The following is a 144,179-nucleotide window of genomic DNA, read 5'->3' on the forward strand; positions in this document are numbered from 1 at the left end:
AGTGTACATATATTCATAGCATGGGGAGGCGCCGTGGCAGTCCGGCCCCTGGCCCCTTGGGTTTCTGACAATGTGGCCCCCTGAACAATTTAGTTGAATAGCCCTGGCTTAGAGGCTATGAGTCCAACTTTCAACAAATAAATTACCGCATATTGTTTGAGTATAATGTTAAAGTACTTTCTCATTGCAAGTCCATAGACTGATTTAACTATTTACAGCCTGAACTAAGCTGACAGGAGAACCCATTCATTCAGTCGACCAGTTAAGCAATAAATCATGCAGAATGTCATCACCAGTAAGAACTCTGTAAGAGGCTTACATCTGTGGATTAGCTTGCCTTAAAGTACATTCCTTGCACTGTCTATACTGACACTGACATGCTACCTTGACCAATAGACAGGCTCTAAAAAGCCTTGTGTCCCAGTTTCCCACATCCCCTACATCCCCTGCATCAATTAACCCTCTTCATATAGCCTACACACTAAGGCTACGTTTAGACGAGCGTTTTGTGAACAGAAACCGCAAAAGTCGTCTTGCGGTTTCACTTTTAATTTTGCGTTTAGACGAGCGTTTTGGGGTGGAATTCTCTGTGCAGACGAGGCTGTAACGACGGAGCACCGCTGTCACACGATTGGCGCATATGTCACATGACGTGCTGTGAAGACCCGCCCTACTCTGCCTCTGATTCGCAGACTGTGGATGGGGAATGTGATTGGACCAAAGCAGAGTCACTCACAGACGCCTGTACGTTAATGCCAAGCAAGCAGTGCAAAAATGCTTCCGCATTCGTCACCGCACGCTAGTGCGGTAAAGCGCCCTTCTTTTCAGACAAATGCTACCGTGCGTGCACCGGCGGCGGCGTGCTCGCTCAGGTGCGTGCGTGCGCCGGCGTGCTCGCGCGAGGTGCCCGCGCATGCGACACGAGCGGAGCTCAATATATATAAGTCACCGCCCCTTATTCAGTATCCAACAAATAGCTCAATTGGCTAGGACACATGGCTGTGGATCCTATGGCTTGTTTGCTGGCGAGTTCGAATCCCATCGAAAATATTTTTTAACGTGATTTTTTTTTAACGTGTATTCTTTCGCCGATTAAGGTTAGGCATTGTTTCGGAGTTGGTTAAGGTTAGAACGGTTAAGTTTAGGCGCTGTTAAGGAGCTGGTTAAGGTTAGAGTTTGTCAAAGAGAATGGCAATATAATTTCTATGGTTAAGGTTAAGGTTAGGCATTGTTTCGGAGTTGGTTAAGGTTAGAACGGTTAAGTTTAGGCGCTGTTAAGGAGCTGGTTAAGGTTAGAGTTTGTCAAAGAGAATGGCAATAGACAGCCTATTTCCGCGAAAATGAAAGGCGCATTACTGCATGCCACTACGGTAAATTTTTGCACTGCTTGCTTGGCATAAAGCTACACGCCTCACAGACAGTGGGTCCACTCACGCCGCGGGACAGATTCTTGTGTATTTAACCCTTTCACTGCCACACGACAGCCGGTTGTGTGATAGTAAAGGGTTAACCTTCTGTCGTGTGGCAGTGAAAGGGTTAAAAGTACTGCTATAACGCTACGTTCAGAACACAGAACGGCGCGGGCCAGTCGAGGCACCTGCTGGCCCTGTAATTGGAATGAGTACACTTTAAATCCTTTAACGAGGATCCATTGGAGGGCAAGTCTGGTGCCAGCAGCCGCGGTAATTCCAGCTCCAATAGCGTATCTTAAAACTGGACTGATTCTTGTGTCTTTAAAAGTACTGCCAATGTAGCCTTCAAGTGATCTCCGTTGATATAGTCAGACATACTTGCTTTGTTTACGTCTCGGCTACTGGCGCTTACCTGCTACCTGTGACGTAAGCAGTACGCGCGACCAGAGCCGTGACAACCCTTTCGTCATCGTTTTAACAGATTTATACGGTTTGATAGTTTAGACGAGAGCACAAAGGTTTCACCCCGTAAAAACGCCGTTTCCGTATAAACGAAAGGCACATCCGTAAAAATATTTTTGCGGATTCACCTGCTAGCGTTTCCGTCTAAACGGGGCCTAATAGACTTGTAACTAGTAGCTAATCTTCTAGCACCTAGGTAATAGACTTGTAATTAGTAGCTAATGTTCTAGCACATAGCTAATAGACTTGTAACTAGTAGTTAATGTTCTAGCATGTTCTTGATGACCCTCCCGGAGCTCTCACTTCAGGCCAGATTAAAATGGTCCTGTCTGCGGTGTTTCACAATGTTTGCAGTGTGTTCTGTATTATAGCTGTGGAGACAATGGTGTGGCTCATTTGACAGACACTACTTGACAGACAGTCCAACATGGAAAAAATAGTTTGTTTCTACACACCAGTGGAGGCTGCTGACAAAACATTTTGGTGAAGCACAAATTATTATATTATATTATATATTAAATTATATTTTTAAAACATCCCCCACTGTGTGTCAGTGGTCAGTGGACACAGATGAAAACATATTAACATTAGGTGACAGCGGACCTGACCAGATGAAAACATATTAGGTGACAGCGCATCTGACCAGATGAAATCATATTAGGTGACAGCGCACCTGACCAGATGAAATCATATTAGGTGAACTGCAATCCTTGTATGAAAGGTGCTATATAAATAAAGTTTATTATTATTATTATTAATTCATCAAAGAGCCAATGAGGAAACTATTCCTCACATTGTGAAAAATGTCTGGTGAGAGGAAATGCCACACTTAAAATGTGAAAATATCCTTCCCATTGAAACCGGGAAACACATTTGTGTATATATGCAGGCTATATAATGCATTATTAGCAGGCGTTTTAGGTCTAAATGGGTTAAAGGTCAACTCTGCTCAATTTCAAAATGCATACATTTTATTCCTATGGTCTAAGACAGTCCAAAAATATAAGTGACCATGAACAACTCCATGGTACACCCAAAAACTAGAGATGTATGATCAGGTAAAGTCTGAAGCTGCTCCATAGACAATGCATTGGGAAAGATGGTATAGATGACACAGCACCCAGGGGAATGTTCTGAGTACTATACAGGTAATTATTTTTGTTTCAGGACTGAGAACACTACAGTACAGAAAAAAAGCTCATTTGAGTATAAAATAACATTGTTTGTCCACAAAATGTGTTCTCCATTCATTGTCAACAGAGCCGCTCCAGAATTTACACCTGATGACATCACAAGTTTGAATCTTATTTGTCCATTTATGGCCAATCTTTTTGGTGGAATTCCCCTTCAATGTCAAAATAGAAAATAACAATTATGTCCTAAACCGTAGAAGCGTATTCTTTTTGAACATTCAGGAACTTGACAAGCTCCAAAGGTCTGTGAGTTGTCATTCAGGTATTGTGTTAAACCCTGCTGAAGGGTGAAAGGGACTACCAACAGTCCAAGGCCTGTTCCGATACCTAATCTGCCTTAAATAGCCTGTCCAGACTGTAGCCTGCCCAGGCTGTAAACCATATATTAGACCCTTAGAACTGACATGGAACTAGATAGCGAGGGAGAGGTCACAAGGGAGAGGTCACGGCCATGAGCAACAGGGGTTATCTATCAGGGACCACCCCAAGGACCCTCCACCCCCATCCTTCATGTGGTTATGCCATGTGGCACGTACACACATACACACACACCACACACACACACACACACACACACACACACACACATTATTATCCAGTCAGCTCTAACCTGCTTAGTCAAGCAGTCACAATTCTTCCTGATTCACACCCCAATAGTCTAACTAGTATTGCCCTCCTCATCAAAAGACATTGGGACTGTACCTACCATGCATGACTGAGACTGTTACTGCCAAGACTAGTGAACCATGCATGACTGAGACTGTTACTGCCAAGACTAGTGTACCATGCATGACTGAGACTGTTACTGCCAATACTAGTGTACCATGCATGACTGAGACTGTTACTGCCAAGACTAGTGTACCATGCATGGCCGAGACTGTTACTGCCAAGACTAGTGTACCATGCATGACTGAGACTGTTACTGCCAAGACTAGTGTACCATGCATGACTGAGACTGTTACTGCCAAGACTAGTGTACCATGCATGACCGAGACTGTTACTGCCAAGACTAGTGTACCATGCATGACCGAGACTGTTACTGCCAAGACTAGTGTACCATGCATGACTGAGACTGTTACTGCCAAGACCGTCTATGCAAAGTGTGCAAACATGTCAAAGTTACGGTACATGTTCCATTATCAAACGAGGACTCCAGCTTCCACTTTCCTTTCATTGCCTTGCATGCTGAGACCGTCCAGTCCCAATCAGATGCTCAGATGCCAATTATAGTTTTAGTGGGTTATGCATGTAATGTATACAGATTGCCTCTAATCTAGTGTTGTGTGTATGCAGATTGCCTCTAACCTAGCGTTATGTGTGTATGCAGATTGCCTCTAACCTAGCGTTATGTGTATGCAGATTGCCTCTAATCTAGTGTGTTGTGTGTAAAAGAATTGTCTCTAACCTAGTGTGTTAATGTGTGTATGGATTGTCTCTAATACAGTGTTACGTGTGTATAGATTGTTTTTAGAATCTAGTGTTGTGTGTATAGATTGTTTTTAACCTAGTGTCATCTGTGTATAGATTGTCTCTAACCTAGTGTTATGTGTGTAATATAGGTTTTCTCTAACCTCATGTGTTATGTGTATTAGTGTGTTATGTGGTTGTCTTTAATGTAATGTGTTACGTGTGTATAGATTGTCTCTTAGTATTACATGTATAGATAGTTTCTAACTTCGTGTGTTGTATTATGTGTGTAGGCCTACATGTATACAGATTGTGTTACGTGTGTAGGCCTACATGTATACAGATTGTGTTATGTGTGTAGGCCTACATGTATACAGATTGTATTACGTGTGTAGGCCTACATGTATACAGATTGTGTTACGTGTGTAGGCCTACATGTATACAGATTGTGTTACGTGTGTAGGCCTACATGTATACAGATTGTATTACGTGTGTAGGCCTACATGTATACAGATTGTATTACGTGTGTAGGCCTACATGTATACAGATTGTGTTGTGTGTTACATGTGTAGGCCTACATGTATACAGATTGTGTTACGTGTGTAGGCCTACATGTATACAGATTGTGTTACGTGTGTAGGCCTACATGTATACAGATTGTGTTACGTGTGTAGGCCTACATGTATACAGATTGTATTACGTGTGTAGGCCTACATGTATACAGATTGTGTTACGTGTGTAGGCCTACATGTATACAGATTGTGTTACGTGTGTAGGCCTACATGTATACAGATTGTGTTACGTGTGTAGGCCTACATGTATACAGATTGTGTTACGTGTGTAGGCCTACATGTATACAGATCGCACACTTACTTTTTCTTCTTCCACAGGCTTCACTCTTGTTCTTAACCTGCACACTAGTAAGAAAACAACAACTTTTAGTGTAATAAATAGTGTTGAGCACTTCATCTGGACATAATCATTGATTCTAACTTAGAATTTAAGAAAAATACTGTATAAAAAAAGGTCAAGCTGGTCCCAGAAATGAGTGACTATGCTAAAACCATTATAATAATTTTTTTTTTTACATACAATCTTTACAATCTGTGAAAATCCTTGTTAAAAAAACAAGGATTTACCATCATTGTAATATTATAATTTTGCATTCAAAATATAATATATAGACCTTTGACAGTTTTCTTTGCAAATATGGGACCGATGTACAAATTATTTTATGATCTTATAATTATTCATTTATAAATATAATTTATGGAAGTTGTCATTTATGATACTCATTCTGCATTATTTATATACTATATAACATCACGTATATTATGTAAAATCTTTCCTGTGGTCAATTAAGTACTTTATTTACGTTTTCTAATGAGCCCATGTTGCTGCTCAGCATTTTGGAACTGTTTTCGGACAATCAGCATTTTCAGTCAGAGCAGCAGTAAATGGATCTGTCCCCACCCACACCAGATAATGCAGTAGAATAGGGAGGAAGTAGAGGAGGTGACAGAAACTCACCTTGAGGCGAGAAGACGGTAGTAAACACTTGAAAGTCGTCATCACGCTGCATGTAGATCGGTTGCATCCTGAAGCCTCACTGTATCTCAGACACACTGTCCGCAACAGGTACACGCTCTCCTTAAATAACCAGGAGCCACTAATCCCATGCTGCACTGCGACGGTCACTCTCGCTCTCTCTCTAACACACACACACACTTAAAGGGCAATTCTTCTTCGAACTGCCAGACACTGTAGCGATCTACTCTGGGTAGTATCAGTTTAATGTAATACTACTTGGCGCCAGTTGTCAGTACTTATTTTACAAGTAAAGTGTTGCTCACATGCTTTCGAGCAACACTGTACCTATTGTACTTATTTTATGCCTATTCTTATGTCTGCACTTTCTACATTGCACTGCTTTTATTGTCTTTTATACCTATTCGTCTGCACTGCACTATGCATTGCTTTTATTCCATCAACTGTATGCAAATTCTATGCCTATGTTAATTTTATGCCATTTGCTGTGAAGCACTTTGAGCTGCAATCCATGTATGAAAGGTGCTATATAAATAAAGGTATCATTATTATTATTATTATTATTAGTAGTACTTGCCAGATACTACTTCTTCGTCTCTTTACTCACAAAGAGGTCCACTACAGCTTCCCTGATCCGGTTTCAGATCTGTTTGACAATGTCTGGATGTAAATGTGGAGAGCCCTGAGACTGAGCAGATGGACTGAGGCCCATCTGCCACAGATCCACTGCCGCTCGCTGGAGAAGAAGAGGAAAGCGAACTCCACCCTGTTTGTTTATGTAGGCCACTGAAGTTTGGCTGTCTGGAACATGTTGACCTCTCACTAGGCTGTGGATGTGCTTCAGCACCAGCAGCTGAGCTCTAACACATAGAGGGCATAGAGGGGTCTGACCACCTGCCCCCTACTGCCTGGGAGCAACACGGCCCTGCCCATCCTGCCAGGGAGGCATCCATGAAGACTGTGATGTTATGCTGCCCATGGGGACACCCCTTGAGAGGGTCTCAGTCCTCCAGTAGTCCAGGTTGACAGGGGGAAATCTCAAGAGTTTCCCTTATCAGAGCTGAGACTGTACTGTGAGGATGGAACTCTGAGCTGAGACTGTCCTGTGAGGATATAACTCTCTCTCTCAGAGCTGAGACTGTCCTGTGAGGATAGAACTCTCTCTCAGAGCTGAGACTGTCCTGTGAGGATAGAACTCTCTCTCAGAGCTGAGACTGTCCTGTGAGGATGGAACTCTCTCAGAGCTGAGACTGTCCTGTGAGGATAGAACTCTCTCAGAGCTGAGACTGTCCTGTGAGGATAGAACTCTCTCAGAGCTGAGACTGTCCTGTGAGGATATAACTCTCTCTCAGAGCTGAGACTGTCCTGTGAGGATATAACTCTCTCTCAGAGCTGAGACTGTCCTGTGAGGATATAACTCTCTCTCAGAGCTGAGACTGTCCTGTGAGGATAGAACTCTCTCCCAGAGCTGAGACTGTCCTGTGAGGATAGAACTCTCTCCCAGAGCTGAGACTGTCCTGCGAGGATAGAACTCTCTCTCAGAGCTGAGACTGTCCTGTGAGGATAGAACTCTCTCAGAGCTGAGACTGTCCTGTGAGGATAGAACTCTCTCAGAGCCGAGACTGTCCTGTGAGGATATAACTCTCTCTGAGCTGAGACTGTCCTGTGAGGATAGAACTCTCTCTCCGAGCTGAGACTGTCCTGTGAGGATGGAACTCTCTCAGAGCTGAGACTGTCCTGTGAGGATAGAACTCTCTCAGAGCTGAGACTGTCCTGTGAGGATATAACTCTCTCTCAGAGCTGAGACTGTCCTGTGAGGATATAACTCTCTCTCAGAGCTGAGACTGTCCTGTGAGGATATAACTCTCTCAGAGCTGAGACTGTCTTGTGAGGATAGAACTCTCTCTCAGAGCTGAGACTGTCCTGTGAGGATATAACTCTCTCAGAGCTGAGACTGTCCTGTGAGGATGGAACTCTCTCTCAGAGCTGAGACTGTCCTGTGAGGATATAACTCTCTCAGAGACGATGTCTTCCTGATGCTGAGTGGAGAGAGAAGCTGTCATTGAGGCCGAGTACAGCACAATGTCTTGCTATACGCCATGTCTTGGCTGGGAGAAGGAGTGTTCTTTTTCCAGTTGATGGCGAACCCCATCAGTGACAGATATTCCACCAGCAGTCTGGTGTGAATCATAGCCGTCTCCTCCAATAGAATAAAATAAATACAGGATAGTAGGATTCACCCCTGAGAATGGAGGGTGGGACAGAGAAGCCTCCTCATCCTGATTCCCCGGGGGACGGCTGACGCTAGAACACCCACAGTGATGAGTGCTGGCTCTCACAGCGATCCCATGGGCCTGTTTACTTCAGATATACAGTACCCCTGTCTCGTCTTCTTGCTTCTTTGAGGCACAAATTCTGTTCAAATACTGGCTTACAAAAGGATTCCATTTAATACTGTAAATGTAAGAATCCACACAGATACTATACTATTCTTCAACAGTCTTGGTCTTGTACAGTCCAATCAGGAACAGCAACCCTCTGACCAGAGAATGAGGCTTCTGATCTATAAAGTCTGGGTCCTGAATAGTCAACGATCCAGAATGGACCCATTGACAAACGACAATTAATAGAATGTTCAAATGAATGGAATGTGCACATTGAGACTAGAGGTGCTTTGATTATGAAATACTTTATTATTATTATTTGTATTACTTTTATGGAACTGTGCATGTACCATGAACAGAACAACTAGACATGAAATGAATGAAATAGGAAGTTGACTTTATGGACTTGCACAATATTGTTTAAATAATAGTAATACATATTCATAGTGACCAAACTGAGCTAGGTCATACAAATAAGGACATAAAGAATAACATTTGAATGCTGAAATTGAGTAATAATAATTGGTTGTAAGAAAGAGGCAACTAAAACTGTATAAGTACATATTTCATAACCGTAGTCATATTGCACATGATGTATTCAGCAAAGGAAAGGCTACAGCTTACAATTTATATCTGAACCTAGAAATAAGACATATAAGCAGGATGGGAAACATATATTATTTATTTCTCCAAAATATCAAGCCAAAATGCAATACAATAGATATCCCATGCAGGATACATCCCAGACTACAAGAATACCTACCAAAAGGTTGGTAGAATTTTTTATTTATTTGTTTGGTAACTAGCATTTGGCTAGTGTTTGTTGTTAATTCCCCACCCTGCATACAGTGTTAGACTGACTATGACTACATGAAATAGCACTGATCCTAGAACTGCCCTACTGCCTACTGCATGTCTCCCTCTCTCAGAGATAAAAGTCATGTTGGCACTGATGACCAACCCAACCTCACATAATAACCCTTAAGTGTCCCAGGACCAGCTACCCTGGGCCTGTGGTTAAGCCACTTAAAAGGAGCATACTTAGTCCCACTGCCCTCTATACATAACCCCCTATCCAGAGTAATCTGGAAACTAGATTAAACTAGATTAAGTAACTACAGTAGGCCTATGCTTCTGAGAAAGAACTGGGCCTGTCACTCCAGTTTAGGCTATTCTTAACAGCCAAAGAAAAACAATCGCACTGTTGCGATAATCAAATCAAAGACGAGGGCCTGTTGAAATATAAAGACGTAAATGTGAAATGATTTTCAATGGATTGTGCACAATTACTGTATCCAATAAAACATTTAATACACATTTTAAATCAATGTGTTAATTCCATTACAGTAAGGGAAGCAGATAAGTGAAACATCTTATGATTTGATCAATTCAGCATCCAATGCTAAATACATTTTGGGGAAAATAGGACAGCAAACTACCGAAAGTAGCTACACACTATTTTACCTCGTAGTCTCACCAAGTATGGAGTGTTGCGACTACTCTGTGTTTGTGCATGTGTTCGTGTACAGTATCTTTGTGAGGACACACAATCCCTACAAGAATAGACCAAGGATCCGTGTCACTAGCCCACGTGTCATTAGCATTCATGCTGCTCATTGACTGACTCAGTGGAATTCCCTGTTGTTGATGCTGTGTGTGTGTGCATTAGTGTGTGTGTGTGTGTGTGTGTGTGTGTGCCTGTGTGTGTACGTGTGTCCCAGCTTATCCTTATCCAGAAGTGAGTGTATATGTGTGTGTCTAACTACTAGCACACATGCATGCTTACTGTAAGAGTGTGTGTGTGTGTGTGTGCGCTAATAGTTAGAAGACACAAGACACACACATACATACTGACTTCTGGATAAGGATAAAATGGGACACACACACACACACACACACACACACACACACACACACACACACACACACACACACACACACACACACACACACACACACACACACACACACACACACACACACACACACACACACACACACACACACACCATCAATAGCAGGGAATTCCACTGCGTCAGCCAACGAGCAGCATACATGCTAATTGACACGGGTCACAGGCTGGACCACAGATCCCAGCGTGACTGAGTGTGGATGTATTTCTGTATCTTAGTAGAGCTTGAGCGAGGCCTCGAACAGGTGAGTCAGGTCCTCCTCGGTGTGTGCTCTGGGAGACAGCTTGGTCACCCTCTCCTGCAACAAACCCAGTGGCTCACGGTTAGTGGAGGGGCAGCAAATGTGGAGATGTTGTAAGATAAAGGTCAAATATGGAAGGTTGGCACCCTGTGTGACCATTGTTAAAATACGGCATAATGAGTGAAAACAGCAGCAAGAGAGACATTTCTTCAAAGCGAGGTAACTTACTGCACCACTTTACATTTGTATCATTCACATTTTGTGCTCTAGAAATGAGACCGTAGCCTTTTATGGATGTCATGGCACTGGTGGTGACTGACCAGCAGAGCTTGTATGGGGAATTTCACTGTTTCGTACATCACTGCTGGGAGGGTTTCTCCAGCATAACTCGGCCCAATTCCGTGACGTACATTGTTAAAGAAGCAATATTCCATAGTGTAGGTGCCTCGGAGGCAACAGTTGTGATTGGAGGATCAAGAAAAGAGGGCAGGGCTTGATATAAGACAATGACTTTGTTTTTCAAAAGAGATGCCGTGAGTTCACCTGAGGTATGGTTCCTCTGACCAGCGCGGGGATGTCCTCCTTGGTGTAGCCCACAGCGCTCAGACCGTCATCCACTTCCAGGTCGTAGAGGAACTGGCGAAGGGTGTCGGCCAGCAGCGGCCCAGCATCCTCTCTCTTGGCGTTCCTCACGTCCGCTCCTGCGCACGCAAGACGGGTCACTTTACAGTCACACCCGGGGCACTTCAATCAAAATGAAAATTCTGAGATTTGCAAAACAGGGGTTCTGATTTAGAACGGGTTTTGACTCGACAGGAGAGAGATTTGTGTGACAGCTTGTCAGCAGAGTTAGTTCAGCACAAAACACTTGAACCGTGTGAATACTGCACATGCTTTAGCTTATAGATAGCTTTGTCTCTAGAATGAGCATCATTTGAGTTCCCTTGTTGCTCAAAACCCACCTTTTTACCCTTGCTTTCAACCCATGAACTCTTTCCTCTCTCACCTTTTTATATTATTTTTCTATTTATTTTCTCTCTACTAAAATGTTATTGTATTGTTTGTTTTGTAAAGTGTCTTTGAGCATTCGGAAAAGCGCTATATAAATCTGATGTATTATTATTATAATTATTATAAATCTTTGTGAGCATTTTGAGGAGCAGAATGGATGTCACTCAATTCTAATATTCTGTGATAGCAAATCTGTATAATGAAGGAACCACCCTAGATCTCTAGATGCTTTCTATAAATCCCTTGCATTGGCTGTATTATGGTCTATCCCCCTCCTTGGTACGTTTTTGGTAAAGGGACTGAATTATATAGCACTTTTATCCAATGTACTTTACAACGTATGCCTCACATTCATTCACACATTCACACACTGATGGCGGAGGCAACCATGCAAGGTGCCAACCTGCTTATTGGGAGCCATTAGGGGTTAAGTGTCTTGCTACGACACGCTATCGGGGGAAGCCGGAATCAAACCAGGAACCTTCAGATTACCAGACAATTGCTTTACCTCCTGAGCCACACAGTTCAGATATTTGCTACTTACCAGTGCTGTTGTCGTAGAATCCTTTCACAATCCATGCTGTTCCTCATATTAACTTAATTAGCCACAAACAAATGCAAATTCAATGGGGTTCAAAGGTCAAGCTCCCTGGTCATTGAAATGTACTTCACAATGCACACAAAGTAGATTTTGTACAGCTTGTACAGACAGAGATTGACTCCATTGGGTTAGAGTTAGGGATTGACCTTGCATTAGTTTGTGGCTAACTAGCCAGAGCTAGTATGAGGAACAGCATGGATTGTGCTGAGAAAGGATCAACAGCATCATTTTTAAGAAATAGTGCAAGGGTTCCAAAAATCACAACTATCCCTTTACCCCCCCCCCCCCCCCCCCCGACCCCATTAGGAAACGTTACAATTCAAATGTAAATCTCGTGTGTGAGCGGGAGGTTGTCCTGCTTGGTACCATGCTGGCACTCTGCCTGGCAGGGCTATAATAAATTGTCAATATAAATCACCTACCACCTTTCTTTTTAGAGCCAGCAGCACTATTCTAATCCACAAGAGGTTTAAGGGTTGAGACAGGGTCATAAAGCCTCTAAGAATATAAGATCTTCGCTCATCAGCTTTTGGGTTTCATTGAAGCCATACTCGCATGTATTATTATTATTATTTATATTATTATGGCTATATATTTTCAAATTCAAATGCTGCCTGTTTAGATTATTGGATTATTAGATTATATATATTGTAACTATATTTATTGTAGGGCAAATATAACTGAGAGGGCATACATACCCTCATCTTGCACCTTGTTGCCCACATGCGCATGTCCAGAGTTAATTATATTGTTTACACAGCCTTTTTTAAATTCTATTTACATTTTTACTTCTCCACTGTACCAATCTTCTACTACCTGTACCTCCCCTCCCCCATCCCCCATGCTGCTATGATGCCTGAATTTCCCCAAGGGGATCAATAAAGGAATATCTTATCTTGTCTTATCTTAGCTTAGCCATAACGGCGCCCAGCTTTCCACATTCCTTCACATCCATGTTGGCTCTTAGCCTTTGATAGGAGTTAACGGTGGGGCTTATGGCACTGAGTACTAAGCTCTGAAATCTAGCATTGATTGATTGATTGAACATTTTATTAACAGATTGCAGAATGGGTACAATACAGTATGGCTCAATACACACAATTGTTAAAGGAAAACTCCAACATTTTGGGAAATTTGCTTTTCATCTTGTTTACATCAGGGTCCCCCAAATATGAATTAATACTTTCATTCAGACCAATGTAGGAACCCTGCACTGAAGTTAATACTTTCATTCAGACCTACAGTATGTAGGAACCCTGCACTGAAGGTAATACTCTAATTCAAAGAAACATTATGGTCAGAAAGAACATGATGAGAAATGTAGCCTCGCTCTCCTCGCAAACAGCCTGAAGACATGCAAGCATGTCTGATCTCAATAGCAGAATAGTAACAAAAACACATTAACAAACAATTAATTAGGCGGCTAAGTGGCGCAGTGGGCAAGGCGCTCGCCACTAACACAGGATACAATTGGCAGTATTAGGGGGTGGGAAAGCCGGTGGGTGGGGATCGGACGTTGTGGACAGCGACTCCTACAGGTCGGTTGGTGCGCCTGTACAGCAGAATCAGGAAGCAACGGGGGCAGCGTGAGCCTCCCACGCGTTACTCCTTGCCGTTGAGAGATCGCGCTGTGCAAGTGAAAAGATGCGACAGCTGCCTCCTCGTGTACCGGAGGGGACACGTGATGCAAGGCTTGTTCCACATTGCAGCCGACCAGTGGGAGGCATGGTCTAACAACGTTCGAGACAGGGGAGGGTAGAATTGGATAATACGAAATTGGGATGGGAGAAAAATTGAAAATGGGGAGAAAAAGTAGATACAAAAAAAAAAAAAAAAATTAATTTAGTATTTACAGGCTACAGATAATTCACAACCGTCTATTTCATATTCATTGTGAAGAATATGCATTTGTGTCACCTCAACATTCTTCACTGCATTCTGTCTGAACATATAGTTAGAAATACACCCACTGGTCACAGACATTACCAAGTATCTCTGCTGCCTCCAGGTGGCGCTCTGGACACATGCTGGCAGTGAAGTTGAAGACAGCCGGTGAGGTGAGGACCACAGAGAGACCATGAGGCTGAATGAACACAACACACAAACACACCAAAGCATTTTGTAACCCAGAACTTTAGTTTAGAATCACAGAACTAGGTGAGTTCATGTCAATGGAATATCTTGCCATTGAACTCAAAACCAATTCAACTATATTAGTCACAAGATATCGCCTGCCTAGACACTCAACAATATTTATACAAGAGTTCTCTGAACTGATCTCACTATGTGTTACCAGATACGATAAGGTGATCCTAAACGGAGACCTGAATATAAATTTTAATAAAAAAGCAGACTCCAAAACTATAGAGCTTACAAATCTACTGGATAGCTTTTATCTAACACACCATATAACAATGCAACGGACCGGCATGGAAATACATTAGACTTAGTGATAACAACTGGGCTAAACATCAATAATGTTTCAATAACTGAATTACCTCTCCCGACCATCATTGTATACTCTTTGATGCTCAAACCTTTACTAAAACTAAAAAAAGAAGTCATACTGTAGTTCAAAAGAGGCTCCTAAATGACAAAGCTGAATCAAAGTTCACTGATCTTATCAGACTATATGAACCACACAATCATGACAGCTCTATAAATTAAATGGTAGAACATTTGAATGATTCTATAATAATCTGCATTAAATTCTGTCGCCCCACTAAAAACTAAAAAGAAATCGACAACCAGAGCCAGCTTTAACTGCCTATAACAAAACGATCCGCTTAGCAAGGAAAGACTACTTCTCTAAAATTATTGCAGAAAATGCTGGAAATTCCAGAATCCTTTTTCCCACTATTGATCTACTACACCAGTGATGCCACAGATTACTTGTAAAAATAATCTGATTACTGATTACTCCTTTAAAAAGTAATCTAGTTACTTTACTGATTGCTTGATAAGTTACTTTGAAAGTAACTAGGTTACGAAGTCGTCGTCGTCGTCCCTGCTGCTGCCACAACATAAGAATGACAGTTTTTTTCTCTCTCTCTCTACCAAATCCATTCTGAGACAACGGACTCAGTGCGTACTCCGCAAGTCGCGCGTAACATGAATCTCTCTCTCTCACTCTCACTCTCTCACTCTCTCTCAATTAGCCAAATTACACTATAAAACGAACTGGATAGTTGATTTAACTTCATGCTGAAGCCATTCTAAAATCAGCTATAAACGTAAACATGTGTGTGTGGCTGTGTCCGTGCGTGCGCAAGCGCACGTCCCATCTCCGGTCTTGCTGACTGTACCCCTGGCTCTCTTATCATCAGCATTATGAGATAGTAACGAAAGGTTATCCTATAACCTAGTTATATGAATACTGGCAGAGCGTCTCGCTCTTGCCATTATGAGATAACTCTCATCTCCTAGCACCTACTGTGCTCATGAACAAACAATTTGCACCCATGCACGTGACCAGGCCACGCCCCAGCGTCCTCCTATAAGACGCCGGGCATGGTCACACTCTACCTTTCCAACATTGAAAACCCAACCAAGGGACCTCAGGGCACAGAGCGAGACGCTCTGCCAGTATTCATATAACTAGGTTATAGGATAACCTTTCGTTATATTATCATACTGTCATCGCGTCTCGCTCTAGCCATTATGAGATATGGGGCAGAGCAGACGCGTGACCCGACAAGTGTACCCCCTGAGGGCCCGTAAGCCCCACTACCAGGGAGGAGGGTAGTCCCGTCCACCCGCCCGTCCTAACGAAGGGGGGGAGGCAGTCAACTCCACCAAAGTGCGAAAAAAGGGGAACCAGAAACCCCTAAAAGTGCACAGTACAGGCGGGACCACGTGTGACACAGCACCCCGTGGCACACACCCCTGCTAGCCCACCGACTGGCGGGACGCATGGGAGGTCCCAGACCTCAGAACCGCCTGGGAGAGAGAACCCCCAGTCATGTCTAGGGATGCACCGAAATTTCGGCACCGAAGGGGCGGGACCACGTGTGACACAGCACCCCGTGGCACACACCCCTGCTAGCCCACCGACTGGCGGGACGCATGGGAGGTCCCAGACCTCAGAACCGCCTGGGAGAGAGAACCCCCAGTCATGTCTAGGGATGCACCGAAATTTCGGCACCGAAGGTTTTCGGCCGAAAATGGCAAAAAATGGCCTTTCGGCTTTCGGCCGAAAGAGTTTTTTCACCGAAACAGAAACAACCTAACAACGCGTCCAATAAATGCGTCTTTAACATGCTTTATATCCTTATTTACTATATGCCGCGGTTAATCACTGAGTGATCTAATATGCATATTATTCAGAGCGAGAGGGGGGGGGGATTGTGTTTCTCACATTGACGCTGTCTGTCTGTCGCGTGTCTACTGTGCCGAGTCAAGCGAGCACATTCAGCTGGGGACTAGAAAGGTGCGCTCAGTAGAGCACAGATGTCCGCTGCGCAGCCAGAGAAAAGATGGAATTAATGTACTGTATGCATTCAGAAGTGCTGAATAAATGTTTTATGGACCCATAATAGTGATTATTTATTATTCAAGTTAAGTTTTGCCATAATCATATATTTTTTCATAATCATAATGTTCCACAACATTGGTAAAAAAAATTGGTTTTCGGCCAACTGTTTTCTATTTTCGGTATCGGTTTCGGCCAAGAATTTCCCATTCGGTGCATCCCTAGTCATGTCCATGAGGTAAAACTTTTTTTTTGATCAAATTTTTTTTATTATTAATTACATGAAACAGGACAACACAATAACCACAGTAACAAAAAACATAACTTTCACAGGAGAATAACAAACAATAATAATACAGAATAATAAATTATAAAGACAAAAAGAAAAAGAAACAGCGTCCAACCTATCAAATATAGATGGCTACTTCAATAACAAAAAGGGTCTTCAAAACATGGCAACCTTTCCCCACCTTTACAAAGTGGAGTGACTTAAAAGATTGTTTATGAGAGTGTTGCCGCAGATTTACTGTAGATAGCCTAGGTCCCTTACACATGTTCAAGACTGCCAAACTTGCAGAAGGTAAAGTGTAAGAAGAAAGAAATTCTTCCTCCAAGTTGGTTGACAGGTCAATCAGTCTGTCAATATTAGTCTCTTGGGGAGATGGCATGTGAGTTGACATATAGCGCAGAATAGCTAAATACCAACCCCCCCTAAAATCCCCCCAGTCAAAGTTAAGAAGGACAAGACAAAAACCAAGACAGACAAGACATTTCCTCCTCCCCCTCCCCAGAGACCGCCGGACCCCCCCGATCAAGCGCCCCAACCCCGCTCAGCCGCACACTGCGGTCTTTACCTTCTCAGCTGCTGCGAACCACAGGTCAATTCCAGCCTGCCCTACCCCGATCACCCGGGCCGTGGATATCTCAAGATAAATCACATCCAATAGAGTTAGGGACCAGTTAATCATTGTAAGCTTCTCAGGCTCCTTCCATCTCATTGCTATTAGCTTCTTCGCTGCTGTGACGCCCGCTAGGACAACCCTTTTCAGTTGTACGGACGCGGGTAGTGTCGTTATATCGTTCAGGAGTAGCGTAACAGCTGTGAATGGGATAGTTAAGCCACACAGATCTGAAAGTTTGTCCGTTATTGACCTCCAGAAGCGGGCCACTGGTGGGCAATCCCAATACATATGCATATAAGTGCCAGTGGCCTTTTGAGAGCACAAAGTGCACCGAGAGTCGGTTATCAGTCCCATAGCAAATAGCTTCCTAGGTGTAAGATAGGTCCTATGAATATAATTAAAATTAATTTGCTGGTGATTGGGGTTGCGGGAAGATAATGCCACATTTGCCCAAACATCATCCCAGTCAAACTCGGGGTCCAACTCCGGTATATCCACACGCCAGATTGTATCCAATGATAAATTTTTATACGTGGATTGAATTAAGAGCGTATAAAAGTCGGAGACAAACCCTCTGGATGTCGTCCTGTCCACTATGAGCCTGAGGAAGGGGTGTGGGTGCAAGGCTTGAGCCCACGGTACGCCATGCGCCCTCAGTGCTGACCTTAGTTGAAGGTAAAGAAAGAAGGACTCGCCGGGTAGATCATAAAATTCTCTTAAGTCCTGAAACGCACGGAGGCCGTTCTTATCATAAATATCCTCCAGAGTATGCACTCCCCTCCTTTGCCATTGAGGAATATTAACCGGCTTGTGTCCAACAAGTAATTGCTGGTTATTAAAAATTGGAGAGTCCAGGTGCCAAGGGCATTTAACCCCACACGACCTCTGTACATTACGCCACGTTTGGATCACGTGAGTTATGATCGGTCCATACCTCAGCCGGCATTTCGCAATAGAGACAGTGGAGTACACTACATCCTGTAATCTTAGCGGAGACACCGCCGCCGCTTCTAAGGAGCGCCACGATACAGCCTCTACAGGGTCTAGCCAGCACATCAAAGGTCTCAGTGAAAAGGACCAGAAATACAGTTTAAAATCAGGGATTGCGAGGCCCCCATCTTGTTTCCTACGTTGAGTAGTAGCCCTTTTGATTCTCGGGCGTTTGTTATTCCAGACAAACTTAGATACCATCGATTGTACCTTGCGCCAGTGGTCTATTGGAGGGGGCAGGGGGAGCATTGAGCTAATAAAATTTATCCTAGGCAGGATGTTCATTTTGATTATGGAAGCCCGGGCTTGTAAGGAGTTAGGAAGGGACGACCACCTGTCTAGATCCTGGCGTATTTTATCATAAGTACCCGTGAAGTTGTACTTAGTAGTTTGGTTCAGCGTGGGGAATATCTCTATGCCCAGGTATTTGAAATGTTCTACTATGGGGATATCAGCTGGTAGTCGTACCGCCTTGGCCAGTTCATTAAGAGGTAGGCAGGCTGATTTGTTCCAGTTAATCTTAAAACCTGACAATTTACCAAAGTCGTCGATTATCCTCAATAATTTTGTGGCCGACCGGGAGGGGTCGTCCATGAAAATCAGCAGGTCATCCGCATAGAGAGCAATTTTGTGTGGAGTATTGTTGACCATTATGGGGACGATGTCCTCCGATTGCCTAATAAATTGGGCCAAAGGTTCGAGGGAAAGCGCGAACAGTCCCGGGCTCAGAGGGCAACCCTGTCTAGAAGATCTGGAGACTGGAAAGAGTGTGGAACAGTTTTTGCCTGTCAGTATCATCGCAGACGGCGAGGCATACAGGACTTTAATCATATGAATAAAACTCTTTCCAAGACCCATGACCTCAAGTACCTTCCACAGATATGACCACTCAAGTCTGTCAAACGCCTTCATGGCATCCAAAGACAGAACTGTGGATGGAGTTGTATTGTCTTTACTGTTATCGATTACATGCAACAGCCTCCTAAGATTATCTGCAGCCAGACGCCCCGGGATAAAACCAGTTTGATCGCAGTGTACCAATACAGACATAAATCTCTGCAGGCGACGGGCCAGCACCTTGGCAAACACCTTTAAATCGGCCCCGAGAAGACTCAAGGGTCTATAGCTACCACAATCATTGGGATCTTTGTCCTTTTTGAGAAGTAAAGAAATCAACGCCATATTGACATCTCTTGAGAACTCCCCTTGTTCGATAGCGTAATTGATCATATCGAGCATCAATGGACCCAGTTGGTCCCAGAAAGCTAAATACACTTCGGGTGGAATACCATCCCAGCCTGGCGCCTTACCCCTCTGCATTTCAACAATAGTCTCCCTCAATTCTGCGAGAGTAATCGGTCTCCCCAGTTCCTTGGCCTCTTCCTCAGAAATGTGGGGTATCTCAAGCCCGCCAATGAACGATTCAAATCTAGAGTCATCCAGATTACCCTCTGAGCTATATAACTGTGAGTAAAACTCTTTAAAAGTGTCATTGATCTTTTTCGAATCAGTAGTGACTGCACCCTGGCTCGTCCTAATCGAGGGGATATCTGAGAAATGATCATTTGATCGTATTTTCATTGCCAATAGATGGCTAGGTCTGGAGCCGTGAAAATAGTAATTTTGTCTTGTCCTGTGTATCAAAAACTCAGACTGTTGTTTAAGTATGGAGTTTATTTCTTTTTTGACTATCTTACGTTGTGTGTTTAGTCGTTCATTATAGTCAGTTTGCAAGGATGCGTATAGGTCCGCATATAATGATTCCAGTCCTTCTAGCTTTTTTGACCGGGATTTTCGCAAATTGGAGGCAAATAGTGTGACATGACCCCTGATGAATCCTTTCAATGCGTTCCACAGGACCCTAGGGTCTTCTACTGTGCCAACGTTGATCTGCAAAAATTCAGCTAGTTTACTCCTGAACTCAGAACAGAAGTCATCGTTCTTTAGCAAGGTCGAATTAAAACGCCATCTGGGAGCTCTTGCGGAGAGCCTGCCAAAGGTTGCCGTAAGGAAAATCCCCTTGTGGTCTGAGAGAGCCAAGGGAACCAATGAGACATCGAAACTATCAAACATATTAGGGGACGCGAATGCATAGTCAATTCGAGAGAAGCTTTTGTGTCTGGCTGACAGGTGAGAGTAATCTCTGAGGGTGGGGTTGCATAAGCGCCAGAGGTCTGAGAGCCCCGTGTCTTTGGCCCACATCCTGAGGGCCTTAGAGGCCCGTTTCTGGTCGCTCGTTTCAGAGGGCCCAGACCTATCCATCTCCGCATCCCAGCACGCATTAAAATCGCCACCCACAATGAGAGCGTATCCATTAAGTTCCAACATATTCTTCGTGATTGTATTATAGAACGCTGAATCAAATGTGTTAGGAGCATACAATGCTATTATAGCCATCTTCCTATGCAAAAATTCAACTTTTGCTATAGTAATCCTTCCCTCCATGTCCGAATCCATGAGGTAAAACTTAACGAAGGGACCCAGGGAGGACCAGGAGGCCGCAGCACAGATGCCCTCCACGAGGCCCCCCCTAACAAGGCGGCAGAGTGGAGTGCGCCCTGACACCCCCAGGGGGGACCTGTCCAGTCAACGTGTAGCAAAGGGCAATGCCCTCGCACATCCAATGTGACATGCGCTGCTTGGACAGTGCCTTACCTGCGCGAGGGCCACCATAACAAACAACAGTTGATCGGCAGCCCTGAGATCCTGCGTCCGACTGAGGTTAAACCCACAAAGCACGGACAGGACACGACAGATGAAGGCTCGCCTCTAACCCACTAGTGTGAGGAGGCGGATGAAACGCCTGAATCACAATATCCCTGGAGCGAAAAGAGCTCCGGCTATTCTTTGGCACGAAGACTGGATTAGGCCTCAGAGTCGCACTGCTATTGGCCCGAATAGACAGGCACTCAGGCCGCACCGAGAGAGCACACAGCTCACCCACGCGTTTAGCGGAGGTGATGGCCAAAAAGAACGCGGTCTTCAAGACAGCAGATCCAATGGCGCCTGCTCAAGAGGCTCAAACGGGGCCTCCGACAACCGGCCCAGGACCAGTTGGAGGTCCGACTCGGAGACAGAGAACGTTCCACAGGCTTGAGACGCAGAGCGCCAAGCAGGAACGTCCCACGAGAGGGTGGCTGAACAACGTTCCGCCCCCACACTCGACCATACGCCACTCCCCAGCGTAAGCCGCGGTAGAGGACGGAGCGTGCGCGTACCGGATAGCGTTAACCACAGAATAGTCAAGACGCATCCCCATCAGATTCACACTGTCAGCAGCCAAGCCTAGAGGCTGCCCCAGAACAGGAAGGCAGAACAGAGTTCCGCGTGCCTGAGAGAGGGCCCGCGGTGACCACGGAACAGGCCACGGCGGGGCCACCAAGAGCTGAATCAGGGCCGGGGACTACACAGCTGAGCCCCGGCACGACCAGGACCAAGTCCCGCGCTCCCGACGTACCCGCGCCCACCACAAGGTGGTCGAGCCGTTTGAGGACCAGAAGGACTGCCTTCAATCCCAACACATTGAATGTAGCGCAGACCGGGCAGCTGCCCCCTACTGCGTTGGTCCGACACGTCCCCCCCAAATCCCATGAGGGAGGCGTCGGTGAAGACCGTGACGTGTGACAGCCTGCTGCCCAAGGGGACCCCGCAGGTGAGGGCACCAGACCCTCTCCAGAAGACGAGGTCCCCCAGTACTGACATGGGAACCTTCAGCCGCTTCCATATGTCTCACACCAGCTCCATTTCCATACTGGAAAAAAGCACCTCTGCATCCTCCCCATGAAGAGGAGGCCGAGAGGGACCCCAGCAGCAGGCACATCACGGACAGCGCCGTAACCGTCCTAGGACGGAACCTCCCGCCCGCTCCGAGAGGGATGCCCATATAGACCTTGATCTTAGAAAAAGCCCAAGTACGGTCAGGTGGCGTAACGGATATTGCGTTCGTCACCAACCCCGGAGCGGCTGGATTTGCCTGTTCGAATCCAGCTCACAGCTCCGGGGTTGTCACCAGCTTGGCTGGCCGTTCACACTAATACAATTGGCAGTATTAGAGGGTGGGAGAAGCTGGCGGGGTGGGTCCGGGTCGTTGTAAACAGCGACTCCTACAGTTCGGTCGGGGCGCCTGCTAAGCGCGGATAGGATCTAAGTGGGATAGTGTGATCCTTCCACACGCTACGCCCTCTGTGAGAATCCGCGCTGCCAGGTGAAAAGAAGCGGTTGATTGGCTGGACGTGTGTCGGAGGAAGCACGTGGTAGCCTCCACTCTCCCAGACCGACTGTGGGGGCTAAGTGCGCAGCGACCAGGAAGGGGATTGGGAATTGGCATAACGACTAACATTGGGATGGGAGAAAATCGGAGGAAAAAGGAGGGGGAAAAAGATAAAAAAAAAAAAAAAAAAAAAGAAAAAGCCCAAGTACTCTACTTGTTGACTGGGAAGAGGAGAACTCTACTTCCAGTCTACAGCAAAACCCAGGCTGGTGAGACACCACCTGCCTGGTATGAGACCTGGCGATCTACCCTGACCGGCCAAGGACCAGAACGTCGTCCAGGGCAGAATACAATTCGTAACCCCCGACGACGCAGAGGCCCCAGCGCGGTCTGCACGCACTTGGTGAAGATGCGGGGAGCCAGAGAGTAGCCGAACGGCAGCCTCTGGTACTCGTACGCTAAGCCCTGCAAAGGAAGCGTAGGTAAGCCCTAGGATGGAAGATCGGGATGCGAATACGCATCCTACAGGTCTATGGAGGAGAACCAGGGCCCCACCTGACAGCGTCTAAGAGGTGGGAGACGGTCAACATTCTGAACCTTCCCCGATTTCTCGGGCACCAGAGAATACCGGGAGGAAATGCCACGCATCGCGTCCTCCTTTGGGACCACGACGATGGCTTGCTACGCCCACAGAGATTGGATCTCGTCGGCCAGAGCTGTCACTGCTGTTGACCCCGACAATAGGGTCTGTACCAAACCTGAAAATGGGTGGGGTTGTGTAAACACAAGTCCCCGCCTCAGCGTTCTCTCCATCCACCTCGACATATGGCACTGCTGTAGCCATATGTGATGATAATCCCAAGCGCACCCGCCGCCACGTGGCGCTGATCCACCAGGAACCATAGATAGGCGGCCCGGTCCCACCTGCTGTGCGTTGCCAACCCTGGACCCGCCAACCGCGCGAGCAGGGTGTCTCGCGGAGTCGGGATATCGGAGCCTGACACTACCAACGAGGCAATCGCACCCAAGGGGGGACCCTGACAGAAAGGGCCGGTTTGATACGGGGGAAGCTTACATCACACTGGGTGACAAAAGCTCCCCCACTGAACACCTCCCCGGCATGGATTGCTGAGGAACTGTTCTACAGCTGGACATGCAAGGCGTGAGGTCCCCACACTGCCCGATAGGGTGGGTTCCTACACACCGTAGCCCTGCAGTGATATTACTAACACCCAAATCACACGCGCCTGCCTAACCACTGCCGGTCTTCCGGCCGTGGGAGGCACTAACATGATACCCGGCCTGGCGAGGGCGGGCTGGGGGAACACGCGCTGCGACCCCAAGGGCCTCGAGCTCCCCCGCTGACCTTTGTTGTTGACAGACACAACACCAGGCTCACCAAACACAGACGCAGAATGTGTGGTGTGGGAGCTGCTTGACAGCACAACATTCTCACGGACAGACCCAGGCCTAGCCAGCAACTGGATGTCAGCCCCTGTTCCCATGAGAAGCTAAATGTGGGGCCGCTTGGGCTTCATTGAAGGCACGCGGCCCACAGCCAAAGGAAACAAATCAGAGCCCTTATCCCGCTGGTGTTGGGGGGGGAGGAGTGACCGGAGAGCGAGCTAGACACAGCTAGACGGCGACGGTTTTTTGGGGCGTGCTCATCTAATGTAGCCGATCCCTCGGCCGCCAAGGCTGTCGGCCTTGCGATCACCTGTTTTCTTTGTATCCAGGGTACCTCAGGCGGGGGAAACACGGCCGCTGGTTGAGGGCCTCGCCACAGCCGCTGGCGAGGCAGCGCCCTCACCTCTGGCTGTGCGGTGTGAGGCGGTGTGGGGCCTAGGTCAAATACCGTCCGCGCTCCTGCGGAAAGACCAAAGTCCCTCTGCGGAGAGGGGAGCCCTGAGGAGGGAAAAAAACGTCTCTCCTCCTCAAGGGGAGACTGATCCAACCAAGATGTCTGTAAACAACCGTTGACAGCATCCTAGCCCTCCCTGCGGTTATAGCTTGCGGCTAGGTCAAAAGCTAATGACCTCAAAACCTCGCACGATGTTTCGACGTCGGCTGGCCCTAAGGCCCCACCACCCGACACCATATTTGACAGAAAAAAACAGCAATTCGAACAATGTTGCTAGTCGCTGCTAATTCTATACCGCGGCGGTATAGGCTTTAACAGCCCACCAGCCACCTGCCGGGCCGACTCGCCTCATGGCGTCGGCCGGGCGGGACACCGTTCCACCATGTCAGAGGCAAAGGACTGATGCCACCTGCTTCACAAGCACGGAGCACCAGTGGTGGCTGCAGACAAAAGACTACTACTAGTGAAGCACTGCCTCACTAGTAGGCACGCAGCAACCTCCACTGTGGTGTGCACCCATGAAGGGGTAAATGAATAAATGAACGAAAACTCCACTAACACACTGCAGAATGGGCTAGCCCATACACAAATGTTAAGGGTATGCAGACCAGAGAAAAACACCAGTCCTGCACACAATTCATAGATTCACAAAAAGCACACCAGCCCTAGGCCTCAGCCCATCCACCCATGAAAATGGTAAACAAGCCCCCGTCAAAACTCCCAACATTAGACACCGATTGACCGTCAGCATGAATGGTTAAGAGGGAAGACCTTTTAGCCCTCGGCGGGGAACAAGAACGGAGACCCAGCATTGTAGCATTAGCATTAGCCGCGCGCACTAGGATAGCTGGGAAAACACCCAAAACAGAGTCATGACGACCATGTTTTCCCAAATATCCTGACCCTCGCGCCAATACACGACTCGGCTGTCTCACGGGACAACGAGCAGTATCACAAATGCTAGCATTAATGCCCGGCAGCGCAGGCCCTACCTGTGCGCGACCTAGTGCGACAGCTAGCCGCCGCGCGACGTCCCTCGATCCGCTGTCACGAGACGAGGAAACCCCAGGACAGGCCCGATGCGCTGTTCGGATGTGCCGAGAAGATTCCAGGGGCTGGTGAATCTCTGGCGAAAACCCAACATTGTGTAATTTCTCTCTGCATTTCATAACAACTAGTTCATGGAGTGTACTGCAGCGTCCATGTTGGAAACAAAAAAAGAGGAAGGTAGAGTGTGACCATGTTACTACTAGTTACTGGCATTACTGCTCAACACTGCCCCTACTCCTCCACAGTCAACAGGTAAATGTGAAGAACTTGCACTATTTTTTAACAACTAAATAACTTTGATCAGAGCCAGCATTACTCATGATGGAAATAAAGCTGATTATAGCAAACCGCACAATGTAACCATGAGAAGATTCACATGCATCACATTAGATGAGCTTTGCAAAACGGACTTACGACAAAAAGGGCTTTCTCTTAGGGCCATTTGAGACCTTTTCGGGACGATTTTGGGATTCACCAACCGTCCCAATAAAACATATATAATTAATATTATATTATAATATATTGTCTATATTCATGTCTTGCCCGAAAAGGTCTCAAATGGCCCTAAGAGAAAGCCCTTTTTGTCGTAAGTCCGTTGGAGAATGAGACCCAATTTGGGTCTCATTCCCGAACGGATTTACAACCAAAAATTTCCTCTTAGGCAGATTTCTGCCCATTTAAGACATATTAGGGCTGGTAGCGCGATTCCCCAAAATTTCCTGAGCTCAGATTTGAGCGTGGCTGAGAGCAGATTTAAGAGTGCTGAGGAGCACACTTATGATTGATTGACTAATTGAAAATTTTATTAACTTGACAGACTGTGTTCTCATAGTGATTCCTTCATGTCAACGCTACAGGCCTCCTTGGAATTAATTACTTAATCATAATTAAAATAAATATGACAATATTTGTACGATAAGAAATTACACATTTGATGTCGGAAAAATAAATAATATGGATTCATCTGATCACAGGGCAGCTGTATTAACCATATCTGAACCAGCTATTTTGGACAAATGTATAATTTCTTTAATTACTCAGATATTCAAACACAATTATGCAATTATTGTGAAATGATTGAAAATAATTATTATTTAATGCCTCCTGTGGAATTTGTATTTCTTATGTTACACACTGTTTTAATGATTAATTATATACATTTGAAAGAATGCAGGTCAACATGCAATATATCCCATTGATTGGTATACAATGGGATAGACCTTTGTTTGATATAGCTATAAACCTGCATTCCTTCGAATATATCATTAATCAATTAAACTTATATTATAGCCTATACACCAACACTGAAATGACAGTGGATAAATAAATAAATAAGAACTAAAGCTAATCGCATGGAAATAGACTGCATTAATATTCCATAACAAGTCTTGTGTGCGTCAGTATGCATGGCCTACGTGTCTAATGAATGAACAGTATAGGCTTATTATATTCTAGTTACTTGTTTCATTAGGATTTAGTAGATACTATATATATGCTCTGCCTCTGCCCTACGTACAGTATAAGTACAGACTGTACCTATACTGTACGTAGGGCAGAGCATATAGTATCTACTAAATCCTAATGCAACAAGTCATTAATGGAATAATACGCCTATACTACGTTCATTCATTACGTCGTAGGCATTAATGGAATAATAAGCCTATACTGCGTTCATTCATTACGCCATAGGCATTAATGGAATAAGCCTATACTGCTGTACTATATATGATGACAATAAATTAATCTAATCTCATTTTGATGGGTCGCGCAAGACTCGCAAAGCACTTCCACATCCATTTCCACACAGCTGTGTCATTACTTTGCCTTATAAGGAGCTCTGGAGGCGTTGTTTTGTATGCAAATGACGTGAACGGGGGTGCGCTTTCAAGTTTAAGACATAATGCCATTCTCCAAGCAGATATCAGATCATATCACAGGTGCGACCGTTTGAGCCACTTAAGACATATTACCAGCACGTTGGAGACTCAGAGTGAACTTGTCATTGATTCTGTCTCAGTCGGTTCCAAGATAAGTCTTCCAAGAGAACTCTTTGGAAAATTTTGGGGAATGAGACCCATTGATCCTGTACCTACAGCATTTTTTTTAATGGGTGTTTAATAGTGCTTCAAGCCCTGTAGAACTGGTATTTTACCAGATGCCTTTAAAACAGCAGTTGTAAAACCCTTATTAAAAAAAGTTACTTAGATAGTAATGCACTGGCAAACTATAGACCAATATCCAACCTCCCATTCGTTAGTAAAGTACTTGAAAAGATAGTTTCAGTTCAAATAAATGTCTTTCTTGAAGAAAACAACATCTTAGAAGAATTTCAGTTGGGGTTCAGAAAATATAGCACTGAAATTGCCCTCACCAAAATAATCAGCGACCTCAGACTAAACTCTGACGAGAATAAGGTCTCCACTCTCCATCCTTATCCTGCTAGATCTCAGTGCAGCATTCGACACAATTGATCATGATATTCGAATCACCTTGTCGGTTTCTCAGACTATGTGCTAAATTGGTTCAAAACATACATCAGAGGGAGGAAGTTCTATGTAAAACTAGGAGGCCATATGTCTGAGATATATGACAACAACTATGGGGTTGCACAAGGGAGCTGCATAGGTTATTTACTCTTTCTTTACATGTTACCACTGGGTGATATCATCAGAGAACATAATGTAGGTTTCCACAGCTGTGCAGATGATACACAATTGTACATATATGCTGAACCAAATTATTAATTAATGATCTCCATTACAGACTGCTTATTGGCAATAAACAAATGGATTAGTAAAAACGTCCTGAAACTAAATGAGAACAAAACTGAAATTCTAATTATCGTCCCCAAAACAAAAAATGTACGTTAATTAAGAACCTCAGGGAGACTTGATATCTTGACCACAAATTGTAATTTGCCTGCACTATTTTTATTCTGCCTACTTTTATGCACTTCCTGTTAAATTCATGTGTCAGTTCTATGCTAATAAAATTGTATCTTACTACCTCTTATGCACTGTAATTTAGAACTGAACACCATTTCCGCTGCGTTAAGAGTGGTGCACTGCTCTGTTGTTAAGTTAAGAGTGATACACTGCGCTGTTGTTCTATAAAGTAATTTAGAACGGAACTGTATAAAGAAACTCAAAGTGTTAAGAGCGATGCACTGCTCTGTTCTATAGTGTTAAGAGCGATGCACTGCTCTGTTCTATAAAGTAATTTAGAACTGAACTTTGTAAAGAAACTCAAAGTGTTATGAGCGATGCACTGCTCTGTTGTAAATTTACTTTGTAAAGAAACTCAGTGTTAAGAGCGATGCACTGCTCTGTTGTTCTATAAAGTGTTAAGAGCGATGCACTGCTCTGTTAGGCCGCCTAGACTCATTACATTAACACTGATTATTGTATTGTAAATGAGGGCTATTTTATTTTATTGAACTATTTTATTGCACCGCAGTACTGCATCGTTTTACAGTCTATTCTATTTTACTAACTATCTTATTGCACTTTTTTACTCTGTCTATTCTATTTTATAATTTGTATTACTGCCTATTTTAAAACGGAATCAAACCGTAAACAGAGAGGCCTATTGGGATGTTAGATCCTAATGTGAAAAAACGATGATTTGCCTTACCCTGCTGCTATCTTTTTTATGCTCGTTTTATATGTCTGTAACCAATGAATAATATGTCTGCACTTTATGCATTGCTCATTTTATGCCTGTCTTTTTTACTGCTGTGAAGCACTTTGAGCTGCAATTTTTGTATGAAAGGTGCTATACAAATACAGTTAATTATTATTATTATTATTATTATTATTATTATTATTATTATTATTATTATTATTATTATTATTATTATTATTATTATTATTATTATTATTATTATTATTATTATTAAAGTCAACTGCTACTAGCCTACTACTGATGGAGCTGAATGATTTGGGAGATGCCAATCTGGTATTGGTGCTGATCTGGTATTGGTGGTATTGGTGCTGATCTGGTATTGGTGCTGATCTGGTATTGGTGCTGATCTGGTATTGGTGCTACTGGTATTGGTGCTGATCTGGTATTGGTGCTACTGGTATTGGTGCTGATCTGGTATTGGTGGTACTGGTATTGGTGCTGATCTGGTATTGATGGTGTTGGTATTGGTGCTGATCTGGTATTGGTGGTGTTGGTATTGGTGCTGATCTGGTATTGGTGGTGTTGGTATTGGTGCTGATCTGGTATTGATGGTGTTGGTATTGGTGCTGATCTGGTATTGGTGGTGTTGGTATTGGTGCTGATCTGGTATTGGTGGTACTGGTATTGGTGCTTTTATTGTTTTATTGTGGATCCCCATTAGTCTACACCAAAGTGAGACTACTCTTCCTGGGGTCCAAACATTAAAAATACAAACACACACAAAAAAAGTAAAATTAAAATATAAAACTTCAAACATTGAAGTACTTACAAGAAAACATCACAACGAACAAAACAGTGAATAAAAGCTCACTCAATATTCATAAGTTAGATATCACAATTCTCAACCATAAAATACAAATTAGATATTCAGTCCATAAGAACAAAACAGATCAAAATCATATATATGATTTTAACTCATATTATAGCATAACTTTTCTCAAGTCACCAATCACCTTTATATTTCCATACTAATTTCCATAATAAGTCAAAATACCATTCTCAAAACATAAGTTGAAAATGTGACATAAAGGCTTGGCTAAAAACAAACCTGCTAGCTGTAATAATCTACCATCTATATTGTCAAAGCCGCATGGCTTGCCATTTTTCATGCTTGACAAGAGTGTGTCCACCTCTTTGACACTTATCTTTGTGAATTCAAAGCTACACTCCTTTTCCTTCATAATTACATTTTTTATTATTGATTCAGAGAGTTTACCATTCACAGATCCCATCTGACTTCTAATTGTGTCCACTTTATTAATAAAGAAGTTATTAAAGTAATTGGCTATTTCTACAGGTTTTGTAATAAACTTTCCCTCCACTTCTATGAAGGAAGGTGTCCTGGTGAATTTATCCCTCCCCATAGCTTCATTAAGTGCCCTCCAAAGTTTTTTACTGTCATTTTTACATTCTTCAAGCTTCAAATAATAATAATTTCTTTTCTGTCTATTCATTTGAGTGGTTCTGTTCCTAAGAGCTCGATATGCCTTCCAGTCTAAAGATAGACCAGAGGCAATTGCAGACACTTTAAGAGCATTCCTCTTCGTCATACTTGTTTTTAATTCTTTATCAAGCCACTGTGTTTTAGTTGTTCTGACTTTTAATTGGAGCATGTTTATCGCAAATCCTAGAAAACAATGACACAAAAGATGACAATGCAACCTCTGTATCCTTACCCTCAAGCACAACCTCCCAATTCACATCTTTTAAATCTTCTAAAAACATCTCCTCTGAGAAAGCCTTGTACATACGCTTATTAATTATCATCTGCCCACTTTTGGGTATTTTTGCTTTCCAAGTTAATGCAATTGTGCTGATCTGGTATTGGTGCTGATCTGGTATTGGTGCTGATCTGGTATTGGTGGTGTTGGTATTGGTGGTACTGGTATTGGTGGTGTTGGTATTGGTGGTGTTGGTATTGGTGGTGTTGGTATTGGTGGTACTGGTATTGGTGGTACTGGTATTGGTGCTGATCTGGTATTGGTGGTACTGGTATTGGTGCTGATCTGGTATTTGGTGGTACTGGTATTGGTGCTGATCTGGTATTGGTGGTACTGGTATTGGTGCTGATCTGGTATTGGTGCTGATCTGGTATTGGTTATGATCTGGCTCCTAAGCACTTGTATAGACAAATGAGTCATAATACCCATACTTCAGTGCAATATAATATAATACTTGTTGGCAGGTAAAACAATTAAGATTATGTACATTTAAGATGATACTAGAATTACACTAGGATGATTAGTTAATACTACAGAATTGCAGTGACAAGGATACAGAGAGAGTATTCACAGATGTGTAGCAAAGACACAGGAGGGCGAAGTGGATACAGGATTCAGTCCAAGACAACAGCACCACCACGTCACACCACCCCGCAACCTACTGTACTATCACATTCAAACACCCCGCAACCTACTGTACTATCACATTCAAACACCCCACAACCTACTGTACTCTCACATTCAAACACCCCGCAACCTACTGTACTATCACATTCAAACACCCCGCAACCTACTGTACTATCACATTCAAACGAGGGGCTTAGATCTGTGCATACTGTACTCCTTGGTAGAGCTGCCGCAATAACCGCGGTATCGCTGTTGCATCACGCCCACCGCAGAGTTGGGCTGAATACCGCATCATCGCTATTTTTTATAAAAATAATAAAGTAGCGCCCAGATGTTGGGCTTGCGGCTCTGCAGATATACCCTACTTGGTTCCAAGCGACCCTATTGGGTAGAAGTGGTACCAGAAAAGTCATGGGAAACATTGCAGACCACCGATTGGTCAGAAGAGAGACACGTCACACGTTGGGGTCTCTGAACAAAAACAGAAAGCCGCCATCTTTACTGCCTCGCTAAGGATGTATTTCATTCAGGATTTGTTTGCGACAGCACCAACTCCAATAAACAAAAAAGGATGGATTCACTGTGTATTCTGCCTCATTTATTGATGAAACAAAACCGACATCAACCCAATTTACCACCGAGCGGAGAGTTTAGTGTCACAACAAGATCGCTGATGTGTTAAGTTGGTTGTTGTTATTAGCCTAATACTACCGTCAGCAGATATACACGAGAGGTAACGTTAAACCCGGGTTGCTTGGTAGAATAGACACAATGAGAGGTAACGTTAGCTTTAGCAGAATAGACAACGAGAGTCTGGTTAATGTTGTTATTGATTGATTGATTGAAACTGTGTTAAACTCTGGCTTGCTGCAAGCCCTCGGACATGGCTATGCCCACGGAGCTTTCAGTGTACACAAGCGGCCCCGCCTGCATCCCCACACGGAGACAAACGGAGTAGTACCTGGCTGCAGTGGAAAAGGAACGAAGTACCAGGTACCTAAAGCGGGTCGAGTCGAGTAGGTACTATGCAGTGGAAAAGCGCCATTAGACTAGAGGCAGGCTATAAGAGTAGACTACAAAAAAAAAAAAAAAATGCATTCAAACTTTTTTTTTCTTTTTTTTTGCGCACTGTGCGGTAATAACCGCGGCGGTAGGAAATATTTCGCAAATTTGTGCGGTAAGGAAAATATCAATACCGCGGCAGCTCTACTCCTTGGTTATCATTTATGGTGAAGCAGAAATAACCATTACCACCACAGGATGGTCCACATTGTAGCCTTTAGCCATGTATGTCTTCACATTGCCAGCGATAGGATAGGACATCCCATGACTGAAAAAAGACAAACAAATGTCTTACAAATCTCATCTATGTTTGTCCATCAGTTAACCTAGAAATGATTAGCATTCCTCATTGAAATCAATTTGAGAATTAGAATTTTGGTGGTTAAGAGTCAGACACACTTGACAGTGGTCAGACATTCCTAATATTTCTCGAGTTCTCTTATGTAGGCCTACTGTGTGTACTCGTATGTAGGACTACTATACTCTTACTCTAAGTGCTGCTGTGTTTTACCATAAGTGCACTCCAGCGTTTCCAAATCCTATCCCAGCGAACACACTGGCCAGATGCATGCTGGCCCGGGCCTCTACGTCCTCTGGATCTCTCACGGCCCTGAAGAGACAGCAAACATGTGGTTGAATAATGCAGAGCCCCCTATGTGTCCAATCTGGGACAATTCAAATTTCCATTATGTGAGAGACTAAAGTCTTGTCCATAGGAGACCTGTCTATCAAAAAATCACTGAAAGAGGAACTGCTTAAATCATATCTCTAAATAGAATCATAACTTAGGTATATAAATTGTCTGTATTTATGTATCTATGTTGTATGTCAGTTAGTAGGTAGGTGTGTAAGCCTACCCACGTTGTATGTTTTGTTTTTGTTTTTGTTGTTTATTTTTTGTCTATATTTGTGACAGGCTCCCTCCAAAAGCTTCAAATATCTTCTTGGGAGACCTGGCACATGCACACAATTGAGTCGTTGTTGTTTCACATGAAGATATGTACATGTAATATATCATGTGTGTGTGTGTGTGTGTGTGTGTGTGTGTGTGTGTGTGTGTGCGTGTGTGTGTGTGTGAATAAATTCATTGATTCATTCATTATTCAGCACTGGTTTTGTTTTTCTATTGCACCTTCCCGACAGCGAATGAGAGCTAAGCTAAGCAGTGAAGCGCTGAACGCTAAAGTTGAAAATATTTAAGCGAAAGAGCACCACGCTTCCAGCGAGTTTTCAATAGTCACCTAGCAACAACTAGGTTCCCTCGAACGCTGCCAGCTGAAAAAGTGGTGTCCTATGGAACCTAAAGTCTTAACTCTAATGGGAGGAGCTTGTAGGTTTTTATGAGTAACACATAATGAGAAGGATACAACATTTTATAGGTCTAGATACTGTACGTGTTCATAGCTGATGTATTCTGTAGAGTGACTTACTTGACTTAAGCCTTTGCACTCCCTGCGGAGCATAGGCCACTGACGATTTCTTTCCATGTTGCACGGTTTTTGGCCTCCCGAACGATGTTGTGCCATCCCAGTCCAGCCTCTTTCATTTCCCCTTCCCAAGAACGGCGCCAAGTGTTTCGAGGCCTGCCGCGTTTCCTCTTTCCAGGTAGGGCTTGCCGGGTGATGTTTGTGTCTTCCTTTCTCAGGGTATGGCCTATCCACATCCACTTTCTCTTCTTTATTTCTTCTGGCGGGGGTAGTTGTTTTGTGCGCTCCCACAGGTCCAGATTTGTAATGACATTTGGCCATCTCACTCTTAGAATGCGGCGGAGGCAGGAATTTATGAAGGACTGTACTTTCTGATTCAGCCCTACGGTTGTCTTCCAGGTCTCCGAGCCATACAGGAGGACTGATTTAACATTGGAGTTAAAGATCCTCAGCTTTGTGTTGGTTTTTATTTCGCGAGACCTCCATACTCGACCAAGTAGGTTGTATGCCGTTCTTGCTTTTCCGATTCGCACTCTGATGTCTTCTTCTGTGCCACCCGCTGTATCTACTACGCTCCCAAGGTACGTAAAGGAGTTAGTTTCTTCGATGGCCTCTCCCTCTAGTTCAATGTTTTGCTGGCACTTTGTGTTGATTTTCATAATCTTGGTTTTTACCCTATTGATCTTCATTCCTAGAGTTGAGGCTGTTTCCTTTAGTTTGTATTCAGCAGCAATTACATACATTATTATATGAGTGTGACCATTTGAGGCAGAGCAGATGAGGGAGGAAGACAGAGGAATCAGGAATGTATTAAAAACAATGAAAAATACGAGTCACCAGGAGACCTAGACCATCCTGGACTGCTCTACCACCCCCTCCATAGAGAGAGTGAGGTGTTGCCTGCTGGACTCTGTTAAAGGCAGACACAATGGAGGACCAAGAGACTGAAAGGTTATTTCATTCCAGTGACCCAAGAAAGACTGCATTTAATGATGATATATTGTACATTAGGTTAATTTTCACTTTTCTTATCGGTCTTTTGACATAAATGCTGTCCATAGCGACTTCCGGTATGAGAGCAGATGGGTAACACACGTGCGATAGAGCTCCTGGTCAAATGAGTGAAAAAACGGATAAAAAAAGACCCGAAAAGTAATTAAAAAGGAAAATGCTCACGAGAAGTAAGGAAGAGACAACGATTGTGAAGGAAATAGAAATGGAGAACATACGAGAAGGAGAGAATTTGAAGAAACAGAATCCCTGAAGCGAAGCCGAGAAAAGCCAGGCGAAAGAAGGGGGAGGTACCGCTGAGGCAGACACGGGAATGCCAGGATGGGCCGTGATCATGCAGGCCGGGATACTGGAGAACATAACAGCGGCGATAAAACTGAACACGGACACGATAAGGAATGATATTGGGAAGCTACGGGAGGAATTGAAGAAGGAACAGGAGGACTTCAGAGGTGAAATGAATACAGAAATCAAAAGGGTGGAGGAGAAGATGGCGGAACAGAACAGAAACGTGACCGAGTTACAGACTAGGACATCACACGCGGAGGAATGGAACACGGAGATACACGAGGTATTAACATGTGTGATTCAGAAACAAGAACAGATGGAGACAAAGATGTCGGACATGGAGGGGAGGTCACGGAGAAATAACATCAGAATATGGGGACTGAAAGAAGGAGTCGAAGGGGAATCGGTGACCCTATATGTGGAAAAGCTTATCAAAGAACAAATGAAGGAAACGGGACTGGAAAAAATGGAGATACAGAGGGCCCACAGGGCGTTGGCTCCGAGACCACAATCGGACAGACCTCCGAGGGCGGTGATTATTAACTTTCTGAGATTCGAGGTTAAGGAATTGGTACTCAGAACCGCGTGGACCAAGAAGATTGAAATCAAAGGGAAAAGACTATCATTTGATCACGACTACTCGACAGCGGTAGCGATAACACGCAGGTCCTACGCGGGACTGAAGAAAACCCTGAAAGAAAGCGGAATGAGATTCCAGTCACCCATGACCTCGCTAAGGATTCACTGGGAGGAAGGGGCGGTGATGTACGCGACGGCACGAGAAGCGGAGCGAGAGATGAGACGGCGAGGGATGAGGATGTCGGAGGACGGAGAAGGAAGGCGGCGGGAGGAACAGACGCGGAGCCTGCACCAGAGATTGGAGGGAGCCCGCAGGTGGATCAGAGTGGGAGACCGAAACAGGAGGGAGGAGAGAGGAGGAGGCGGAGGTGAAACGTGACGGAGCGAGGACGGAGACGGATGAGGAGGCCAGACGGAGAGGAGGCGGGAGGAGACGAACGGATGAGTACACGCACAAGAGATTGAAAAAACTATTCAAATAGAGACAAAGTATAGAAACTGAAATAACATACGCATAAGCACACATTCCCAGGTAGAGGCAGGATATATAAATGAACGTAACGTATACATGGACACATAATACACAAGCTGATGGAGGAAATAAATGGAAATATAACTAGGTTTGATAGGCGAGACACAGAACATACTGAAACAGATATATAGACACATGCTGTGAGTAACACAGTTGGGAGGGATTAAGGGGATAAATGGACATCACATAGAAAATAGAGGAGAGGAAAAGAAAATAATAAGGGGTTCACGGGAGACACCGCACACGGATATGGGAGGAAGGAGGGACAATGAAACATATGAGTCACATTGAGAGGGACCAAGAAAAGAGGGTCTTTGATCAAAAGGAAGGACAGAGCGCTTTTGACCAGGAGCTCGAAAGCAAAAAAAAAAAACAGTAAGAAAGCTGGACAAATATGACGAGCGATTGGGGGCAAGGGTTTCAAACCCCCAAGCCGTCAGGAGGGGGCCCCTCGTTAGGAGGGCAATTACCCCTCACCCACCAGCAGGGGACAGGGGGGGACACAGGGACCCCCCGAACGCCTTGGGAGCACTTTATGTAAAGTTTATGTTTTTTATTTATGTTAATCACTATATGTATTCGGTGAAGAGAGCGGAGGCTCCAACCGGAGGGGGGAATGAGTGTGACATGGGGGGGACTGACAGACGAAAGAAGAAGAAAGATGACAAGGGTTAAAGGTATAAAAATGATGTCGTTAAACGTTAATGGAATGAATAATGCGATAAAAAGGGGCAAAGTGATGTTGAAATGTAAAAAAAGTGAGATGGAAGTGATTTTTCTGCAGGAGACACATTTGGTAGCACAGGGTCATGAGAAACTGAAGAGATTTGGATATGAAAATGCATACTATAGTTCCTTTGAACAAAACCCGAGGAGAGGAGTAATCACGTTAATCAAAAACACAGTCAAATTTGAATTGATCAAGGAAGTAAGAGACAAGGAGGGAAGGTTTGTTCTGGTGAAGGGGAAAATGGAGGGCCAAATGGTTACGTTAGTAAATGTTTATGCACCCCCAGAGAGTGAGAGGGATTTATATGAGACCATTTTTGACATGATAGTGTTGGAACTAGAAGGGATATTGATATGTACGGGAGATTTTAACGTAGTACTGAATCACGACCTAGACACCACGAGTACTAGAAAAGGACGGGCGCCCATCAGTAGATATGAATATTCAGATGACGGAAATGGGAATTACAGACGTTTGGAGGGAGATGCACGCCATGGACAGGGAATACACACATTACTCACACCCACACGTGACATATGCGAGAATAGACTACTTTTTGATGACGATGGGGGACAGTTACAGAGCACGGGAGAGCAGTATAGGAGTAGCGGACATATCGGATCACAGTGCCATATATCTGACAGTAGATCTAGAAGGGAGACGGAGGAACACGATTTGGAGACTAAATGTAGGAATATTAAATAACAAAGGGGTGGTGAGTCAGATCAAGGAGGAGATAGCCAGATATAAGGAAGAAAATGACAACGGGGCGGTAGACCCGAACATTCTATGGGACACACTGAAGGTAGTGATAAGGGGGAAATTGATGGAAAAAACAGCAATGCTGAAGAAGGCCAGAACGGAGACATATCACAATCTGATAGGGAAGCTGAAGAAGCTAGAGGGGAGACACCAGATATCAAAAGAACAGGAAACGCTCGGAGAAATCAAAGAAGTAAAGGCCAGGATAAATAGGGAATTATTGACGGAAATAGAAAAGAAAGCGAGGTTCATGAAACAAACGTACTATGAAGGGGGACCAAAAGCGACCAGACTGTTGGCTAGGAGAATTAGAACGCAACAGAAGTTGAACACGATACACACAATAAGGGATACAAAGACTAATGAAATATTGAGGGACCCAGCTGAAATAGAGAGGACATTTAGAGAATACTATGAGAAATTATACACACAGCCAAAAGCAGCGGGAGAAGAGGAAATAGAAACATATCTGGAGAAGCTAGAGTTGCTATCAAGAACCGACAGCGAGGGTTAAGGTGAATGGCAGCTTGACGGATAGAATCAGATTAGAGAGGGCTACCAGACAGGGATGTTGTCTCTCACCGACGCTCTTCGCCGTTTTCATAGAACCACTGGCACAACTGATCAGACAGACCGAGGACATCAAGGGAGTAAGGATAAAGGGAACGGAATATAAACTAGGCCTATTTGCAGACGACGTGATAGTATACATGAGGCAACCAGAAAAGAGCTTCCCGGCACTGATGGATCTACTGAAGGAATATGGCCACTACTCAGGATACAAACTAAACGTGACAAAGACACAGACCTTAGCATGGAACTATTCTCCAACGACGGAAATTAGAGAACAGTACGGGATAAGATAATAATAATAATAATAATAATAATAATAATAATACTTCGTTTTATATAGCGCCTTTCAGAGGACCCAAGGTCGCTTTACATAAGGGGGGGGGGGAGATAACAAGTCAACAAACATAGTGGACAGACACAACACATACATATAAAGTGAGAAAGTTAGGGACATGGACATGGGACATGGATGGGACATGGACAAGATTAAATACTTAGGGGTGAACATCACAAGAGGGGTGGAGAAACTGTTTGAGGCGAATTATACACAGATAAATCAGAACATAAAGAGAGACCTAGAGAGATGGACAGTAATGCCCTTGGACTTCAATTCAAGAATAGAGGTCATTAAAATGAACATACTATCAAGGTTACTGTACCTATTCCAGTCACTACCCATACAAATACCACAATCAATTCAGGGAGTGGGACAGACTGATATCGAGGTTCATATGGGCGGGGAGAAGACCACGGGTCAGATATAAAACACTACAACTACCAAAGGAAGAGGGAGGGATGGCAGTACCCAGCCTACAAGATTATTACTATGCAGCACAACTGAGAGCAGTGACGTGCTGGTGTAACGACAGATATGAGGCAAGATGGAAAGACATTGAAAAAGAAGGGGAGGGATACAAGGTACAAGCTCTGGTGGGGGATAGGGAACTATTTAAAGAAAAAGAGGGACTATTAGATCCAATCACCAAATGCACCTTGACCATATGGAACAGAGTAGTAAAAACACACAAATTGGAGAAGCAGTCAGGGGTCCTGAGATGGGTAGCACATGACAAGAGATTCAAACCAGGGAGGTTAGACCATGGATTCAGAAGGTGGGAGAGGGGGGGGGGCAACAGCAATATGCAAAATGATAGAGAAGGGAGAAATGCGGACACTACAAAAATTAAAGGAGAAATTTGGACTAGAAAACAGGGACCACTTCAGATATCTACAGGTTAGAGACTACTACAACAAAGAAATAAGGGGGGCCAAAGACGAGGAACAGAATGGAATAATAAAGATGATAGTATGGGCATACAAAGGGGGGCAAGGAAGAGTAATATCAGCAATATACCGGGCTATAATGACCAGCAAGGGACACACGACCGATTATATAAGGGAGAAATGGGAGAGAGAACTAGAGATAGGAATAACAGGGAAGGAATGGGGGAACATATGTGAGGTACAACATTCAACAACAGGATCGAGAATATGGAAAGAATTTGGATGGAAAAACATAATCAGATTCTTTATAACCCCAGAGCTGAAGGGAAAATATGCACCAACACAAAAAGCATGCTGGAGGATGTGTGGGAAGGAGGGGGCAAATCACACGCACATATTCTGGGGATGTCAGAAGCTGAAGGGGTATTGGGAGGAGATAGGGGAAGCAATGATCAGAATATTAGGATACGGGCTACCACAAACAGGACTGGTGCTTTACTTAGGAGACCTGACACACGAGGGAATACAAGGGGGGGACAAATATTTAATAAAGATAATGTTGATAGCGGCCAGAAAAGCAATAACGAGACTGTGGTACAAGGAAGACCCACCGACAATAGCAAAATGGGTAGGAATAGTGGAAGAAATACAGGATATGGAAAGGATAACACACATGCTGAGGTTACAGGAAGAGAAATTTGGGGAAAGATGGGGAAAGTGGGAGGATTATAAAAGGAACGAGAACGACATCACAGAGGAAGAACCAAATGCAACACAAGAGAGCGAAGGGTAAAGGAGGAAAGATGTTCAAGCAGGGTCTATGAACCCATGTCACACACCTGTACTTTAGTTAATATTTTCTATTTTGTTTTTGGGATATTACAAGTGCTGAATGCTTTTATACCTTATTATTTATGTCTGTTTAACGGTGTGATATTAAATATTCAGGGATGAGGTGGTTTGTGTATGGGTGAACCAAAAGGCAAAGTGAAAGTTAATAAACAAGAGAAAAAAAAAAAAAAAGGACGAAGGAGAAGGGAAGAAAGAAGCTCAAGGAGGGTCTCTGGACCCAGATCACACATACAAACCTTAGTCAGCATTTATCGTCTTTGAGTAGGATTTACCTGTTTATGCCTGTTTAAGGGAGATACACAATCAACCTTTATATCAAATACCTAGAAAACAACAGTAGGGGAACCAGACAACTAACCATGTGATACCCATGTAAATATTTATGTGCACTGTTTTTTCTTTTTGTTTTTATTGTGATGCTAGTTTCTTCATTTTTTATTATTTATTTTTTGTAAGTGCTGTCTGTCTAAATAACTGTTAATAAAAAATTTAAGTTTAAAAAAAAAATGCTGTCCATAGCGTGGATGGTTCTCTTTCCTAGCTTTTGTTTCGTGTCTCACTATAGACCACTGCAACACTTCCGGTATTCTGAAATCATGGGAGAGAGAGCGGGGGGAGAAAATGAATGAATGTGCTGCTGATCAACTTGGATTGGTCGCTCCGTGTTCAGGAGACTCAGGCGTATAAAAGTCTGTTGGATCATGTCTCCAGCACCCCCACAGCCGTAGCTACAACCACTTAATGTCAAGGCACTCATCCACATTCATTCATTTTCTCTCCCCGCTCTCTCCTCCATGAGCTCAATGTAACGCGGAAGTGCAGAGGTCTATGGGAACACCTCCAGCGTGACCTCATCAGAAGCTCCAATTACATTATGCCAGTCCTGATTGGCTGGCATTGATGATGCGCACATCAAGGAGGAATGGAACCCTCCTCCCAATATGAAAGACTGTCGTCAGTCGTCATTCAAAAACCTCTTCTCGCTTCTCACAGAAGCCTGACAACTGTGCCTGGGTACCGGTCCTTAACTGTCCAAAGACTCGAGCACACAACTTGGTCACCAGGCGCTTCGTTCCCTATTGTATGGTTTACCTGCTAGTTCACGAACAGTAGTAATACTGTTCTTAATTGGTTTATAAGTACCCTTTATTTATTTTGTATCCACTTTTTCTCCTTATTTTTTTCTATTTTTCTCCCATCCCAATTTCACCTCGCCAATTCTCCCCTCCCCTGTCTCGAACGTTGCTAGACTATGCCTCCCACTGGTCGGCTGCAGTGAGGACCAAGCCTTGCATCACGTGTCCCCTCCGGTACACGAGGAGGCAGCTGTCGCATCTTTTCACCTGTACAGCGCGATCTCTCAGCAGCGAGGAGTAACGCGAGGGAGGCTCACGCTGCCCCCGTTGCTTCCCGATTCTGCTGTACAGGCGCACCAACCGACCTGTAGGAGTCGCTGTCCACAACGTCAGTAAATAACCATGGCTATGCCTAAAACGTCCTCCAAGGAGGATGAACCTCAGGTGCGAGCCTGCCCTTGTGGTAATACCAGTGGATGCCCCCTGTGGAGCCACTGGTTGCCACCCACCTTCACCCGAAGACCTCACCGTCTTCCTCTGTGCTGTCACTCCCCTCCAAAACAGACCGGTTACAATCCAGCCTTACTGACAAGTGCTACAAGGCGGCTGCCCTGTTGGCTAGAGCTCTGAATGCTTCCTCTGTCCTTATGGCCTATAAGCTGAGCTGGAAGAGGACATGACTGCCAAGCCAGACACCAGGTTGTGGGAGGAAATCTGTGTTACCACAGACCACGTCATCCGTCTTCACAGGCTACAGGTAGAGCCATGGGTCTGATGGTTCTTAAGGAGAGAGCTAGTTGGCTCAACCTCACCAACCTGATGACCAAGGAGAAAGAGGAGCTCCTCGACACTGCTATAGTCCCTCAGGGCCTCTTCGGAGCTGCGGTTACATCCATGCAGAAGAGGTGTGAGGAGAAAAAGAGTCATGTGCCAATAGTTCAATGTCGGGGGAATAGATGTGCCCAGGATGACACCAGCTGGAATTAACAAAGATAACAAAGACAACAAGCCCTCCGCCTCGCCTCTTGCCGCTTTGCTTATCCAAGTCAGCGCGCACCACCGTAAAGCCCTCTTGTTCAATAGTGCTGTCCAGGATGTTATCGTTCAGCCAAGATTCTGTGAAGAACAATACGCTAGCTTCCTTGTACTCATGTTGGTTGTTCACCAGGACTGAGAGCTCGTCCGTCTTGTTGCCCAGCGATCCAGACCTTTAGATTACTTGCGTAACCCGGTTCTCTGATTAGCATGAGTGAGTGTCTCACCAGACCACCCTCTAGGCTTGGGCGGTATGACTGTATTACGGTATACCAGGGTATTTAGAAATCCCGACGGTATTGAAAATCAATACCGTCAAAATCACATAATATGCGTTTCACACTGAAACGGAGTTTTGACAGTGGTTGGTTGTAGTGCACACTAAGGCTGAGCCCGAACCCTGTTTTTAGGGTTCGAACGTTCGCCAGGGTTTATCGAACGAACGTTCGAACGTTCGTTTTTTGTAAATTTTTTAACACTTTGGGTGCCGGGAACCGTCTTTAGACGTCATTCCCGGCCATGCTCAAGTTGCCGGAGGACGCTTTACGTCGTCCTTATATCAATATTTCAAAAATCTGCGATCGGATTCATATGTCCCCTCCGCTGGCCTGAGATCCACCAGCAGGACCCACTGAGCTCTCTGGCGGTTCAGGAGCGCCATCTGGTGGCCGATCGGCGCAATCGCTTAAACAGGATGTGCCATAGAGGTTGTGCTAGACGTCCGTATTGCTTCCGGCCACTCGGTACATGTCCCGTGACTCTGGCTCGTCACGCTACATAGCGATCGATTGCCAATAACTCGATAAACAACATGATTTGGACGTATATACCATTATACAAGCTGGAGATGGACCGGGTAAATCGCCATCCCATAATGATAGAATTTCTACTCTACGATGATCGCCCAACGGCGCGCGGGGACTGGGGTGAGTTTGAGCGTGTAACGTTACCGTCTTCGATACTAACTGCTATTATCAACATTTGACCCACATTAGATGATTGGTATAACGCTGCCCACGGAATTATAAACGCCCCCTCGCCCATCCGGTCAACATCAGATGACGTGTAGTAACTTCTAGAAGTACGTCTAGTTGGAATTTTTTATATTGCGCTGATTGCCATCAAACTGTATTTCATCATCAATATAATGCATTTGGGGCTATATATCACGTTCTGGAGAAAGCTGCAGAAAGAGATGAAAACATACTTATACATTAGACCATACTTTACTTTTACTATGAATATGTGAATGAAAAAGTTTAACGTTGCTACACAATGAACAATACATATAGGACTTTGAATGGGCCCTAATAATGGCAATGTAGCAATAGAATTTAAAAAGTTTTTCTTTCTCCATAGACAAATAGCGCTGGCAATCTATGGTATATCATGAATTTAACCTTAGGAAGCCAAAGTGTTAATAAATTTATTTTTTTATATAATTTTTTTATTTTTTTTATATAATTTTTTATTTTTTGTATTATAGATCCTACGGAGGGCGGCATTGCATAATCTATTGGTGAAAAAACATGTCGTTTACAGTGGTGGCTGTTCATGTTAACATGTAATTAAACAAAGCACTCAGAAGAAAATAAACAAGCTACTGAGTACTGCATCAAAGTTCCTAAGGTAAGGGGCTAGATAAACGTAAGGGGCTAGATAAACAAAGGCATTCGCTTTGTGGCATTAACGTTATATAGTTAGTGTTACACGTTCAATAACAGGTATTCACTCTTGGTCGACGGGAAGGAGAGAGGCGCGCGCCTCGGCTCCTTCCACCGTCACCTCGGAACGGGGGACGGCAGAGAGACAGAGAGACACCGGCGCCTCCCCGCCGGGCTCCCAACACGCCTGCCGCCTCGGCCAGAGTTGTTTCCAACGCAACCACCTCCCGCCATGAAGCTCGCGCTTCGTGGCCGAAAAAGGCTGGTATTCATTAATGATCCTTCCGCAGGTTCACCTATGGAAACCTTGTTACGACTTTTACTTCCTCGGCGGGGAGCTAACGCTACGTTAATGCTTCTCTCAAGCAGATCAATGGCGGCATTGCCGGAAGTAAAAAAAGAATAAATGCTTGCCGATTGGTGGTAACAGCAGAGGCGGGTGCAAGCGGTGTGACGTAATTGGCAGAATCGCCTGTCATTCAATCAAAATTGTTCTATTGCATTGGTTGAGACTAGAGCTCTGGTTGAGTATCCAGCAACAGCCCGGCAGAGACCATACTGGTTGAGCCGAGCGACTCGGGGGACGCGCCGCTTCACATCGCCTCACCGTCGTTGCGTCTGCTTTATTTTTTTTCACCGAACGTTCAAACCCATTAATTAAAGTCCGAATGTCAGCTTAATGAACGAACGAACGTTCGAACGTTCGGGCTCAGCCTTAGTGCACACACGCGCCAGAAGAGGGCGAGACCAGTCCTCACTAGTGGAGCGAGCACACGCAGAGCTGGTTGTCTACACACAGGAGGAGGTGTTCACGTTTTACGGTAATGTTGCGACAGTGCTGTGAAAATACCATAAAGCGTTGTGGTAACGAGAGTTGACGTGTGTGTTGTTGTGCACTGGTGGAGCAAGCAAATAAACGGTAAAACGCTGATGAAAATGAAAGTCATACCGTCATATACCGTATACCGGAGTATTATGTCAGCAAGGTATGACGGTGTGAAAAAAATTATACCGCCCAAGCCTACCACCCTCCTTTCTATGGAAGGTGAGTTTGTTGTGAATGACAACTGGTACAATGTCAGCCCTTTTTATTGGGAGGAGGGTTCCATTCCTCCCTGATGTGCGCATCATTTATGCAAATTACATGTCGTCAGCTTGTGACTGCAACTTGTTCCTGTTTGTGGACGACTCAGCCCTGCTGGTCTCTGACAAGAACAAGTTACAGGTTGAAAAAACCCTCAGCTCGGAACTAGGCAAAATCTGCATATGGCTCGCTGATAACAAACTATCATTACACATGGGCAAAACAGAATCCATTCTCTTCGGTTCAAATAACAAACTCAGCAAGACCGACGGCTTCTCAGTTACAGTGGGTGACAATATTGTCACAAGGAAAGATGAAATTACCTACCTGGGTTCCATCCTAGAGGCTAATCTTTCCTGTGACAAAATGGCATCCAATGTAATAAAAAAAGTCAACCAATTCTTGTACCGGATCTCCTCTCTGGTAAACAAGAATACCCTGAAGACTCTGGCAGGAGCACTCATTCAAGGGTACTACGACTATGCTTGCACCTCATGGTACCAAAGCACCTCAAAGGCGCTAAAAACAAAATTACAAACATCTCAAAACAAACTGGTCAGACTACTGCTTGACCTTACTCCTAGAACACACCTCACCCCTGCCCACTTTGACAACCTAGTATGGCTTAGAGTAGACGACAGATTACAGCAACTTGCAATGGGCCTGGTCTACAAGATACACTACACGACCAAGGTACCCATGTACATGTCAAAATACTTCCCAAAAATCAGTGAATACCACGATCACAACACCAGAGGGAGCTCCACAAATCATGTCAAACCCAGATTCGGCTCAAACAAGGGACTAAACACGTTTTGCAATTATGCCACATCAATGTGGAACGCCCTACTAGGGCTGCAACTAATTACTATTTTGGTAGTCGACTAATCTGTCGATTATTTCTTCGATTAGTCGACTAATCGAAAAAAAATTATATTAAAAAAAAAAGTATATATTTTTTTTATAATTTTTATTTTTTTTTGCACTACCTATCTCTGTGAAAGTGGCTTCTCAGCTCTGGTCCAGCTGAAGACAGAGCAGAGGAACAGATTGGACATTGAGCATGACCTCAGAGTTGCTTTGTCTACCATCACCCCAGACTTTGAGACTCGTCAGGACCAAAACATCCCCAGTTATCCCATTAGTTCCCCCAAACGTACTGTCGGTCTGTTATGTTAAGCTAAGAAGTCTTCAGCTGGACCAGAGCTGAGAAGCCACTTTCACAAAGATAGGTAGTGCAGGGCGGTTAGGTGGCCGAGCGGAGATTGCGTTCGTCACCAGCCCCGGAGCTGAGCTGGATTTGCCTGTTCGAATCCAGCTCACAGCTCCGGGGTTGTCACCAGCTTGGCTGGCCGTCTGCACTGATACAATTGGCTGTATCAGAGGGTGGGAGAAGCTGGCGGGGTGGGTCCGGGTCGTTGTAAACAGCGACTCCTACAGTTCGGTCGGGGCGCCTGCTAAGCGCGGATTGGACGTGAGGGGGATAGTGTGGTCCTCCCACACGCTACGCCCTCTCAATGAGAATCCGCGCTGCCAGGTGAAAAGAAGCGGTGATTGGCTGGACGTGTGTCGGAGGAAGCACGTGGTAGCCTCCACTCTCCCAGATGATCCGACTGTGGGGGGTAAGTGCGCAGCGACCAGGAAGGGACTGGGAATTGGCATACGACTAACATTGGGATGGGGAGAAAATCGGAGGAAAATGGAGGGGGAAAAAGACCAAAAAAAAAAAAAAAAAAAAAAGATAGGTAGTGCAAAAAAATTAAAATAATAATAATAATAATAATATTTTTTTTAACGACTAATCGACGCAACAATTCCTCGTCGACGATTTTTTTATAATTGACGTCGTTGATTATGTCGACTAATCGTTGCAGCCCTACGCCCTACCCAAAGCTGTAAAGGAATGTGAATCACTACCCACTTTCAAAACCACTCTCAAGGAAGACCTACGGGAGACTGCAATTCGAAACTGGCCCCTGTAAATGTCCTAACCCAACCCCCTCCAATGTACAGTAATTTACCTAGTATGGTTGTCAATATTCCAATGTACAGTTTTGCTTGTTTGTACAGTGTTCCCCCCCCCCCAACCCCTCCAATGTACAGTAAATTACCTAGTATGGTTGTCAATATTCCAATGTACAGTTTTGCTTGTACAGTTGTACAGTGTTTCCCCCCCCCAACCCCTCCTACCCAACACCCCCCCCCCCCCCCCCCAACCTCCTCCAATGTACAGTTTTTACGTCAAATGTATATACTCCCTTTTCTGGACAGTACTGTATTTGCAAATCTGGTATGTCATAAATGTATAGATGTAGCAGTACTGTCTATCTGTATGTCTGTATGTCATATATGTCCTGATGAATTGAAAATGGGGGACCCTGATGTAAACAAGACGAAAGTCTTTCTCTGGTCTGCATCCCCTTAACAATTGTGTGTATTGAGCTGTACTGTATTGTACCCATTCTGCAATCTGTTAATAAAGTTTTCAATCAATCAATCAATCAGCCAATCAAGGCTGGCATAATGTCATTGGAGCTTCTGATGAGGTCACACTGGAGGCCTTCCCATAGTGAGACACTCAATCATGCTAATCAGAGAACCGGATTACGCAAGTTGCTTTTTGGAGTCATCTTCTCCCAGCAATCTCAGAACTCGTTAGCTATCATTTTTTCTTTTCTTTTTTTTAACAGACCACGATTTAGCCTCTGGGGGCAACGGTCAACGTTTTGGCTCGCTTCTGATTCCTAATATCCGGGCCAAGACTTCCTCTTCTGTACACCGGTAATAGTTTTCTATCCGATTAGCAAATAACTGATGTCATTTATTCAAAGGCAATTGTGTAATCTGACTTTTAAATCAAACACGAGTCAAACAACATCCAGACAACATTTGAACTACTGTAATGTGTTCCACCTCTTTCACTCCCCACATGCAACCAAAGCATGTTCCTGTAGAAATCCCCGCCTACATTTCTGTCAGTATGTATGATTGTATTGTATTGTCTTGTATTGCACATTGTCTTGTATTGTGTTATGTATTGTATTTTCTTGTTGCTCTGTGTTTAGGACCTCCTCGAAAAACTAGATAATCTCAAGGGGTTTATCCTATCAATAAAATCCATTTCAAATTTCAAATTTCAAATGCCATCCCCACTACTCGGACCACAAACGGAAACCAGAACAGAGCAATCAAGCAGATATCTGTTCATAGAGATTAGCGCCCCAGTAATTCAGAAATGTTCTGCTGGGCTCGGTATCCAATCCCCACTGATCATGGAAGCTACAGAGACGGAGCGGTTTGAAGGAGCAGTGAAACATCACATGTCGTCTACCTACCGCTTCATGTACTTGGCCACCACGTTCATGGCGTGTCTGGACCAGACGTCGCTGACAGGGTTGCTGCCCTGGTACGCGGGCCTGTTGATGGGGTTAGTAGGACAGGGGCTGCGCATGTTGTAGGGCAGGGCTGTGTAAGACTCCAGGGCGTGGCTACATGGGAGACAGGGGAACAGCACTTTAAAAAGGAGCGGTCCACTCAAATTAAAGTTGAACAACACTGCAAAAGAAACCCCCATCTAAATAACAAGGACTTTAATCCCTTATTGAGTTTCAAAATTAGGGATGTCTCAAGGGTCGGTAAGATCGGGGCTGATCACGGCATATTTTAATTGATCAGTAGTGAACAAGATTACAAATAATAAAAATAAAAAACAAATTGCTAAGCTGTTTTTTTTCTTTTTGCTGGGGTTCACGATTAATCACGATGAACAGTAGTTATAGACTTAGACCATTTATTTTGAGTCAATGGACAAAAATGCCTGCGAGATAATCCCTTTTTCACAATTATTACTATTACTATTATTACTATTACTATTATTATCTTTTCTGCCTCTACACCCCACTTCCCCATGCTACTATTGGCGCTTTTCCACTGCATGGTACCTACTCTACTCTACTCGCTTTAGGTACCTGGTACTTCGTTCCTTTTCCACTGCAGGTACTAAAATAAAGTACTCAGTTTGTCTCCGTGTGGGGAGGCGGGGCTGCTGGTGTACAGCTGAGAGCTCCATAGCTCTGTGAGAGCTCCACCAGCATAGCTATGTCCGTGTCATGAGCTAGTAGGCGCAAGCCAGAGTAAAACAGTTTTCAATCAATCAATCAATAACAACATTAACGAGACTCTCGTTGTGTCTATTCTGATAACGCTAACGTTACCTCTCATTGTGTCTATTCTACAAGCGTTAACGTTAGCTAGGCTGTCTATGCTAACGTTAGCATTAGGCTAACAAGCTGTAACGTTACCAGTCGCGTCTATTTGCTAACGTTAGCATTAGGTAATAACCGGTTTAAAATGGATGGTGATTACCTCACGTTGTGTCTATTCTATTAGCATTAACGTTACTCATACAAACAATCAATAGCGAGTTATATTGATCGCGCTATGTACGATAGCCATGCTAAAACAGCACAACATAAGCTTAAGCCTTAACAAGTCAGCGATCTTTTTGCGAGACTAAACTCTCCGCTCGGTGGCAAATTGTGTTGACGTCGGTTTTGTTTAATCAATAAATGAGGCAGAATACACAGTGACTGTATTGTTTGTTTATTGAACTTGTGCCTGCTGCAACCATAATGAAATCCTATGCGAGACATTCAAGATGGCGGCTCTCGGTTTTCGTTCAGACTCTCCAAACAGTGACGCGTCTCTCTTCTGACCAATCAGTGGTCTGCAGTTTTTCACGTGACATTTATGGTACCAGTTCTACCCGCTTGGCTCGCGCTTGGAACCAGAGTCGAGCAGGGACTAAAAAAGTACCCGAAAAAGTACCTGGTACCAGGTAGTACCAGGTACTTTGGTAATGGAAAACCGAAAATACCGAGTAGAGTAGAGTAGAGTAGAGTAGGTACCATGCAGTGGAAAAGCGCCAATGACACCTGCATTTTGTCGTATTCGATTTATATAGAATAATCTTCAGGACGAGGAGATTGCATTTAGATATTTATTCAAAGGTAAGTACTCGTTAAGCATGAGTGTAACTCCATCCACGGCTGGCAGCCAACTGACTGTCAGGACCCCTTGTCAGGTATACATAATAGGAAGGTGCGCCTGGCGCGCCTGTCGTAAATGATATATTCAAAGCATGAATATTACAGTAAATGATATATTCAAAGCATGAATATTACACATTTCCCCAAGGGGATTAATGAAAGGAACACTTGACTTGACTTACCACAGCACATCAAAGCCACTGTTGGCTGCCACTCTCTCTGGCATGTGCAGGGTGTGGAGAGGATCTACGATTCCAAGGGTTGGTTTGATAGCTCTGCTGGCAATGCCTGATCAGCCAAAGAGAGACATTTTCTTCACTATGCTAAGAAAATTTCTTTCATCTATTACAAAGGTGCAAATGTGTTTTTAAACATACAATACACACCAGTTTTTGCCTTTAGTGATTCAAAGTCGAAAATAGCAACACCGGTTGTCTCACTGCCAGTTCCAGCCGTCGTAGGCACTAGAGGAGAAAAGGTGTGTGTTAAAATCTAACATCAATAACATCTCAAAGACACCATTCATGATAATCAGACAGAGCATTGTTTACAGTATCAGTGGAATTCTCATGTTACAATTTCTCCATCCATCAGATATCCACACTGAACTGAGCACTGTTGACCGTGACATGAGCAGCAAACGGAACAATACGCCGGGTCAGGTTATAACCCTGGTCAGGTTATAACCCAGTTAGCCTTAATCTCAGACCTCTCCACCTCTGGGGCAGCAGCTGAAACAGACAAGGCTTTTCTAGTACCTGCAATCAGAGGCTTGAGGGCGCCAGTAATAGGCTTTCCTTTTCCTATGGGAGCGTTGACAAAGTCGAGGAAATCCGCGTCGGGATGGCAGGCGTACAGGTTGGCTGCCTTGCAGGTGTCGATGACCGAGCCGCCTCCCACGGCCACGTAGACGTCGAAGGCGCCTTTCTTGGCGAAGGCGATGGCCTCCTTGAAGCTGCCACACAAATAAATGCAGAAAGAAATAGCAGGGAATTAAGTGGCATAGAGAATAACCTCTTGACAGACTAGACATGTTGGTCACCATGACTACCGATGTTTCCCCTCAGCTTCTTACCCTCTAGACATGTTGGTCACCATGACTACCAATGTTTCCCCTCAGCTTCTTACCCTCTAGACATGTTGGTCACCATGACTACCGATGTTTCCCCTCAGCTTCTTACCCTCTAGACATGTTGGTCACCATGACTACCGATGTTTCCCCTCAGCTTCTTACCCTCTAGACATGTTGGTCACCATGACTACCGATGTTTCCCCTCAGCTTCTTACCCTCTAGACATGTTGGTCACCATGACTACCGATGTTTCCCCTCAGCTTCTTACCCTCTAGACATGTTGGTCACCATGACTACCAATGTTTCCCCTCAGCTTCTTACCCTCTAGACATGTTGGTCACCATGACTACCGATGTTTCCCCTCAGCTTCTTACCCTCTAGACATGTTGGTCACCATGACTACCGATGTTTCCCACCGATTCTAATTTACTGTAGTTATTTGTGGCCTGGGATTATTTTTGCAGATGTTGTGATATGTGATGTGGATATTGCATTCTTTCATATTGTGATATCAACTCAAATCAAATCAAATGTATTTGTAAGGCCCGACAACACACGTTAATGTCCCCATGGGCCGGACGCGTGTATGCCTTCTACAACAGAACTGCGTTTCCGCGTTCGAGTTTTGCGCTCTGATTGGCCAGGTCATGTGACATGTGCGCCAATTGTGGGACAGCAAGTTCTGCGCCTATTTCCGGGTCTAACAGCCTGCAAACTACCTGGCGTTCTATCGCCATGCTAAGACAAACTCTAACCTTAACTGTCGGAATCAGGGCAGGCGTTCTATCGCCATGCTCTAAGACAGTGTTTCTCAAAGTGGGGGGCGCGCCCCCCAGGGGGGGCGCAGAGGCATGACAGGGGGGGCCTTGAGATTTATAAAAAAAATTAAAAATTAAATAAAAATATTTTTGGATTACAGAAAATTAGCACTAAAGTGCTATCTGTTGCAGCTGCACTGTTCTCAAGACAGCTCTCCACAAGAAACGAACATGGCAGGGACTGAGGGCTATAACTGACTACAAAGTCAGCGCCCCCTCAATGGGGAGCGACGACGCCTCCCTTGCGGACCAGCTCAACACCTTCTACGCGCGGTTTGGTGCAAACAGTGGCACTGCTAGTGTTACGAAGGATCAGATTAAACCGAATATATATATTTATTGATTGATATATATTGCATAATATTTGTATATCGTTTGATATCCCTTGTGTATTCCTTGTACATATACACGGAATATCCCTTTAACCTAGTACAGACCATAATATTTCGTTCTCCTATTGGACAGCGGTCCCTTAGGCGCCATTGCCATACCCCCGGGGTCTAGTTCAAAGTCACCGCCAACGACATGCCTGGACATGAACGGCTCTGCGCAAGGATACGAGACAGGAATAGGGCTGGTACTAGTTTGTTCACCTAACGTATAAATACGGCGCAGGTGAATACAGAAGTATGTTACCCAATAAGTTGAAGCCTCACCCACGATACAACGTGCGGTGAAGTATGGCCTGTTTGGCCCCAAATAGAGCATTGAGACCGCGTGCGAATTAATAACTGAAGTATCAGAGTTTAACGCTGTACCGTCGAGTTCGACCTATTCTATTAATTCAGTAATAGTCTATTTATGTATAGTGTATCGTGCGGCTACCGTTCTACAGTGACCAGCATCACCAACGTTTCCTCGTACCAGCTAGTGTGCTTATCCAGGCTGGGCAGCTTACCCTGGCGCCTTCACCCGAGGAGCCCTAGACGAGGACCGTGTGGACATGTACACTGGATAACCTACCCGACGACTGCATAGCCCTTTTCGGCTGGATTATATTTGCTTTGGTCCTGTAATTGATGGAGCGGAGAATCGTCTACACCCACAATTGTGTGGGATTTACCCTGTGAGGAGCAACGTCGAGCCCGCCTCTCAGAAGCCTGAGGCTGGCTAGCTTTCTTCCATGCGGAGCTGCATGCCACGGAGAACAGCTGTTATTCGTCTGCGGATCAAGAGATTATTGCACCGTCTCCTGTACTTGGAGTCTCTCTATTCTTCGTTGACCCAGACTCTACTACCGACAAATCCTCTCCCCTTGCTGGCTTACAACCGGAGGGACCCTACCAGTATCTCCCGCTGCCTCACTAGTGTACCATAGATATAATTCCTAAGATACAGGTGGTATTCATTATCTCCTGCGTAATATGAGAATGGACTTACGTTATTGATTTGCTCACGCACATTCTTTCGCCTTATAAGCGCGACCCTACGTAAAGTATTGTTATATACTATAGTCCTGTGCCAACCAGCTTGCCCCGGTGTTCACCGCCATATTTAATCAATCACTGGCGGAGTCAGTGGTCCCTGCCTGCTTCAAGATGTCTACCATCATCCCTGTACCGAAGAAACCCTCCCCAACATGTCCAAATGACTACAGACCGGTGGCACTCACCTCTGTGGTCATGAAATGTTTTGAGAGGCTGATCAAGGACCACATTTGTGCCTCCCTCCCCAGTGATATGGACCCTAAGCAATTTGCATACAGGACAAACAGGTCCACTGACGACGCGGTCTCCCAGTTACTGCACAGCACCCTCTCCCACCTTGACCGTCAGAAGGGGGGCTATGTGAGACTGTTGTTCATTGACTACAGCTCAGCGTTCAACACCATAGTCCCCACCAGACTGGTGGACAAGCTGATCGAGCTGGGTCTGAGCTCCGCCCTGAGCGCCTGGGTACTGGACTTTGAGTGAAAGACCCCAGGCGGTCAGGGTGGGGGGTCAGACCTCCAACACCATCACCCTGAGCATCGGGTCCCCCCAGGGCTGTGTTCTAAGCCCCCTGCTGTACTCACTCTACACACACGACTGTGTGGCCAAGTTCAGCTCCAACTCCATAGTGAAGTTCGCAGACGACACGTGGTGGTGGGGCTGATCTCGGACAACGACGAGAAGGCCTACCGGGAGGAGGTTGAGGTACTGGAACGCTGGTGCCAGGACAACAGCCTGCTCCTGAACATTGGTAAAACCAAGGAGCTGATCGTGGATTATAGGAGAGGACAGCAGGAGACACACACACCACTGATGATTAACGGGGCTACCGTGGACAGGGTGAGCAGCTTTAAGTACCTGGGGGTCCACATCTCAGAGGATCTGACATGGTCAACACACATAGACACAGTAGTAAAGAAGGCGAAACAGCGCCTCTACCACCTGAGACAGTTAAGGAAGTTCAGAGTATCGGGGAAGATACTCCAGTCCTTCTACTCAGGAGCTGTAGAGAGCATCTTGACCGGAAACATCACTGCCTGGTATGGAAACAGCACGGCACAAGACAAGAAGGCCCTACAGAGAGTGGTGCGCTCAGCCGAGCGTACCACGTGTATTGCACTACCTCCCCTGCAGGTTCTATACAACAAGAGGTGCAAATCCAGAGCCTGCAGGATAATGAAAGACCCTCACCACCCCAATAACAGCCTGTTCCAGCTGCTGAGGTCAGGCAGACGCCTGCGAACCCCAGCTACTAGGACAGAGCGGCTTAGGCTCAGCTTCTTCCCCCAGGCCATCAGAGCCCTGAACAATGAACATTGAGTGCCACAGAACACTGAACTATCCACACACAAGCACACATGAACACACACACGACACGCACGCTGTGCACGCTCACACACTAGCAGCCACTTAACACTTTAACATGAGCGGGCACACACTCATGCCGCACACTTATGGCCAAAAGGAAAGGCCACTTTAAATTAGAATAACAGGAACAGTGTATTGCACTACCAAAGCTACCTAGCATGTCCTATATGCCCTGTAAATAACTATGTACAGATACCGAGATGTCACACCATGTTACCCGTTACCTGTTTATTGCACAATGTTGTTTTTTTATTGGATTCTATTATATGTTGTACCACTGTATTGCACATCGTTGCGGGCAAGACCACCCGCATTTCATTGTATACTTGTATGCCGTGACAATTAAAACTCTTGACTTGACTTGAACAGAGGAAAGATTCCAACAGGTATATGTCACAAATGTATTATTGTATTATTGCACAATCGATGCGGGCATGACCATAAGAGTTAGAGTTTTATTAAACGATGATTCTGACCGGCCCGCGAAAGATTACATGATAATTAGAAAAAGAAAAAAAAATTATTTTATATATATATATATATAAAAGAAAAAAATATTTGTTTCTAATTATCATGTAATCTTTCGCGGGCCGGTCAGAATCATTGTTTAATTTTTTTTTTACTTTTTTCTTTTCATGTTTCTTTTTTCTTTTCTTTTCATTCAACGTTCACACGCACAATATACGCTTACCTAGGATTTGACTTGATTCAACAACAAAGCAGTCGGGGCAAGCCGAAAACGGTCGAAAGTGTGGTTATTTGAAGTTTGGATTTTTTTTTTCACAACTGAGGTAGGTAGATTACATTTTTAGAGACTAAAGTACAGAAAAAAGGTACCGTTGGGTACCGGTATCGATTCACAGGTACCGGTACTGTATCGGTTCAAATGTGAACGGTACCCATCCCTAGGGCCGCCTCAGGGGGTGTGCGAGCAGTGCGGTCGCACAGGGCCTCACGGGAAGGGGGGCCTAAAATTTTTTTTAAAAATAAAACATTATTATTATTATTTTTTTTTGCTAGGCCCCCCTTCCCGCAAGGCCCTTTTTCATCACATACCAAAAATCTAGTTTTGCTTATATGCTTATATATTTCACATTAGACACGTTTGTAGAATGTGTCTGACTTGTTCCGGGCTCTGCGGCTCTGCAGATATACTATTGGAGCTCTGTGGCTCTGCATACACTATTGGAGCTCTGCGGCTCTGCAGCAGATATACTATTGGTTTCAACGAGGGGAGGGGTTACAGGTAAGGTAGTCGGCCGGCGTGTGTCTGTCTGACTATTTCCACGGGAGCGCGTGCAGCATTGGAGGTTATGCCAGCCATGACGAAGAGGACGGTCGTTCGGCAGATGGACTGAAGATGAAAGTTGTTGCATGTTAGAAAGTTCAGTCAGACTAGCCATGTCGGCTTAGCTAAAGGCAGGGACAGCTAGTTAGCTTTAGCTACGTTATCGAGTGCTAACGTGTGGTTCAGTCGGGATAGCCATGTCGGCTAGTAGCTTAGCTAAAGGCTAACTAGCGTTAGCTAACGCTAGCTATCGAGTGCTAACGTGTGGTTCAGTCGGGCTAGCCATGTCGGCTAGTAGCTTAGCTAAAGGCTAACTAGCGTTAGCTAACGCTAGCTAACTAGGCATGGCAACAACCAGGACCACCTGAAGCTTTTTAAGAAGGAGGTGATGAACTACAGACAGACGAGGCACGAGAACGTGGTCCTCTCTCTCTCTCTCTCTCTGAAGTATATGTCTCTGATGTCTTGGTATAGTGGGCAGGTTGTTAACAAGTGGAGCTCGGTTTCCACCTCATCTTGTGTGCAGTGGGTGCATAGTCTGTTTTCGCTTGGGAGCCAGGTCTGCCTATGGCGGCCTTTCTCGATGGCTAGGCTGTGCTCGCTGAGTCTGTACCTAGTCCTGTGTTCTGAGCTGTGTTCTGAGCTGTGTGCTGAGCTGTGTTCTGCATGTGTTCTGTGTTCTGAGCTGTGTTCTGAGCTATGTTCTGAGCTGTGTGCTGAGCTGTGTTCTGTGCTGTGTTCTGAGCTGTGTTCTGCATGTGTTCTGTGTTCTGAGGTGTCCTGTGTTCTGAGCTGTGTTCTGAGCTGTGCGCTGAGCTGTGTTCTGTGCTGTGTTCTGAGCTGTGTTCTGAGCTGTGTTCTGAGCTGTGTTCTGTGCTGTGTTCTGAGATGTGTTCTGTGTTCTGAGCTGTGTTCTGTACTGTGTTCTGAGATGTGTTCTGTGTTCTGAGCTGTGTTCTAAGCTGTGTTGTGTTCTGAGCTTATATAGTGCTTTTACTAACTATATTATCAGGGTATCTGCAGGTTTAGCCCAGTCAGATTTAAGGCTTTTTAAGACTTTTTAATGCCACTCAGAATTAAATTTAATACCAATTTCACGATAACAAAATGGCAAAAATCATGGGTACTCTCAGTACTCATTCAAGGGTACTACGACTATGCCTGCACCTCATGGTACCAAAGCACCTCAAAGGCACTAAAAACAAGATTACAAACATCACAAAACAAACTGGTCAGACTACTGCTTAACCTCACTCCTAAAACCCACTTTACCCCTGCCCACATTCAAAACCTACGGGAGACTGCAATTCGAAACTGGCCACCGTAAATGTCCAACCCCCCCCCCCCCCCCCCCCCCCTAATGTACAGTCTCATCCCCAACATATATATATAATATTTTCTGTTAGGATCTCTGGGTAACAGTACTGTATATTATTTGCATATCGTATATGTCACAAATGTAACAGTACTACAGTATAACCTGTATGTCATGTATGTCCCTATGCCATAAATGTCATGATGTCATGTATGTTTTTACTGTATTTATTTCTGTATATTTTATTTTTATTCTATTTTACTCTACTCTTATCCTAGGCAACTTGATTGATTTGTGTTATTATTCTAATTCGTGACCTGTCCTGTCTAAATGTTTAAATGTTGAGCGATTTGCAGTGTCAAATTTCCCACGGGATAATAAAAGTATTTCTATTCCATCTATTCTATGTTGTGTATGTCAATATGAATTGAAAATGGGGGACCCTGATGTAAACAAGACAAACGTCTTTCTCTGGTCTGCATCCCCTTATTATTGTGTGTATTGAGCTGTACTGTATTGTACACATTCTGCAATCTGTTAAATAAAGTTTTCATTCATCCAGTTGTTTTGTTTTTGTGGTTTGGTTGAATGAATACTTTATTTAACAGATTTCAGAATGGGTACAATACAGTACAGCTCAATACACACAATAATAAGGGGATGCAGACCAGAGAAAGACGTTTGTCTTGTTTACATCAGGGTCCCTCATTTTCAATTCATAGTGACATTTATGACATGCACAACATACATGACATCATGACATTTATGGCATAGGGACATACATGTATATATTACTGTTACATTTGTGACATATATGATATGCAAATATACAGTACTGTTACCCATAGATCCTAACATATATATATATATATATATATATATATATATATATATATATATATATATATATATACATATACATATGATGGGGAGGAGATGTACATTAGGAGGGGGTAGGTGGGTGGTAAAAAATAACATAGGGTGGGGTGAAGCTCTCACTCTCATCAACACAAACGTGTCCTTGCCCTTGTTTACATCCGTGAAGAGATTTTTTGGATGCAAGAAGCCAATCCAAACCTGGCTATGTAGGACGTTTTATCTTTTCCACACGTGAATGTTTTAGCGACTTCAGAGTCAGGGAACATCGCTTGAAACACCTCTCCTAGTCCCTCATTTCCATTGTAGGACTGATGCTTTGCGACCGTATTTAGAACCCACAGTACCTCAGCTTCAAGGGTTGGCGTGGAGCCGAACGTTACCCGGACAGGTGCAGATGTAATTGGTGGTAGACCTACCTGTCCCTCAGCAGTTGATGTGGACGGCGTCGAAAAGAAATTTGATATTGAAGTTGTCTGCAGGCGGGGGTTTTTGTAGAGGTAACATGCTTAGCGCTGTGCATGTGTGACTCGACTGCTTTTATTCCCATCGTTCCCAGTTTAAAATCCTTTTTGCAGAGTTTGCAGCGGGCCTCGTACATGTCTTTCACTGGGACCAACCACGGTGCAAACAGAGGGTTTTCGAGCCAGTTCTCATTAAATTTGCACTTTCCCATGTTAAATTAACGAGTGCAAATAAATACAAATCAATTAAACTAAACTAAACGTCAGCGTTATCGCTACGGCTTGAATAACGTGTTACCTATGCTCCGGTGTTCTGAAATAGCTCCCGACGGCGACACACATTAAGGACCACATTAAGGTTCCGCCCCACTGCGTACCGTTTGCGTGAAAGAAAAAAAAAAAGCCTGATTTATCTCCCGTTAATAGTTTCCCCCCAGATTTCACAATGAAACATAAGATGACATGGCATGTTTTTAAGACCTCCGGAAGTCGGATTTAAGACATTTTAAGACAAATTAAGGCCTTAATAGTTGAATTTAAGACTTTTTAAGACTTTTTAAGGTCCCGCGGACACCCTGATTATATTTCTCTCTCCTCTGGTCAGGGGCATTGCCGGGTCTGTGCAGCGATAACACTGTATATTGACTGTAGAACAGGAGCTCTCTCTCGCTATATGTTGACTGTATCATGCCCAGCCTCGGGCAGCGCTATTATTTAAGAATATGTTGACTGTATGAGAAGAAAAAATAAAAATAAAAAAAATGTATATAATTTTTTATTTTACCTTTAGGGGGGGGGGGGGGGGCTCGCGTTTAAATCTCGCAAAGGGCCTCGCATTTCTCCCAGGCGGCCCTGCCCATCCCTACTGAACACACAACTGCAGGGCAAGGGCATTTTTGCTCATGAAATGCATAGCCATATGAAAGCCTTCATGACAAAGTTGCAATTAATCTCAAACACATGAAAACCCTGAAAGAAGTCAAACCATCAGCTGATCACCGGCACACTCATCCATGTTGGGAGCACTGCATGATGAATTTTCAAGGCGTTTTCAAGATTTCAAAAAGGTTGAGGATGAAATGCAGCTGGTTTCCTCTCCCTTTACCTGCAGTGTTGATAGTTGTTCAGCTTGAACTCATTGACCTGCAGTCTGATTCACTACTGAAAGAAAACTTTAAGTCAGCATCACTGCTAGAGTTCTACTCTGCTCTCAAGGAGGAGAACTTTCCAAACATGAGGAGACATGCTCAGAGATGTTGGTTCTCTTTGGATCCACCTACATATGTGAACAGACATTCTCAGTCATGACGTTTACCAAGTCCAGGTACAGATCCTCTCTCACTGATGAACATCTGGCAGCTGTGCTTCGCATCTCCACCTCAGACATGCAACCTGACTTTGATGGACTTGTTAAAGCTCAACAGAGACTGGATTTCTCACACTGAATGAAAAAAAAAGAACTGAAGAACACTAAAATGTGGAATGGGACACTTGATATTTTTTTTCTTTTTTTTGCACAGTTCTGAAAACATTAAATGCTAAGAAAATCCTTGTTTCAATAGTATATGAAACTCAAAATGCCCTTTGTTATTAATGTTTCACATTTTGTTTATCATTTTGGAAATAAATTCTATTTGAATAAATGATATTTTTGAAAGCTAACCTCACCTTTTAATTGCCAAATAATAACATACACTCTTACCAGGGGTCAAAACAATGCCATTTACTAGAGCCATATGAAATCCGTTTAATTTTTTTCCAAATTCCATTTTGTTTTTTTCCAAATTCCGTTTTTTCCGTTTTAATATTTCAGAATTCTGTATTTTGCTTTGTACGCTCATTTTACCATCAGAAATAGTGTCTAATAAGTGGGAATGAATAAATGTCCACAATTTAATAAGATATAACAGTCCATTTAATAGGGCTGTCTTAAATACCTCGAAGCTTCGAAGCTTCGTTCGATGGGCATGGGATTCGAATATGAAAATAAAATTCGATTATTAAAAAATAAAATAGAAAATTATATATATTTTTGCAAAATCAACTCTGCCTCTCTTTGTTAACTACAACAAGCAATGCTGTTTGTTATTTAAGATGAGGTCGGACTCGGCACTGACAGATTTGTGTTCATTGTGCTGCTTTTATAAAGCCTCAAATGACGGCTTACAATATTTCATGAAAGCAAAGTGTTTTGTTTGTCTAAGATTTAAAAAGGTTTAAACTTTACAGCACTGACAAAGTTGAACAAAGTGCTGTACAAGTCCCACAACATAAAAAAAAAAAAAAAAAAAAAAATTATAGTTGATTCCATTTTTATTGCTCAATTCCGCGATTCCGTCCGCGATTCCGTGATCGCGGATTCCATATGGCTCTACCATTTACTGCTTTTTATATAGATATAAAATGTATATTATGCATAATTGAGTTTGGAATTTTGGCCCGGCCCTCCAACATATTTTCAGTTGCTCATTCGGCCCCCTGGGAAAAATAATTGCCCACCCCTGCTCTAGGCTGTTGTTTTATACATACAGTATGTTGTCTACTTGACCCTCAAAGTGCACCAGATTGATGCATTTAACATTCTAAATGTTCAACATTTTCACCGGACCACGCCCATTAAAACTGTTAAGAGATATGAATACATGTACTCAGAGGAATGTATATTACCAAATGTATGTATATATATGCAGTACTTGTTTATATCACTGGGGAGCGCTGTAGCGTCTTACAGAAAGGACGCACGTAATGACGTCATCATGTCATTCTATATATGACCGCGTCAGCGGAGGTGTGTTCTCTCTTCCTATTATTCTCAGTCTATCGAGGTATGTGTACACAGGTGCATACCTCCACAAGTTCTATGCCTATCCCACCAATGTGAAGTGGTGAAGTTGTGCTTATTCAATAAACAAGCTAAAGGCTAAAGATATCTCTTTGGACAACGTGTATTTTCTTCTACATGCAACGCAAGATAAACTGCAACGCTCAACAAAAACACAGTACAACTAGGTATGAAATCACCAACGCACCACTGACCACGCCCCAAATGTGCCAAAAATAAACTCTGGCAAAAACATGGTCTGCACTATTTACAGCTGCAGTCATTCACAAAGTTCACTTCAATGCCAGGCTCATTACTATGGCCCACTTAAAGTATATGCAATTAGGTATGCAATGTGCTCTATTGTTAGGATCCAAACATGAATAAACCACTGCTTTCATACACTCCCTCATAACTCAGATAATAACATTTGACAGTTTTCATTGATTTCAAGGTTCGCATGTCTCTTTAGATTCATTTTGTGACCAAAGGTTCCACAATTAAACACAATAATTCCAGGAAATTGAATTTTGGATACAGCTGGTTGTCATCCAACAGCAGTGAGATAGCAACTCAATGTTCCTTTAATAAGGAAAAACAAGAGAATTAAAAAACAGAATTACTGAGGATAAAAGTGCCATCAGGAATAATGATTAGAAGTCGTTTTATCATGTGTAAACACAAGGTTGTATGGGTCTTGAAGGAGTGAAGTCTCCACCTAGAGGAGGAGAGAGGGACACCTTGATTCTTAAAAGAGTACGTGAATTTTTTTTATTGGATACTTTGTTTGAAAAAGGGCTTAATGAGGGAAATGGATCTGGGATGTTCTGTACAGTACGAGGAGGGTGATGTTAAAGTAACATTGATATACTATTATGTAATACATTCCTATGTCGAATGTGTTTTTGCCTGTGTATCTAAATGTATTTATATGAGCTACATTCAGAAATGTAAGTTGTAAGTTGCATGTATATTATTTAATAGAGATGTATATATTTTGGATATCAACATTGTTTTTGTATGCGTATAGTAAAGGACTTTAAAGTATAGATAACTGAGATGTGAGCTTCAGGTGAGCTACATGGGAGGAACCTAAGACAGAAGGAGGCCTTGATCCCAGACTGTTGGACATAGCTACTGAGGAAGGCAGAGGCTGAAACGTTTGGCTTTACAAAGAAATGGACATAGTGTTTTTTTTTTAAACTCCGGCTGTCCCTGAGCAATGACCGGAGTGTTGAATGTCCCGTGATTAAGACGGGGAGGACGCGACGCACTTTGCGCCGCCCCTGTGCCTCAAATAGATTCGCTATCAGCTCTATCTTCAATCTTTCAAAATGTTCAGTTGCTATCGCTATCAGCTCTATCTTTAATCTTTCAAAATGTTCAGTTGCTATTGCATGCACTCATCTGTGTTTCACTACACACTTGAGTGCATGCTTACCAACTGTTAGTCTGCAACACTACTATCACCAACATCTAAGAAGGGAAATCCCCCCTTGAATGGCCCTTCTAAGGTTTCTCTCCTGCACACTGCCTGTGGAGCATTTTTCCCTATTGTTAGGTTTTAGTGAGTTTTTCCTTACCTTCGCGTGGGGTATGTCTGGGAGTGCTTGCATTCTTTCATTTATTTGCATTTATTTTAAATTTGTTGGACCTTATGGTGTTCTTGTTCTGTTCTTGACTTATTGTTATGTTTTCTTCTTGACTTGTTTAAAGAAGACATGTACGGCCCATGGGGATATTAACGTGTGTTGTCGGGCCTTATAAATAAATTTGATTTGATTTGATTTATATATATATACATATAAAAGATATTCATATTTTCCCTGAGTGCGGTTCATAGTGAATTTCATTGGGAACTTTCCTCCATGTCCAATCACAGCAAGCAGGGTCACGGTACCTTTTGTCTGTGGGTTCCACGCGGACATTGTCGTAGACCTTGTAGTTGACTCCGTGCTTCGCCAGGGACTCCAGCGCGGCCTTGACTGGGGGGAGGCGAGAAAGGTTCTTGTCCGTCATCAGACACACATTGCGAGCCCCCATGTTCTGAAGATCCTGCACACGGGGAGATGACAAGAAAAAGCAATATTACATTTAGGAATGATGATGATCATAATGATGACTTCATTTGTAGATGGGAAGTGAGTTTTGTGAGTCAACAAGAGTAATCATGGTGCAATAGGTATTTAATTCAGCTTTACTAGATACATATTACATAATACTGAGCATGGGGGAAGGGGGGCGGGTACAGGTAGTAAAAAAACAACACAGCAGTGCAATTTGGTCAATATAATTTAACTATCTAACTAAATGAAATATAAATTCACAGTATTCACAGTGTCACATAAGGTGCAGTATGCTTCAGGTAGTGTATTGTCCTCCTTGGGTTCCTATTAACACTTTGATCGCCAGGGTTAAATTCATAATTTACCATCCCTCGCCAGCCCTATTTAACATGGAGAAGTTCCCCTTCTTTGCAGGGCTATAACTTTTTAAATTGTATTGCTAAATTGACATTACTATGGCCCATTCAACGTCCTATATCTATTGTTCAGGGTGTAGCAACGTTATACTTTTTCATTCACATATTCATACTAAAATACGGTCTAAAGTATAAGTATGTTTTTATCGTTTTCTGCAGCTTTCTCCAGAACTTGATTTATAGCCCCAAATGCATTATATTGATGATGAAATACAGTTTGATAGGAATCTGTGCGAGATAAAAAATGTGTATGAGTATGATCTGATGTTGACCGGATGGGCGGGGGGTCGTTTATAATTCCGTGGCCAACGTTATATCATTCATCTAGTGTGGGTGATATGATCATTAGAGCAGTTAGTAAAGAACACGTTGAAAAATAACGCTGGATCTTACCGTATCTTCTTACCGTTGGACGATGAGCGTGGAACTGAAATATTCCTATTATGGGATGTAGAAATATCCTATCCATTTCCAGGTTGTATAATAGTATATACGTCCAAATCATGTTGTTTATCGAGTTATTTGCAACCGATCGATATCCAGTGTGTCAAGATGGAGTCCCGCTAACGATAGCGAGTGCCCGGACGAAATATGGGTGAGCACCACTTCATCCGCATCACTTCCTGTTTGGGCGATCCGGCGATCGGCCACCAGATGGCGCTCTTGAACCGTTGGAGAGTTGAGAGGGGCTCAACAGTACATATCATGTCTCCGGGGGAGAAATATGATTTCGATCACAGATTTTTGAAATATTGATATCAAAGACGCTGTCCAGCGTCTTCGGCAGAATAAGCATGGCGGAGAAAGACGCTGCCCAGCGTCTTCGGCGATTAAAGTGTTAATCCAAGGTCAATGTCTGGCAACAAGTTCTGTACGACAAGTCAGTAGGAAGGGTATGACTCTTACAACTGAGTAACAATGTTCATCAAACAGTGATGAAACTTGGGTGCTGCAGTGATGAGTGCATAGTAGTAAAGACATATTAGTATAGTAGGAAGAGTGCATGATAGTTAGGGATGGGTACCGAATTCGGTACTTTTGAGGTACCGAACCGAAACACGTCGGTACTACCGAGTATCGAATCAAGTGAGAAACCGAAAAAAAAAATAAAAAAAAATATATATATTTTTTTTTATTAAAGGGGAACTATTTTACTATTCCTAGCACTATTTGGGCAACTTTAAACAATTCCTGTCAGTCTATTGAAGACATCTGTACGTTTAAAAAAAAAAAATGCATTGGTTTATATTTCTAATCAAGTACTCAAACCCATCATTTTTCAGCCACAAGAAATCAGGCTGTTATGGCCTGGCTCCGCCCATAAGCAATTTGAGTGACAGTCAGTCGAGAGAGAGAGGGGGTGTAGACAGACAGACAGACACCCTATGTCTATACGTTGTGTTAGTTTGCTGCTGCTATGAGAGAGAGAGAGAGAGAGAGAGAGAGAGAGAGAGAGAGAGAGAGGGAGAGAGAGAGAGAGAGACAGACACCCTATGTCTATACGTTGTGTTAGTTTGCTGCTGCTATGAGAGAGAGAGAGAGAGAGAGAGAGAGAGAGAGAGAGAGAGAGAGAGAGAGAGAGAGAGAGAGAGAGAGAGAGAGAGAGAGAGAGAGAGAGAGAGAGAGAGAGAGAGAGAGAGAAAAAAAAAAGTGTAAACACTCTGCGTGTCCTCCCGGGAGAGGGAGCCGGGAGGACACGCAGAGTGTTTACAGTTCTCTCTCTCTCGGTTCGGGAGCATGAGCTGTCTGTGGCGCAGCGCGGTGGTGGACTTGAGCCGGGAGGACACGCAGAGTGTTTACAGTTCTCTCTCTCTCGGTTCGGGAGCATGAGCTGTCTGTGGCGCAGCGCGGTGGTGGACTTCCTCGAGAGGGAGAGGGAGACGCAGAGCGTTTACAGTTCTCTGCTTCTCTCGCTCGGCGGGCAGCTAGAGGGGCGGGTGTTATTATGCAAATGCACCATATGACGTCCCATATAGGCAAATTTTCAGATGACTCACTTGAGGGAGGGACATTATTGTGAGGGGAGAATTGGAAGAATGCGCCAAATCGAGAATTAGAGACATAGATTCTATTACTATAAGTCCACATAGCTCGAAAATAACCCTAAACACAGGAAAAGGTCATTTATAAGATAGTTCCCCTTTAAATCTTTTTTTTTTACTTTTTTTTTTACTTTTTTCTTTTCAACGTTCACACGCACAATATATGCTTACCTAGGATTTGACTTGATTCAACAACAAAGCAGTCGGAGCAATGACAAGCCGAAAACTGTCGAAATTGTAGTTATTTGAAGTTTGGATTTTTTTTTACGACTGAGGTAGGTAAATTAAATTTCTTGAGACTAAAGTACCAAAAAAAGGTACCGTTGGGTACCGGTATCGATTCACAGGTACCGGTACCGGTATCGGTTCAAATGTGAAAGGTACCCATCCCTAATGATGGTATAAGACAGTAAGACAATGGAAAATGCACACTGAATGGAAATTTACCATGCCAATTTCTTGGGTGACCCCCTCTCCATATCTGATGTTGGAGCTGGCCATCTGACAAGAAATACCAAGATGACATATTTTATCATTCATTTGCATTAAAAAAAGAAAAAAATATATAAGAAATTATAAGATGAATTAGGCCTACCTCGAATGCATAGTCAGTTTTCCTGACGGTGCATGTGGCAGCCCCAGCACCTATAATAGAGTCTGATTAACTCTGGTAACTGGTAAATGCTAGATCGGACGGCCCGGGAAGAACATTTTTACATTTCATTTTAAAACGCTGATGACTCGGTCTAGCATGAACCATTATCTCTACACAGCAAAGAATATACATTTATGCAATAATAGGCAAAAGGCTAGCTATGTAGGATAACTAACTTTTGTGTCACAAGGGTGGGGGTGTAGGACGCAGATTAATGTTCCAAGGTGTTTAATGATTAGCACACAGGATACAAATCTGAACTGAGACAAAGGGTTGACAGTCTGGCTGACTAACCAAAAGGGGAAAAAATAGAACATAAAACTGAAGGCAGAGAGAGAGCAGATGAGAGAGAGAGAGAGAGAAAACTGGGAGAACAGAAAGAACACAGATGCAGTCTGCAGAATGCGGTGGGGGAATCAATGTCCATGTCCATCAATGTCCAACCGAACAAGGCCACTGGCCATGACAACATCCCCTCCAAATTCCTCAGAGACTCAGCAGCCGCCATCACCCCAGTCATCACACACATAATAAACCTCTCCATAAAACAGGGACACGTCCCCAAGGACTTCAAAATTGCGAGAGTAACACCCCTGCACAAAAAGGGCAGCAAATTAGACCCAGGCAACTACCGCCCTGTTTCTATCCTTACATCCATCTCGAAAGTCATGGAAAAAATAGTATACGAACAGGTCGAAAAGTACCTCGCGGAACTTCTAATCTACGAATTCCAATCTGGTTTCAGAACATCCCACTCCACTGACACATGCCTTCTCTAGTTGAACGACCACATCAAACAAGAGATGGATGCGGCAAATACTGCGGCATGGTCATGCTGGACCTACAAAAGGCCTTCGACACTGTCAATCACACCATTCTGATTGACAAGCTAAAAGCAATTGGTTTTGATTAGGGATGCATGATATTGATTTTTTGACACCGATACCGATAACTTTATGCTCCTCAAGCCGATACCGATAACCGATATTTATTGTATTATAATATTTTTTTTAACTGTATATATATATATAAATTTTTTTTTTATCAAAAACATTTTTTTTTTAGTATTTATAAGCTCCGACGTCATCGGTACTGCTATCGGTACTTGAGAAATTATGGAGTTTTTTTTTGAGGAATTTAAACGTCGCAAACTAATGTTGTTGGCCGTTGTCTATATCTCTCCTGCCTCTGTGTGTCTGCCTGCGCGGGGAGCGGGCTGCCTGCTCTCTCCTCTCTTCCCCTCCCACACACACACACACTCACTCACTCACTCTCACACACACACACACACACACCGAGTACAGACAGCTCTGCTCTCATAATGGCGGACAGAATGAAATGTTCAAAAGTCTGGGTCTATTTTACTAAAGTCGATGCTGACAACGCTCGTTGCCACAAGTGCAACAAGACATTTGCCAGTAATGTATAAGCGCTGGTACTTGTCAATGTGGCTGGCGGGGAGATAACGTTAGCTCCGAGTAGAGTAATGGCTGACAATCCGGAGGTAAATAAACGAACGAGAGCTTCTGATTGGTGGTAAGAAGAAGAGGTGGGTGCAAGCCGTGGGACGTAATTGGCAGATCGACTGTCTGTCTCCGAATGTAACGTGACTACGTCACAGCCAAGAAAGGGAGCGCTGGATTTGTGAAAAACTCCCTGTTCCTAAACCACACGCTATCAGTTTTACCACAGTACTGGCAAAACGGGAGGAGGCTATAATAAAAACAAGCGCCCTTCATCCAAATCCACCCACACCGGATTTCTTTTAACCAAAAAAATGTATTATATGTTATCGGAGCTATCAATAACGTTATCGTGTTGTTAATAGTTTATCGGGATGATGTCATAATTGCATAATTATCGTGCATCCCTAGTTTTGATAGTCTATCAGTGAGCTGGATACAATCCTACCTGGAGGGGAGAGAACAGATGGTGGAGGTAAACGGTACCCTATCCCCCCCCCCCTCACAGTGAGCTGTGGTGTTCCATAAGGAAGCATACTAGGACCGCTACTATTCCTAATTTATGCAAATGACATGTCATCAGCTTGTGACTGCAACTTGTTCCTGTTTGCGGACGACTCAGCCCTGCTGGTCTCTGACAAGAACAAGTTACAGGTTGAAAAAGCCCTCAGCTCGGAACTAGGCAAAATCTGCATATGGCTCGCCGACAACAAACTATCATTACACATGGGCAAAACAGAGTCCATTCTCTTCGGTTCAAATAACAAACTCAGCAAGACCGACGGCTTCTCAGTTACAGTGGGTGACAATATTGTCACAAGGAAAGATGAAATTACCTACCTGGGTTCCATCCTAGAGGCTAATCTTTCCTGTGACAAAATGGCATCCAATGTAATAAAAAAAGTCAACCAATGAACTCGAGTCTTGTACCGGATCTCCTCTCTGGTAAACAAGAATACCCTGAAGACTCTGGCAGGAGCACTCATTCAAGGGTACTACGACTATGCTTGCACCTCATGGTACCAAAGCACCTCAAAGGCACTAAAAAACAAATTACAAACATCTCAAAACAAACTAGTCAGACTACTGCTTGACCTGACTCCTAGAACCCACCTCACCCCTGCCCACTTTGACAACCTAGGATGGCTTAGAGTAGACGACAGAGTACAGCAACTTGCAATGGGCCTGGTCTACAAAATACACTACACGACCAAGGTACCTATGTACATGTCAAAATACTTCCCAAAGGTCAGTGAATACCACGATCACAACACCAGAGGGAGCTCCACAAATCATGTTAAACCCAGATTCGGCTCAAACAAGGGACTAAACACGTTTCGCAATTATGCCACATCAATGTGGAACACCCTACCCAAAGCTGTAAAGGAATGTGAATCACTACCCACCTTCAAAAACACTCTCAAAAAACACTTACGGGAGACTGCAATTCGAAACTGGCCCCTACAAATGTCCTAACCCAGTTGTACAGTAAATGACCAAGTATGGCTTTGTCAGTATTCCAATGTACAGTGTACAGTGCCCCCCCCCCACCTCCAATGTACAGCCCCCCACCCCACCTACCCAACCTCCTCCAATGTACAGTTTCTACGTCAAATGTATATACACTCTTTTTCTGGACACTTTTTGTATCACAAACAGTACTGTATTTGCAAATCTGGTATGTCATAGACATAAATGTATAGATGTAGCAGTACTGTCTATCTGTATGTTGTGTATTATGTTATGATGAATTGAAAATGGGGGACCCTGATGTAAACAAGACGAAAGTCTTTCTCTGGTCTGCATCCCCTTAACAATTGTATGTATTGAGCTGTACTGTACCCATTCTGCAATCTGTTAATAAACTTTTCAATCAATCAATCAATCAATCAAGCAATGTCCATGGCAGAGGTGAATGAATGAATGAATGAAAACTTTATTTAACAGATTGCAGAATGGGTACAATACAGTACGGCTCAATACATACAATTGTTAAGGGGATGCAGACCTGAGAAAGACGTTTGTCTTGTTTCCATCAGGGTCCCCCATTTTCAATTCATATAGACATTTATGACATACACAACATACATGACATTTATGGCATAGGGACATATGATATAGGTATTTAGTACTGATACATTTGTGACATAGGCGGTATTCAAATATACAGTACTGTTACCCCTAGATCCTGACAGAGTATATACATATGATGGGGAGGGGACTGTACATTAGGAGGGGGTGGGTGGGTGGGAGGGAAATATACATACGGCGGGGAGGGAATATATACATGCGGTGGGGAGGAGACTGTCTATTAGGAGGTGGTGGGGGTTTTGGGCATTTACGGTGGCCAGTTTCGAATTGCAGCCTCCCGTAGGTGCTCTTTAAGGGCGGTTTTGAATGTGGGCAGGGATTCACATTCCTTTACAGCTTTGGGTAGGGCGTTCCACATTGTTGTGGCATAATTGCGAAACGTGTTTAGTCCCTTGTTTGAGCCGAATCTGGGTTTAACATGATTTGTTGAGCTTCCTCTGGTGTAGTGGTTGTGGTATTCACTGACCTTTGGGAAGTATTTTGACATGTACATGGGCACCCCGGTCGTATAGTGTATCTTGTAGACCAGGCCCATTGCAAGTTGCTGTACTCTGTCGTCTACTCTAAGCCATCCTAGGTTGGCAAAGTGGGCAGGGGTGAGGTGGGTTCTGGTCAAGTAGTAGTCTGACCAGTTTGTTTTGTGATGTTTGTAATTTTGTTTTAAGCGCCTTTGGTGGGGGGAGAAAAGGTACAGTAGTCCAAAGCAAGGCAGGAAGGGATTGATTGATTGAAAATTGTATGAACAGATTGCAGAATGGGTACAACACAGTACGGCTCAATACACACAATTGTTAAGGGGATGCAGACCAGAGAAAGACTTTCGTCTTGTTTACATCAGGGTCCCCCATTTTGGCAGATTGTTACACTGTGTATGCCTATGAGACACTATTCAACAACAAGTACCTTGATGGAATGTGTTGGAGTGAGCAGGGCATCTGCACCTGTTGATACACAATAATTTCAAACACTACAGGTTACGTTTTCGTTTTATAACATAATATGGATTTACTTTCTGCTTCCGTATGATACTGCGCGAGTCTGTGTGCAGCCAAGCACCACAGTCAGCAGCACAACAGACAACATGTTGCTTTACCAGTTTACCGGAATGAAAAGCCTACTCGTATTGCATTGAAATATTCAACTTACGCAGCCCTCTCCAGTTGCCGGAGCAACTGTGCAACTCTGTCGCGTCCTGCCATCGTCTTTCAAACGTCCTTTATGAAAAAGCTCTCTTCTTGTTATGGTTTTTGTTGTTGAAGTTCAGCAAGTTACGTGTAACACGCACGCCTCCTGCTGTTCAGGGTGTGGAAAAAGAAGTAGAGTAGAGGTCATTGACTCAACAGCGGAGAAACAAACCAAGTCAAGACAAGTCAAGAGTTTTATTTGTCACGGCATACAAGCAGTGGTGCAGTCGTAATATGGGCAGGGGTGCAGTGGTAATATGGGAACTGGTAACACGCGGGTACGTGCATGTGCACAGAACAGATTTTTTTTTTTTTTTTTTTTTTTTTAATAGCGAAGCTGAAAAAGGTAGCAGGATGTAGCCTTCAATATATAAAGAAATTATATTGTCAACAGATATGGTTAAAAAACAAACAATGTTTTAAATGTAATAGTAGTTACAATTTCTTTAATTGAATCAACTTAAACTAGAAAAGTAAATACAAACTAAATTAACAATGTAAGTTACATTGTTAATTTAGTTTGTATTTACTTTTAGTTTAAGTTAATTCAATTAAAGAAATTGTTTTACACACAAACACAAAAGCAAACTTAAAATAATCAGACAACTTGTGTTTACTTGAAGTTCTTTATTTTGAGAAGGGGAAAAAGTACACATCACTTAAATTTTTTCAATGTAATTTGTTTCAAAACAGTCAAGCAATGTTGTCTATGTTATGATGAATAAAAAATGGGGGACCCTGATGTAAACAAGACGAAAGTCTCTCTGGTCTGCAGAGAACATCAAAACACATTCCCAGCATATGAAAGACAATGACACTGTCACTAATGGCCTCTATGGATGGAATGGCATTCCATGGCAATCACAGACACAGCCCATCGTTCACACCAAACTTGAGGGGGCAGGGAATCAGGGATTCAATGTGGAACGCTACCCAAAGCTGTAAAGGAATGTGAATCACTACCCACTTTCAAAAACACTCAAAAAACAACTACAGGAGACTGCAATTCGAAACTGGCCCCTACAAATGTCCTAACCCAGTTGTACAGTAAATTACCAAGTATGGCTTTGTCAGTATTCCAATGTACAGTGTCCCCCCCCCCCCACCTCCAATGTACAGCCCCCCATCCATCCACCCACCCACCCAATTTCCTCCAATGTACAGTTTCTACGTCAAATGTATATACACTCTTTTTCTGGACACTTTTTGTATCACAAACAGTACTGTATTTGCAAATCTGGTATGTCATAAATGTATAGATGTAGCAGTACTGTCTATCTGTATGTTGTGTATGTCATATGATGAATTGAAAATGGGGGACCCTGATGTAAACAAGACGAAAGTCTTTCTCTGGTCTGCATCCCCTTAACAATTGTATGCATGTATTGAGCTGTACTGTACTGTACCATTCTGCAATCTGTTAATAAACGTTTCAATCAATCACTTACATTATTTGTTTCATTCAGTGATGGTGGCAGGGTACTTTTTGTACAAGTGGTGGGCACCGTTTCATGGTCCTGTTGATGAATAAACAAAACAGAGACATTAGAACATATACAATTAGTCAACTGAATGCTTTGTATCTTGTTTGCTAATTCAGGTTAAAGACAGCCGATTTAACCAGCATATTAAGAGAGCAAGACTGTCTATCTGGTGTATGTTATGATGAATTAAACATGGGGGACCCTGATGTAAACAAGACGAAAGTCTTTCTCTGGTCTGCATCCCCTTAACAATTGTATGCATGTATTGAGCTGTACTGTAGGCTACTGTACCATTCTGCAATCTGTTAATAAACGTTTCAATCAATCACTTACATTATTTGTTTCATTCAGTGATGGTGGCAGGGTACTTTTTGTACAAGTGGTGGGCACCGTTTCATGGTCCTGATGAATAAACAAAACAGAGAACATTAGAACATATACAATTAGTCAACTGAATGCTTTGTATCTTGTTGTATGTACCCATTCTGCAATCTGTTAATACATTTTTCAATCAATAGCAAGGCAAATCATTACTGAATGATTGTATTATTATTCTTCCAATGTGATTGTGTGGCAAATACATTTCTTTGTAAGAATATATCTGCATTTTGTCAGTACAAGATTAATCAGTGATCACATTGAATTAAAACATGATTATTTCCAGTGCCACGATTATTTATTTCAAGAGAAACAAAGAGGCAAATAGCCTACCTTAGTCAATCTGGACAAATACATTAGGGCCTATAGACTAGAAAAAAAGAAAAGCTGTTTTAAATGCGGTTACTTGCCTTGTTGTGGAGTGGCAGGACAGCTGTCTCTGTCGTGGGGGGCGCGGGCGTTGGAGGTTGTGCAGACGGTGCAGGTATAGCGAAACTAAGTTTGCTTTGGATAAGCTGATTCTTCTGAAGCTTTCTTCTCTTGGAGAGCGGCGGTGGCATCATTGGTTCAGGTAACAGGTTGCGTTGCAGGTAGGAACAGAACATGATACTGTTGTCAAATGATCTGTTTATATCTGTTTGTATTTGCGGGCGGGGGCGTGGTTGAAGACGCGCTTTTGTTATGGGTGGCCGGGTACTTAGCGCACAACAAATGGATAGAGCGCATTTTTGTGTGCGTGTCTGCGCGTACACGCGCGTACACATCCGTGCGCGATTGCGCGTACTTCTGCCTCAGTGATCATCTAGTAACACGGCGTGTAACCGCGTGTGACCACGACTGCACCACTGAATATGGGCCAAGGCCAAACGCCACGTGCACCCCCCCTCGGTTGCGCACAGAACCATAGGCGGCGGGTGCTAGGGGGGGCTATGCCTACCCAGAATATTATGCTCGGAATCTTGAAATGTATATAATATATGCGCAGGCTGCTGGCTATTGTGTGTGTCTTGTGCTGCAGCCGGCTGGCCGAGGTGTCAACGACGAAGGTGTCAATCGGTGGCAGCGTTTAACATTCCAGGTACAGGCAGTAACCAATCACGCATAGGCTCAGGTTAAATAATGTAGCCAATCACATCATTCACATGATCATCCTGATCCCGCAGGCAGAGTAAAGCAAACATCTGTGTTCTGAATTTCAGCCCGCCGATCGCTTTGTAGCGAACACCAGCGCACTATTTTGAGTCAAATTTCAAAAAGCAAAATGGATATATACGGTATTTTTCCAAGGCATAAACAAAGTAATTTAGAAGCTGCACCGGGCTGGCCCTGGGCATAACTACCGATCACCTGAGGCTGTATGTTGTTCTGTGTCGTAATGGCTCTCGCTCGGCGTCACTCTCTGCACTGTACCTCGCCTGTGCACGCGCACTGAATAAAAATTCGACAATGTACCTTTACATCCCAATATTCGTCTGACCACACCCCTATCAGCTTACCTTCATAAGCAGGTGTGTGGCCACCTACTCGCCTCCTTCTTCGCTTTCACCACAAGGAAGTGCCTGGTAGATCCCCACTTGACAAGGTTGCTAGTTGAAGAAAGTTGAGACGAGTTTACATTGTGCTTATTTTTTTCTTCTCTCATAAATATTCAAGAGAAAAATCTAAGTCATAATGTCTACTTCGGAGAGTCGTAGAATCACTCTTCACCAGCGGTTCTCCATTCCCGCCTCCGTCGTGCGTTCTGGTGCGGGGCTGTTGCCGCTTTCGTCGTCGGCAGCCACGCCCGGTAGGCATTCGATGGGTGCCGTCGACTCTGCGATGGCCTGGTCCTGGCTCTGGTTCCTCTGGTTCCGGGGAATCGTCCGTTGTTGAACGGCAGGTTCCGTTGGTTCCGGAGGATTTGAGACGCAAGCTTTTTGCGTTTGCTCGGTCCCGTCGCAAGATGGTGTCCTGCAGACGTGAACGGCCTGGGTTTGGGGAATTGCTGGAGACCAGCGAGGATGCGTCGGTCTCTAGTTGTCCAATGGAAACAGAGGACTACATGGTAGAGGCGGACAGGTTCTTGTTTGAAGGCCCAGTAGAGACGAATATCCCACCCGTCCAGGTAACACTGGAGGGGGGTGATATGTCTCCTTGGGGCGCCTTGTTCGAGGATGTCGGGGAAACCCCTCTGCGTCTTCAGCAGGATGCCCTACTATCAGCCACATCAGACTGTGGCTCCTTAACCAGTCGCAGCCTGCTGCATGTGAGGGATGCGGGTTCGGTGGAGGAAAGTCTGCAGGGGGAACTGCAGGCTTTGTTCCCCGAGCTTATGACGGTGGCGGCCGCTGCAAACGGCGTGCCGCTGCCGCAGCCACTGCCTGCTCCTGTCCCCGATGATTTAATAGGTCATCTCTGGCAGCGTCGCCCGGTGAGAGGGGTGGACGTTGTCTACCCATTTTTCCCCTCAATGGGGGCCTATGTTCGTCAGGGCCAGGTGGTGTCCCACATCATGGGCCTCACTCCCGCCTACGTACCAGTTACGCGGGTGGTGGGTTTGGTTGAAGGTATGAGAGAGGGTGTGCCACGGCTTGATAGGCCGATGGCCGCTCTCCTCTGTCCGGATGTGGTGTGGGAGCCGTTATGCAAGCCAGTTCTCCAAGGAAGATCGGCTAGGCGGTTGGCGTATTGGAGTGACCAGTCATTCATCGCGGGTACACAATCGCTGGCTGCTGCGTCTAACATCGCACAGCTGGCTAGATTTGTATCCGGGATAATGACGGGCGGCACGGAGCGGTCGGAGGTACAACATGATCAGCTCACCCAGGCGGCAGGAGCTGTCCTGCATCTGACCCAGGTGCAGGCCATAGCCTCTGGGAAAGTGCGCGCCCTGGCTACTCTGATCCAAATATTATTTGTTAATTAAATAAAAATTCCCCTAAAGGGGGACTGTATTTTTTGGTTATACAAACTGTGTGTTTCTTCACCAAAATATGATAAGGTTGAAAAGGGTGAATCTACATTGGTATACATTGATGGATGAGTTATGTTCGTGTTATGAGATTAAAGCAAGGTCTGCAGCTTTCACGCGGTTATAGAAGGGTTTCTATCTCGGCCTGACGCTCCACATGCAGGTAGAAGCTGGTTGTATGGTCTGTTGCTTACACACGAAGTAATGTTGAACTACAACACTGTTGTGTTAGTTGCAGTAATGCTCGTATACACACGTTCCACGGCCTAGCCGTTATACTCTCTATCAGTGTTTTTCTATGTACAACATGGAATGCGGGTGTAGGATTCACACATGCACACGACTTGGTTTTGTTGTAAACCCTGTTCACAGTTAACTGTGGGTAGCGTGCATTGTATTAGCTTGCGCTATTTCATTAGCATTCTACCAAAGGTATCATATGCTAAAGTTGTTATTGTGTGCAGGGGGAAGGGTTTTGTGAGGGGGTGCCGAATAAACCCCTCCTTCCCACTTGATTGGTCAAATGGGTTTTCTCATCTCCTGTTGGGCCAGTCAGGGCCAAGCCGTTAAACGCCTTGGCTGGGGGGGGGGGGAAAGGGTTGTCCTGACTATGCTCCTATTACAAACAGGAGTTATGTGCAGGGTTTCCCCCCGTCATAGCGTACGTTACGTTGCTATGACGATGGCTTCCGTGAGTAGATCTTTACGTAAGGTCTGTGGTGTCAAAGTGTCGGGTTAGAGCGTAGGACTTCCGGGTCCGCTACGCTCGTTTTTATGTGTAACTTGAGTCAGTTGGTCACGTGACTCGCAGTTGCCATGGCTTTTTCATTCTACGACTCACGTGGGAAGGCTTTCTGGGGAATTTCGGTCTAAATCCTCTGTGGAAGGGGTGACTGGATGTAAAAATATAAATAGTTTTTACTCCCGGCTATGCAGACTGGGATTCATGCTGTTGGTGCTTCCTTCTTTTTTATTAAAAAGAGTTGGGGTTAGGAAGCATCACACCCCTCTTGTCGTTCCCCTGGGCGCCTTGGGGATTCAATGACAGGTCTAACTAGCCTGTTTATTGATGTGGTTGTGTCCCGACGCACGCATAGTGCTAGCTCGGGGTGTTCTGTTGAACATCAGGCGACTGACTGGCGCGCCTTGGTTGCTTGGGGTTAAAACAGCGTTTTTATAAAGCAACTGGGATGGAGGTTTTTCCTCTTCCGACGACCTGTGTTGGTTGTCGACGGATTCTCGTTCATATCTGGGGGATGATGACGGAATGGATCTGAACATATGTAGAGGGGTCTCACGCCCTGGGGGTGTGCCACCGGGCGCGGTTAGCACCGAACGGCTGGGTGGCGCCTTCTTTTCATGTTTTAAGATCAACACGCATATCTGCCCCTTCTCCTGGAGTAGGCATGTCAGCGTGGTTAGGGCACGGGACTGGTTCTGGTCAGGCTGGTCCGGATCAGTTAAACCCGTTGTCCGCCGGGGATGCAGATCTGCTTTTCTGGTACCGAGGGACTTTTTGTACTCCGCACTGTCGTAATGGCTTACGGCCATGCCAACCTGTACACGCCCGATCTCGGCAGATCTCGGCCGCTACGCAGGTGGGTCCTGGTTAGTACTTGGTTGGGAGACTGCCTGGGAATACCAAGTACGGTGTGCTTGGGGCTGGTTCTCCATTTTTTTCCGCTCTTCTCTCACGCATGGCGAAGAGGGACCTGTTGGGGTGGTCTTTGACCTCCTCGGGTGACCCTGTGCTTCCCGTATCGCCGGGCCCGGTCCGAAGTAATGTTTCATCGACCCGTAGGCCTGGGATAACCCTGTTGGAAACTGAAACACTTGTCCTACGGTAGTATGCCCGCAGGTATGTTTTGGAGTTTTTTCTTGAGGGGTTATAGGACCAACCACCGCATAGGGTAACGACAGGGTGGTTGGTTCTCTGGTGTGTTGGAGCAGAGTCAACTCCCGTCAACTTGAGTGTGCCCCTGCACGTTCATGACGTCTGCCAATCGTATCAGCCTTCGCTGCCTCATACCCGCTGGGGGGGGGGGGTTTAAAGGAGGCTTTGTCATGGTGATCAACAACGCCAGCATACGCCCCTTCCGCCGGGGCGGCTGTTTTCAGCTGACTCCTTTGGCGCCTGTCTCGTCCGCAGTGCTCCAGGCTCGGGTTACAGCCTGTTGCCTGGTTTCCCCGGTACGCTGCCTGCTTCCGTTGGTTAACCTTGAGTGTTACGGCCGTGCTGACTGCCTGTTCTGCAGGGTCAGTATGCCAGGCGGTGTACTGTTGGGGGGAAAGGGCCCACTCTTGGAGGGGCCTGATCCGAATACGCTGGCGATGTGGGGGGCGGTGTCACTAAGTGACCACCTGGTGGGGTCTTGATGCCTGGCGTCATTGACCTCTCCGGGCCCCCGTTTTCCAGGGGATCCAGTCCCTTGGTGGGTCTGGGTCTTCCTTCGCGCTCCGCTGCTACGGCCTTGCCACGGGTTGGGTTTGCTCTTGACCCCGTGATTTCTGGGGGCAGTAACGAGGTTGTTCCTTCCGTTCGTTCCCGGGTGGCATGCGGGTTGTGCGTGTGTGTAGTCGTGGGGTCAGGCCACGGTCTGCTCACCCTGTGCGTTGAGTTGCTTGAGTGCCTCTTCGCACGGTCGGGTCCGTCGCCCTCCCGGGAACCTCCAATAGGGGGGGTGCCCTCCATTAGGGGGGGTCGGGGGGGCTCGGCCCTCCCCGATCTGATGGTTGTGGGGGGCCTCAGCGGGGTATATTTGTCGGCTGATGGCTCTCGCTCGGCCTCCCTTGTGCAGAGAGTGACGCAGAGCGAGAGCCATTACGACACAGAACGATAGGTTATAACTATAACCAAGTTCTGTGAGTAATGGTGACGCTCGGCGTCCGACGCCGCTGCGGCCCTTGATCTCACCTTGAGGTGAAAGCTTGGGAAGGAGGCGAGTAGGTGGCCACACACCTGCTTATGAAGGTAAGCTGATAGGGGTGTGGTCAGACGAATATTGGGATGTAAAGGTACATTGTGGAATTTTTATTCAGTGCGCGTGCACAGGCGAGGTACAGTGCAGAGAGTGACGCCGAGCGTCACCATTACTCACAGAACTTGGTTATAGTTATAACCTATCGTTTTATCTTGGCAAACAAGGGCTTGCTCTAAGAGGACATGATGAGAGTCCGAGTTCATCAAATCGTGGAAACTTTTTAGAGCTACTGTGTTACGAAGGATCAGATTAAACCGAATATATATATTTATTTATTGATATATATTGCATAGTATTTGTATATCGTTTGATATCCCTTGTATATTCCTTGTACATATACACGGAATATCCCTTTAGTCCAGCCCATAATAGTTCATTCTCCTATTGGACAGCGGTCCACCGGCGCCAGGGACCGGCCCCCGGAGCCAAGTTCAAAGTCACCGACGCGACATGTCTGTACTTGCCCGGCCCTGCCCGGCCCTGCCCAGGGATACGGCGACAGAAATGAGAGTGGCACTATTTGTGCACCGTGCGTATAAATATGGCGCAGGTGAATGTAGAAGACCCTTAGCCCCTTACCTCCGTACCCTTCGTGCACTTAGCATGTTACCGATAAGTTGAAGCCTCACCCACGATACAACGTGCGGTGAAGTATGGCCTGTTTGGCCTCAGAGTAGAGCATCGAGACCGCGTGCGAATTAATAACTGAATTGTCAGAGTTTGGCACTATACCGTCGAGTGCGACATATTTCTATTGAGTCTTTAATAGTCTATTTGTGTATAGTGTATCGTGCGGTTAGAATTCTATAGTGACCAGCATCTCCAACGCTTTCTCGTATTAGCTAGAGTTCTTATCCAGGCTGGGCCGACCGCATGGCGCCTTCACCCGAGGAGACCTAGGCGAGAACCGTATGGACATGTACACTGGATTAATCTACCCGACGACTACATAGCCTTTGCGGCTGGAATATATTTGCTTTGGTCCTATGATTTATGGAGCGGATAATCGCCGACGCCTGCACGTGTTGGATTTACCCCGAGAGGAGTCAAGTCGAGTCGGCGCTCAGAGAGACTGAGGCCGCCTAGCTTTCTTCACTGTAGAGCTACAGTCTACAAGAGAACCAAGCTGTATTCGTCTGTGGATCAAGAGACTACTGCACCGGCTTCTGTACCTGAAGTCTCCCTAGTCATCGTTGACCAGACGTCCTACTACCGACAGATCTTCTACCCCCCTTGCTGGCTTACAACCAGTGGGAACCCTTTCCAGTATCTCCCGCTATCACTAGTGTACCATAGATATAATTCCTCAAGATTCAGGTTGTATAATTACCTCCTGCGTAACCAGAGAATGGACATTCGTTATTGATTTGCCTACGCATACTCCTTTGCCTTACAAGTGCATTCAAAGAATAATGTAAAGTATCCTATGTACCTTTTGCTCCATTAAATACTTGATTAATACCTTTGACTGGAACCGATTTCATTGTGGGAAGTGTTCATCATATTCATATATCGTGTACTGTATGGCCAGTAATTAAAGTACATAAAGCGGTAGTGGTTTAATGATACCATACTTATCAATACAGTCAGGAAATTGTACCCCTCAGTTACAATTGGTCCTTCGAGCCGGATAATAACTAGTGTAATATTAATATAGTGGTATTAATATTGAAATGGCCTATGATGAACACTCCACAAAACGGTCCTCCTAAAGTAGATCGCCCGCAGCGTAGACGGCAGACACCTCAGTACTTAGAGGATTACGTTGCCAGTATACTACCTAGCCTTCTACAGACGGTAAACGCGGAAAAAGTAGAAAGTAAAATTATGTCCGACCCTATCAACCAGGCTACCCCGCCAACAGAGGCCCTAGTGGGTTCTAATGTAACTGACCAAGCTCACGGTAGGGACCAGGAGGGAACTGACACGACTTTACCCCCCGCCAAGACCGAAGAAGTAGTCCCCGGAGAGCTCCAGGAGAAAGACAACCCTCCAGAGATGGAACTCTGCCCGGTACAAGAAGAGGAGAGTGCCCAGGAGATAGAGCTCCAGGACTCCCCGCAGGAGAACGCATCTCCAACGAGTACTGCCAGGAGCGGATCACCTCAACCAGCGTCTTCCCCCAGCGAGGCGGACAAGATGCTGGCACAGGCGTTCCTCGCCAGCCTAGCAGCCTCAACAGAGCGCGATCGACTCCAAGCACAGACGCTTAGTGAGCGCGAACATTCTTCCATGGAAAGAGAACGCCTCCAAGCGCAGCAACGGAGCGACGAAGATCGTATACGTCTAGAGATTAGACGCCTTCAGACGGAAGAGAATATGGTAAGAGACCACGCCGAAGCCCAGCGCGCCGCCGCCGAAGCCCAGCGCGCCGCTGCCGGTGCCCAAAGAGAAGCAGAGCGCGACATCGCTCTCACCAAGCGCGAAGCCGAGCGTGACCGATTACAAGCGCAGCTAATGGAGCAGCTGATCGCCAGGGCAACACCCCCTCCCTCCGCACGGGGTTCCAGGGCCTCGTCAAGACACGGGTCAAGGGCACCCTCCCCTAACCGATTAAGCGACCCTGAGCCCGACCACCAGAGAGAGCCTATACCCCCCTCCGAACTCCTTCCCCGACCGGTCCACGCGAGGACCAGCTACAAGGAAGAAACGGTCTACACCGCGGAGAGGCTAAATAGACGACTACAGGATCTAGAGGACCTGACAGAGGAAGAAGAAGAGGGAGAGGAGGAGAGTCAAGCCCGACAGCAGCACAGAACTCCACAGGACCAGGAGGTCCAGTACAGCCCAGGCTCTACCCCCGCGGCTCTGCGCTACAGACACCCGACTCAATTCACGGGTGAGCTTGACGCACGACCAGCCCCGAGGAATAGCACCTGGATACGCGGGCCATGGTACCCAGCAGGTACCAGCCCACCAAGAGGCGTAAGAGGAGACTCGCCTAGGAGGCCTCTCTTCCAACGCTCACCGATGTGCCAGCCATCCATGGCATCATACATTGGCACACCGACGTTTCCAGACTTCACCCATGAGAACAGAGCACAGTACACGGAGCTACGGATGTGCTTAGAGACAATGATGGCTGATGTAGCTGATGAACGCCACAAGTATGCTATCCTATTGAAGCACCTCAAGGTGCCCCGAGCGCACAATATAGCGCTGGCCTATGCCACCTCTACTACCCCATACACAGCGGCTCTAGCAGCACTCGACCAAAGATATGGACGCATATGGGACTACGTAATACAAGAGATAAGGCATATTGACTGCCTACCCCCAGCAACAGACAATCGCTCACTAGACGACCTGTCTATCAAGGTACAATCCCTGGTAGGGATGCTGGGGGCGCAACGAGAAAAGGGTATGCACGAACTATACGCAAACTCTAATGTCGAGAGGATTTTAGAGAAGCTTCCGCCCGCCCGACAAGAGCGCTTCAGGCGGCAAAGAGACCACCGTGATCCTAACGGTCCCGAGCCATCCCTCCTAGACCTAGCCGACTTCCTGGCGAGAGAAGTCAGCAGCCTGCGATTGGATACGTTCGTGCGGAGCACACCAAGCTCCAGAGAGGGACCTAGGAGAGCAAACGATGGCCGAAGATTGGTGACTGTCATGCACCAATCAGAACCAGTACCGAGCAGCAAGAACCACAGTACCCCCTCGATGAAAGAGAAGTGGAAGATGGTGTGCCCGTACTGCGAGAAAGAACACTGGTTGTCACAATGTGACACATTCAAGAAGATGACCGCCGACGAAGTGGGTCAATGGATAAAGTCCAACCGACGCTGTTACCGATGTGCGCGCAGTCACATGGCAGCCGAGTGCCGCTTAAAGAAGAGGTGTAGTCGGTGTGACGGAGCCCACCTAGATGTCCTACACGACAGTAACAGAAGAAAGCCCGCACCCTCAAGCAGCACAAAGGCAAGTGTTATGTACATTGACCCCGCCAGCAGCGGGGGCGCCCGAGTGCTCTTAAAGGTGGTCCGCGTAACACTGAGTTACCAAGACAAGGTCATGGACACTTACGCCGTCCTTGACGACGGGTCAGAGAAGACCCTTCTCCTTGCATCCGCTGCGGCCCAGCTGGGGCTGCGGGGGAGCGAAAACCAGATGACGATTCGGACAATAAGAAGAGATCTAAAGACGATAAAGGGCGAGAATGTCTCCTTCACTATCGCAGCAAGCGGGCAGCCAGAGAGACGGTATAGGATTACTAATGCTTTCACCAGCCAAGAAATAGGCCTGTCGCAGTACACCTACCCCATCGCCAAGCTGATGGATAAATATGTGCACCTGCGTCAACTACCTATCCCGCTCATAGACGGTGCCACCCCGACCCTGCTGATAGGCTCCGACCATGCAGACCTCATAGTCCCGATAGACCGGGTCCACACAGGGCCCAGAGGCTGTCCTGCAGCAGTCGAGACCCGCCTAGGATGGACATTACAAGGCCCCCTCGCTAAGTCTCTTAACCGAACAGCAGCCACTAGCTGCCTCCACTCCAGAGTGACAGAAGAAGACACCACCCTCCTACAGCATGTCGAGAGGCTATGGACACTAGAGACAATGCCCTTTAAGAACGAAAAGAAACACATTCGTTCCAAGGAAGACATTTACGCCATAGCACTCCTCGAGCAAGGGACAAAGAGAGTCAAAGTCAACGGAGTGATGAGATACGCAACTCCACTCTTGAGGCGAGAGGGTATGCCCACCTTCCACGCCCCAAAAGAAGCGACGGAGCGGTATCTATTGAACACAGAGCGGCGCCTAGCCAGAGACCCCGCTCAAGAGACTGTGTACCGCGCTGAGATTAACAAGCTAATCACAGCGGGACACATAAAGAAAATTGACATTAAAGAGGCCGATCAGACGACCGAATCATGGTACGTGCCGCACCACAAAGTCCACCACAACGGCAAGGATCGTATTGTGTTCAACTGCAGCTACCAGATCGGATCACAAAATCTGAATAAAGAGCTCTTGCCCGGCCCAACACTCGGCCCCTCCCTACTAGGCATGTTACTACGTTTCCGCCAGGACAAGGTGGCCATCAGCGGCGACATCAAAGGGATGTTCCTGCAGGTGAGACTAGTGGAGGAGGACAAGCCCCTGCTGCGGTTCCTATGGAGAGAGAGGATCGGGGATGAGCAACCAGCCATCTATCAATGGGAAGTCCTCCCTTTCGGAACCACATGCAGCCCATGCTGTGCTACGTTTGCACTGCAAAAACACGTCGCAGAGGACCCAGCAGCTGATGAAGAGGTCCGAAAAAGTGTAGAAAATAGTTTCTACGTGGACAACTGTCTGCAAAGCGTCTCGACGCCAGAAGAAGCCGAGGCCCTTCTACTCAAGCTCCGCGCCTCCCTGATCAAAGGCGGCTTTGATCTCAGGCAGTGGGCCAGCAGCGACCCGCAAGTATTGCGCAGCCTCTCCCCCGAGGACAAGGCAGCAAGCAGCGAGACCTGGATGGCGACCATCCCAGGAGAAGCCCAAGAAATGACATTAGGACTAGTCTGGCGCTTCAAAACAGACTCGCTCCATTATAAACACACACCCCTGACCAAGGAGCAGGGAAGGTCGACTGCACTACCGACCACCAGACGGAGTGTATACAGAACACTCGCCAGACAATATGACCCGTTGGGATGTATTCTACCTTACACCACCAGGGCAAAGATGATTGTAAGAGCGTTATGGGACAAGGACCAGGGCTGGGACGACCCCATACCCGAACACCTTGCATCCACATGGAGAGAGTGGGAGACGGAACTCAGCTCACTCCCAGGTGTTAACATGCACCGCAGCTACTTCCCACCCACAGTGAGGCCGGAGACGTGCCAGATGGACCTGCACGTCTTCAGCGACGCCTCCGAAGTAGCCTACGGCTCGGTGGCCTACTTGCGTGCCCGAGAGGAGGGAGGAGAAATACATACTGCTTTCATCCTGGCTCGCTCAAGAATAGCCCCACGAAAGCAACAATCTATCCCGCCTCTAGAGCTCTGCGCAGCCCTAGCAGGAGCGCACCTCGCCACGTTAATCCAACGTGAACTCACCATTCCGGTGCAAAGAACAATCTTGTGGTCAGACTCCACGACAGTACTCACATGGATCCGGTCTGATTCGTGCAGATACAAGGTCTTCGTGGGAGTCAGAGTCACAGAGATTCAAGAGTTAACAGAAGTAGCGAGCTGGAGGTATGTGGACACAAAACACAACCCAGCTGACGTCATCACCCGGGGAATGTCCCTGGATGACCTCACCCGTCACAACCTATACAGTGACGGACCAGAGTTTCTCAAGCTCCCGGAAGAAGAGTGGCCTACACCCACCCCACGGGAGGCAAGTAAAGAGGAGGCCGAAAACAAGAAATCTATGTTCTGTGGATTGAACACACTCGTCTCCACAGACCCCGACATAGACGATTGCCTCACCCTAGAGAGTGCGCAGCTAAAGACATTTCTGTGGCACCACCCAGAGGTTCAGCCCACTACTGACATTTCAGCAGCTGACTACGAAGAAGCAGAACTTTTTCTACTACAACAAGCCCAGAGAGACTCGTTCCCCGATGAGCTAGACTGTCTACAGGGAGCAAAGCCCGTCCCATCAGACAGCAGACTGCTCCACCTAGCACCCGAGAGCGACGCCCATAGTCTCATCAGAGTGGGTGGTCGTCTGCGGAGAGCCCCAGACTTACCGGATGACGTCAAGTACCCGATAGTCTTGAACAGCCGACATAAGGTCACAGAGCTGATCATAAAGAAATACGACGAGGATGTGCACCACGCAGGGGCAGAGAGAGTCTTCGCGGAGATCAGACGTCGTTATTGGATACTGCAAGGGAGAGAAGCAGTGCGGCGCTTCCAGCGAACCTGTCTAGACTGTCGTAAGTGGCGAGCGCAGCCCAGTATACCCCGGATGGCTGACCTACCTCCCTGTCGCCTCCGACTCGGCGACAAGCCTTTTCACTCCACCGGTATGGACTGTTTCGGCCCGCTGTATATAAAGAAAGGAAGAGGAACCGAGAAGCGGTGGGGTATTGTATTCAAATGCATGACCACCCGAGCGATACATATAGAACTCCTTCCAACCATGAGCACAGACTCATTCCTTATGGCCTTCCGAAGATTCACATCGCGGAAAGGCAAACCGTCTATATTGTTGTCTGATCACGGGACAAACTTCAAAGGCGGAGAAAGAGAGCTGAGAGAGAGCTTCCAAGCTATGGGCCCAGAACTTAAGACCCACCTCGCTCCATCCCAGATTGACTTCCAGTTTAATCCCCCGAACGCACCTCACTTCGGTGGAACTTGGGAACGAGAAGTACGTTCAATAAAGACAGCCCTGTACGCCGTGCTTGGGGCCCAGACCGTGGCGGAAGAAGTCTTAATGACAGTCCTCACGGAGATCGAGGGAGTATTGAACTCAAAGCCCCTCGGTTACGTCTCAAGTGATGTAGCAGATGTCGACCCAGTCACCCCCAACACACTCTTGATGGTGCGGCTGGACCCCGCGCTACCACAGACAATGTACAGGCCTGAAGAAGCGAACGGCCGAAGAATGTACAGTCAAGTATTGGCTGACAAGTTTTGGAACAGCTTCCTACTCCACTACCTACCGTCTCTACAGACCCGCCAGAAATGGGTAAAAGAGAGAGACAATTTGACAGAAGGAACAGTCGTCATGATTATCGACCAGTCACTACCCCGAGCTATGTGGCCGGCTGGCCGCGTAAGCAAAGTGATCACCGGTGCCGACGGAAAGGTCCGAGCAGCTGAAGTGCTCGTCCAAGGGCGGACCTACACCCGACCCGTGGCGAGGCTAATAGAACTGCCAAGGCTCCCCGATACTATCGATGACGACCATGACCCCATGACTTTGTGAACTGACTGACCCTCACAGCAGACATTGAGTAGTGGACAGTGCGGTTAATCTGTCTCTGCTTAGCTAATTAGGTGGGACTAATTAGGGAGCGGCTGTTACGAAGGATCAGATTAAACCGAATATATATATTTATTTATTGATATATATTGCATAGTATTTGTATATCGTTTGATATCCCTTGTATATTCCTTGTACATATACACAGAATATCCCTTTAGTCCAGCCCATAATAGTTCATTCTCCTATTGGACAGCGGTCCACCGGCGCCAGGGACCGGCCCCCGGAGCCAAGTTCAAAGTCACCGACACGACATGTCTGTACTTGCCCGGCCCTGCCCAGGGATACGGCGACAGAAATGAGAGTGGCACTATTTGTGCACCGTGCGTATAAATACGGCGCAGGTGAATGTAGAAGACCCTTAGCCCCTTACCTCCGTACCCTTCGTGCACTTAGCATGTTACCGATAAGTTGAAGCCTCACCCACGATACAACGTACGGTGAAGTATGGCCTGTTTGGCCTCAGAGTAGAGCATCGAGACCGCGTGCGAATTAATAACTGAATTGTCAGAGTTTGGCACTATACCGTCGAGTGCGACATATTTCTATTGAGTCTTTAATAGTCTATTTGTGTATAGTGTATCGTGCGGTTAGAATTCTATAGTGACCAGCATCTCCAACGCTTTCTCGTATTAGCTAGAGTTCTTATCCAGGCTGGGCCGACCGCATGGCGCCTTCACCCGAGGAGACCTAGGCGAGAACCGTATGGACATGTACACTGGATTAATCTACCCGACGACTACATAGCCTTTGCGGCTGGAATATATTTGCTTTGGTCCTATGATTTATGGAGCGGATAATCGCAGACGCCTGCACGTGTTGAATTTCCCCCGAGAGGAGTCAAGTCGAGTCGGCGCTCAGAGAGACTGAGGCCGCCTAGCTTTCTTCACTGTAGAGCTACAGTCTACAAGAGAACCAAGCTGTATTCGTCTGTGGATCAAGAGACTACTGCACCGGCTTCTGTACCTGAAGTCTCCCTAGTCATCGTTGACCAGACGTCCTACTACCGACAGATCTTCTACCCCCCTTGCTGGCTTACAACCAGTGGGAACCCTTTCCAGTATCTCCCGCTATCACTAGTGTACCATAGATATAATTCCTCAAGATTCAGGTTGTATAATTACCTCCTGCGTAACCAGAGAATGGACATTCGTTATTGATTTGCCTACGCATACTCCTTTGCCTTACAAGTGCATTCAAAGAATAATGTAAAGTATCCTATGTACCTTTTGCTCCATTAAATACTTGATTAATACCTTTGACTGGAACCGATTTCATTGTGGGAAGTGTTCATCATATTCATATATCGTGTACTGTATGGCCAGTAATTAAAGTACATAAAGCGGTAGTGGTTTAATGATACCATACTTATCAATACAGTCAGGGAATTGTACCCCTCAGTTACATACTGTATGTACATTGTTTTCAAAGCATGATGAGATCTAAATTACGAAAAACTTTCACTTCATTGCAACTTGTGATTCAAGTTGTGAACGGTCTTTCTCACCAAGACGAAACGTCGCATTTATCTGCATTAAGGTAAGACAATGGTTAATATATTATTGGATGCCTTCATTTGAACACTTAATTTGCACTATATATAAATGAGTGGGGCTCGCTGTAGTATAGCCTAGTAGTGTGTGTGTGTATATGAAATCAGAACCTGGACAGTTTGCGTGCAACCAAAAATAAAAGGTCAAATTTTTCACGCTGCGCGCGGGGGCCGTTCCCTTTATAGCCTTCCCTGACCTAAAGCCCACGTGCCGCCTATGCACAGAACAGATGATACAACTTGTCTCATCCTTCCAGTCGGGAGATCAAGCAACCCCCCACCTACAGGGCTTGTATTTGGTTGTCGGTAGCCTATCATTATGCAAAGTCTAGGTGATAAGTGCCGGCGGCCGGGGTATACGGCGCGACGAGTCATTTTTGTGTGGCCGGCCGGCACTTATCACCTAGACTTTGCATAATAATAGGATGCGCGTACTTCTGCCTCAGTGACGAAGCCCAAACGTCGTTTTACCGCGTATGCCCAGCACTGCACCCCCCCTGCATACAAGTATACAATGAAATGCGGACCGGTCTTGCCCGCAACGATGTGCAATACAGTAGTACAACATATAATAGAATCCAATAAAACAACATTGTGCAATAAACAGGTAACATAGTGGGGCATCTCGGTATTTGTACATAAGTTATTTACAGAGCATGGAGGACATGCTAGGTCCTTTGGTAGTGCAATACACTGTTACTGTTGCTATACTATTTTTAAAGTGACCTTTCCTTTGTGTGCACATAAGTGTGGGCGTGTGCAGCATGAGTGTGTGCTTGCTCATGTTAAAGTGGCTGCTAGTGTGCGAGCGTGTACAGTGTGTGTGTCGTGTGTGTGCTCATGTGTGCTTGTGTCTGGAGAGTTCAGTGTTCTGTGGCACTCAGTGTTCAAGGCTCTGATGGCCTGGGGGAAGAAGCTGAGCCGAAGCCTCTCTGTCCTAGTAGCTGGGGTTCGCAGGCGTCTGCCTGACCTCAGCAGCTGGAACAGGCTGTTGTTGGGGTGGTGAGGGTCTTTCATTATTCTGCAGGCTCTGGATTTGCACCTCTTGTTGTATAGAACCTGCAGGGGAGGTAGTGCAATACCCGTGGTATGCTCGGCTGAGCGCACCACTCTCTGTAGGGCCTTCTTGTCCTGTGCCGTGCTGTTTCCATACCAGGCAGTGATGTTTCCAGTCAAGATGCTCTCTACAGCTCCGGAGTAGAAGGACTGGAGTATCTTCCCAGATACTCTGAACTTCCTTAACTGTCTCAGGTGGTAGAGGCGCTGCTTCGCCTTTTTTTTTTACGACTGTGTCTATGTGTGTTGACCATGTCAGATCCTCTGAGATGTGGACCCCCAGGTACTTAAAGCTGCTCACCCTGTCCACGGTAGCCCTGTTTATCCTCAGTGGTGTGTGTGTCTCCTGCTGTCCTCTCCTATAATCCACGATCAGCTCCTTGGTTTTACCAATGTTCAGGAGCAGGCTGTTGTCCTGGCACCAGCGTTCCAGTACCTCAACCTCCTCCCGGTAGGCCTTCTCGTCGTTGTCCGAGATCAGCCCCACCACCACGTGTCGTCTGCAAACTTCACTATGGAGTTGGAGCTGAACTTAGCCACACAATCGTGTGTGTAGAGTGAGTACAGCAGGGGGCTCAGAACACAGCCCTGGGGGGACCCGATGCTCAGGGTGATGGTGTTGGAGGTCTGACCCCCCACCCTGACCGCCTGGGGTCTTTCACTCAGAAAGTCCAGTACCCAGGCGCTCAGAGCGGAGCTCAGACCCAGCTCGATCAGCTTGTCCACCAGTCTGGTGGGGACTATGGTGTTGAACGCTGAGCTGTAGTCAATGAACAACAGTCTCACATAGCCCCCCTTCTGGCGGTCAAGGTGAGAGAGGGTGCTGTGCAACCCAACAGCCAACATGTAAATAATGTTTTGGACCATGATTAGAGACGAGTCATACATTCGGAACGAGTTTGATTTGTAGACGGACTTTCTTACCCCATCATCATGAATCAAAGATATACAGATTTTTTACTCCAATGTTTATTACAAACATCATCAATGTCAACAAATCTATTTAGTGCTCCAAAATACAGCAAATACAATTTAAAACTAATATTTATCTGTGGTATTTCTTGTAGGCATATCATCAAGAGCTCATTCCGTCAAGAGAATGAAAATATGTCTCGATTCATATTGTCATCTGGGGCTACCCATCTGTTTACATTTGATCACACATTGGGCCTTTAAAATAAAATAATATATTTGAACTCATACTATATTAGTAGTATAGTATATTCTGATTATATCATATATAACTGATTAAATTTTTTTTTACATTAAACAATGCCATATCAAGTGGTGCATATATATAGGACAGGGACTATACTGCCTGATAGCAGGAATCACAACATATGTCAGAGGATTTTACTTATTTCAAGTTTTCAAGTTTCAAGTTTCTTTAATAGTTGTCATACAGAAGTACAGAATACTTTCATACAAAATGCTTCTTACTGTTACGCTCCAGAGACTGTGCTAGACAAGATAGTATCAAATAACATAGTATAGCATGTAAATTAGAAGTAGAAAATGAGGTCACAGTGTTCAGTATAGACATATGTACAATGTTCGATGCAGAATAGACGTAACTGAGTTACCATATAATATACAATACTATGCAGTGTACTAATGTACAATATTTTTTTTTTTTTTTGATCACATTTTTTTTATTATTAATTACATGAAACAGGACAACACACTAACCACAGTAACAAAAAACATAACTTCACAGGAGAATAACAAACAATAATAGTACAGAATAATAAAAAATTATAAAGACAAAAAGAAAAAGAAACAGCGTCCAACCTATCAAATATAGATGGCTACTTTAATAACAAAAAGGGTCTTCAAAACATGGCAACCTTTCCCCACCTTTACAAAGTGGAGTGACTTAAAAGATTGTTTATGAGAGTGTTGCCGCAGATTTACTGTAGATAGCCTAGGTCCCTTACACATGTTCAAGACTGCCAAACTCGCAGAAGGTAAAGTGTAAGAAGAAAGAAATTCTTCCTCCAAGTTGGTTGACAGGTCAATCAGTCTGCCAATATTAGTCCCTTGGGGAGATGGCATGTGAATTGACATATAGCGCAGAATAGCTAAATACCAACCCCCCCTAAAATCCCCCCAGTCAAAGTTAAGAAGGACAAGACAAAAACCAAGACAGACAAGACATTTCCTCCTCCCCCTCCCCAGAGACCGCCGGACCCCCCCGATCAAGCGCCCCAACCCCGCTCAGCCGCACACTGCGGTCTTTACCTTCTCAGCTGCTGCGAACCACAGGTCAATTCCAGCCTGCCCTACCCCGATCACCCGGGCCGTGGATATCTCAAGATAAATCACATCCAATAGAGTTAGGGACCAGTTAATCATTGTAAGCTTCTCAGGCTCCTTCCATCTCATTGCTATTAGCTTCTTCGCTGCTGTGACGCCCGCTAGGACAACCCTTTTCAGTTGTACGGACGCGGGTAGTGTCGTTATATCGTTCAGGAGTAGCGTAACAGCTGTGAATGGGATAGTTAAGCCACACAGATCTGAAAGTTTGTCCGTTATTGACCTCCAGAAGCGGGCCACTGGTGGGCAATCCCAATACATATGCATATAAGTGCCAGTGGCCTTTTGAGAGCACAAAGTGCACCGAGAGTCGGTTATCAGTCCCATAGCATATAGCTTCCTAGGTGTAAGATAGGTCCTATGAATATAATTAAAATTAATTTGCTGGTGATTGGGGTTGCGGGAAGATAATGCCACATTTGCCCAAACATCATCCCAGTCAAACTCGGGGTCCAACTCCGGGATATCCACACGCCAGATTGTATCCAATGATAAATTTTTATACGTGGATTGAATTAAGAGCGTATAAAAGTCGGAGACAAACCCTCTGGATGTCGTCCTGTCCACTATGAGCCTGAGGAAGGGGTGTGGGTGCAAGGCCTGAGCCCACGGTATGCCATGCGCCCTCAGTGCTGACCTTAGTTGAAGGTAAAGAAAGAAGGACTCGCCGGGAAGATCATAAAATTCTCTTAAGTCCTGAAACGCACGGAGGCCGTTCTTATCATAAATATCCTCCAGCGTATGCACTCCCCTCCTTTGCCATTGAGGAATATTAACCGGCTTGTGTCCAACAAGTAATTGCTGGTTATTAAAAATTGGAGAGTCCAGGTGCCATGGGCATTTAACCCCACAAGACCTCTGTACATTACGCCACGTTTGGATCACGTGAGTTATGATCGGTCCATACCTCAGCCGGCATTTCGAAATAGAGACAGTGGAGTACACTACATCCTGCAATCTTAGCGGAGATACCGCCGCCGCTTCTAAGGAGCGCCACGATACAGCCTCTACAGGGTCTAGCCAGCACATCAGAGGTCTCAGTGAAAAGGACCAGAAATAAAGTTTAAAATCAGGGATTGCGAGGCCCCCATCTTGTTTTCTACGTTGAGTAGTAGCCCTTTTGATTCTCGGGCGTTTGTTATTCCAGATAAACTTAGACACCATCGATTGTACCTTGCGCCAGTGGTCTATTGGAGGGGGCAGGGGGAGCATTGAGCTAATAAAATTTATCCTAGGCAGGATGTTCATTTTGATTATGGAAGCCCGGGCTTGTAAGGAGTTAGGAAGGGACGACCACCTGTCTAGATCCTGGCGTATTTTATCATAAGTACCCGTGAAGTTGTACTTAGTAGTTTGGTTCAGCGTGGGGAATATCTCTATGCCCAAGTATTTAAAATGTTCTACTATGGGGATATCAGCTGGTAGTCGTACCGCCTTGGCCAGTTCATTAAGAGGTAGGCAGGCTGATTTGTTCCAGTTAATCTTAAAGCCTGACAATTTACCAAAGTCGTCGATTATCCTCAATAATTTTGTGGCCGACCGGGAGGGGTCGTCCATGAAAATCAGCAGGTCATCCGCATAGAGAGCAATTTTGTGTGGAGTATTATTGACCATTATGGGGACGATGTCCTCCGATTGCCTAATAAATTGGGCCAAAGGTTCGAGGGAAAGCGCGAACAGTCCTGGGCTCAGAGGACAACCCTGTCTAGAAGATCTGGAGACTGGAAAGAGTGTGGAACAGTTTTTGCCTGTCAGTATCATCGCAGACGGCGAGGCATACAGGACTTTAATCATATGAATAAAACTCTTCCCAAGACCCATGACCTCAAGTACCTTCCACAGGTATGACCACTCAAGTCTGTCAAACGCCTTCATGGCATCCAAAGACAGAACTGTGGATGGAGTTGTATTGTCTTTACTGTTATCGATTACATGCAACAGCCTCCTAAGATTATCTGCAGCCAGACGCCCCGGGATAAAACCAGTTTGATCGCAGTGTACCAATACAGACATAAATCTCTGCAGGCGACGGGCCAGCACCTTGGCAAACACTTTTAAATCGGCCCCGAGAAGACTCAAGGGTCTATAGCTACCACAATCATTGGGATCTTTGTCCTTCTTGAGAAGTAAAGAAATCAACGCCATATTGACATCTCTTGAGAACTCCCCTTGTTCGATAGCGTAATTGATCATATCGAGCATCAATGGACCCAGTTGGTCCCAGAAAGCTAAATACACTTCGGGTGGAATACCATCCCAGCCTGGTGCCTTACCCCTCTGCATTTCAACAATCGTCTCCCTCAATTCCACGAGAGTAATCGGTCTCCCCAGTTCCTTGGCCTCTTCCTCAGAAATGTGGGGTATCTCAAGCCCGCCAATGAACGATTCAAATTTAGAGTCATCAAGATTACCCTCTGAGCTATATAACTGTGAGTAAAACTCTTTAAAAGTGTCATTGATCTTTTTCGAATCAGTAGTGACTGCACCCTGGCTCGTCCTAATCGAGGGGATATCCGAGAAATGATCATTTGAGCGTATTTTCATTGCCAATAGATGGCTAGGTCTGGAGCCGTGAAAATAGTAATTTTGTCTTGTCCTATGTATCAAGAACTCAGACTGTTGTTTAAGTATGGAATTTATTTATTTTTTGACTATCTTACGTTGTGTGTTTAGTCGTTCATTATAGTTAGTTCGCAAGGATGCGTATAGGTCCGCATATAATGATTCCAGTCCTTCTAGCTTTTTTGACCGGGATTTTCGCAAATTGGAGGCAAATAGTGTGACATGACCCCTGATAAATCCTTTCAATGCGTTCCACAGGACCCTAGGGTCTTCTACTGTGCCAACGTTGATCTGCAAAAATTCAGTTAGTTTACTCCTGAACTCAGAACAGAAGTCATCGTTCTTTAGCAAGGTCGAATTAAAACGCCATCTGGGAGCTCTTGCGGAGAGCCTGCCAAAGGTTGCCGTAAGGAAAATCCCCTTGTGGTCTGAGAGAGCCAAGGGAACCAATGAGACATCGAAACTATCAAACATATTAGGGGACGCGAAATCATAGTCAATTCGAGAGAAGCTTTTGTGTCTGGCTGACAGGTGAGAGTAATCTTTGAGGGTGGGGTTGGATAAGCGCCAAAGGTCTGTGAGCCCCGTGTCCTTGGCCCACATCCTAAGGGCCTTAGAGGCCCGTTTTTGGTCGCTCGTTTCAGAGGGCCCGGACCTATCCATCTCCGCATCCCAGCACGCATTAAAATCGCCACCCACAATGAGAGCGTATCCATTAAGTTCCAACATATTCTTCGTGATTGTATTATAGAACGCTGAATCAAATGTGTTAGGAGCATACAATGCTATTATAGCCATCTTCCTATGCAAGAATTCAACTTTTGCTATAGTAATCCTTCCCTCCGTGTCCGACCATACATCCAAGACTTTGATATCAAGGTTACGTCTTGTAACTATGACTACTCCTTTCGTCTTATCATCGGCTGAGGATGAGGAGATAACGTGATATTGCCGATTTGCCAGTCTTGACACGTCACCTACCAATAAATGCGTCTCACTAAGGAGAGCAAGGTCAATATTTCTCCTCTTCAATAGCCAAAGGACACTGGCACGCTTGTGTGGGGCGTTAAGCCCTCCTGCGTTCCAAATTAAAATATTCAATTTAGCCATGGTCGAGCTCGTCTAAATGCGTAGAGAACATACCAGTGCAGCCAGGCTGAGTACAGAGGCGCTGATCCAGGCGGGCCCAGACGGTCAATCCCAGGAGTTCAGAGGAGGAACAATTACACACATATAAGACAACAGTACATAAAACACATAAAAATACCACCCCAGCTACAACCCCCCCTCCTTCTACTCTAAACCCTAACCCACCGTCCTATTATAAGCCCCCCTATACCCACTCTCCAATCCCCACCCTATGCCCCATCCACTGAGGATGGTCATCTTCCTATCACTTCCCACTAGAGACATGGATCCAATAAGACGCTCCCCACTCTAACCCCCCTCTAGATAAACCCCTGAGTAAACCCCCACTAGTCCAATAAACACAAATAATAATAAAAATAAAATTCAATAAAGATATCGGTCGAAAACCACCTGAGCCCTGGCCCCAACATAAGACAACCACAATGGTAAAAATAGCCATTATTAAATAATAACTCCACATCAACCTGCAACCATCTATTTCCGAATCTGCGCTTCAACGTCGCAATGTTATAGCCCAAATGGGTACAGGAAAATTCAAAACAAAATTAAATTAAAGCATCCCAGCCGATAGTCTAAGGCAGGATCGGGTCACAGGTTAATTGTGCAAAATTGTGTGAACAATGCCAATTAAACAATGACAATAATAAGAAAGGGAAAAAAGGGGTTATGGTTAAAGTGCACCCCTGAAGCAGTCCCTCTGATCAGGCACAACGGCTGAAATGACATAACCTATGTAAGAATCGACAATAATAGGAAAAGGAAAAAGAGGGGGTTATGGCTAAAGTGCAAGCAAAGTTAAACCTGACCCAGCCTGTTATCACATATTTATGTATATTCGTTCGAGAGCCAACGTGAACCTTGGCCCTAACATGACAGCTATAATGGAAAAATTAGCCATTATTATATAATTACTCAACATCAACCCTGTGACCATCTACCTCGTAGTCTGCATATTAATGTTGCAACATTATAGTATAAATGGATAAGGGAAAATTCAAAACAAAATCAAAGCATATCAGCAGTTAGTCTAAGGTAGGATCGAATCACAGTTAAATTGCTCATTCAAATGCCATTAAAACAGCGATAATAATAGGAAAAGGAAAAAGAGGGTTATGGCTAAAGTGCAAGCAAAGCTAAACCTAAGCCAGCCTGTTATCACATATTTTATGTATATTCGGTCGAGAGCCAACGTGAGCCTTGGCCCTAACATGACAGCTATAATGGAAAAATTTGCCATTATTATATAATTACTCAACATCAACCCTGTAACCATCTACCTTGGAGTCTGCATATTAATGTCGCAACGTTATAGCACAAATGGATCACGGAAAATTCAAAACAAAATTAAGGCATATCAGCAGTTAGTCCAAGGTAGAATCGGATCACATTTAAATCGCGCATACAGATGACATAAAAACAGCGACAATAAGAAAGAAAAAAAAGGAAAAGAGGGTTATGGCTAAAGTGCAAGCCATATAACCATATAGCCATAAAGTGCAAGCCATACCCGACCCAACCTGTTATCATATATTGTATATGCATATTCAACCGACCTTGGCTTCTACTATTGGATCCCAAAGCTCAAAACAACCTGGATATAAAAATAAAAGCATACCAGAAGTTAGTTAAGGACCCGATCACTCTTGAATTGTGCAAACCAATGTCAATTTGAACAGCAACAGCAACCAAAATACGTAACCATTAACGGGTCTCGAATGTCTCAGCGCAGACGATAGACGAAGCCCGCTTAGCTAGCCCGAGGCTAGCGCGTAAGCTAGTGATGAATCCGGATAGCACGTTAGCCTATTATGTACATTGTTCAGCTAGCTCGTTAGCTTCCAAAGAGGCGATACACAAGTACGACCATGAGGTCAGCTTTAGCAAGTAACAGAAGTCATTGGGAAGCCCCGCTAGTTGGATGGGCAGTGGGCAGTTAGCATGTCTGGGCATGACAGCAAGTATTTGTGAATAGTCGACCTAATCAATGAATATAGGCCCACACCGCCAAGTCACTCACCCGACATAGATATCAAGCAACAGTCTCGGGTATCCCCGCGAGATATTCCTTCGCTTTAGCCAACGACCAAAATGAACGCTGACCATCGACCTTCTCCAATACAGATAATTTCGCGGGAGCGAATAACGGGGGCCTCAGGCCTAGTTTCCATAGCTTAGTCAGGACCACCTTGTATTCGCCTCTCTGTGCTTGAACCTCCGGCGTAAAGTCCTCGAAAATGGCCACTTTGTGATCGCCAAGCCTCAGATTACCCCTTCTGGTACGAGCCGACCGCATGATGAGTTCTCTCTGCTGAAGCCTGTTCAGCTTGACTATGATGGGCCTCGGCTCTTTGTTCACGCCGGGAGAAAACCTGCCCGCTCTGTAGGCCGACTCACAGACAGGAGGCGAAGGGAGGACGTCCGTCCCTAGTATTTTCTGCAGCAGTTCGGGCATGGTCTCAGAGAGACGGCCTTCACCGCTGGTCTCCGGTACTCCAACAATCCTGACGTTGTGGCGTCTATCCCGGGACTGCATCTCCTCCATTGCCGACTGTAGTTTGTTGACTTCAGCCTGCCTAGCCAGCAGGGCGGATTCGAGACCCGCCATCTTCTCGCACTGTAATGATACCTCCGTCGTTAGCATGGCTAGTTCGTTAGCATTAGCCGATGAGGCAGCGTGAATCGACTCCATCTTGTCTGTCAGCGGGACCACCGCCAGCCGTATCTCTTCCGATATCTCACGACGGAGGTTGACACAAAAATCCGCCAACACTTTCTTCTGTGCTTCAGCGACGCGTGCCTCAGAGTCTGCGTGTAGCTTGGTCATGACCAAGAGCACAGCTTCGCTTATTTCCCCGACACCGGACGACGATGCAGTCAGGCCCGGTGGTGGTGGTTTGCTGGATGGGGCGCTCATGGCTCTGGTTTCCACCCCTGTCATCGCAGAAAGTCAAAAAAAAAATCGACGACAGTATACTAAACACGACGACCTAGCAAACAGATAAAAAACCAATAAAAATAAAATAAAGACTAATGGGGAGAAACGTATATTCAGCACGGTAGAAGGGAGCTCATGTGAAACACGTCTACTCCATGATCGCTCAGCTCCGCCCCCCCCCTAATGTACAATATTATATAGTGCAAAGCAGAAATGCAGAAATGGGATGAGGTACAATTTAGGTACAATTTACAGTAAGGTGTACGAGTTGTAGTGCAATCCTTCATCAATAAATATAAAGTGTGGGGAGTGGGTGCTACAGTGTGTTTGTTTAAAGTGAGTGTGTGCTATAAAGTGTGGGGAGTGGGTGCTACAGTGTGTTTGTTTAAAGTGAGTGTGTGCGTGTGGATGTGTGTGCTATGTGCGTTTGATGGTTGTTGTTGTGTAGTGTTCATTGTTCGTTAAGCAGCCTGATGGCCTGGGGATAGAAGCTTCTTCTGAGTCTTTCTGTGCTCGCCTTGAGACTCCGGTATCGCTTGCCTGACCGCAGCAGTTCAAAGAGGCAGTTGTTCGGGTGGCTCGAGTCCTTAATAATTCTCTTAGCCTTCCCCCTGCACCGCTTGTTGTAAATGTTCTGGAGGGTGGGGAGCCCCCCTCCGATTGTGCGTTCGGCTGAACGTGTCACTCTTTGTAGTCTGCTTCGGTCTTGTGCAGTGCTATTCCCAAACCAGGAGGTGATGTTGCCAGTCAGGATGCTCTCTATTGTACACGAGTAGAAGTTCTTAAGGATCTTCTGACTGACTTGGAACTTCCTTAGACGCCTGAGGAAGTAGAGGCGTTGTCGTGCCTTCTTCACAACACTGTCAATGTGTGTGGTCCATGTCAAGTCCTCGGATATGTAGGCTCCGAGGTACTTAAAGCTGTTGACTCTCTCAACCGGTGCCCCGTCGATGCTGAGGGGGCTGTAGTCCTTGACCCCCGACCTCCTGAAGTCCACAATCATCTCCTTTGTTTTGCTGACGTTCAGGGAGAGGCTGTTTTCCTGGCACCATCCCGCCAGGACCTTGACCTCTTCCAGGTAGGCCCTCTCGTCGTTGGCAGAGATCAGGCCCACCACCACTGTGTCGTCGGCAAATTTGATGATTGTGTTGCTACTCCGCTGAGCCACACAGTCGTGTGTGTACAGGGAGTAGAGGAGGGGACTCAGAACACAGCCCTGGGGGGCCCCTATGTTGAGGGTGATGGATGAGGAGGTGCAGTTGCCTGCTCTCACCACCTGGGGTCTGCCCGTCAGGAAGTCCAAGACCCACTGGCAGAGGTCATAGTTCAAGCCCTATTTATATTGTACAGACTTCTCTGCACAACAGAAATGGACTTTTCAAACTTTTGAAGCTGCAACCTATGATGGTCTATCTGTCACCAGCACCCCTGTCACTATAGCTGCAGGCAGGGGCGTAGCTGTAGATTCTGGGCCCCATGAAAGAATGTATTTGTAGGCCCCCAGTGAATACAAGCGCGCGTAAGAGAGAATATTTTTTTGCCCATTTATTTATTGATGAAAACGCATAATATGGTTTTTACCTATACATTCGGATCATCAGTTCAGCACCTGCACTGTTTACATTTACATTTACATTTAGTCATTTAGCTGACGCTTTTATCCAAAGCGACTTACAAGTTCTGTACGACAAGCCATCAGGAAGGGCACAACTCTATCAGCTGAGTAACCATGTTCATCAAAGTGTTGAGTGCTACAGTGTAGGTTAGTTTATTAGGACAAGTGCATGACAGTATGGTTAGTTAGGGTTAGTTTTTTTTTTTTTTTTTTTTTTAATTCAGATAATGGTTGAAGAAGTGCGTCTTTAGTCGACGGCGAAAGATTGGACGTGTTTCGGCTGTCCTAACTGGGGTGGGTAGTTCATTCCACCATTGTGGGGCAAGGACTGAGAATAGGCGACTTCTCTCTCTTCACTGTTGGTGGGTGAGCCTAGTAAAGGATGCATTGCGTTCATCTTCAATGAATGGACCAATGCAATAGTCTACCAAAGCCCCCCCTCTCTCTATATATATCTCTCTCACACACACACACACACACGCACGCACGCACGCACGCACGCACGCACGCACGCACGCGCACGAACACACGCACGCACGCACGCACGCACGCACGCACGCACGCACGCACGCACACACGCACGCACGCACGCACGCACGCACGCACGCACGCACGCACGCACGCACGCACGCACGCACACACACACACACACACACACACACACACACACACACACACACACACACACACACACACACACACACACACACACACACACACACACACACACACACACACACACACACACACACACACACACACACACACACACACACACACACACACACACACACACACACACTTCAGAAACAAACATAGTATCAATGAGACCATCAATAATACACTTACAAACTTTTTTTTTATTTTCTTTTTTCTTTTCGAGTGATGAATGAAAATCTATCTGTTTCACCTAACAACACTATTGCTCCGTGATCATAGCCATCCATCTCTAAAGCTAACCACTATTTGTAAAAGCCACAACCACGTTACCATATGTAATAATGTAAATCATTGTGTCATTGTACATATTGTGTATACACCGTTAGAAGCTAACGTAGCTTAGCTTGGTAGCTATTGTTGTGCTAACGCCATACCCCGACACCCAGCTTGTTAGCCAGCATGAATGCCCAATGTAGAAGGCATAGACGCAGGTCGCTTGTTGGCCGGCATGAGTGCCCGATTTGGGGTGGTTCTCTCCTCTTTTTTTTTTTATCCACTTTTTCTCCCATTTTGTATATATTTTCTCCCATCCCAATTTTCGTATCATCCAATTCAACCCTCCCCTGTCACGAACGCTGTTTCTTGCCTCCCACAAGCCGGCTGCAATGTGGACTAAGTCATACATAGCACAAGTCCCCTCCGGTACTTGAGGTAACAGCAGTCGCATCTTTTCACCTGCGCAGCTCGATCTCTCAATGGCGAGGAGTAACGCGTGGGAGGCTCACGCTGCCCCCGACACTTCCTGATTCTACTGTGCAGGCGCACCAACCGACCTGTAGGAGTCGCTGTCCACAACGCCCGATCCCCACCCATCAGTTTCCCACCCCCTAATACGGCCATAATATATATATATATATATATATATATATATATTTAAAATAACACAAAGCAATGTGGCTGATTAACAAACCCAAAGATAAGAGTCACGAAATCTGTACACACATATATATTCAAAGCACTAAATGTACTGTACACATACTAACTCAGCGATAGAGTGCCTTAACCCTCTCTATCCCCCAGGCTCCACAAAGCAGCTTAGCCCTGAGGAGTAAAGGCAACATGACTGGGTGAGTGTGAGGCCCTCAGAAACGCTGCTCTACACAACCAGACCCTGGCCTTTTTGACTATAGGAACCCGAGTGACCTGAAGAATCGAGATAGAAATTCACACTAGACAATAGGGTACCCTAAAAAGACACTTTTTATTCTATTTTCAATAGAAAAGTCACATCAAGGAGGGAGTCGGGAACACGTGCTAGAATTATCGTATTTATATTTAATAAATTAACATTTATAATGGGCCCTAAAAGGGATCAGACTCTGATGCCCTGATGAAAGACCATGCTCGGGGCCCCTCTCCCATGGGCCCCACCCACATGCAGTGTGGAACTGCTAGTATTTTTAAGGAAGGGCCCCTTTATTTCGCCCTTGCCCCTGGACAAGTCTGTGCACGCCACACTACATGTGTGACCCTCTCTTGTCATGAGCCTCATACCCTTGCATGTGTACATGTTTGCCTCTGTGTATGTGTGTGTATGTACGCGTATGTGTGTGTGTGTGTGTGTGTGTGTGTGTGTGTGTGTGTGTGTGTGTGCGTGTGTGTGTAGGGCCTTGTGCACGCCACATTCCTCTGAGGCAGAGCTGCGGAAAGGGCAGTGGCCCCACATCAGCAGAGGGGGATGGAAGGTCCACTGGTCCAGTGATTGATGAACGAGCTGCAGTGACCGGGATGAATGAAACAGGTGGATATACAGTAAATGATGGAGGACCAGTAGGTTAACGGAGGCCTATTGCAGTCATAGGGAAGCGACGGAATGAAGAGAGATGGAGGACGACGGCTAGGAAGTTGGACAGAAATTGATCGTGGGAGTTCAGACCGTATGAGTGCTCAGCGTGTGTCAACATTATATCTACACAGGTCAGCCTCTCAGAAGACGCCAATCAAATAGATTTTAAATCAATAGTTATTAGTTAAAGGTGTATTTTACACAGACGTATCTGAACACACTGAGAACAATGTAAAAAAAAACACTAAAACAAGCAGAGGTCAAGTGATAATAACGATCTAAGAGCTCACAAAGGGAACTAATGAAAGCATTGTACCGTAAATAGCATAACAGAAACCAAGCAACACTTAGTCCCATCAAATAATGACACCTTGACTGTTCAATGGTGTAGATCCTACAGTCTCTCCTGGCTCCATATGTATGTTTTAGGTTTGTGTACGAGTGTATGTGTGTGTGTGTGTGAGAGAGAGAGATAGCGAGAGAGAGGGGGGGGGGAGATAGAGATAGAGAGAGGTGGTTAGTTGTCATCCTACGGTAATGAAGCCTGGTCCCGACCAGTCTCTCTGTGGGAGGTCTAGATCACTAGGCTGTGACAATAATGATGATCTTGAGAAAATAAACGTCCTCTCTGCGCTATAACTGATATGGTGCATTTGTATAAAAACAAACACATCGTCGCTGGCGGAAGAAACTTGGTTTTAACGTAATTGAACACCATGTCACAATAGTTGGTACAATGTCTTCATAAATGGTCAGTTACTTGCAGGTATCAATACATTATTAATATTTTACTCTGATAAAGTTCAAATGGAGTTACAAGGTTTTGTAAAACAAATGTTGTGAAAATATGGCTATAAGAGGTTTTGTTATTCAACGATTCAAACGGCAGTAACGTGTATTCCATAAATGTTACCAAGTGTCTACTGTATTTGCAAATACTCACCAGGAATTATCACTGACCCTTTCTGCTGAAAAACTACTTTATATTAAGTGCTTTTTTAATCTTAGGCCATGGTTAGACTAGTGTATTTGTGGCGTTTTTTTATACGTTTTTGAATACGTTTCATGTCCCTATTACACAGAAATCACGCAGAATACGCGGACAGCGTGAACACTTTTTCCCAGAACTGCAACAATCCTCGCCAACCTCATTATCACTTTGAGTTGCCCCTTGATTACCATTTATAGTGTAAGCTATATACGTTGAATAATATTGACCAAAAGTTGGCTATAAGGGCATACAGTTCAGGCTGACTCAGCACATATATTATACAGGAAGAACATGTTTCCATAATAAATGTAATAATACATCATAATAAATCAATAAATAAATTAAAAAATTAAATAAATAAATAAATAAATAAGCCATGACAACATCCCCTCCAAATTCCTCAGAGACTCAGCAGCCGCCATCACCCCAGTCATCACACACATAATAAACCTCTCCATAAAACAGGGACACGTCCCCAAGGACTTCAAAATTGCGAGAGTGACCCCTCTGCACAAAAAGGGCAGCAAATTAGACCCAGGCAACTACCGCCCTGTTTCTATTCTTACCTCCATCTCGAAAGTCATGGAGAAAATAGTCTTCGAACAGGTCGAAAAGTACCTGGCGGAAAAAAATCTAATCTACGAATTCCAATCTGGCTTCAGAACGTCCCACTCCACTGACACATGGCTCCTCTATTTGAACGACCACATCAAACAAGAGGTGGACGCGGGCAAATACTGTGGCATGGTCATGCTGGACCTACAAAAGGCCTTCGACACTGTCAATCACTCCATTCTGATTGACAAGCTAAAAGCAATTGGTTTTGATAGCTTATCAGTGAGCTGGATGCAATCCTACCTGGAGGAGAGAGAACAGATGGTAGAGGTAAACGGTACTCTATCCCCCCCCCTCACAGTGAGCTGTGGTGTTCCACAAGGAAGCATACTAGGACCGCTACTCTTCCTAATTTATGCAAATGACATGTCGTCAGCCTGTGACTGCAACTTGTTCCTGTTTGCGGACGACTCAGCCCTGCTGGTCTCTGACAAGAACAAGTTGCAGGTTGAAAAAACCCTCAGCTCGGAACTAGGCAAAATCTGCATATGGCTCGCTGATAACAAACTATCATTACACATGGGCAAAACAGAGTCCATTCTCTTCGGTTCAAATAACAAACTCAGCAAGACCAACGGCTTCTCAGTTGCAGTGGGTGACAATATTGTCACAAGGAAAGACGAAATTACCTACCTGGGTTCCATCCTAGAGGCAAATCTTTCCTGTGACAAAATGGCATCCAATGTAATAAAAAAAGTCAACCAACGAACTAGATTCTTGTACCGAATCTCCTCTCTGGTAAACAAGAATACACTGAAGACTCTGGCAGGAGCACTCATTCAAGGGTACTACGACTATGCGTGCACCTCATGGTACCAAAGCACCTCAAAGGCACTTAAAACAAAATTACAAACATCACAAAACAAACTGGTAGGACTACTACTTGACCTTACCCCCAGAACCCACCTCACCCCTGCCCACTTTGACAACCTAGGATGGCTTAGAGTAGACGACAGAGTACAGCAACTTGCAATGGGCCTGGTCTACAAGATACACTATACGACTAAGGTACCCATGTACATGTCAAAATACTTCCCAAAGGTCAGTGAATACCACAACCACTACACCAGAGGAAGCTCAACAAATCATGTTAAACCCAGATTCGGCTCAAACAAGGGACTAAATACGTTTCGCAATTATGCCACATCAATGTGGAACGCCCTACCCAAAGCTGTAAAGGAATGTGAATCCCTACCCACATTCAAAACCGCTCTTAAAGAGCACCTACGGGAGGCTGCAATTCAAAACTGGCCACCGTAAATGCCTAAAACCCCCACCACCTCCTAATAGACAGTCTCCTCCCCACCGCATGTATATATTCCCTCCCCGCTGTATGTATATTTCTCTCCCACCCACCCACCCCCTCCAAATGTACAGTCCCCTCCCCATCATATGTATATACTCTGTCAGGATCTAGGGGTAACAGTACTGTATATTTGAATACCGTTTATGTCACAAATGTATCAGTACTAAATACCTATATGTCCCTATGCCATAAATGTCATGTAAAGCAGAATATCAAGCGATAGAACAACAACAAAATAAATTACGTTCAAGATTGCTCTGACAAGTAGGTTGAAAATACCTCTTGAAAATGAACTGGAACAGGCGATGAATATATGTATTGAAGAAATGTGTGTGTGTGTGAGAGAGAGAGAGAGAGAGAGAGAGAGAGAGAGAGAGAGAGAGAGAGAGAGAGAGAGAGAGAGAGAGAGAGAGAGAGAGAGAGAGAGAGAGAGAGAGAAATAAAGTGTTTTATTGAGTATGTTTACCATTTTCTCTATGTCTCTCTTTGTGCTTATGAGTTTTAGTGGGTTATGTGGTGTTATGTTAATGTGGTGCGCTATACGCAAGTGTACAGGCCACCGTACTGGGGGTCAAGGGGAGTTCGAGAGGAACCTAAGATGGACACCCGTGTAACGTAGCGAGGCTAAGCTAATAAAGATACTTACAACCAAAGCAGAGGACTCACGTATTTGTTACCGTGTAAAGTAACACGACAGGTTATAATTGACACTAATTAGAGGTAGTTGATGACGATAGAAAGTCTGAACTATGTAAAAAAAAACATCTTCTATCTATGAATCACGGTAAAATAGACACTGTCTCTTTAAAGCAACTCCTCCCCTGAACAGCTAGAACCAGGAAGCACCTCCCACCCAGAGCCACGCTCCCACCAAACACACGATCAGAGTTTACTCTATATAACCAGGAAGCACCCACACGATCACTCTTCCTGAGAAAACAAAACTTAGAGTGTTGTTGTCTTTGTAGAATAAAATGGCGCAGCAAGGACATGATCTGTACCAGGACCAGTTCTGCTGTTCTATCTGTCAGGATGTACTGAAGGATCCGGTAACTATTCCCTGTGGACACAGCTACTGTATGGGCTGTATTACAGACTGCTGGGATCACGGTGATCAGAGGGGGATCTACACATGTCCCCAGTGCAGGGAGACTTTTACTCCGAGGCCTGTTCTGAAGAAAAGCAACATGCTGGCTGAAGTGATAGAACAACTAATGAAGACAGGACTCCAAGCTGCTCCTCCTGATCACTGTTATGCTGGACCTGGAGACGTGGCCTGTGATGTCTGCACTGGGAGAAAGCAGAAAGCCCTCAAGTCCTGCCTGGTATGTCTGGCTTCTTACTGTGAAACTCACCTCCAGCCTCACTATCTATCTGATACCTTTAAGAAACACAAGCTGGTCAAAGCCTCCACACGGCTTCAGGAGAACATCTGCTCTCGTCATGACAGGATTCTGGATGTTTTCTGTCGTACTGATCAGCAGTGTATCTGTTATTTGTGTTCCATGGATGAACATAAAGGCCATGATACAGTCTCAGCTGCAGCAGAAAGGACGGAGAGACAGAAAGAGCTTGGCATGAGTCAGCAGAAAGTCCACCAGAGAGTCCGGGAGAGAGAGAAGCGACTCAAAGAGGCCCAACAGGCTGTTGATTCTCTCAATCGCTCTGCTGATAAAGCAGTGGAGGACGGTGAGAGAATCTTTACTGAGCTAATACGCTCCTTGGAGACGAGGCGCTCTGAGCTGAAGAAGGTCATCAGAGCCCAACAGAGGACCACGGTGACTCAGGCTGAAGAAGTGCAGAAGAGACTGGAGCAGGAGATAGCGGACCTGAGGAGGAGAGCCACTGAGCTGGAGCAGCTCTCACACACAGAGGACCACATCCACTTTCTACAGAGTTACCCCCCCCTCTCCATGCCCAGTGAGTCTACAGACTTACCCAGCATCAGTGTCCGTCCTCTCCTGTACTTTGCAGATGTGACTGAGGTCGTGTCTGAGCTGAGAGACAAACTAGAGGACGTTCTGAAAGAGCAGTGGCCCAGAATCTCAACAGTGAATGCAGTTATTAATGTTTTACTGCCACCAGAGCCCAAGACCAGAGCTGACTTCTTACAATATTCCTCTCAGATCACACTGGACCCAAACACAACACGCACAGGTCTGTCTTTGTCTGAGGGGAACAGAAAAGCAACACTGATGCAGCAAGAGCAGTCATATCCTAATCACCCAGAAAGATTTATTAATCAGTGTCAGATTCTGGGTAGAGAAGGTCTGACTGGACGCTGTTACTGGGAGGTGGAGTGGAGTGGAGACGTTTCTGTAGCATTACAAGACAGAACAGGCACCTGGGAGAACTGTGTATTTGTATTCAATTACAAACCCTGGGCTTTATTTTGCACACAAAGTGATTACTTCTTCAGACACAATAACAAGTACATAACAGTACCGGGCCCCCGGTCCTCCAGAATAGGAGTGTACCTGGATCACAGGGCAGGTACTCTGTCCTTCTACAGCGTCTCTGACACCATGACCCTCCTGCACAGAGTCAACACCACATTCACTCAGCCTCTCTATCCTGGACTTGGGCTTTATGCACGCTCTGCGAAGGCTGAGTTCTGTGAGCTGAAGTAGAGATCAGTGACATTCACAGCTCCTCTACCCAGGGTTTGGGGTTTAAATTGATCTTGAAGATGCTGAGTTGTGAAAGATGAGTTAATTAGGAGTTATATTCACGCAGTCACTTTATCATTGTTCTGAGCGACACACACACACACACACACACACACACACACATACACTATGTTTTGCTTTGTTTCTAGTTTCTAGCTTACCGGGGTAAAGTTTGTTTGGTTGGATATTTGCATATTCACATATTTAATTCCTATCTTCAATACCTCTGTTCCTTTGCATGTGGGGAAGTAAAAATCTTTATTTTCATACTCAGGGTAGGTTGGACCACAATATGCAACCATTTTATTTGTATTTGATCACCTTTGGTCATTTTGGTCATTACTGTGGGATTTTGGGTCTGTCCCTCCTCTCTCTGTTCCAGGGGGGGTTGGTAACAATGTGGGGGCCGGACCTCCATGGGGAGGTGGATTCAGCCTATAACCTTCTCCCTCACCTCTTATCTCTGGGCAGCCGGGACACTTCATACGGGACACTCTTCTATCTTCAAGGCCTTCGGTTGAACCCACAGCCAGGATGTGTGGGGCATGGGTCAGTCGTAAATGCAACTATTTAGGAGAGAGAGAGAGAGTTGTTCTTTTGGTGGCAGACTTTGAGGGAGACAGACCTAGACAGGAGCTGGTTTAGGAAGAATGACCATTCATTGAATATTGTGCATTTTGTCTTTTGTTCTTGTGTTCTTACTAAATAAACGTGGACATCTAAACCCAAAAGGACCCGTGTGGATATTTGCTTGAAACTTGCCGTTTCACCGACTGAACCTCAATATAGAACTTTGAACAAAACGCAAAGGAATTGACTTGAACTCACTATTTCCATGTGCTACACGAGAAATGCAGTTAAAATCTAACATTTCCATTGTACAGTGATACAGGTATAAAGACAGTATGGTAATACTAATAAGTCATACTGGCCAGCAGCGTAACTAGTAAGAGTAGGTAAGGGATATGTACAGATATAGATATATAGATATATATCTACAGATATGTAAAGAAGACTTTTGACTTTTTATAAGGACCCCAGTCCAAGCTACAACAGTCTGCATTCCCTTAACAATTGTTTGTATTGAGCCGTATTGTATTGTACCCATATGCAATATGTTAAAGAAAGTTTACATCCATTCATTCTGCTAGCATTACCGATTGGCACTGCCACTGGATAACATGAGCTAGTGTTAGCTATCAAACCCTGTTAGCTCAAAGCTCCTCTTTCAACTTAACAAGCATTAAACAAAATGGCCCAGTCATCTATTCACCTTTGTTTAATACACACAGCGTTGTCTCTAATGTTATCTAACTACTGATAGCTCCCGATATCATCAGTTTGGTGCTGGCTAAGTAGCGTGAGCTAACGTTAGCTTCTAGCCACAATGCTATACTGTTATAATGGCAAATTCCATTGACGTTAGCATGCAGCTAACAATGCTACCGATCGTTTTTTAGACTAAACTATCCGCTCTTGGTGGTCACTTGTGTTGATGTTAGTTTTGTTTCATCAACAAATGACAGGCAGAACACACAGTGAATGTATCCGTTTTGTTTATTGCACTTTTATTAGGCTTTGCTGAAAAATAATTGCTGCATTGGGTAACTAGGCAAAAGATGGTGGCCGCCTTGTTGACATTTGCTTTGCAGGCACATTCAAGTTCTGATTGGTTGAAATTGCCTTCATGTTTGCCACCTACTGCCACCTACTGCTTTGGCAGTGTACTACATCAGTGTGCTCGGGTGACAAAAACGAAAAAAAAAACGAAAGTGTGACTCGAGGCGCACGACGTCGCGGCGAAACGCATATGACAATGATACGAAAATGAAACGAAAGGTGTAACCGCACCTGCTCCCACCGCAGCCAGGGGGAAAGTCGCCTACGCTGCGCTGCAGTCTAATTACGTTGCAGGTCCTATTCCCGTTTCCAGACGTTTGGCTGTGTCTATTAGGGTGCGGTTACACCTTTCGTTTCATTTTCGTATCATTGTCATATGCGTTTCGCCGCGACGTCGTGCGCCTCGAGTCACACTTTCGTTTTTTTTCCGTTCTTCACCAAGATCCTTGACTATACAGACTCAGCGAGCACAGCCTAGCCATCGAGAAAGGCCGCCATAGGCAGACTGTGTGTGTTAGAAAGAGAGAGAGAGAGAGAGAGCATGTGTGTTAGAGAGAGAGCATGTATGAGAGAGAGAGAGAGAGAGAGAGAGAGAGAGAGAGAGAGCATGTGTGTGTGTGTTAGAGAGAGAGCATGTATGAGAGATCCAAAAGGACAAAGATCAACACTTAAATCCAAAGAGAAGAGGGTCTATACCAGAGAAACCAAAGCAGCAAGGAGCCAATGGCCGACATCAGCTAAATAGGCTAGCCAGGTACTGTGACACCAGGCCACACACAGCTTTGGCCAATGGCCCAACGCTACCCAAGCTACACAAACGACCAAGACATTCACACACAGCACATGTCGTATCTCCAAATGTTGTGAAGTAGCATATGTTTTGCCTGGAAAAAAACATCGTTATTAACAAAACATTCGGGAGGGGAAGGAAGGAAGAGTGGGGTAAAGTCATGACATTTTCATTAATCGTACCTGCACCAAGGAACGCAGGGCGAAAGGCCGTAACACAGGTCTCCACGTTGACGAAAGGCCTCTCGCTGTCGGGACAAAAATAAGCTGCTGCCAGAGCCTTGTCATGGTGCAGGCCCGACTACATCTTCTGTCAAAGATGATGTCGTAGTCAGAGTGCCAGAACCCCCTGCTATTCTCACGGCTAATGTCAATGGTCGTAGCACAAGCTAACAGCTAACTCAAGGCTAACTGATAGCATCAAACGAACGTTCCCAGCCGAGCGCAGCCGGCAGTTAACGTCGAAGCTAAACAGCTAACTGGCTAACAGTTAGCTCAACCAGGCTATCGCTAACCATTAGCTAACGCAGAAGCAAGCTATGCGGCTACATACAGCCAGGTGCTGACACCAGGCACACACCGTTAGCTACTAGTAGTACTATTAGCTAGTCGGCCAGTTTAGCTCCAGAGAGTGAGAGAGAGAGAGAGAGAGAGCGATGTCCACGGCGGGAATAGAATAGAGTTAATAGAATAGGTTAAAAACTCACCAAACGTCCAAGAGGATGGAGACAACCGCGTGGAGTTGACGAAGTTCATCTGCCAAACGACCATCCTCTTCATCCTTGGCTGCAGGTTAGCTAACGCTAGATAGCCTTTAGCTAAGCTAGCTACTAGCCGACATCATCATGGGCCATGACTATATCCCGACTGCATCATGACAAGGCTCCGGCCATTTGTCCCGCCTTTCGTCAACGTTCCTTGGTGACTGACCGACTGATAATGACCGACCTTGGCTGGCATAACTAAGCATAATAGTCAAAAGCTGCACGCGCGAAATATTCAAACGCAGCTGACTCTTCTTCTTCTTCTTCTTCTTCTTCTTCGTTTAAGTTTCCGGCGGCGTACTATGATGTAAGTAACCACTCCCTTCGTTGAAACCATGTCTGCTGCAGAGCACAAGAGCTCCAATAGTGACCCAGGTGCAGACCCAGGAACAAGTCAGACACATTCTACAAACGTGTCTAATGTGAAATATATAAGCATATAAGCAAAACTAGATTTTAGGTATCTGATGAAAAAGGGCCTCGCGGGAAGGGGGGCCTCGCAAAAAAATTAAAAAAATTAAAAAAATTAAAAAATTTAAAATTAAAAAAATAATAAATACATTTTTTTTTTTTTTTTTTTTTTTGCTAGGCGCCCCTTCCCGCGAGGCCCTGTGCGACCGCACTGCTCGCACACCCCCTGAGGCGGCCCTGACAGCCAATGTGTATTAGTATGAACGACCAGCTAAACTGAAAGCAATGTGGAGCGCTGGGCTCGAACAGGCGAGCCCAGCGTCTCTGCATTCGTGGCGAGCGCCTTGCCCACTACGCCACGTAGCCGCCCGGGTGGTTCTCTCCTCTTTGTGTGCCTTTGTCCTCGCGGGTGTTCTGCCGGGGGAGTTTGTGGACGCGACAATAGTGGTGGTTGTAGGGTGTTTGAGCTTGTAGCGTTAGTTAGCTCATAGCTATCGTTAGCTTCTAACGGTGTATACACAATATGTACAACGACACAATGATCAAACACCTTATAACTACTACTATTGTCATGTCCATAAGTTCTCTGGCAGAATACTTGTGAGGACAAGGGTATACAAAATCGGGCATTCATGCTGGCTAACAAGCTGGGTGTCGGGGTATGGCGTTAGTGTCGCGGGTGGGGGTATATGGGTGTCTGTATGGGGGTGTGGATGTACCTGCGGGATCCCAAGAGGAGGACGTGTTCCGGGATGGTCTGGAAGAGGACCTAAAGGCTTACCTGGCTGATATAACAGGCAAGTGTATATCGGCCTATGATGGGTATTCGAATCACCGTCACTGTACTGCACCATGCTGTCCCTGCTTTCTTGTCTAGACGGAGTCCAGGAAGTCCCGGTGGGAGAGTGGAGAGCCGTCTTGGGAGGATGGTGATTTTGTGCAGAAGACAGCTACAGCAGGCGAGTGCAGTACCACCAGGCTCGTCAAGGCCTTGAATGCGACGTGGTGGACACAGGACACTGGACAAAAGTTTATCAAAAATAACTATTTATTTACAACTAACTAAATGGACAGAAATAGTGGGAGCTGGGTGTTCCAGACTCCAAAGTTAAATAACAAAACTATAGGCAAAAAGAAGAACAAGCCGAATGTACAACAAAACAATGAGAGCAGGTGAGACGCTGGAGAGCTGAGACATCTCCTGTGAAGTGGGGGAGACTTGACAACTGCTCCCTGCACTGCATTTGTAGGGCGTGGTGCCTCATCACCACACCTGTGATGAATTAGAAGGGCGGCCATTTTAATAACAAAAACAGGAAGAAACAGTGTGTGAATTAAACCACCAATTAGTGACAGCACACTTAACCACAATGTGAATATGCACCACAGACAGTAAGTATCCCTCCACCATGTGAAAGTAATACGTAACACCCCCACACCGAAGATTTATGTTCTTCTCCCAACTATAGCCCAAAGAAACCATCACCAAGAGAACAAACATAAATAAATAAGGGGATACTTACCAACCTTACCAAAAAAAAATGCAACCACACACACCAACATGTGTAGTGCCTGTACTGTGTTGAGTGTGAGCCCCGGTCAAGAGTCACACTCAACTGTACACCAAAAAAAACTGTGACCCACAAAGCGAGCCACTACCACAGAGTGACAATGGGTCGGCCCCTGTCGAACACAACCCTTAACTCCGTCGAATGCTCCCTACTGAGGAACACTTGACACCGTCGCTCAGCACAAACAACCTCGTCCTGACACCCGCTCAAGCGAGACCCCTCCAAAATGTACCCAGCTGGGCCCGGATGGAGCGGAGCCGGTGGAAACATCTGGGCAACTAAACCCCACTCAGCCCCTACTGAGGCGCAAGGCCTAGAAGATAATCCACCCACCAACACATCACCACCAAACAAAAAACTCATAACAGGTCCCTCCGCCGATACAGACCTGACAAACAGAGACAACAAACCGGAGTCAGCATGAGACAGCAGCTCACTGCGCCCAGGACAGAAAACAGGAAAACAAAATACAGGCTCCACATCAACAGGCCGCTCCACCGACACCGACCTGTCAAAAGGAGACAGCAAACAGGAATCACACACTTGAGAAAAAACAACCTCATCGCGCTCAGGACAACCAACAGGAAAACTAAAGTCAGCACACTCCCCATGTACCATCACAGCGCCCGTCTCCTCCCCACCTGGCACTGTCAGTACAGGAGACTGTACTGAGGGCTGTACCCCCGATAGCTGTACAGGAGACTGTGAGTCACGAACAGCCAGATCAGGATGTACCGCCTCAGGCACGTCCTCACCATCCCTGGAACAGAGCAACATCACTTCAGGCATAAAAATATCTGGAGTACCACCAAAAACGGCGTCACAAAAAACAGCATGGTCAGGAACCAAAATGGTGGCACAAAAGTTAGCACCGTCATGAGCAACAATGACAGAAGAAACTGCACCGTCATGAGCCAAAACAGTGTCACAAAAAATAGGACTGTCATGAGCAACAATGGTGTCACAGACAGCAACAGTGTCATGAGACAAAAAGGTGCCCGATTTGCTTCTACTGTCACAAGCCAAAATGGTGGCACACACAGTTACATTGTCATGACACAAAATGGTGGCACACATATCAACTTCGTCACGATCAAAATGGTTGCCACCCATTAGACAAGGTTGTGAAGACTGCTCCTGCTGTACAGGACACAGGTAACTAGGTTGACAAGCATACCTAGCATACCCAGTGCCTGGCAGAGAGTCAGTGTGGTCACGTGAAACAATATCAGAACCAATAACTGACATACTGGGATCATCACTCCTGACAAGTGAGACATCATGAACGTACATACTGTAGGATGGCTGGCAGCCCAATTCTGGCCTCGTAGCCTCTTTAACCAGAGCGGTGCCACATGAAACATCAGAAACACCAACAGAAATGGCGCCACTTGAATTAGCAACATCCCACACAGCATCATTCTCACTCTCATCCTCCTCATTCTCCTCCTCCAATTCGTCTGTGGCCTCAGCCACTGTAAAGGCTGGGAAGCCCACGAGATACTGCTCCGCCACTTGAGTATCTGGCACGCATGTCACCTCCGGTTTCACCAGCACCTTACCTCCAGCCAAGTCATTGCCCAAGAGCAACGTTACCCCCTGCATAGGGAGTTTGCCAGCCGTCACTCCGATCACCACATTCATCGTGTGCATTCCAAAAGCCTCAATAACAACCCCTGCACCCAACTCAGAGTGGTGCGTAAAGGGCAGGACACTACTTTGTACAAAAGATTGGGATGCGCCAGTATCACGGAGAATTGTCACCGGTACTTTAGGACCTCCCTCTGTCAATGAAACAAACCCTTTACTCCTGAAAGGTGTGTAAAGGTCATCCACTCCTTTGCCATCTAGTGGAGACAGAACAGGGTTACGTACAGGTGTATTTATCAACATCACTGGTCTGGGTGGGTTAGACGGGCGCTTTTCTGGGTGCAAACGATAACAATTTCCCATCACATGTCCTGCACTCCCACAAAAATCTGGCACTTCCGGGCATCATCGCTTCCCCATGCCCCATTAAACTTACCAGTACCCCCAGCACCGGACCCTGCAGGCCTATTAGGAGTCCATTTTGGCCTCCCCTCATCATGCACAGGATAATGCTGTCTCTCAAAAGACGTCCTGTGGGTCAAAACATACTCATCAGCCAGGACCGCTGCTGCTGAACAGGTCCTGACTTTCCTCTCATTTAAGTACATAGCAATATCCTCAGATACGCCATACACCTTGAATTCCTCTAATAAGATTAGGTCCCTAATCTCCTCCACTGTGGTGACCTTTTCCGCTGCACACCACCGGTCAAAAAGCAACCGCTTCTCCCTCACAAACTCCACAAAAGACTGAGAGACTTGCTTCCTTAAATTGCGAAATTTCTGGCGGTAAGCCTCAGGGACCAATTCATAGGCTTTAAGGATAGCCTGTTTCACCAAAGCATAATCCTTATTATCAGGATACATCGACGCATACACGATCTGTGCCTTACCGCGCAAAGCACTCTGCATGAGGATAGTCCATTTATCTGCTGGCCAGCCGCAACTGCCAGCTATGTCCTCAAATAATAAAAAAAAACTATCGACATCCCTTTCCAAAAAAACCGGAACCATGCTTTTTTGCCTAGCCATATCAAAACCCGGCTCCCGATGCACATGTATAGCACCAGCACCACCCGCATTACGCATCGCCATCTCCCGGTCATATGCTGCCTGGGCGCGTACCTCCTGTGCCACCTCAATAGCTTCCTGGGCCTCATGTTCTGCTCTGGCTGCAGCTGCTGCTGTAGCTGCTGTAGCTGCTCTCCTCACCTCACTAGCTTCAATAGCCTCCCGTTCAGCTGCTTTGTCCTCACGGTCTGCCTTGTTAATAGCTGCAAGCTCACGCGCTGTCCTAAGCTCCACATCTCGCCCACGCGGTAGCTCAAAGCCTTCTCCCTCCTCCTCCAGAGTTCTACCTGCAGCCACACCAAAAACCTTCAGTGTACTCAGTTCCTCAATTAATTGACCTACCAAGTTCTCCTTTTTCTGGCCTGCATCGAGGTCTATTGAAAACCTTGATGCTACCTGTAGTAACTCAACCTTTGAACATTGTTTTACCTTAGCCAGTGTTGGCTCTGCAACAAAGTCATCAATGTCCAACGTCATTGTCTATTATCCACAGTAAACGACAACAAACGAATACAACAATATTAATTACTAATAAAGTAATTAATCAACCAATTAATTAATTACCAATACAAGGCAATACTACAATTAATCCACAACAAGGGATATAGTTCAGTATCCAAAACACAAGCAACTCACCCACCGTTCCTATGACCTAGGGTTCAAACTCCAATTTCCCTGTATCCACAAAAAGGTGTAGCACGTAATTAAATGACAGTGATTGAAGATACACGGCATAACACAGCACGCAATTAAACTCACAAGCAGTAGTTCAAAACACAGCATTTTATGTTAGCACGCAAAACAAATCACACTGTATCTAAGACACACGGCATAACACATACTGGACCAAAAGGTCAAGCTCAATAACGCACACAGATCCTATACTAGAGAATCACTACTAACCATACACAGATCCTATACTAGATAACTACAGCAGACACTGCTACTGGACACTAGCTACAGGCCTCTGCTGAGATGAACCACCCACAAGACTAACCCTGTGGTAGACATTTATCCCAAAATACTGGAACAAACGCTCTTCAGTAACAAACCAAGTGAGGCAAAACCCCTTGTGTTACTCAACAAACAAATTCAACAAACAAATTCTACTAATACAAACAGGTGCTCCATACAATCTGATTTGACTCACAAATAGCTTCTAAAACCTATACTGCAGTCAAAAGAAGGACTGCTAGGCCCACCACATGTCTAATCTAACAAAAACACTTACATCAGGTCCTAACACACTAATTACATTTCCCGGCCCCCTAACCTACCTATACTGAAAGCTAATGCACTGTAGACCTAGCTTTCTTCAACCACACCTGCTACCAGCCAAAGATCATATACCAATCACTTCTTTGACTGCCCCAGGAGTACGTGGTACACAGGAGGCTAACAACAGCCAGAAAACAATGAAATTACTGTTTGTAAGTGTAGCTGTACAATAAAAGAGTCGAGTCGCGCTGGTTCTTAATGCCGTGTATTGCCAAGCAACAAGTAAACAAACCACACCTTCCCCAGGAAGTGAGACACGTCATATATCATACAGGCACCGGCCCAGCACGCCCACAAGGCGGAGCTGTAGCCCAGCCTGTAACATCTCCCTTCCTTTAGTAAGTAACAACATCAATCCGTGCAGACCTAAGTAGTATCAAAACACCTCATCAATAACAACCACAATTAAACACAGAATCACAATTTTCCCACATTCCCATTCCCTTTTTTTTTTCTTTTTTTTTTTATATCTTACAGTCCATACGCATGTGCACAGTCCTTGTGTGCTGGGGTGCGAGCGTGACTATGTGTATGTGTGTGTGTGTGTGTGTGTGTGTGTGTGTGTGTGTGTGTGTGTGTGTGTGTGTGTGTGCATGTGTGCGTGTGAGACAGTCTCAGTTTGTGTGCGACCTAGAGGTTAAGTCTGTCCGGAGGCCGTAACGGCCTCCTGCTCCGGGAGAAGGCCCGGGCCTGTAACTCACGGCCTGGTGTGTTACCAGTCTGCGGGGAAGACGGCGTCGACCTCGGGGCTGATGACTTTGGAGACTCCTCAGGACCGCTGACGACCTCTTCGGTGCTTCCCCCACTCGCAGGCTGTTCTGGGGCCAATTCTGGGTGAACTGACGGCTGGGGAGGGGCCGCTTCTGCTGGTCGGAGATCAACCCTGTTGCGGCGATACGCAGTTCCCTCCACGTCGACCAGATAGGACCGGAGTCCCAACTGCTGCAGGCACACGCCTCTTCTCCATCGGCCCGTCCTGTCACCCGGGAGTGGCTTCATCCGTATGGGCCGGCCGACGTTCAGCTCCGGCAGATCCTTCGCCGATCGGTCATACATCAACTTCGCTGCCTGATGTTTCACTCTCAGCTTGTCCGGGACCCCTGTGACGACCTGAGGTACCAGCAGCTGGTCGGCCACAGGGAGAAGGGTTCTCAGTCTCCGCGACATAAGCCGCTGTGCAGGGCTGCACTGCATACCCTCAGTGGGTGTGTTTCTCCAATGTAAAATGGCCTTCCAGGGGTCCTCTCTGGCCCGGTCTGCCTTTCTGCACAGGCTCTTCACAATCTTTACCGCCGACTCCGCTTTGCCGTTAGCCTTCGGGTGCCTCGGTGAGGACATAACGTGCTCAAAGCCCCACTCCCTCGCAAACGCCCGGAACTCCCCACCGGCAAACTGGCCCCCACCATCAGAAATGGCCCTGTCTGGGACCCCGTGGCGAGCAAACTGTGCCTTGCATCGTCGGATCGTGGTGTCCGCTGACAGGTCAGGGAGCAAGTCGACCTCCCAGAAGTCCGAATAGTGGTCCACCACGAGAAGAAAGTTCTGTGCTGCATAGCTGTACAGGTCCATGCTTACCAGCTGCCAGGGCCGTGTGGGGAGCGGGTGTGACATCATAGTCTCTTTCTGTTGTTCGTGTGCATACTCATTGCACACGGAGCACTGCTGTACGTAATCTTTGACTTCCCCTTGCATACCGGGCCAGTACAGTGTATCACGAGCCTGTCTGTAGCACGCCTCGGCCCCCACATGGTTGTAGTGGATCCGTCTCAGCATTTCCGGACGCATAGCTTTCGGAATTATGATGCGCTGACTCCTGTAGAGCACGCCATCCTGTGCACTTATCTCGTCCCTGATGGCCCAATAGTCCCGGACGGCTAAAGGGGTCTCCTCTCTGTGGTCTGGCCATCCCTTCAGCACGACTGACTTGAGTGTTTGCAGACACACATCCTCCTCAGTGTGTGTTCGAATCTGTGCCAGACGTTGGCTGCTGACGTTCAGATAGTCCGCCTGCCGAATGGCGGCCGTGTCCCACTGCTCCTGCCGCATGCTGCAGACCATTTCCCGCCTGTACAGTGTATCTGTTCTCTGTGGTGGGGTGGTGGCTCTGCTGAGTGTGTCACTTATGTACATTTCGGGGCCTGGCTTGTACACCACCGCCAGGGAGTAGTTCTGCAGTGTGAGGAGCATGCTCTGAAGGCGCTTTGGCGCACTGAGGAGAGGCTTAGTGAAGATGGACACCAACGGGCGGTGGTCGGTCTCTGCAGTCACATCACCCCTCCCATATAGGTAGTAGTGGAAGCGTTGACAGGCGAATACGATGCTTAGACACTCCTTTTCTATTTGTGCATAATTTTGCTCCGTTTGGGTCAATGCACGAGAGGCAAATGCGACAGGCTGTCCCCCCTGAAGCAAGCAGCAGCCCAGACCCGTCTGACTGGAGTCGCTCTGTACGGTGACCGGCTTGTGGACGTCATAGTACCTTAGGACTGGCACCGCCGTGATCAGAGCCTTGATTTCCTTCATGGCAGCCTCATGTTTGGGCAGCCAGTGCCACATCACATCTTTGTCGAGCAGTCTCCTCAGAGGCTCACATACCGCTGACAAGCGTGGCATGAATCTCGACAGGTAGTTCACAAACCCAACACATCGCTGGACCCCTTTTGCGTCTGTGGGGTTTGGCATGTCCAGAACCGCCCTGACCTTGTCAGGGTCAACCTTGAGGCCCTCTGCGGACAGTATGTGGCCGTGGAAGCGGACCTCCTTCAGTCGAAACTGCAGCTTTTTCAGGCCCAGTCTCAGCTTTACCTCTCTGCATCTGTCCATCAGAGCGACGAGGTTCGTGTCATGGTCGTGGTTGGCCTCATCCTCTGTGTCCCCACAGCCCACTATGAGGATATCATCAGCTATGGGCTCAATCCCCGTCAAGCCAGCCAGCAGCTCATGCTGCTTTCTTTGGTACAGCTCTGGAGCCACTGACACACCGAAAGGGAGTTTTAGCCAACGTTTCCTACCCCACGGTGTCCAGAACGTTGTCATCAGGCTGCTCTCTTCGTCCAAACGGCACTGTAAAAATGCATCCCGTGCATCCACCAGCGTGAATATACGTGCCTTTGGCAGCTTATACAGCACGTCATCCAAAGTGGGCATCAGGTAATGGGACCGTTTCAGAGCTCGGTTAAGGGGCTTTGGGTCTATACACAGTCTCAATTTGTCTGGCCTTTTCACTATGACCAGATTGCTAATCCAGTCCGTGGGTCGAGTGACTGTGGTCAAGTGCCCATCTTCTTCATATTTATCCAGCTGTGCTTTAACAGCTGCCTTCAGGGCCACTGGAACGTTCCTGGGAGCACACTGCACCGGCGCCACCGTGCTGTCCAGCTCAAAGTGAATATCACCGGGCAGAGACTCAACAGGGCTGGTGAACACATCATGGTAGGTGCTGACGAGCCACTCTTTGGTCAGTGACACCTTCCTGCAGTGCTCCACTTTATTCAGCTCCTCAGGAATGGTGAAGCGTATCAGACCAAGCCTCTCACATGTCTCCCCCGAAAGCAAGGGCCTCTGGCCAGTATGTACGACTTCAAAGTCCAGTCTGTGCGTCTTACCCCTAATGACGCATTGTGTGCTGTACACCCCCAACGAGCTCATCCACTCACTGTTGTAAAGTTTCAGTTTGATGAAGCTCTTCTGAAGGGGTGTTCTAGGTGCCAGTCTTGACTTGTCCTTGATGCTCATCACATTGCATGTGGCTCCCGAGTCGAGCTGGCACCTTTGGAGGCCTTTTTGCAGTGGTAGGTTGACAAACCACTTTTTACCTTGAGTGTTCACAGCCCCCACGCTCTCTACTGTGTACACGTCTCTCTCCTCCCGGTCGCTGTCCTCCCGTTCCCCTGGCCATGGGTCATCCACAGCATTTAACTGGCGAGCCTGCTGGCCTCTTTTCATGCAAACTTTTGCAAAATGGTTAGCCGTGCCACATGAACGGCATGATTTACCAAAGGCGGGGCACTGGTCACACCCACGTTTGTGCCGTGTGCCACAGTACTTGCATTCACCAGTGTCTCTCATGTTCTGTGGCTGTGCCGATGTGTTGGCCTCGGATGGCCTGCTGGCAGGCCTCCGTCCATATCGCTGCCCTTGTGTGGCGTTAACGCTGTCCCCAGGCCCGGAGCTGCCGCTGCCTAGAGACATGGTCTTTAACCTACTGTCCATGACCTCAGCTGCTCGACAAATACTGATGGCCTGATCCAATTTAAGGTCCTTTTCTCTTAATAAGCGCCGTCTAGCGCCCTCATCAGTTATCCGTAGGACAATACTGTCTCTTATGAGTTCATCTTTAATAGCTCCATATTCACAAGAGGCAGCCTTTTCTCTCAGTCTTGTAACAAAAGCATCAAACAGCTCTCCATCCTCCTGTTTCAAGTTGCCAAAAACGTACCTCTCGAATATCACGTTCTTAGCCGGTGTGAAGTATTGCTGCAGTGCTGTCAGAATAGCCCCCACATCTTTTTGTTGCTCCACGGTGAGTCCCAGGTTGTGTTTATAAATATGACGACAGTCATTCCCCATTAACCGTCTGAGCGCCGCCGCCTGTACTGGCTTTTCCTTCTCGCTGAGCCCGGTCGCAAGCAGATAGTCCTCGAACTCTGCTTGAAAGCTCACCCAGTTGCCGTGAATGTCTCCCGTCATTTTCATTGGCTCCGGAGGCGGAATGCTGGATGCCATTGTCGCCACAAACTCTCACCCAAACAACACATAAACGTCCGCTGTTATTGCAAACCGCTGTTTCGGGCCGTATATAAATCCTCTTTGGGTCCTCCTAATCCCACTTCTGACACCATGTTTGTAAGTGTAGCTGTACAATAAAAGAGTCGAGTCGCGCTGGTTCTTAATGCCGTGTATTGACAAGCAACAAGTAAACAAACCACACCTTCCCCAGGAAGTGAGACACGTCATATATCATACAGGCACCGGCCCAGCACGCCCACAAGGCGGAGCTGTAGCCCAGCCTGTAACAATTACCTACCTGTGGTGTCCACTAAACTAACTATTTTAAAGCATACCTGTAACTGAGGGGTACAATTCCCTGACTGTATTGTTAGATATGATATTTAATACCACTACCTCATGTACTTTAACTTCTGGCCACCCAGTACAAGATATAAGTATGATGAACACTTTCCCACCTGATGAAACGAATCCACACAAATGTACCAAATCGAAGGTTTAATACAGCAAAAGGTGTATACAACGATCACTTAATTACATTTATGATTTGAAATATGAAATATGCACTTTTATGGCAAATGAGTATTCGTAGGTAAATCAACATTGAATGTCCAATCTCTGGTTGCGCAGGGAGTAAGTATTTTTTATTTTATTTTATTTATCCTTTATTTATCCAGGAATGTCCCATTGAGATACAAGATCTCTTCTTCCAGGGAGTCCTGACCAACACAGCACACAACAAGTTTCAACATAAAACAGGGCATTAAACAAAAAACATACAATTCAAATATAAATACAGAGGGTCATTTGTGCAGTGGCAAGGAGCATAATCACATCAACAATAGCATCAGGTAAAACAGTTACATGTTTCATAAAGGGCTAATCGTAGCATACCTTTAAAAGCATTCACAGTAGGAAGTGCCTGTAGACAAAGTTTCACTTGCAGCGTATTCCATAAAAAGGGAGCATAGTGGGAGAATGCAGCTTTACCAAGCTCTGACTGCATCAAAGGAACATTTAACAGCATCCCATTTGCTGCTCGTCTGGTATTAAAAAAGCAAGTATAAAAGGACAGAAGTCTGGAGATATATAAGGGCAGCTTACCTAGCAATGACTTAAGGATAAAAATCAACATGTGTGATTGTCTTCTTTGGTACAGAGAGGACCATCCTAATGACTGATACAAAGTGCAGTGGTGGGTGCGAGAGCCTGCACCTGTTACAAAACGTATGGCAGTATGGTACGCAGAATCCAGCTTTTTAAGCAGGGAGGAAGGAGCATGCATATAGATTACATCGCCATAGTCTAATACAGGCAGAAAGGAACTCTGCACAATTCTCTTCCTGGCTTCAGACGGGAAACATTTCTTTAACCGGAAGAAAAAGCCCAGTTTAGGTCTAAGTTTTCTCAGTAGGTTCCCAATATGAACATCAAAGGCCATCTTTTCATCAATCCATATGCCCAGATATTTATAGGATGCTACTTTGTCAAGGCATGTCCCTTCCAGTGTCAGAATCGGGGGGACAGCTGTATTAGCTCGAGAGCGAGAGAAGGTCATGTACTTGGTCTTTTTTGCATTAAGGACCAGTCTTAGCCTTAGCAAGGAGTGTTGTAGTGTATTAAAAGCATCCTGTAGAAGCTCTATGGCCTGAGTTAAAGAGGAAGCCACTGTGTAAACAACTGTATCATCGGCGTATAAATGAAAACGTGCTGGGTTTATCCCATTTCCTAGTTCATTTATAAAGATGGAAAATAAGACAGGGGCCAAAATAGAACCTTGTGGAACACCTTTGTTTACAGTAAGAGCAGCTGAGGTATAATCTTCTACTGAAACACACTGAGTTCTTTCAGATAGATAGTTTTTAAACCAGCTCAAAGCCATTTTACCAAGACCTATGCAGCCAAGCCTTTGCAGTAGCAATGCATGATCCACAGAATCAAAAGCTTTAGACAGATCAACAAACAATGCTGCACAGTGTTTTTTCTTGTCCAGTGCTTCAATTATGTCATTTGAGACTAGCATAGTTGCTGAAGTAGTACTATGGCCTGATCTGAAGCCTGACTGAGACTCGTTAAGAATATTATGGTCAGTTAGAAACTTTTTCAGTTGTTCGTTTACAAGAGATTCAAAGACTTTGGCCATTACAGACAGTCTGGAAATAGGGCGATAATTATTTAGGTCAGAGGGGTCTCCGCCCTTTAACAAGGGGAGAACCATGGCCGACTTCCATGAGCTAGGTAATTCACCAGCACAAAGACTGAGATTCAAAATAGAGGTTATGGGTTCTGCAATCAGACCTGCAGCAACTTTGAAGAAGAACGGCTCTATCTTGTCTGGGCCTGAAGATTTCTTTACATCTAGGCTCATTAAAGCTTTGTGAACCTGAGAAGTCAAGATGGGGGCAAAGGTGAACAGTTGATCAGGGTCAAGTGGCGGAGGACCTGGCTCTCCTTCTGCAGCGATCATCCCTGAGTTGCTAGAATCAAAGATTGAGCCAGCAGAAATAAAATGATTATTAAAGCTGTCTGCAATATCCATTTTGCCCTTGATTTCACTCTGATTTACCCTTAAGAGATCAGGAAGGCTGTTTGGAGTGATAGAACCTGAGGAGGATTTAACAAGTTTCCAAAACTTTGCAGGGTTATTCAAATTGTCATGAATTGCATTAAGATAGTAGGCACATTTAGAGTTTTTAATCAGCTTAGTGCATTTGTTTCTTAGTGTCCTATACAGATTCCAATCTAATGGAATATTCGATTTCTTTGCTTTAGCCCAGGCAGTGTCTCTCTGTCGAATGAGAGAGGACATAGAATCATTAAACCAGGGGTTATCTTTACCGCTTATCCTAGATGTCCTAAAAGGAGCATGCTTGTCACATATAGCCAAGAAGGTGGATTTAAAATAATTCCATGCTAACTCAACATCGGTCATAAGTGAAACAATGTGTAAATCACTATTAAAAACATCATGTAGAAACGCTTGCTCATCGAAATGTTTGAATCGTCTCTTATGAATGAAACGTGGCTTTCCTTTAGGGACCTTACAGGTTCTCACACAAGCAATTGCGCAGTGGTCGCTTATATCATTACAAAACGTGCCTACTGCGGAGAAACGGTGAGGTGCGTTTGTAAGAATAACATCAATCAAAGTGGACTTCTCTAAATCTTTTTGGTTTAACCGAGTTGGCGAGTTAACTAGTTGCACCAAGCAGAGAGAGTCACAAGTATACAAATGGAATATTTAGGAAACGATAGCGATGGTACTTAGATGATTATAGCTGGATACACTAAGGGGGGGGGGTCCCGCTGGTTGTAAGACAGTAGGAGGGGGGGGTTAGAGAAGCCGCTGGCGGTATCCCATCTGGCCGACGGTGTCTTGGGAGAATCCAAAGTCTTGGACACGGTGCCCACAGAACCTCGGACCGCAGACGAATACAGCTGGACCCTCTGTGGACGGTATCTGCCGGTCCACAACGGATAGACGTGAGGCGACCTCACTGGTGTCGAGCGCCGTCTCACCTGGAGTCTTCTCCGGGGGGTAGTTCCAACACTCCGCAGTGTTGGCCTTTATCCATGGAATAATCAAAGCACACAAAGCATAATCCAAGCCGTGGAAGGCTCGCCGTCGTCCGGGTAGAGTAATCCAATATACAGGTCCAGTCGCTCTTGGCCCGGAGCTCCTCGGATGCAATCACCACTAGGGGTCTGACCAGCCTGGTTAAGCGTCCAGATAACGTCAGGAACGATGGGGGTACTGATAACTTTAGAACTCTAACCGAACGATGCACCATACATAAATAGACTATTATTAGCTTAATAGAATACGTCCAACTCGACGGTATAGTGCCAAACTATGACTATTCAACTATTAATCTACACGATATCTCAATGCCTATTCTGGGCCAAGTAGGCCTTACTACACCGCACGTGCGTCGTGGGGAGGCTTTGCGTCTGTCACTCTGTTGGAGGGTAAAGAACTGGACTAAAAGAAAGTTCTACTTTACTTGCGCCATATATATATGCGCTATGAACAAATAGTACAATTCGTATTTCGCCCGACATATTACTGCGCGGAACCGGGGGTTGCCACGACATGTTAGGCGGCACGATTGAACTTGGACCTAGGGGTATGGCAACCTGGCGCCAGGTTCTCGTCCAATGGTAGAATGAAACTATTATGGGCTGTTTAGTAGAAACGGGGATATTCAATGCATATTGTACAAGGAATATACAGGGGATATCAAACGATATACAAATACAATTAAATATATATATATAAATAAATATATATATTCGGTTTAATCTGATCCTTCACAACAATACCAGTAGTCAAATCAAATTATAAATTAAGAGCATACTTACCTGTTTGTAGACCGGCTAGAGCCCCCGTGTTACATTCAAGCCTAAAATATGGCTCGTCAAGGCCTTGAATGCGACGTGGTGGACACAGGACACTGGACAAAAGTTTATCAAAAATAACTATTTATTTACAACTAACTAAATGGACAGAAATAGTGGGAGCTGGGTGTTCCAGAATCCAAAGTTAAATAACAAAACTATAGGCAAAAAGAAGAACAAAACAATGAGAGCAGGTGAGACGCTGGAGAGCTGAGACATCTCCTGTGAAGTGGGGGAGACTTGACAACTGCTCCCTGCACTGCATTTGTAGGGCGTGGTGCCTCATCACCACACCTGTGATGAATTAGAAGGGTGGCCATTTTAATAACAAAAACAGGAAGAAACAGTGTGTGAATTAAACCACCAATTAGTGACAGCACACTTAACCACAATGTGAATATGCACCACAGACAGTAAGTATCCCTCCACCATGTGAAAGTAATACGTAACAGTGGACAGTAGGAGAACGAAACGGGAGTCGAAAGGACGACACCAGAGGACGCAGAGCTGCAAGAGTATGAGGACACGCAACTCTTTTTGTCTTGTGCTTTTCTCCAGTGGAACATTTTCCTATTGCCGACTGCGGTGTTCCCCCCCGCTGTGGAACGGGTGGAGCTTCAGACAGGAGAGACATTGTTGCAGAACTGCACGCCGTGAGTAAATGGATACAAGATATCAGAATACGCGCCTGACAAGCGAACTGTTTCCCGAGTGGTAAATGAAGAAATAGAAGAACAGTGACTGCATTGTAATTAGGAATATTATCAGTAGTGTGGAGCTGAAGATTATCAGAACGGCATGCAGTAAGCCAGTAAAACTGTAGAAGATTTGAACCCAGTATTTTGGACACTCCATCCTCTGTGAACTACCTCTCTCTCTTTGTTGTATCATATGGAGAATATCTAATTTGTGCATAGTGACGAACCCGGGAACGGGGGGACCTTGCTATTACTGACTTTGCCTTCCATTACAGGCGGGAGGACATTATTATACGCCTGGTGCTTGGAGTATACTAAAACACCCCAGTACGGACAGAACGGTTTTAGCCCGAAGGCGAGAGGGGCTACGGGAGCGGAAGGGGGTGGCGTCCTTCCGGCCCTCACCTTCGGGCCCCGGTCATAACTAAACCCTTTTTTGTAGTGTTTGTAAACTCAGCGCTTCCACTGCCCAAACCTAGGTTAGGATATGAGAGGAGTATTCTAGGCCTAGTCACCACCCCTAGCGGTGAGCAGCCCCCACTATTTTATCCCAGCCCCCTTAGTTGCTGTGTGACACTTAGTGTGTATTTACATAACCTATGTTCCCTATAATCATTTGCCGTGGCTCCCCGAGAGATGGTGTGATATCGATACCTATTTTAGGCTATTTGCAGTGAACCGTGTTTTGAGGTGTGGTGTGATTCTAGACTAGTGTGTGATAGTCATAGACCCGTGTGCAGGGCAAACCCTTTTATTCACGTGTGTAGTGCCTCAGGGGCAGGGATAGGTAGCGTGGGTGGGAGCAACAGCCTGGGGGTGGGTTGACAGGGCATTGAGCGCTTCCTCCTTTTAACTACCCTAGGAGGCGTGGGTCTTTTAAATAGGCTAACTACTAATTATTTATGTAAAGTATAACCATTGTATTAGATATCTATTTTTCCTACAATAAAAGCTTTCTTACTGATTCTCGGAGCATTCTCCCGTGTCTGTTTGTGGTCTTGGGGAAATTCGTGGTGGTAGGTCGGCTGACCCCTTTGGGAAGTGTATCCGTGCATTTGCACACCTTAGCCTTAGACCTGGATACTTCCCGTGGGGGTCTGGTGACATATTTTGGCGTAGTCGGTAGGATTTCCCCATAGTCCACAGCAAACATGGTCGATGAGAATGTTAGAGAAACTGGGATGCAAGCAGTCATGATGCCCTGGTACTTGGGGTCGCATTGGGTTCCTAAGTTTAGTGGAGAACAGGGGACCACTAAATATAGTCAATGGCTAACCCAGGTGGAGGCCTTTGACGAGCACAGACTTTACCCCCCCCCCCCACAGGGAATAGATTTCCTGTTTAGCTCCCTTGATGGCCCTGCACATAGAGAAGCCATGCTCCTCTCAGCCACTATTAAATCTTCCCCCCAGGAAGTAATCAGGGCGTTAACCCTGAAGTACGGGGACCATAGGTCTTCTGATATCCTTCAGGAAGGTTTTTTTTAATTGTAGACAGGCGGAGAAGGAAGGGATAGAGGAGTTCACCCTGCGCCTTAGAGAGTGCCTTTACATATGGAGGGTTAGTGACCCAGGTGGGGCGGGGGAGGAGAATAAGAGGCTGAGGGCGCAGTTTACTAAAGGCCTACGGGAAGGCCCTATCAAGCGCAAACTCCTACGCCACCTGAGACAGAACCCAGAGACAACTTTTGAGGAGGTTCGGCAGGAAGCGAGCTCCATTGAGCGGGAGGAACGAGCTTCCACTGAGGTGGTGGCGGCTTGCCAGACCCGAGCTGCCCCAGCTATCCCACCTCCCGGCGTGGAAACAGTACCCCAGAGCGGCCTACAACAGCTGAGAGACTCGCTACGGGTGGAGCTACAGAAAGAACTACATGACCAGGTAGCACTGCTGGGGAACACCCTCGCAGAAGAAATACGGAGCCAGATGCGGGGTTCTGGACCTAGACCCGAGCCAGCACAGAGGTGGGAACAGCCAGGCCCTTCCGCTAGACCTTCTGCCAGGCCACGCCGACGCCCTGACAACCGGGAGCTGCGAGACTACCAGTGGGATGAGCAGGGTCGGCGGGGAGGCAGGACATATCGAGAGGTACTGCACACGTAGGACTACACTTCCCCTGGATTTTCAACAGTCCCGGTCACTACAGGGCAAGTGACCGGTTCAGGAGGTACGATGGAGGCCCTACAGAGACCCACCATGGTGGGTCACTGTCCAGAGGTAGAGGTCCTGATTCGGGGAAAGAAGATACCCTGTGTGCTGGACACGGGTTCACAGGTGACTATGTTTGGCAAATCATTCTTTCAGCGCCATTTCGGGGGCGAAGGGTTCCAGGGGCCCGGAGGACTACCCTGGCTGACCCTGCGAGCTGCCAATGGACTACAGATTCCGTTTGTGGGCTACGTGGTTCTGGACTTTACCATCGGTGGTATTGAGGTACTGGGTCGGGGAGTGGTGATTGTAAACGATGACTGTATTAGTACGGAATATGGGTTGTTGGGCATGAACGTTATCTCAGAATGTTGGGAGGGCATATTTCAGGGGGGACACCCGGGGCGGGAAGCTTTCAAATCCACTGTTCCTCCAACGGCCCGGAGGGTGTGGGAAAAGGCGTTTAACCTTTGTCAGCAGGTACAAAGCACCCCCCCAGCCGATGTGGCCAGTGGCACAGCTAGACTGCGGCGGCAGGCCCCTGTCCTGGTGCCCCCCGAGTCGGAGATCGTGGTCTGGGCAGAGGTTAGTCCACGGATGAGTCGCCTGGACTGCCCGGTGTTGGTGGAAGACCACACTGACCTGGTGGTAGGAGAGCGTGGCTGGCGAGTGGCTCGGTCCATCAGCTGGGTACGGGGGGGTAAGGTGCCACTGCGTATTTGTAACCCCCACCTCTCCTCTGTGCTAATCCCCCAGCGGTGCTCCCTGGCCACAGTATCACTGGTCCCCCTGCAGGATATCCATGGGACCAACCAGCTGATTCTGAGAGACACCGGCCCTGGGGTGGTAGAAGTGGACATGCGTCGAGTAGCTGAACCCCCCCTTGCCGACCATCCGGCCCTAGATCTGAGAGGAGAGGGACTGACCGGAGACCAAGAGGCTAAGCTCGCGGCCCTGCTGCGCCGATGGACCCATGTATTCGCTGCAAACGAGTAGGACTTCGGACGTACCAAGGTGATTCAACATAATATCCCCACTGGAACCGCACCACCAATTCGGGAGAGGTACCGTCCGATTCCACCCAAGCTATACGCAGAGCTGAGAACGCTGCTGCAGGGGATGGTCGACAGCAAGGTGGTATGCGAGAGCTCCAGTCCATGGGCGGCCCGAGTGGTGTTGGTCTGCAAGAAGGATGGATCCTGGCGCTTCTGCGTAGACTACCGGAAGCTGAACGCCGTGACCCACAAGGATGCATACCCGCTGCCCCGGATAGAGGAGTCACTGACCAATCTGACCCAGGCGACCTGGTACAGTACCCTGGATCTGGCCAGTGGGTATTGGCAAGTGGAAGTGGCGCCGGAGGACCAGGAGAAAACAGCCTTCCACACCACTGGGGTTGTACCAGTTAGAGCGGATGCCCTTTGGTCTGTGCAATGCCCCCGCCACCTTCCAACGATTGATGCAGCGTTGCCTGGGTGGTCAGGTGAATGAACATCTCCTAATATACCTAGACGACGTGATCATCTATTCCCCAGACTTTCAGAGCCACCTGGATCATCTAGAGATGGTGTTCCATTGCCTGCAGGAGCATGGTCTCAAACTCCAGCCAGGGAAGTGCAGGTTGTTCCACCGGGAGGTGAGGTACCTAGGACATATCGTCAGCGGCCAAGGGGTGGCGACTGACCCAGAGAAGACTCAGGCCGTCCGCAGCTGGCCTGTGCCCACCACGGCCAAACAGGTGAAGTCATTCTTGGGATTTGTGAGGTACTACAGGCGGTTCGTCCCTGGCTTTGCCCGGATCGCCGCCCCTCTTACACGACTGCTCCAGGGCACTGCTGGACGACCGTCTGCGCCAGTGACCTGGGCGCTGCCGTGTCAGCAGGCATTTGAAGAGCTGAAGAGGAACCTGTTGGAGGCCCCCATCTTGGCCTTCGCTGATTACGGCCAGCCGTTCAGGCTCTACACGGATGCCAGCTTGGAGGGACTGGGGGCAGTCCTGTCCCAGGTCCAGGGGGGCCAAGAGCGGGTCATTGCCTACGCCAGCCGTGGCCTGTCCCAGACGGAGCGCAACGACCAGAATTACAGCTCCTTCAAATTGGAACTGCTGGCTTTGAAGTGGGCAGTAACCGAAAAATTCAAAGATTACCACTGGGGGGCCCAGTTCACTATCTTCACGGACAACAATCCGCTGGTGCACCTGGAAACAGCCCGGCTGGGGGCACACGAGCAGCGCTGGGCGGCCCAGCTCGCAAACTACTCCTACGTAATCAAGTACCGGCCAGGGGCTGTCAATCAGAATGCCGATCTATTGTCTCGGTTGCCAGAGACGGGGAACACGACGGTCCAGGCAGTGGAAGGACGGGACCCGCTGGAGAAGGAGGCGGAGGAAGCTGCGGACACGGAGGCGGCAGCCACGGAGGCACGGGACTGGATACAGAGCCAGCAGGAGGATCCGGACCTGCGACAAGTCCATCAATGGCTGACCCAGGGGGCACCGCCACCTCCAGACCACCGCCATCCCTTGTGTCCGGGCCTACGAGGTCTGCTGGCCGAATGGGAGTGCCTGAACCTCCACAGAGGGCTCATTGTGAGAAGAGGGGTGGAGTCTGATACCCACCTGACCGCTGACCAACTGGTTGTACCCCTCAGTCGGGCCAAGGATCTCTGGAAAGACTATCATCAGGCCGCTGGCCATTCTAGTGCCGAGAAGGTGCTCTCCTTGCTGCGGCGGCGGTTCTTCTGGACAGGCATGGGCAAGGCAGTGCAGCTCTGGACCAAGGAGTGCCCCACATGTGCAGTAAGCAAGGCCGGACCAGAACAACGGGCGCCTCTGAGCTCCATCCGGAGTAGTTACCCGTTTGAGGTGGTGGGTTTGGACTACTTATCCTTGGTGCGGCCGGCCGATGTCTATCCCTACATCCTGGTGATGACTGACCTGTTCTCTCGCTACGCCTTTGCCGTTCCCACCAAAGATCAGACGGCGTCCAGTACGGTCAAGGCGCTTTGGACAACACTGATCCAACCCTTTGGGTGTCCAGAACGGTTTTTGACGGATCAGGGGGCTGCATTTGAGTCCCGGCTGATGCAGCAGTTGTGTGACATGTATGGGTGCGTGAAGAGCCGCACGACTCCATACCACCCTCAGGGCAATGGGGCCTGTGAGCGCTTTAATCAGACGCTGCTCTCTCTGCTGGGCTCCCTCGACCCAGACATCCAACCAAACTGGCACCATCAGCTTCCATACCTAGTCCAAGCCTACAATAATGCCATACATGCAAGTACCGGTATGACTCCTCATTTTGTAGTGTTTGGTCGCCATGCCAGGTTACCAGTGGACTTGATACACGATGTCTCACCCCCGCAACGGAGAGCCACCCTGGAGGGATGGGTTCACGGCCATCACCAGACGCTGACAGAGGCCTACGAGCGTGTACAGGCGAATGTGACCAAGAGACAGCGGTGGGATCAAGCTCGTTATGACTGAGGGGCGCGAGCAGTACCCTTGCTGCCGGGGGAGCGGGTCTTGATAAGGAACTTTCGTCGGCGGGCCCAGGGGAAGTTGGCACCCCGTGGGTACCAAGACCCCATGTGGTTATCGGACAGCCCCGACCCAACCAACCCGTGTATCTGGTTCGGCCGGAGGGCCAGGAAGGGCCTGGTCGCACCCTGCATAGAAACAATCTCCGCCCCTGTCCAGCAGGAGTGCCCTTACACCCTGATGAAGTGCTGGAGGGACCGGCAGAAGGTAGGGCCCCCCTAGAAACCCAGGGTCTCCGCTTCCCCTTCCTGCCGCCCCCGGCGGTTACATCCTCCCGGTCCCAGAGCTTCACTTTGGCCCCGCTGTACCAAGACCTGCAGAGGAACCCAGGTTACCTGTACAGCTAGAGGCAGCAGAGCTTGCAGTGGTCCCCCTGGAGGTGGTACCGCCTCGACGATCCCGGCGCCTGGAGTCGAGTGGAATGGAAGGAGGTCCTGGAGAGGTTGAGGTACCTGTCGATCCTGAGGAAGGAGGGAGCAGCCAAGGGAATGGAAGGGCCAAAGCCGGGCCTGCAGTGGTCCCCCTGGAGGCGAGACCGCCTCGACGATCCCGGCGCAGCAACCTGGGCAAGCCCCCCATCCGCTTGGTCCAGCTGTGATGGCCGGGACGGCCATCGAAATAGGGGGGGGGGAAATGTCGCGGGTGGGGGTATATGGGTGTCTGTATGGGGGTGTGGATGTACCTGCGGGATCCCAAGAGGAGGACGTGTCCCGGGATGGTCTGGAAGAGGACCTAAAGGCTTACCTGGCTGATATAACAGGCAAGTGTATATCGGCCTATGATGGGTATTCGAATCACCGTCACTGTACTGCACCATGCTGTCCCTGCTTTCTTGTCTAGACGGAGTCCAGGAAGTCCCGGTGGGAGAGTGGAGAGCCGTCTTGGGAGGATGGTGATTTTGTGCAGAAGACAGCTACAGCAGGCGAGTGCAGGACCACCAAGGGGGGGGTAGCTTACTTAACGTCATGCAGTCTACACATGTGTGCCCTCTTTCTTACGCAGCTGGGGAGCGTCGTTGGAGGGAGCAAGAAGTGGATTGGCTGGCTGGCGTGGCGGGGCGGTGCCCGGAAGTACTGGCGCTGTTGAAAGGAGGATCAATGGTGGACAGTAGGAGAACGAAACGGGAGTCGAGAGGACGACACCAGAGGACAGCTGCAAGAGTACGAGGACACGCAACTCTTTTTGTCTTGTGCTTTTCTCCAGTGGAACATTTTCGTATTGCCGACTGCGGTGTTCCCCCCCGCTGTGGAACGGGTGGAGCCTCAGACAGGAGAGACATTGTCACAGCACTGCACGCCGTGAGTAAATGGATACAAGATATCAGAATACGCGCCTGACAAGCGAACTGTTTCCCGAGTGGTAAATGAAGAAATAGAAGAACAGTGACTGCATTGGAATTAGGAATATTATCAGTAGCGTGGAGCTGAAGATTATCAGAACGGCATGCAGTAAGCCAGTAAAACTGTAGAAGATTTGAACCCAGTATTTTGGACACTCCATCCTCTGTGAACTACCTCTCTCTCTTTGTTGTATCATATGGAGAATATCTAATTTGTGCATTGTGACGAACCCGGGAACGGGGGGACCTTGCTATTACTGACTTTGCCTTCCATTACAGGCGGGAGGACATTATTATACGCCTGGTGCTTGGAGTATACTAAGGCCCATGTTAGACTAGTGTTTTTGTGGTCGTTTTTTGAATACGTTTGAAAACATTTCATGTCCCTTTTACACAGAAATGCGTTTTTTGGTGGATACGTTGTGGCCCTACTGAATACGCTAAAATGTGTTTTCCGTTTTTGAGCAGCGCCAAAACTCACCGACAACAGTCGTGTAGCCTTCACGGAGCCGTTGTTGCGAAAACGCCCATGCGCAGTAGATACCATCTGCATGCCCTTCCGGTGACAACAGAGTGTGTGTGTGTGTGTTTGGGACAGAGCTCCGTGTCCCAAATAGCTGCAGCTACCATGTGTTGTCAAGTTATTGTTATAAGGACCCCAGTCCAAGCTACAACAGTCTGCATTCCCTTAACAATTGTTTGTATTGAGCCGTATTGTATTGTACCCATTATGCAATATGTTAAATAAAGTTTACATCCATTCATTCTGCTAGCATTAACGATTGGTTGAGCACTGCCACTGGCTAACATGAGCTAGCGTTAGCTATCAGACCCTGTTAGCTCAAAGCTCCTCTTTCAACTTAACAAGCATTAAACAAAATGGCCCAGTCATCTATTCACCTTTGTTTAATACACACAGTGTTGTCTCTAATGTTATCTAACTACTGATAGCTCCCAATATCATCAGTTTGGTGCTGGCTAACTAGCGTGAGCTAACGTTAGCTTCTAGCCACAATGCTATACTGTTATAATGGCATATTCCATTGACGTTAGCATGCAGCTAACAATGTAGCTACCGATCTTTTTTTAGACTAAACTATCCGCTCTTGGTGGTCACTTGTGTTGATGTTAGTTTTGTTTCATCAACAAATGACAGGCAGAACACACAGTGAATGTATCCGTTTTGTTTATTGCACTTTTATTAGACTTTGCTGAAAAAGAATTGCTGCATTGGGTAAATAGGCAAAGATGGTGGCCCGCCTTGTTGACATTTTCTTTGCAGGAAGTGTATTGGCACATTCAAGTTCTGATTGGTTGAAATTACCTTCATGTTCGCCACCTACTGCCACCTACTGCTTTGGCAGTGTACTACATCACTGTGCTCAGGTGACAAAAACGAAAGTGTGACTCGCCTCTGCTACGTTGCGGCGAAACTCATCTGACAATGAAACGAAAACGAAACTAAGGTGTAACCGGCACCTGAAACACCCCAGTACGGACAGAACGGTTTCAGCCCGAAGGCGTGAGGGGCTACGGGAGCGGAAGGGGGTGGCGTCCTTCCGGCCCTCACCTTCGGGCCCCGGTCATAACTAAACCCTTTTTTGTAGTGTTTGTAAACTCAGCGCTTCCACTGCCCAAACCTAGGTTAGGATATGAGAGGAGTATTCTAGGCCTAGTCACCACCCCTAGCGGTGAGCAGCCCCCACTATTTTATCCCAGCCCCCATAGTTGCTGTGTGACACTTAGTGTGTATTTACATAACCTATGTTCCCCATAATCATTTGCCGTGGCTCCCCGAGAGATGGTGTGATATTGATACCTATTTTAGGCTATTTGCAGTGAACCGTGTTTTGAGGTTTGGTGTGATTCTAGACTAGTGTGTGATAGTCATAGACCCGTGTGCAGGGCAAACCCTTTTATTCACGTGTGTAGTGCCTCAGGGGCGGGGATAGGTAGCGTGGGTGGGAGCAACAGCCTGGGGGTGGGTTGACAGGGCATTGAGCGCTTCCTCCTTTTAACTACCCTAGGCCTAGGAGGCGTGGGTCTTAGCCTTAGACCTGGATACTTCCCGTGGGGGTCTGGTGACATTAGCACAACAATAGCTACCAAGCTAAGCTACGTTAGCTTCTAACGGTGTATACACAATAATGTACAACGACACAATGATTTACATATGGTAACGTGGTTGTGGCTTTTACAAATAGTGGTTAGCTTTAGAGATGGATGGCTATGATCACGGAGCAATAGTGTTGTTAGGTGAAACAGATATAATTTCATTCATCACTCGGCTAGTAGTAGCAAGGCTCTCTGCCTGCCACTACTCTCAGCCATAAGGGGGGCGTGCTAGCGTAGGGTCACGTGGGCTTAGTGGCAAATCAGAGGAAACCGGAACGCGGCCTGCAGCCTGTCAATCTGTCAGCTGTACATTGGAGGTGGTTGGGTGGGTGGGGGGAGGTTGGGTAGGAGGGGTGGGTGGGGTACACTGTACAACTGAACAAGCAAAACTGTACATTGGAATATTGACAAGACCATAGTTGGTCATTTACTGTACATTGGGGGGGGTGTTACGTTCTGGACACCGACCTCGGTCGGTGACCACCCACATTCCTGGCATATGTCACTGGGCTTGTCACCTGTCATTTCCCTGTCAATTAGTGCTGTCACTTAGGGGTGGTTCCTGATTGGCTGTCACGGGGGTGTGTGTGGAATGTTGGTATTTGGTCTCTATTTAACATACCTCTCTTCTGCTTGTCCATTGTCAGGTCTTCACTAATTGCGTTCGGGGATAACGCGGACGGTTCTACTGTGGACCTCCAATAAGCTCCCATTTACCTTATCTTACACTTGTGCTTTTAGCACTTGCTCTCTCTTAGAATTTACTCTGTGTTCTTACTATTAAAGTCGAACCTGTTCAAGAGTAAACACTCTCTGTCTCTGTGATTGCCTTCAACCATTGGAATTCACCTACCTGCATTCTGACAGAAGACCTGACCATCAGAATTCCATGGAGGCCATCATGGAGATGCTCCGGACGCAGGGAGCAGCCCAGACACGGATGGAGGAACATCAGCAGCTGGTCAGCGCCGAGTTAATCCGACTCAATGGGGTCGTCGGATCATCCCAAGCGGTGGCGCAGTCGGCGTTGGCCACAGCTCGACAAGCCCAAGAAGGAGTGGCTGGTGTGCAGTCGGCGGCGGGGGAAGCAGCGCTCCACGCAGAGGAAAGTCGGGGGGGGTTCGGGGTCCAGGAGCGGTCCCGCGAACCACATCTGCAGGCGCCCGCTCGCTATGACGGATCACCGGATGGTTGTCGGGAATTCATCACCCAGTGTCTACTCGTTTTCCGGCTGCAACCACGATCATTTCCATCGGAGACAGCGCAGGTAGCGTATATTATCACACTGCTCACCGAAGCTCTCTCCTGGGCTACGGCGGAATTAGAGGCAGGGGCGATAATCTGCGACAGTCTGGACGCCTTTACCCGGGAATTGAGAAGAGTATTCAATACTTCCCGGGTACTCTCGATCTTCGAGGCTGGTGGTCGCCTTCTCGACTGCCGGCAGGGCCTCCGCACTGTCGCAGCTTATGCTATCAAATTTAGGATCTTGGCTCGGGAGACAGCTTGGGCGGAGAACGTCTGCGTGGTTCTGTTCGTCAGGGGACTCTCAGCGCGGATGCGAGATGCTCTCTCCGCGCGTGAGATCCCCGAGCAGCTGGAAGTGCTGATCAACACCACCATCAAGATGGATAATCGGCACCGGGAGAGGGAGAAGGAGCATGTCAACAACACCCAGCCCCAGGTATGTTTTCCTTCTTCTCCTGGTGTTGATAATTCCATGCATTACACGAGTGGGCCACTGGGTGATGAATCCATGCAGCTTGGAGCGCTGTCGCTCTCGGACGACGAGAGGCAGCGCTTCATCAAAGAGCGACGCTGCTTCCGGTGCGGCCGCACCGGTCACCGCTTCGGCAGCTGTCGGGTCCAGGCTGTATCGGCTCAGCGCCAATCGGGGATGGAAGGTGCGCCGTCGGGCCTCGAGAGGGCGCCAGCAGGTGGGCTCATTCCTGCCAAGACCACGGACTCTCGCAAATTTTTTGAGGTGGCGATCAACTGTGGGGGTGACATCCGGGTGGAGGGTGGGGAGTGGGAATGGGTTACTTTTTTTGTCATCTTTTCCCCCTATTCTGTCATGGTGTTGGGTCATCCCTGGTTGTCGTCATGTGTTCGTGTCATTAATTGGAGCACGGGCGAACTCTCAACGGCGGCCGACGTCAAGTCGATCGTCAGCGGGAGTTTGCCCAAACCCTTGTCTCCCCCCCCTCTTCTCTTTTGTCTCCTCCCTCTTTCTCCAGGATGGTGGGGAGCGTGGCAGATTCTGATCTACCCTCTAATCCCGATTTAATAGGGGTGCCTGAGATCTATTGGGACCTGGCGGACGTTTTTAGCAAGACGCGTGCTAAAGCACTTCCGCCTCATAGATCATACGACTGTCCCATTAATCTTCTACCCGGTACCTCCCCGCCTCGCGGGCGAATGTTCTCTCTCTCACGCCCCGAAACCTTGGCCATGAACACCTACATAGAGGAGGCATTGCTTGCGGGGCACATACGCCCTTCCACTTCCCCTGCCGGCGCTGGCTTCTTTTTTGTTGATAAAAAGGATGGGGATCAGCGCCCATGCATTGATTATAGGGGATTGAATGACGTTTCCATCAAGAACCGATATCCTTTACCCCTCATGGACACGGCCTTTGAGTGCTTACAGGGGGCACAGGTCTTTTCTAAACTTGACTTACGTAATGCATACAACCTGGTCAGGATTAGAGAGGGAGACGAGTGGAAGACTGCATTTAACACACCCAATGGGCACTATGAGTATTTGGTCATGCCCTTTGGTTTGGCTAATGCTCCGGCAGTCTTCCAAGCCCTGGTTAACGACGTGCTGCGAGACTTGATTGGGGTGTCGGTGTTTGTCTACTTAGATGATATCCTGATTTTTTCTCGCGATATGGTGCAACACCAAATGCACGTTCGGGAGGTGCTAGACCGTCTCCTCAAGCATCAACTATTCGTTAAGGCTGAGAAGTGTGTTTCACACGAACACCGTGTCCTTCCTGGGCTTTGTGTTGACGAAGGGCGATCTGCGCATGGATCCAGCCAAGGTGAGTGCAGTTTTGGACTGGCCACGGCCTTCGTCGCTCAAGGGGTTACAACGGTTTTTGGGCTTTGCAAATTTTTACAGGCGCTTTATTCGCAATTTTAGCGCCTTAGCCAATCCCTTAACAGCTCTCACTAAGGCCTCTCTCCCTGGCTTTGAATGGTCGCCTAGGGCTGAGTCGGCCTTCTGCGATCTTAAACGTCGTTTTACATCCGCTCCTGTATTGATCCGCCATGACGCGGAGGTTCCGTTCATTGTGGAGGTGGATGCCTCTGACGTCGCGGTGGGGGGGGTGCTCTCTCAGAGATGCTTAAAGGATGGGAAAGTGCACCCGTGTGCTTTTTTTTCTCGCCGTCTGTCACCAGCCGAGCGTAATTACGACGTGGGTAATCGGGAGTTATTGGCGATCAAATTGGCACTGGAGGAGTGGAGACATTGGTTGGAGGGGGCGGCACATCCTTTCATTATTTGGACCGACCATAAGAACTTGGCTTACATCCAAGGGGCTAAACGCCTTAACGCTCGCCAGGCCAGGTGGACGTTGTTCTTCACACGATTTCGATATACCATCTCCTATAGACCCGGCTCCAAGAATATCAAACCTGACGCGTTGTCGCGCCAGTTTGATCTTCCTGGGCGGGAGGAGCAGCCCCATCCCATTATTCCACCGGCCTTGATTTTGGCACCCGTGTCTTGGGGCATAGAGAAGGTGGTAAGGTCGGCGCTAACGCGGGAGCCCGATCCTGGTGGGGGTCCTCCGGGACGGTCGTATGTTCCCAAGGTGGCGCGCTCACGCTTGCTACAGTGGGCACATGCGTCATCCCTCACCAGCCACCCAGGGGCAACCAGGACCCTGGAATTTATCCGTAGGAGGTTCTGGTGGCCGACAGTGGAGGGGGATACGCGTTCCTTTGTGGCGGCCTGTCCGGTGTGCGCACGTAGTAAGACCTCTCGACGGGCACCGGCGGGTCTCCTCCGACCACTTCCTATTCCTAAACGACCCTGGTCACACATATCTCTGGACTTTATTTCTGGTCTTCCCCTTTCGGACGGGTTCACCACCATTTTGGTGGTGGTGGATCGGTTCTCTAAGGCGGCTCACTTTGTCCCTCTCCCCAAGCTTCCTTCGGCCCGGGAGACTGCTGATTTAATTATACAGCATGTCTTTCGGGTCCACGGGCTGCCAGTAGATATCGTGTCGGACCGGGGTCCTCAGTTCGCCTCCAGGTTCTGGAAGGCGTTTGCCGCCGGCCTCGGCGCCTCTGTCAGTCTGTCGTCTGGGTTCCATCCACAGTCGAATGGACAGACGGAGAGGGTCAACCAGGATTTGGAGGGGGTCTTGAGGTGTTACGTTGCCGGTAGTCCGGCAACGTGGAGTAGGAGGTTGGCTTGGGCTGAGTACGCGCATAATACCCTTCTCTCCTCTTCTACCGATATGTCTCCCTTTCAGTGCCAGTATGGTTTTCAACCTCCTCTGTTTCCCGAGCAGGAGCAGGAGGCGGAGGTGCCCTCGGCCCAGGCACATGTGGCTCGCTGTCGCAGGACGTGGAAACAGGTTCGGAAGGCGCTACAGAAGGTTTCGGTTAGTACCCAACGGCAGGCTAACCGTAAGCGTCGTCCGGCTCCAGTTTACCGTCCAGGGCAGCGGGTTTGGCTTTCCACCCGGGATCTCCCTCTCCGGGTGGAATCCAAGAAGCTGGCTCCTCGCTTTATAGGACCATTTAAAGTGATTCATCGGGTTAATCCAGTGGCTTACAAGTTACGACTTCCGAGCTCTATGAGGGTTCATCCGACGTTTCATGTGTCCCTGTTGAAGCCATTCCTCTCATCGCCCTTGGCCCCGCCACTGCCTGTGGTTCCTCCGCCCCGGTTTATTGGCGGTCAACCCATTTACACGGTGCGGAGGATACTGGGTTGTAGGCGGAGGGGTAGGGGGTTTCAGTTCTTGGTGGATTGGGAGGGGTACGGGATAGAAGAGCGTTCTTGGGTGCCTCAAAGGGATATTTTAGATCCCAGCCTGATCGTTGATTTCCGGCGGCTGAATCCCGAGGCTCCTAGGTGAACGTCTGGTGCCGTTCGTCGGGGGAGGGTACTGTTACGTTCTGGACACCGACCTCGGTCGGTGACCACCCACATTCCTGGCATATGTCACTGGGCTTGTCACCTGTCATTTCCCTGTCAATTAGTGCTGTCACTTAGGGGTGGTTCCTGATTGGCTGTCACGGGGGTGTGTGTGGAATGTTGGTATTTGGTCTCTATTTAACATACCTCTCTTCTGTTTGTCCATTGTCAGGTCTTCACTAATTGCGTTCGGGGATAACGCGGACGGTTCTACTGTGGACCTCCAATAAGCTCCCATTTACCTTATCTTACACTTGTGCTTTTAGCACTTGCTCTCTCTTAGAATTTACTCTGTGTTCTTACTATTAAAGTCGAACCTGTTCAAGAGTAAACACTCTCTGTCTCTGTGATTGCCTTCAACCATTGGAATTCACCTACCTGCATTCTGACAGGGGGGGTTGAGTTAGGACATTTACAGGGGCCAGTTTCGAATTGCAGTCTCCCGTAGGTGTTTTTTTAGAGTGTTTTTGAAAGTGGGTAGTGATTCACATTCCTTTACAGCTTTGGGTAGGGCGTTCCACATTGATGTGGCATAATTGCGAAATGTGTTTAGTCCCTTGTTTGAGCCGAATCTGGGTTTAACATGATTTGTGGAGCTCCCTCTGGTGTTGTGATCGTGGTATTCACTGACCTTTGGGAAGTATTTTGACATGTACATGGGTACCTTGGTCGTGTAGTGTATCTTGTAGACCAGGCCCATTGCAAGTTGCTGTACTCTGTCGTCTACTCTAAGCCATCCTAGGTTGTCAAAGTGGGCAGGGGTGAGGTGGGTTCTAGGAGTAAGGTCAAGCAGTAGTCTGACCAGTTTGTTTTGAGATGTTTGTAATTTAGTTTTTAGCGCCTTTGAGGTGCTTTGGTACCATGAGGTGCAAGCATAGTCGTAGTACCCTTGAATGAGTGCTCCTGCCAGAGTCTTCAGGGTATTCTTGTTTACCAGTGAGGAGACAAGAATGGTACAATTGGTACAAGAATCGTGTTCGTTGGTTGACTTTTTTTATTACATTGGATGCCATTTTGTCACAGGAAAGATTTGCCTCTAGGATGGAACCCAGGTAGGTAATATCTTCTTTCCTTGTGACAATATTGTCACCCACTGTAACTGAGAAGCCGTCTGTCTTGCTGAGTTTGTTATTTGAACCGAAGAGAATGGACTCTGTTTTGCCCATGTGTACTGATAGTTTGTTATCAGAGAGCCATATGCAGATTTTGCCTAGTTCTGAGCTGAGGGTTTTTTCAAACTTGTTCTTGTCAGAGACCAGCACGGCTGAGTCGTCCGCAAACAGGAACAAGTTGCAGTCACAAGCTGACGACATGTCATTTGCATAAATTAGGAACAGTAGCGGACCTAGTATGCTTCCTTGTGGAACACCACAGCTCACTGTGAGGGGGGGGGGGGGGTAGGGTACCGTTTACCTCCACCATCTGCTCTCTCCCCTCCAGGTAGGATTGCATCCAGCTCACTGATAGACTATCAAAACCAATTGCTTTTAGCTTGTCAATCAGAATGGTGTGATTGACAGTGTCGAAGGCCTTTTGTAGGTCCAGCATGACCATGCCGCAGTATTTGCCCGCGTCCACCTCTTGTTTGATGTGGTCGTTCAAATAGAGAAGGCATGTGTCAGTGGAGTGGGATGTTCTGAAACCAGATTGGAATTCGTAGATTCGATTTTTTTCCGCGAGGTATTTTTCGACCTGTTCGTATAAAAAATGTTCCATGACTTTCGAGATGGAGGTAAGGATAGAAACAGGGCGGTAGTTGCCAGGGTCTAATTTACTGCCTTTTTGTGCAGGGGTGTTACTCCCGCAATTTTGAAGTCCTTGGGGACGTGTCCCTGTTTTATGGAGAGGTTTATTATGTGTGTGATGACTGGGGTGATGGCGGCTGCTGAGTCTCTGAGGAATTTGGAGGGGATGTTGTCATGGCCAGTGGCCTTGTTAGGTTGGAGGGCACTCAG

The 144,179-nt window shown here is 46.4% G+C and overlaps 2 protein-coding genes across 2 annotated transcripts; one reads left to right on the top strand and one right to left on the bottom strand.

Moving 5' to 3' along the window:
• Positions 1-10,086: 10,086 nt before the first annotated feature.
• On the bottom strand, positions 10,087-72,100 carry adhfe1 (alcohol dehydrogenase iron containing 1). The gene is made up of 14 exons (XM_084327004.1): positions 71,967-72,100; positions 71,724-71,761; positions 67,207-67,256; positions 67,059-67,112; positions 63,988-64,142; positions 51,394-51,590; positions 51,022-51,099; positions 50,818-50,923; positions 48,923-49,075; positions 33,262-33,360; positions 32,940-33,018; positions 14,159-14,255; positions 11,104-11,261; positions 10,087-10,617 (listed from the first exon to the last, which is right to left on the bottom strand). Exons 1-14 carry the CDS (start codon positions 72,017-72,019, stop codon positions 10,534-10,536), a joined length of 1,401 nt encoding a protein of 466 aa, XP_084183130.1. The 5' UTR covers positions 72,020-72,100; the 3' UTR covers positions 10,087-10,533.
• Positions 72,101-107,312: 35,212 nt separating this feature from the next.
• LOC311239459 (E3 ubiquitin/ISG15 ligase TRIM25-like) lies at positions 107,313-108,968 on the top strand (the record flags this gene model as incomplete). Its single annotated transcript, XM_084327767.1, has 1 exon — positions 107,313-108,968. One exon carries the CDS (start codon positions 107,313-107,315, stop codon positions 108,966-108,968), a length of 1,656 nt encoding a protein of 551 aa, XP_084183893.1.
• Between the last annotated feature and the right edge of the window lie 35,211 nt (positions 108,969-144,179).

The sequence above is a fragment of the Notolepis coatsorum genome (genome assembly GCF_963971535.1).
Source record: "Notolepis coatsorum genome assembly, chromosome: 13".
Taxonomy (NCBI): Eukaryota; Metazoa; Chordata; class Actinopteri; order Aulopiformes; family Paralepididae; genus Notolepis; species Notolepis coatsorum.

Bases quoted from the DNA above. Each gene is read 5' to 3' on its own strand.
- adhfe1 (XM_084327004.1), bottom strand. From the start codon at position 72,019: ATGGCAGGACGCGACAGAGTTGCACAGTTGCTCCGGCAACTGGAGAGG. The intron at 51,591-63,987 runs GTACCGTGACCC...TTTGTGTGGCAG, and splicing joins GTGGAACCCACAGACAAAAG to CTTCAAGGAGGCCATCGCCT. The intron at 33,361-48,922 runs GTAGGTAGACGA...CTGTCTCTTCAG, and splicing joins GTGGCCAAGTACATGAAGCG to GGCCGTGAGAGATCCAGAGG.